The sequence below is a fragment of the Onychostruthus taczanowskii genome, unplaced genomic scaffold (assembly GCF_017590055.1).
Source record: "Onychostruthus taczanowskii isolate IOZ18803 unplaced genomic scaffold, ASM1759005v1 scaffold86, whole genome shotgun sequence".
Taxonomy (NCBI): Eukaryota; Metazoa; Chordata; class Aves; order Passeriformes; family Passeridae; genus Onychostruthus; species Onychostruthus taczanowskii.
The window spans coordinates 701803-839749 of NW_024506552.1; the positions used below are offsets into that span (position 1 = coordinate 701803).

Consider the following 137947-nt stretch of genomic DNA (forward strand, 5'->3'; position numbering starts at 1 on the left):
CCCCCGCCGGTCTCTGCTCCCGGTTCTGAGCGGGTCAGATCTTGCCCAGCCCCATGTGCTGAGATCTCACCTGGTTTCCAGCCTGGACAGGCCTCGCTGTCATGTCCTGGCTCACAGGGAGCCATGGTCCCATCCTGGGGTCTCCACTCAGGTGCTCACAGGCCCTTCAAACTACGGGAGAGGGACTGGAGCTGCTGCACCAAGGGCTGTGGCTCTCATCCCCTATGCTCACCTGCCCAAGATGACCCCCTGCCCAGAACAGGGACCCACACCACAGCCTGCCCCTTCAGCCTTGGTGTGCCCAGCACCCTGCTCCTCTTGGAGCTGCCGGGAGACTCAGTTTCCCATCTGGAATGCTGCTGAGGGGTGGGATGGCAGAGCTGGGGCTACCCTGATTCTGCGGCAGGAGCATCCCGTGCATCCAGAGGTGGGGCCGGGCAGGCACAGCCCAGGTCCTGTCTCCCTGGGAGCGAGCTGCCTGATCCTGGCAGCACTGGGCTTTCACTGGGAGCTTCTCCTGCGCGGGGTTCGTGCCTTTGGGACAGCGTTTGTGCCTGGGATACTCAGCCATAGTGACACAGTGGCCGTGCCGCGGGTGGCATTCTGGGTGTCACCTTTAGAGGGCTTGGGAACGCCTGTCAGCCTGGCGGTAGGGACAGCACCTCGCCGGGATGTTCCCTTCCTTTGCCGGGGAAAACACCTCCCGTGGGAATGTGGTACAGTGGAACGATGCTCAGGGGCAGCCGGTGGCTTTCCTAGGTCAGGCTTTGCCCGCTGCCTCCGTGTGCCCCCACGCCGCAGCCCTCGGGCTGTCACCGCGCGGGGACGGTGCGATGCAGAGCGACAGGCGGGGACGAGGCTGGGCGTGCGGGCCCGCGCTGACAGCCCGGGTGTGAGGCCGGCTTGCACTCAGCCGCGTGTGTAATCTGCTTACGGGGGCACCGACACAGCCCCGGGCTCTCGCTGCCGTAAATCCCTGCTCCTGCCGGGAGTGCAGGCTGGGACGCTGGGAAAGTGGCCGAGCGACCCTGGATCGCGCCTGAGCTGCTCTGATGCATCTCGACATGCATCAAGGTGAATCACCATCCCTGGTGACCCCGAAGTGACAGCTGGGGAACCCTGACTGCCACCCACGGCTCCTCCTGGGGCACTGTTAACCCTTCGCCTCCCAGGGATGAGCCGGAAAAGCCGAGGCAGGAATGCTGGAGATCCTGCCTGAGATCTCAGTGGTGGGCAGTATCCCTGCTTCTCCCAGGCCAGGGCTGGGTCCTTCCCAGCCAGGCCCAGCTCGAGCAAGAGCTTAAAGCCATGTGGGGAAGCTTTAAGTGTCAGGTACAAAAGTGTGGGAAAACTGGGTTTCTGACCTCAAAGAGGCTGTGCAGCCCTGCTGGGGAATGCTCCAGGTAGCATGGGCAGTGGGAGTGGACGTGGTGTGCACTGGGATGGAGAGGAATTTTATCCTGGGATGGAGGGAATTTTGTCCCGGGATGGAGTGTATTTTTGTCCTGGGACAGAGGTGTTTCCAAAGACTGAGTGTCCTCCTGGGCTGTAGCCAATCTGTGCATTCAGCTCAGGGGTGCTGATGCTGGTGGTGGTGATGGTGGTGGTCGTGCAGCCCCCACCCAGGACCTCCCTTGGCCAACGATGGCTGCTCCTTTAAACCTCCCCAGCCGGGCAGGAGCTGGGTTTAGCTCTACCCGGGCGTCCCTCACTCCTGCCGTGCCCCTCGCAGGGGCCGAGTCTGGCTCCTGGGGGCCGCGGGCGCCCGGCGCGGAGCCTGCCCAGGGTGGAGTTATGCTAATGCTGCTCCCCAGCCCTCGGCGCAGCCGGTGCCACTCGGCATCTTCTGCTGGCCACGGGCGACGCTGGCTGTGCCATGGCCACCTGCCCCGAGCTGCAGCCTGGGCAAGAGGTACGGGGGCAGCGCCCGTCCCCGGCGGGGCGAGAGAGGGGGCAGAGGGGGTGGGGGACATGGACCGGCCCGGTTCTGCGGGAAGGTGCCACAGCTGATCCTCCGTTCCCGAGACAGCCCTGCCCGGGCTGCACTTGCTGCAGGACCCCCAAGGATGCGGTGCGAACCTCGGTGCCGCGGCACTGCCGAAGTCATCGGCTTCGCCGGGGGTGGGATACGAGGGCGAGCCCCAAAGGGCTGGAGCCCCGAGGGATGGAGCGGCAGCAGGGCTGGAAGCGCTCGCCGCTGGTGGTGGCATCACCTCCCATCCCCGAGAGTCCCCGGCCGGGCTGCGCGGGGGGCTGGCACTAAGGACCCCCAGGTCACGGGCAGGAAGAGGATGCTGCGGTCACACAGACCCACCGAGCACTCGGGACGCGCTGGGGCAGAGGGGAGCATGGGGGTCCCGCAGCCCCCGCCATGGGGCCAGCTGCTGTCCCCCAGCGTGGCCCCGTGGTCCCGGCGCTGTGGCCGCGGGGGCAGCGGGAGCGGGGCCAGGCGTGCGAGCGCTCAGCCCGGGCAGCGAGCGCCCTGACCTTGTTTCCAGCCCGCTAATTCCGCGCATCTCGCCTTGCCGCCGGCACCGCTGCCCGCCCCGCCAGCGAGCGGGGACAAGGCGTAGGGGAGGACACGTGTCCCCATGGAGGGATCTCGCCTCGAGGCCCCGGTCTGGGGGAGCACTCCCCCAAGTGGGAGCCCGCAGGGTCACGGGCTCCCCCGGCCCCCGCGTGCCTCTCGTTTGGGGCTGGGGTCGCCTGGCAGTTGCCTTGGGACCTTGGGGACGTTGGTGCCTGCTGGCAGCGGGGCTTGGTCCCACGGGAGCCGCTGCCGGACGTGCCCTTGGGAACGCGTCTCCTCCCGCCAGCGCTTGTAAACAGGATGTGGAGCCATCCCAATCCCGGCGTTCCCGTCCCTCGTCCCAGCCCCGCCACCCCACGGGCAGGAGCTCGGGGGCAGCTGTGTCTGTCCCACCCCCCAGCCCCAGCCCCCGCTCGCTGCCCGCGCTTCGCTCCCCGGGAAGGGACAGGGGAAGGAGATGTCGGGGTCCTGGTCATGTCTCTGGGCCGGGTCCCCTGCCCTGGCTTTCTCCCGGGAATGCGGGGACGGGGGCCCCTGTGCTGACACCCCGTGAAAGGGCAGCGGGCGGGGGGCATGGGCGCCAGGGGACCCCTGCCCGCTCTCTGCCTTTGCCCGGCTGCAGCCCCGCTCAGGCCACCCCCCAATCGCTCTTCACCTCTTCTTGGTGTCTCTGCCTCCTCCCGGCCCTCTCCCTGTCCTCCTGGCAGGCCATGGGGTGCGGGGGCGTCGCGGCTGCCCCAGAAGACCCCGAGGAGCGGCGGGGTGCCCAGGGGGAAGGTGCCTACCCCTGTCCCCCCGAGCGCCAGGAGCTGGTTACCGTCCCTACGCCGCAAGTCGTAAGCGCCCGAGGTGCACGGGACCACGGCTGTCCCCACTGCCATCCCCATGGCTGTACCCGTGGCTGTCCCCAGGGTGGTGGCTCGTCCCCTGTGGTGGCCGTGTCTCGTCTCTCCTCCCATCCCTGCCACCTTTTAGGCTGCATGTGTCTGGCTGCTGCGGTTTGGGAGCTTGTGAGGTTGAGCTGGGTGGTGCCACATCAGGCTGGCACTGCCACCACCAGTGTCACCTCCTCCTTTGGTCCCCAGATAAAACGTTTCCTGAAGGAGGACTCGGACGAGGCTGAGCTGACCCAGTTCCTGCGGGATTGCCCAGCAGCTGACAGCTCCCGGAAGGTGGAGGCCCCAGAGAGCCGGCGGGAGCCCGGCCACCCCCTGGGCAGCGTGGCCAGGGTCCCCCCAGACGAAGCCAGTGACGAGAGGGACACCAGGATTTTCTCCCGCTCCCGGCCCTCGGATTTCCAGCAGCATATCGCCGCCCCCCCGCCCCCCAGCCCCAATCGGCCGCGGAGCCCCTGGGGACAGCTGGACCCCTACGACTCCTCCGAGGTGCAGGATGTGTCCCTGGGAAGGGAGGGACACACGTCGGGCGAGGGGCTGTAGGATGGAAGATGTTCCCATCTTGTGAACACAAAGGCTTTGGGCAAGCATGGCCTCATCCCCTGGAACTCCAACCCTGGGAATTCCTTTGTGGGCCGGGGGAAGGGGGTCTTCCCAGGGTAGGAGGTGGGCTGGTAGCGTCCCTGTCCCACATCCCCTCTGCCCTCTGCAGGATGACAAGGAGTATGTGGGCTTTGCCACGCTGCCCAACCAGGTGCATCGCAAGTCGGTGAAGAAGGGCTTTGACTTCACCCTCATGGTGGCAGGTATGGGGGTCCAGCTGGCCTGGAGGTGCTGACCCCACTCTGCATCTCAAACACCCTGCGCTGGGGAGGGGGGGATCCTGGCTGCCCCCCTCATCTTTGTCCTGCTTTCTCAGGGGAATCTGGGCTGGGCAAGTCCACCCTGGTCAACAGCCTCTTCTTGACGGACATGTACAGGGACCGCAAGCTGCTCAACGCCGAAGGTCAGGGGGACAGTCATGGCCCAGAGGGGTGTCCTGGGTGACCTGGGCAGTGCAGAGCCCAGAGATGCTCCTGTGGCCTGCAGCCCCTCTCCCTGCCCCTGAAACGACATGTGCTGTCACTGGCACTGGGGACTGCTCTGAGGCAGTGGGGACCCCCTCTGGACAAGATGGGGACCCCCCATGGGGACTTTATTTCCACGGGGAAAACAAGTCCTGGCTTGTTGGGGATTGGCTGGAGCCACAGCTTTTCTGGGAGGCTGGGGACAGTCAGGGCATGGGGCACAGTGCCAGTTCATCTGCAGCCAGTTTTTGAATTAAAATGGCCCAAACTTGCCCAGATCCCCAGGAGTTCAAGAGGTTTGTTTGATTTGTTTCCGTTGCTTGGAGTGAAAGCCAAAACACACAATGCAGCAGGAGCATCCTTGGGGATGCAGGGACATGGAGGGTCCTGGGGTGAAGGTGCATGTGCAGTCTGGAGCTGTGGGGTCCTGCAGCAAGGCCCAGCCCCAGCAGACCCCTATGATGGGGTGGCACAGCCACCAAGGGATGGGTGACCTTGATAGTGGTCCTGGGGTGGCAGTGGCACAGCCACCAAGGGATGGGTGACCATCCATGGGGATGTGGGGACCACAGCATGGAGCATCCTCTCCTGGTCTGGAGCATGGCGTGTCGGGGCTGATCCAGCTGGGTCACCCAGCTCCCAGGGTGGGGATGACACTTGGGAGTTGCAGCATGTCCCCGTGTAACTGCCACCCTCCCTCGTGTCCCCCCTGGTGATGTGTGTCCCTCCTCACAGAGCGCATCACGCAGACGGTGGAGATCACCAAGCACGTGGTGGACATCGAGGAGAAGGGGGTCAAGCTGCGCCTGACCATCGTGGACACGCCAGGCTTCGGGGACGCCGTCAACAACACCGAGTGGTGAGTGCCATGGGGTGGGGACTGTCCCCAGCGTGGGTGGGATGCTGAGTGCCATGGGGTGGGGGTCTCCCCAGGGCAGACACCCCATGATGGGTGGGATGCCCATGGTTCAATGGGCTTAGGTGCTGAGACATGGAGGTACTGAGCTGGGGGTCCACAGAGAGCAGGGGGTCTCACAGAGGACTCGGTGTCACCTCGTTGTCCCTGCAGCTGGAAGCCAGTGGCCGACTACATCGACCAGCAGTTCGAGCAGTATTTCCGTGACGAAAGTGGCCTCAACCGGAAAAACATCCAGGACAACCGAGTGCACTGCTGTATCTACTTCATCTCGCCCTTCGGCCACGGGTACGGGCAGCCCTGCCCGCGCTGCCGGGAGGCGGGGCAGGGGCTCGGTGGGACGGGGCTCACCAGACTCCCCCCGCAGGCTCCGGCCCCTGGACGTGGAGTTCATGAGAGCTCTGCACCAGCGCGTGAACATCGTGCCCGTGCTGGCCAAGGCTGACACCCTGACCCCCGCTGAGGTGGAGCGCATGAAGAACAAGGTGAGGGGACGTGGGCCAGCTGGGAGCTGTCCCAGCAGGTCCCCGGGCATGGGGCTGCCCTGGGGTCTCCATCCATCTCCTGCCTGGAATTTGCCCTGGAGCATTTTCTAGGCTTGAAGCACTGTAGAGGACCATGCTGCCCCCATGGCCATCAAGGATGCATCTGCCCAGGGCTCACCTGGGGGTTGGAAGGACTGGGGGGTGTCCATGACATCTGGTCTGGTGGGACCAGGCTTTTGGGGGCCATTGGCCCTGTGTGGTGCCTCCCACACCCTTCCCGAGGCCAGAGCCCTGCCCTCAGGGAGCTGTTTGTCTCCAGATCCGGGAGGAGATCGACCACTATGGCATCCGCATCTACCAATTCCCTGAGTGTGACTCGGACGAGGATGAGGAGTTCAAGCTGCAGGACCAGGCACTGAAGGTGGGTCTGGCTCTTCCAGCTCCATCACTGGAGAGGAAGAGCCCTGTGGCCAGGAGGACATGTCACCCTGGGGTACCTGCAGGACTCTTTGGGGCCACACAAGCTCTCCAGCATGGAGGGGCTGGCACATATCTCAGTACCCAGACATGTCACCAAGATCTCATGCGTGACACCTGCAGCTCGGTGGGATGGGACTTGGGTGGGAAAACCCATGCCACGACCTCTGCTGTCCCACTGGGCTCTCCACAGCCGGGCCTTTGGAATATCTTGGCAAATGGGTGCTGGACACAGCTGAGGAGGGCGTGTGGAGGGATGCGGGTCCTGGTGGGTGGGGGTCATGGCAGGGCCCTGCTGATCCCCCTGCCCTTGCAGGAGAGCATCCCCTTCGCTGTTATCGGCAGCAACACGGTGGTGGAGGCCAAGGGCCGGCGCGTCCGTGGGCGCCTCTACCCCTGGGGCATCGTGGAAGGTAACGCTGGGCCACCCCCGGCGGCCCCCGGCCTTTGGGGACAGGGACACGGCGCGCCCGTCACAGCCCCGGGCTGGGACAGGCTGTGGCCCCTGACCCCGCGTCCCCCGCAGTGGAGAACCCGTCCCACTGCGACTTCGTGAAGCTGCGGACGATGCTGGTGAGGACGCACATGCAGGACCTGAAGGACGTGACACGGGAGACGCACTACGAGAACTACCGCACGCAGTGCATCCAGAGCATGACCCGCATGGTGGTCAAGGAGCGCAACCGCAAGTACGGGCTGGGCCGGGTCGGGGGGCTCCTCTCTTTGGGGTGACCCCAGCCACTGCAAGTGGTGGTGTTGACAGGTCAGGGCTGTGCGTGGGGCCGTGCTGGGCAGCCCCTGGTGGTGAAGGGCCCCTCCTGTGCCCTTGGACTGGGAGTGCCTGGGGATGCTCCGGCAGTGAGGGGGCCCTGCAAACCCCGAGGCTGGGTCTGTCTTAGCTGGGATACTCCACCCCTGTGCCCCTGGGGTGGCTGGGGGGATGCCCTGGTAGCCAGGGGGACCCTGCATCTCCCCAGAGGTGGGGCTGGTTTAAGGGGCATGTTCTAGCAGTGAGGGGGACCCCATGTGCCCCCAGGGCTGGGGCTGGGGCCAGGGGTGTGCTCTGGCAGCAAGGGGGACCGTGTGTCCCCTCTGGGCTGGGTCTGTCTCGGGGGATGCTTCAGCACCAAGGGGGATCCTGCATCCCCCTGGGGCTGGCTGTGGGGGGATGCTCCAACAGGGAGGGGGCCCCTGCATCCTTGCAGGCTCCGGCACCAGAGCAGGAGCCCAACAAAAGCCAGTGCTGGGGCTCTGCTCGTGGATCAGCCGAATTCACGGCACCCACATCCACTTTAGCCACCCCGAGGTGCTGAGAGAGCCCCCACAAGCAGGACCTCCGCTGGGACCTTCCAGCTGGGGGTCAGAGCAGTGTGGGAGCGAGTGGAGGCTCTGTGGGTCCCGGGGCAGTGGAGCTGTGCTGTGGGGGGCTGGCAGTGGCTATAGGCACCTCTCTAGGCACCTCTAAGTGTCTCTCCCTGTGTGCCCCGGGGCAGGAGCCATCCCTCCGTGCTGAGGCTGTGCTGCGGGGACAGCTCTGCCGACTGAGCCGGGACCGGCGGGGCCCGCGCTGGGCCTCGCCCTGCTCGCCCTGCCACCCCCTGGCCCCTCTATAAAAGTGCTTGTTGGTACCCAACGCTGTCTTGGTCCTTCTGTGCCCTAGCAAGCCCAGCCAGCTGCCCTCGGGGTGAGCCGGATCTGTGGCCATCCACTCTGGCTCTGTGGCCACCCACTCTTGTCCCACACAAGCTGCCCTTGGGGTGCCAAAGGACGCTGTGTGCTGGTGGTGTCACCCCGGCTCACCCAGCTTTGGGGGATGTGTCCCTGTTTGGTGGCACTGAGCCCCCATCGTGCTGCCCTCCCAGAGATGTGATTTTGGGGTGCTGAGAGCTTTTGCTGCTCAACACATTGCTGCTGTTCGGCTCCAGCTCCGTGTAACTGCCGGGGCTGGCAGGAGCTCCACGTGCTCCCCACGTCCCCCACGGCCAAAGCTGAGACAACGGCAGCGCCTTCCAAAGCGGCTCCCGAGGCAGCCAAACCCCGGCCCTGGCGCTGGCCCAGCCCCCGGCACAGCGGGACCCCGCGGGCAGGGATGGTCCGTCCTGCTCCGACAGGGATGGCCCGTCCTGCCCAGGACAGGGATGGCCCGTCCTGCCCCAGACAGGGATGGCCCGTCCTGCCCAGGACAGGGATGGCCCGTCCTGCCCCGGACAGGGATGGCCCGTCCTGCCCAGGACAGGGATGGCCCGTCCTGCCCGGAACAGGGATGGCCCGTCCTGCCCGGAACAGGGATGGCCCGTCCTGCCCAGGACAGGGATGGCCCGTCCTGCCCCAGACAGGGATGGCCCGTCCTGCTCGGGACAGAGATGGCCCGTTCTGCTCAGGACAGGGATGGCCCGTCCTGCTCGGGCAGGCCTGGCCCGTCCCGCCCGTGCCCCAGCCGTGTCCATCACCCCTTTGCCCGGAGGGGCCGCGCTGGCCGTGGCATGTGGTGATGGCACGTGGCAGCACGCGTGACCCTGCCAGCCGCCGTTGGTGTCCCAGCCTTGTCACCCGCTGGGGTGGCACGTGGCATCCACAGGGACGGGTGGAGGGCTGGTCCCTCCCGGTGCCGGGCCCATGGGGAAGCCATCGGCTGGGCTGGCCCGGGTCCTGCCCGGTGGCGCGGCCTCAGGGGGATGCTCGCTGCTCTCTCCGGCAGGAATGGGCTTGAATGGGAGCAGAGCTCGGGAAAAGGGTGTGGGGCATCCCTGGGGCTGGCAGGGCAGTCGAGTGCCTAGAGAGCCCATCCTGAGGCCAGGGGACAGAGGGGAGATGCCGAGGTTTTGATGTTTTAAAGCAGCAGGGAAAATACTGCCCATGGAGAGCCCAACCCCAGTGGGATTCTCCCCAAAATGGGAGGGTGTGGAGGAAGTCCCTGGGTCCCCCCTTGGCTGGTACACGGCAGGTTGGGGGTGCTGAGATTTGGGGGCCACTCACATCTCCCTTGCTTGGAAAAAACCACTCTGATGGTGGCCATGGGGCCCGGGGGCTGTGCAGGGGCTGCTGGGGACGTGCAGGGTTTGGGTAATCCACGGGGGAATGTCCCTGGGGGGCTGGGGCAGCACCTTCACCTCCTCTCTCTGCCCACAGCAAGCTGACCCGGGAGAGCGGGACAGACTTCCCCATCCCCGTGATCCCCCCGGTGCCGGACGTGGAGACGGAGAAGCTCATCCGGGAGAAGGATGAGGAGGTGAGTGTGCGGCGGGCTGAGCCCCAGACCTCCGTCCCCACTCCCTCCTGCCCCGGCGACGGCACAGCCGTTGGGAGCCACCCTTCCTGCAGCATCCCGGCGGCTGCTACTCCAACCAGCAGGGTCTGGAAGTGTATCCACGGGTCCCCCCCTCCCCCTCCCTAGCTGCTGCCGATCCCAGTTTGTCTGGGATGCTCAGCCCGAGGTCCATTTGCGGGAGAGCTGCGTGGCTGGGGCTTGGCACCATCCACAATCCTGGCTCTGCTCCCTTCCAGCTGCGGCGGATGCAGGAGATGCTCCAGAAGATCCAGAAGCAGATGAAGGACTCGCACTAGCCCGTCCCCCCTCCTCCTCCTCCTGGCCCCGATCAGAAATGTTTACATCACGCTCCACCCGCCCGGCCCCGCTGCCAGACTCGGTACCAACGCCCACCCACCACCTTAAGCTGCGGCATCGCCTTATCCAACCAGCCAGCGCCCGCGGGGACACCGGGCACAGCGAGGGGACACGGGGGGACAGCGAGGGACAGGGCACCCAACCTGGGGCCTCCTGCCCCACTCCTCTCCACTCACTGGGGACAGCTTGGTCCCCCAAGCTTTGGTTTCCCATTTCTCCACAGCTCTGGGGAGGGCCCTGGCCAGCCTGGTTCCCACAGTGTGTCCCTTGTCCCCGTGTCACCCTGGGCTCCCTGCTTACATTCTTTATGCTCAGCTTGGCCCTGGCTTAAGAGAAGAGGAAAGGGGGGCACTGGTGCCAGCCCCCCAAAGGCCCCAGCTGCTGTGGGGGACAGGGCTGTTCCCCTGCCCTTGGCTGGCATGGAGGGACAGCAGCTCCTGGGAACCACAGGGGACAGAGGGGATGGACAGCCAAGGGACAGTGACTATCCTGCTCTATGCCAGCACCAGTGCAGGGGGACAGAAGCTTGTCAGTGTCCAGCCCTGTGTCCTCACCCTGTCCCCATTGAGTGACAGCAGGGCTGTGGCACAAGGAGCACTGGGGAATCAATGTCGCCAGGGAAAATCCCTTGAACCCCAAATCAGAGGTTGGGCACCCCCAGCCTGCCGTGATGTTGGCCCTGTAAAGCAATAATGAGTGTCCTCTGCCCGTGGCACCTCTCACCCCATGGCAACAGCACCGGCCCTGGCTGGAATTTCAGCCCCTGCTGCCACTTGCTTTTCTGTGGTGTCCTGTATGCCCAGGATGTCCCTGTCCCTGCTGCTTTTTGGCACAGCAGCCCCGTGTATTCTCCAAGGATGTACCCATCTGTGCTGCTTCCCAGCGAAGCGCTGCTGCGTGTCCCCATGTCCCCCACGTCCCCATGCTCCCCACCGTGCCCTGGTTGGTGTTGCTGCCCTACAGAGCACTGCAGCTTCTCCCCCCTCCTCAGACTGTCCCCATCTGTGTTGCTTTCCCACAGAGCTATGTTGCATCTGTGTGTGCCCCTGGGATGTCCCCAGCCATGTCACCACCCTGCAGGGCTCTGTGTAGTGTCCCTGTGTCCCCAAGGATGTTCCCAGCTGTGTTGCTTCCTGCAGAGCCCCACTGTGTGTCCCCAGGGTGAGCCCTGGCCGCCTCTTGCAGCATCCCTGGGGAGAAGGATTCAAACCCCTCCTGGGTCCAGGAAAGCCCGCAGGGGATGGTGAGGGTGCAGGCAGGACTGGGAGCAGTGGGAGCTGGCTGCTGTGGGGATGTCTTGTCGCCATCAGGGCCCCTGAGCTGGGGTCCCCCGGGTGGGACGTGGCTGGCAGGGGCTGTGCCCGGCTGGGGCTCGGGGCTTGGGGCTGCAGGGTGCCAGGGCAGCACTCGGCCTGTGCCCCCGTGTCCCCGTGCCAGCGGGGGTCCCGTGGCCCCCGTGGGCAGGGCCCCCCCGGCAGGGCCCTGCAGGGAATATTTAGCGCTTTCCTTTTTTTAATCTCGCTATTTTCTTACAGAAGCCCCTCCCCTGGCATGACGGTCCTAGAGGCGTTTATTAACGGATCAGAGAGTATAGGTTTATAAATTCTTATAGAGTAGTGGAAATATTTTTATCCCTCCACAACTGTTCTCAATAAATACGGCTGACCTGGCTTGTCTGCAACCCCTTGTGGCTTCCACCGAATGGGGGCACCCCATGGCCCTGGGCATCCCACATCCCTGGGCACCCATGTTCTGAGGCTGGTAGTGGCCTACCCTGTGGCCTATTGATCCTGTTCCCTTGGAAAAGGCTCAAAATGGGTATTGGGGGGGTTTGTGCTGCACTCACAGGGACACCCAGCTTGGGGTGTGGTAGGAGAGCCTCTTGGGATCCAGCTCTGGGATGAGGGGGCACAAGGAGGCTCATGTGGCAGCAGCTCATGTGATCTCATCTCATGTGCCTTGGGGTGCTGCGTGCTGCTGGTGTGGGGCTGGGGTGGGAGTGGGGAGACAGAGCCTGAGCATGGGATGGAATTGCCCTCCACATGCTGCCCCCAGGCACCACTGTGTCCCCCCACCAGTGGGGGAGGGAGCCCTGCCAGGAGACACCACCAGCACCTGTGCCCAGTCACCCCAGTTTGGGTCCCCTAGGACCTGCTGAGGCGGAGGAACAGGAGGAGTGGGCAGAGGGATGGATGGGCTGCATCAGTGGTTGCCTCCCAGAGGGCATCATCCACCTGCATCCCATTATCCCACCCTGCACCCCAATATCCCGCCCCTGCATCCCCTCCTTCTCCTCTGCACAGAGCCCTTGGGCTGATCCAGCCCAGCTGAGGCCAGGGTCAGGGACATCCCCAGGGCCAGCACAGACTGGGGAGGGGTAAATGGAGGGATGGATGGATGGATGGATGGATGGATGGATGGATGGATGGGTGGGTGGATGGATGGGAGCTGGGGGTTCTGGTGGGTGACAAATGGGACATGACCTGGCCATGGGCACTGGCAGCCTAGGAAGCCGAGTGTCTCCTGGGCTCCTCCCATGGTGGGCAGCAGGGGAGGGAGGGGATGCTCCTCGTCTGCTCTGCTCTCCTGAGATCTCTCTGGAGCTGCCTCCAGCTCATCCCAGCACAGACACGGAGCTGGTGGAGTAGGCCCAGAGGAGGCCACCAAAATGGTCTGAGGTGGTCCGTGGTCTCTGCTGTGGAGGAAAGCTGCCTCATGGGACCTGCCAGCCCCACCCAGTGCTCTGCTGCCAGCCACTTCTTTCCTTGCTGAGGGTCAGAGCATGGGCCCCACCTCCTTGCGGTCCTTCCCTCCTTTACCAGCACTGCCTCAGCCCCTTGCTTGGCCCAGGGTGCTGAGCCCTGCTGTGGCTGTGATGCCAATTCCTGCTCTTCACCAGGCCAAACACCCCCATCCCCTCCTATGAACCCTCTTACCAACATGGGAATGGAAAATGTTGTGCTTCCTTGGCTGGAAGCAGCTCTCACCCCAAAGGCCGGGACACACAAACCTCCCATATCCCACATCCCACCATTGCAGCTCCAAGAAGGATCCCCTGGCTGCCTCTTCCTCCCCAGAACAGCCAACAGAGCCTCTGCTTTTGGTCCCAGACTGGCTGATTTACCCGGTTCCCATTTTCCCAGAGGATGAAACCCAGCACTGATGCTCCAGTGAAATCCCCAGCTGTGCCCACCCTTCCCTGCACTCCATTCCATGTGATTTTCATCACACCTTTAAAAATAAAAAGTCCCAAACCCACTCAAACCCAGCCTTCCCAAGGCAGAGATTGATATTTCCACATGGCAAATGCTTCCATGCAATTCCCCAATGTCCTATTTTTGGTTTCTCACCAGTCCTGGCACTGGTTGCAGCATCCGTGCTGGAGCTCCAGCCGAGCTCAGAGGAAGGGAATAAAGGTTCCTTAAGGCAGAAAAGGAAATCTCTCATCTCCTTCCCTGGGCTGTACCACCCATGCCTGACACCTAATGAGGTGTCATCTGAGGTGACATCAGTCCTGTTGTTTCCCTTTTCCCCTTCCTTTCCCTTTCCCTTTTCCCCTTCCCTTCCCTACTTATTAATTTATTCCTTATATAATTAACTATATTTTCCCCTATGGGAGAGCCCCTGCAGCCCCACCTTTTCCCATCTTTTCAAATCCAGAAACCAAGGCACTGCCTCCAGCTCTTCCCCACACCCACAGTACCTCTTCTCCACTTGTCACATCCATTCCTGGTGCCATCTCTCCCAGATCCAGGGGAGCCAGGAGCAGAGCCAGGAGCAGTCATTCTGATTGCTCCCAGTTCCATTGCTGTGCCCGGGAGCTGCTGGCTGGGGGTGACAGCCCTTCCCTCTTCTGGCAGCTGTGACAAGGAGTTGGGATGCAGTGTCTGAACACATCCAGCGGATGCTCCTGATGGAGCAGGTAGTCCTTGGATCCCCTGTTCAGGCCAGGAGGAGCTCAGAGAAGTGAAACCCCATTGCTGCTGCTCTGCTCTTCCTGTAAAGGCAGCTAAACCACCCCTGAATTACGTTCCAGCCAGAAAAATGGGACACAGGCTGGAGCCTCCAGCCAGCTCCAGCTCTTCTGTACCTTTTCCCACTTCCCTGTTCCCCAGAGACAGTGTGGAAAGACCAGACCAAGAGCTTGACACATTTCTCAGGCTGGGAGAGCTGGGGGTGCTCACCTGGAGAGGAGAAGGCTCCAAGGAGAGCTCAGAGCCCCTTGCAGGGCCTAAAGAGACTCCAGAAGAGCTGGAGAGGGGCTGGGGACAAAGGATGGAGGGACAGGACACAGGGGAATGGCTTCCCATTGCCAGAGAGCTGGGATAGATGGGATATTGGGAAGAAACTCTTCCCTGTGAGGGTGGTGAGACTGTGGTGGGCACACAAGAACACGACATGAACAGATGGATATGCAATTACAGCCTGGTCTTTACTTGCAGAAGAGCCCACCTGTGGCTGTGGATTCTGGGAAGCTCCATGAGATGCCTTTACTGACACGTGATGTTATTTCTGGAGCTTCCCTGAAAAACCTCAAGTTGTGCTGTATTTTGTGAAGATAATGCCCATTCCACGAATCCCACTGGGAGCAGTGCTGAGAGGCTTGGGAGCAGCAGCTGTTCCTCCCCTCGGTGGCGATGCCATTGATGATGCCAGCACAAAGCACAGGGACCGAGCAGAACAGGCAGGGAAAGGCTGCTCTGACCCTGACATTCCCCTGTGGAAGGGGACAAGGTGTCCCTGTCCTGGCTCTCTGTCCAGGAGTACAGGCAGAGCCCCTTGGTTCCAGCTGTTCTTGGAGAAACAGCACCATCTATTTGCAGCATGAGAGGAGAGGGGACACAGTGGGTGCCCCTCAGCAGGACTAGACATCCCACCCTGGAGCAGCAGCCTCTGCTGTCCTTGGTCACACTAGGACACTGCTGACCCCCAGACTCTCCTGCAGCCCTGGTGACACCTGGGGCTTGCTCCAGGGTCAGGGCAGGAGTTGCAGGACATGCCTGCAGGAGCAGTGGGGGGAGAGGCTCCAGGCTGGGGGCTCAGCTCAGCTTTGGGTCTCTCCTTCCCAGGTACTCTGCTCTTCTGCTCCCATGCATGGACACGAGGACTCGCACCCTGGGACCCCACAGGACTCAGCCATTCCCCACATTTCCCCATCACCGGCTCAGACAGACTGCAGCCCCTGAGGCATCAGAGGTCCTGGGAAGGTGTTGGCCCCACAGCACCAAGGGGGAGAAAGCCAGACCAGCCCCAGCTTTGCTCCAGGGGCTGAACCTGTCCCTAACCCAGCCCATCCCCACCTCCAAACCTAGCTCAGAACCCCTCAGGATGGACCCCAATGTGTTGTGAGTGACAGAAGTGACCTAGGACCGCCTTACCATGAAACTGGGAGGAATGAAGAACATCTGGTTTATTAAACCTGCTGGGAAAAGCAGACTGAGAAAACTCAGCCCAAGGTGCTCCTGCTGGGGAAAGGGTACAGGGGGTGGCCTGAGGCCTTCAAAGCTCACATGGAGAAACCACTACTTCTTCTTGCGACTTCTGGTGTTCATTCGGATCAGCTGCAGCCCCTGCTTCTTGATGTCCTCCCGGCTGGGGATGTAGTCATGGTCTTCGTCCTCAAAATCCAAGGTGTCTGGAGGGGAGAGTGGAGAGGAGGGGCTGGGGAGGATCTGGAGGCTGTGCCCATGTCCCTGGGAGAGCTGGCACATTTTGTTTGGCTTGTGGGATACAGGAGAATCCTCATGGGCCTTTCCACCCCAGCAACCCAGGGTGACCTGTGGGACCTGGTGATGCCACCACCACTGTGGCCCATCTCCAACACTGCTGGGGCTTCCCATAAAGGTCTGGAGCTGCAGTGTGGTGGGCACAGCTCCTCCTTTGCTAAAGAAAGGTGGTGAGCTGCCAAAAGCTCTTTGCCTCTTCCAGGAGCATCCACAGGCAGAACCAAGCACTGATTATTCTTCACAACCAGGTGATTTTGGAGATGAAGGTGCTCCCTCTTGCGCCACAATATCTCTCCTTGTTCCTGCAGTGGCTTGGTGCTCATCCTGTCACCACCTACCTTTGTTCTCCCCCACCCCTGCCTAAAAACACCACCCACGTCTGAAGCCTTGGAAACAGCCAAGGTCAGCCTCAGAACCTGAAGGCAATTTGTGGGTTGGTGTTACTGGGCCAGTGGGAGACAGACAAGGACTCCCAAAAATCCCAGGGGGCAAGGGCTGGGACAGTCACTGTGGGACATGTCCCCACTGTGCTCTCCTACCATCTTCCATAGTGTCTTCATCCTCAAAGGAAATCCTCAGGTTCTGTGTTTCATCTGCAGTTCTTTTCTCCAGAAGGTTCCTGACCTTGGCAAAAGTCTGTGAAACACAGCCTGGGTTAAGCACTGGGGGGGCAGGTGAGTGTTGCAACCCAAGGTGCCACACCTGAGCACCATGGGTTGGCACCATGGGTGCCTGGTGCCATCTGGGGCTGAGCTGCTCCATGGCTCTTCCCTGTGGCCTTGCTGAGGAAGGATGGCTTGGGTGGCTGTCTGTGAGGGCCCTGCGTGTGTCCCCAAGGTCACTGAGGGCTGGAGCCCCCGTACCTCACTGTTTTCATCAGTGCTGTCCTCAGGCCGGGCTGCCACCTTCTCCTTCAGGGACTGCAGCTTCTGCTCACAGTGCTGCAGCTTCTGCTCCAGCCCCACCACTGCACCAGAGTCCTGGGGGAGACAGAACCACCTTGGTGGGGACAGCCAGGCCCTGGTGGCAGTGGCGGCCGTGCCAGGTGTCCCCGTGCTGCAGTGCCTGCAGGGGCCTGCTCCCCTGGAGCCCCGTGGTACCTGGCCAGGGATGCCCTGCAGGCGGAGGAACATGTTGTCAATGATGTTCTCAAACTCAATTAGGCGCTTCTGGTTCTTCAGCATCTGGGCTCGCATCTGCTCCAGCCGGGCCTCTTCCTGCTTCAGGTTCTCCCTCAGCTCCTCCTCCCGCAGCCTGGAGCCAGCCACACTCACGTCACACAGCTGCAGAGCGGTGCAGGGGCACCCCAAAGCTGCTCCAGAAGCTGTTCAGGTTGCCCCATCCCCAACTACAGGCCAGTTCCATGTGCTGGCAGCACTTCCCATACCAAGCAAGGAGAAAGGGAGCTCCTGGATCCCAGTGGGAGCTTTGGGTGCTCTGCCAGGAGCAGAGCTGGGAGCTCAGAAACCCTCCCGGTGCGGGAGGAGTGCGTGGCTGCAGTGGGGTGGAGGTCAGGGTGCCTGTTGGGACATGTCCCCCCCAAAGGTGGTGGTCTGGCTGGCACAACTGTGAGAGGCCAGCAGCACCTGGTGGTGCTGACGGGCTGGTTAAACTTCAGTTTAGCCTGCTTTGACTCCAGCTCCTCTAGTGTCTTCTTCAGCACGTTCTTTGTCTCGTTGCACTCATTGATGTGCTGCTGCAAGTTCCCCAGAGATTTCCTCTGTGCCTGGATGCTGCTGGGGATGTCCTGGCCAGGGGAGACACAAGGACTCAACCCAAGGTGCTCCTGCTGGAAGCAGGGTCTTGGGGGGTTACAGCACCATGGAGCTCTGTAGTCTCTGCTCATGGAGAGGGGCAGTGCCTGCCTGCAAAGAGGGGCTTTGTGGGGCTCCAGGGAGAGAACAGCAAATAACTGCGCAGGGAAACGGGGAGGGGGAGCAGAGAGGTTGCATCTCCCCAGTGCTCCAGCAGCCCCAGGTTTTAGCAGGGATGGGTTTTTCATTACCCAGAGGCAGGAGCACTGCAGGGCAGTCTTTGCCTTCTCCATCTTGTCGGTCACAAAGGCCTCACGCTGCATCTTGGCCATGGCGGCCTCCACGTCAGCACCTGGGGTGGCAGGGAAGGAGCAGGGCAGGATGTCCGTGTCTGTGTCCACATCCCCCCGCCCTGCCCCCTGCCAGGCACTCACCCACCAGCGCTTCCGAGGAGCTCTGGTCCTGCTCTGCAGAGAGCATGGACACAGCTTGCTGCAAGGACAGTCACTGTCACCCCTGGGGGCTCAGCACTGCAGGCTGCCCCCTGCCCCTGGCCCTTCCTGCCCCACAGCCCAGCTCACCTGCCCCACAGCCCCAGCCCTTCCTGCCCCACAGCCCAGCTCACCTGCCCCACAGCCCCAGCCCTTCCTGCCCCACAGCCCAGCTCACCTGCCCCACAGCCCCAGCCCTTCCTGCCCCACAGCCAGCTCACCTGCCTCTGCTGCTTTTCGCTCTCCTCCTGGTGCCGGAGGCTCTCAATGTGCTTCCTTTGCTCAGCCAAGGACTGGTCCCTGAGCTGCTTCTCCACACGGACCTGGGGTCCCGCCTCAGCCATGAGTTTCTGGAGCATAACAGAGAAGGGAAGAGTTGCTGCCAAAGATAGTTGGAGCTTTCTACTGATTAAGTTATTAAGTTCAAGTATTGGTTTAGATTGAGATGTGGGAAGAAATTCTTCCCTGTGAGGGTGGTGACATCCTGGTACAGCGTGCTCAGAGCAGCTGTGGCTGCCCCTGGATCCCTGGAAGGCTGCCCCCTGCCCCTGGCCCTTCCTGCCCCACAGCCCAGCTCACCTGCCCCACAGCCCCAGCCCTTCCTGCCCCACAGCCCAGCTCACCTGCCCCACAGCCCCAGCCCTTCCTGCCCCACAGCCAGCTCACCTGCCTCTGCTGCTTTTCGCTCTCCTCCTGGTGCCGGAGGCTCTCAATGTGCTTCCTTTGCTCAGCCAAGGACTGGTCCCTGAGCTGCTTCTCCACACGGACCTGGGGTCCCGCCTCAGCCATGAGTTTCTGGAGCATAACAGAGAAGGGAAGAGTTGCTGCCAAAGATAGTTGGAGCTTTCTACTGATTAAGTTATTAAGTTCAAGTATTGGTTTAGATTGAGATGTGGGAAGAAATTCTTCCCTGTGAGGGTGGTGACATCCTGGTACAGCGTGCTCAGAGCAGCTGTGGCTGCCCCTGGATCCCTGGAAGTGTCCAAGATCAGATTGGACAGGGTTGGAGCAACCTGGGATAGTGGAAGGTGTCCCTGCCCATGGCAGGGGCTGGAATGAGATGAGCTTTAAGGTTCCTGCTAACCCAAACCATTTCATGAATCTGTGATTTGAGATACTGGATGAGCTCCTGGGATGCCCAGTATCAAAAGTGACCCCAGTCCATGCAAACAGGCTGTGAAGGAAGCTTGGCAAGGCGGGCTGGGGTGTGGGACACACTGCCTTTGCCATGGCTGGTATTTCAGACAAGCTGCTGACCCCAGTCCCAGGGGACAAGAGGGAGACCTGGGAGAACCTATGGAGGCCTCTGGGTGCTGTGGGCAATCTCAGCTCCATCTCTTTTGCCCCTTGCTGAAAGAAGGCTCTCAGGCCCAGGTACGTGGTGCTGTCTGAGGGCACTGAGGGGTGGGAAAGGGCTCCACTTATCTCACCTTGATGACATCGTTGGCTTTGAGGCTAGTCCGGGGTGTGAGCTCCTCGTGGTACATCACAGTCATCCCAGACAGAAGGTCTAGGTATTGAGGCAGGTACACCAGCTCCTGGCACACAGGGAGCCACAGCACATCACCCACCGGGGTCCCCCGTGCTGTGACAGGGCACAGAAGGGACCAGCAGGGTGTCCCCTGGGACACAGCCCCTTGGGCACCCCGTGCCTTTGCAGGGAGAGCAGGTGAAACACTGGCACAGTGAGGAGGAGCTCACCCTCCTCAGGACTTCCTGCAGCCTCAGGTACAGGTTGGTCACGATCTCTCCACTGTGAATTTTCATGAGCATCTTCTCGATGTCATTGCCCAGCTGGCGAATGGTCTGGAGCAGACACAGGGGGAAGACACAAAGTGACTATGTGTGCCAAGCCCAGTGCCCAGCTGGGGGTGCAGGGGATGGATTAAAGCCCCCATGGGTGCTGGCACACCAGGAAGGGCTCCCAGATACCTGCAACTGTGGCTCTTGCCACCTGGGATCCGTCTCAGCATCCTGCAGATCCTGCAGGTGCCTCTGGCGCTCATCCCTGGCTTGGCTCCACTGCTTCAGCTGGTGCAGCAGCATGTCACACACCTTCACCTGGTCATGGACTTTGGCCTCGATCTTCTTTATGACCACCTGGATAGGCATGAGACCACTTTCCAGGCTGGATGCTGCAGGAGAAGGGGGTGCTGCCCAGAAAACTCCCCCCAAGGTAGAGATGGGGACACTGATCCAGGATGTTGTCACTGGTTTGACAGGATGGTGTCTGGGAGAGCTTTGCTCTGGGGGCTGGCTGGGGTAAGGCAGAGGTGGGCAACTGCTGGTGGCAGGGCTGGGCTGGGCTTAGGGACTCTGCATAACATGGAGCAGGGCTGGGGATCAATAAAATCGATCCGGGCCCAGATGGGGATGTTATCAGAGAGCAGCAGCAGCACTCTGTCGTTGCACGAGGCCTCTGGGCAAAGGCAGCTCTGTGAGCACAGCGCCTCAATCTCCACGGGTTTGTAACCAGGGCACAACCTTGGGACAGGCAGTGAAGGGCAGGGACAGCATCTCTGCCAGGGATGCAACTGCACCCTGTAGGAACACGGGCAGTGCCAGGACACGGGGAGTGGGACAGCCAGGAGGTCTGCTGGGACAAAGGGGCTGCATGGATGGGTCCCATGGGACCAGACATGAACACCCTGTGCCTCCACACCAGCCCTGTGGGGCTGTCCTGGTGCTGGTAGCATGTCCCTTTGCCATGCACTGTTCTTCTCAGTGTCCCCAGAGCCCCAGCCCCTGCTCGCAGCCCTGCCGTTACCTCCAGGCTCTCAGTGGCTGAAACGAGCTCCTGGCCCTCTCCGAAAGCATCCTTAATGGGGAGTTTGTTGTACTGTGGGCAGGGGAGGGACAAAGATGGTCACTGTCAGCCTGGGAATGACACATCTTTTGCTGGCCTGTGCTGCCAGCTCCTGGAGGAGCTGGGGGTGCAGGGCCAGCACCAGGCAGGGGTGCAGCAGGAGGGACCTGCTGGTACCTTCAGGACAAAGTCCAGGATACTGGAGTCCTCCTGCAAGGCCGCCTTAAGGCTGGGGAGCAGCTCCCTGTTCTGCCGGAGCTTTTCCTCGCAGGACTGAGCGAAAATCTTCCTGCCTTGCTCTGGGGGACATCAGGCAGCCGATGGTACCACGTGGGACGAGGGGGCTGTGACCCCCCTGTCCCCCAGCGGCCCGAGGCAGCACCTTGCAGGCCCACGAGGACATGCATCTGCTGGCTGCGCTGGCTCAGGTCGGCCTTGGGGCCCCGCGTGCTGCCGGGGGCCTCCATCCCTTGGCCCACCATTCCCAGGTCCCTGTAGGACAGATGCCGAGGCCCCGCTGCCCCGGGAGGTGTGGCAGCGTTGTGACCGCAGGGTTCCACTGTGGAACTGTCACCGTGGCACTGTCAACTGCCACCAGCGCCTCCTGCTCAGACGTGGCCCAGCCCCCTCCTCAACACTTCTGCAGGGGACAGTTTAATTAACAACTGATTAATGAGCTCTTCGAGGACGGCAGAGAAGCATTCCAGCTTTGTCTTCCATTGTCGTGGCAGTGGCAGCTGTCAGGGACCATTCTGGGCCCCACCAGGAACAGGGCAATTCCAGGGCAAACACATGTGCACCCAAACACACCAGCAGTGCTCTCCTGGAAGCTGCCAGCTTATTTAAATGCCCACCTCTTTGAAAATTCCAGTTAATTAGCCAGGACGTGGTTGTGCAGGAAGTTATGCTCTCGTTGGAACGGGCAAAGACAAATCAGTTACCAATCCTGAGCTTTATTCTGATGCTCACTATACGTTCTTGCTGAACTACAAACACAACAAGAAATGCCAGCATGTATCTTTATTTGTCCATAAATAAAGTCAAGCTCCCTCTACCAGAGAAAATCCTTGATGTTTGGATTTGCAGAAAAAGACTTTATAAATAAACTGCCTTCCTTGCACCAAGCTCAAGAATCAGCTTAGATTCAGGTTCTGGAACTCCAGATGTTTAACCTGCTGCCATTCTATTGTGCTCAAGGTGTTAAACACAGCAAATCAAGAAATTAAAGAATTGTGAAATCAGGTATTACTGACACAATATCCTCTGAGGCTCTTGCTCAGCACCTTATTTGCATATTTATGAATTGCATGTTAGTGCTAATTTCCAGTGACAAGCTAAATATCAACATGATCATCTTCAGTGCTCCCCAACGCGTGTCTGGAGAGAGGGGCACGCGAAGGCAGCAGCCCAGGGTGGTACCCAGGGGAGCTGCCTGTGCACACAGAGCTGTCCACATTGAGCCCTGTCTGCCTGGCATATCCTGTCACTACACCCCTGCATTTACTAGGCAGCTTTTAAACCCCTGAGAGCAAACAAAAGCATTTTAAAATGGATAAAGTGGTTCAAGAATCTCTTTTTCACCTGCCCTCAGTAAAACTGAGGCTCTAGAGAGGCAGATCCTCCCAAAATACTGCTGAAGAAATTGATCCCGGCCTTGCACAAACTGCTGCTGAAATCCACTCCCAAGGGGCAGCCTTGGACTGAGGCTCCAGCAGCCTCCTCACATGCCAAACCTCCCCTCCTCCAGCTGATTTCCACTCTCCCTGATGAAATTCCAGGAAATTCACAATGAGTTAAAGGTGCAGAGGAAAGGTCAGCAGCACAAACCCAGCTCCGTTAAGTGTCACAGAAGAGGGGAGTCTCTGGAAGGCACGAACAACCAAAGAGCACCAGGCTCACCTGGGAGAGATCTCCTCCCTGCCTGGCCCACAGCTCTTCACCTGCTGCCTGCTATCTGCATGGAAACAGGAATGTCATATTAAAGGCTCCTCAAATTCCTGCTGATTTAGCTTTTAGTCACTGAACCATATCTGCTTTGCCTGGTGGTGCTCTGTATTTTTAGTATCTCCTTCCCCCATTGCTGTCCTCTCTTCCCCTTTTCTTTGCAATACCCCAGTTCAACTTTAAATCATTTGTTTGACACAGCTGCAGGAAGATTTAACAGAATTAGCAAGAACTATATCCCATGCCTCAGGAGCTGGCTGGTAATTCCGTGCATGGATTAGAGAGCAGCAAAAGAAAAAAAAGGACAGAGGATAAAGGACAGCTGCCAGAATTGTTCTGTTGCACTAAAAAGCAAAGGGGCACACACAAACAATTCCTGTTGGGAATTACTGTCCAACAAAAGCCTGTCTGGCTCCATGGCCAGAGGCCACCACTGCCTGAGATTCATTTTATCATGTGAAAGCAGCAGCTCCCAAGCACAGGCTACTCCCTCAGCCTACAAAAGCATTGCCACAGCCAGGGATATCTCCTCTACTATTAATAAAAATAAGTATCTTATTTTTTCTGTATCTATAATATATAAATAGATGATCATTTGTTTTTATTAATGTAGCTAAATATATTCTACAAATAAGTTATTTGGAGAACATCATCCCTACGTCAGCAAGTGCTGCTATAGCCAGTGAAGGAATTCTTTATGAATGGTCCTTTGAAGTACTTTAATTACCAAGTAGCCAACTATGGAAGCTTAAGTCAGTTTTCATGCTGCCAAGACACTGATTTCTAGACATGATCCACACTGCACCTGTTTAGAAGAGAAAATGCAGCTCTCTTTTCTTGAGGTCCCTCTCCTCACATACAAAGCCACTCCTCCATGAACAGTGCAATCTTCCACTCAACACTGACAACCTGAGGGTACAAACAATTGGCACCAAATCACTCAAACACTCTTCAACAGCAACCCTGAAACTAAAGCAAAGCCAGAGTAACCTTGTACCACACCCTAACTCAGTCCTTATTAGTGCAACTCTGACACAAAATCTTCTTACAGGCAAAGACATCTGTAAACCAAGCAAGTGTAAAATGATAAAAAAACCCAACCCACACTGCATGGAAAAATCCCAAAGGATTAGTGTCAGAAAATATTTGGCAGCAAGAGATTGGAAAAAACCACGAAGGCTAACAGAAGATTGGCTACACCAGTCACTGCAGGGAGGTTGTTGAAGCAGATCTGCTGCAGGAAGATTTGTTATTCAAGCTTTTCATCTCCTTCCTCCACATCCTTCAGACTGAGCACTTCCAGGGATCCTTTCCCTTTTGTCTCACTGCGGATCAGCTCGTCGATCTCCCTGAAGCAGCCTGGGTCAATAAGGCACACCTGGAATGTTCCACATTTCATGAGTCAGCCAAGAACATTTGGATTTCATCACCCCTACCCAAGGCCTAACATTTACTTTCATTAAAACAGTCCTAGTTAGTTACTGAGGAGGACTCTGAAGAGTATACAAACTCTGTCTGGCAGCAATCTTTCCACAGAGCTCTATAGTTCCAGTTCTCCATGCTGGACATGGCTTTTGCCAGTTGGAATTGCTGAATTCTAATCTGTTTGTATGAAGATTTTAATACCAAATTTTGCTTTACCACACACTAAAAAAAAAAAAAATTAGTCATCCTTAAAATCCAGACAGAAACCACCAAATAAGTAACAGTAACATTCCACATATGAGAGAAACTTATCAGTGCTGCAGGATCATCACTGCTAAGAGGAATTGACTGTGCACTCCTCAGCTTGGAGCAGCAACCTGCTCTGGATACCAAAGGCTGCTTTTCCATGCCCACATCACTAAGACTGTGTGAAATTAAAAATTCCCAACTGCAGCTCTGATTCAGGGTCTCTGCAAAGCCTTCCATTTATCTGAACAACTTCCATCTATGAATTAACCTCCTAGTAAAATACATATGTGTAATTCAAATCAAACCTGAACCCCAGGGACTGCTTTTTGCTTACCATTTCCAGCTCTTCCTGGAAGTCTTCACTCTCGGTAACTTTAATCAGTGGCTTGAGCTTCTCTTTCAGCTTCTTGCCCTCCTTTGCTGGCAGGATAAACCTCAGCCTCATGTGAGCACGTTCAATCTGCATGGTCTCCTTCAGCTGCCTGATCACTTCCAGGGCCTGTTGGAGAAAAAGAGCATTTGCACACCTGCTTAAAACCCAGCACCCAGATCCAAATCTCAAACCTTTTTGCCAGCTTCAGAGCCACCTCTCAGTGCTGGTCACTGCTGCTCTGCTGCAGGGGGGTTGCTATCACGCTCTTTAGACAGATGAACAAGAAAAAGCTGACTTGTTTGTGATCACTTTGAACACTTAAAAGCTGTCTGAAATAAAATTAAATAGCTATACTGCAAAACACCACAAACCCACATGGCTCAGATGCAAACCTGATATACCACCTCAATTAGCATAAATCATAAACCTTTTATTTCTGCTCTAAGGGTATCACTGTTGGCTTTTTTCCTTTCTTTCTCCCGTTCCTGAATTCTTAGCAAACAAATTGCCTGAGTTTCAGGAGCTGCTTCTCTCCAGCACTCAGCTGCCAGATGGCTGAGTAATCCCTGTGCGGGCCTCAGACCCCAGGGCTCTGCTGATCCCTCTGTGGCTGAGACCCGAGGAATTACACCAGATGGCAGCACCTCGGAGCAGGATACTTGAGGAAACTCACCTGCTGCTTTGTGCTCTTGTTGGGTTTGACAGAGTAGTGGATGTCCTTCATGGCCCTTTCGATGAGGATCACTGTGTAGGGCCGCTTGGTCTCGGGGTTCACGCACTTGTCAGCCACGATGGTGGCGATGTCTCGGAACATCTGCTCCAGCTGCGTGTGCCGCTCCTTGTCCGACACCTGCAGCTCCCCTTTGGACAAAATCTGTTTTATCCACAGAAACCGGTTAGTGAGCATCCTGGATTTGAAGAGTGACAAGTTAAATTTGACAACTTCGAGTAACTTTGTTAAATTTGACAGCTGCTTGAAAGGTTGGGTGAGATTTGAAGTGCAGCAAACAATAACCAAATTAATAATGTGAATCATTACAACAGACAGCACTGGAAAGGCTTCAGACAAAAAAATTCACCCCAGAAACATTAAACAGCAGCAAGAGAAGCACAGATTTCACAGAATATCTTAAGCCGGAAGGGATCCCGCAAGGATCACTCATTCCAAGCCCTGTTCCTGCCCAGACACCCCAACAATCCACCCTGGGCATCCCTGGAGCTCCTGGAGCTCTGGCAGCCTCGGGGCCGTGCCCATTCCCTGGGGAGCCTGGGCAGTGCCCAGCACCCTCTGGGGGAAGAACCTTTTCCTAAAATCCAACCTAAACCTGCCCTGGCACAGCTCCAGCCATTCCCTGGGTCCTGTCCCTGTCACACAGAGCAGAGATCAGAGCTGTCCCTTACGAGGAGCTGCAGACCCCGATGAGGCCTCACCTCAGTCTCCTCAGGCTGAACAGAGCACGTGCCTTCAGCTGCTCCTTGCATGGCTCCTCCAGGCTCTTCACCTTCTTTGTAGCTTTCTCTGGACTCTGACAGCTTCATATGTTTCTTATATTGTGGCACCCAAAACTGCGCCAGCCCAGAGCAGAGTAGGACAATCCTCTCCCTAGCCCAGCTGTTGATACTGGGCCTGGTGACCCCAGGAGAGGGATGTCCCTCCTGGCTGCCAGGGCAATGCTGACTCAAGAGATTTACTGAAATCTTATCAACCACAGCAAGTCCATAGTTCATATCCCACCATTAAGGACTAAGAAATTAGAATTTTACTATCACCTAAGTGAGCTCTCCAAAGTAAGCAACTATCCCCTTCTTTTCTCTGGATTCTTAATAACTTATCTTATGTAAGGAGCTCTTCAGTGCTGGCTGTGTCCAGACACATCAGTGCATGCAAGTTGTGTGTTAGACAGAATTCTTTCTAGCCACATGCATATGCCAAATTTAAAATTATAAAAAGAGCTACGGCTCCTTTTTACCCATTTCTTAACAAGCAACCCTTTCACCTATAGCAGCATTCTAGAAATGCCCTTCAGTACAAACTAACCTAACTGCGTGATTAAATATTCTCACATCTTATAAAGCAAGGTGTGTGAAACCTACCATCTTACAGATTTCTGTCTGGTCATCTGTCCCAAATGCTTTAACCAGATCTTCCTTCTTTGCCACCTGGCCTTTGGAGACATTGACAAACACTGTGTGTGTCTGCAGGACCTCGTCGAGATCTTTCTCCCTAGAGATTAAGACAAATGCAGAAAACTCAGATTAATCCCAGAATGATGCCAGTGCCACCCCTGCCATGGCAGGGACACCTCCCACTGTCCCAGGCTGCTCCCAGCCCCAGTGTCCAGCCTGGCCTTGGGCACTGCCAGGGATCCAGGGGAAGCCACGGCTACTCTGGGCACCCTGTGCCAGGGCCTGCCCACCCTCCCAGGGAGGAATTCCTTCCCAATATCCCATCTATCCATCCCGGTCCTTCGTCAGTTTGAAACCATTGCCCCTTGTGGGGCACTCCATGCCTTGCCCAAAGCCCCTCTCCAAGAAAGCAGCAATGCCAGGAGCACAGCTGTGTTCAGCGAGGAGAAAGAGCTCCCGCTGCCCCGGGCTGACTCAGCACAGCTGGAACCTTCCATCGCAGAGGTGTCGCTGCCCAGGCACGGGCACGGTGCTCCCGTTATCGGCCCCGCGCCTCCTCCCGGGGTCAGATCGGGGGACCGGGGCCTCGCACGATCCCCGGCCCCACAGCCGGGTCCTGCACGGTCACTGCCGACCCCCCTCCCACACCCCGGGCCCTTCCCGGTCCTCACACAGGCTCCCCTCCCGCGCCACTAGCGAGTCCCCACACGGGGTGCCCGGTACGACCCCATCACACCCGGGTCCCCACACGGGCACTTTCCCGGGCCCCACGCCGGGCCCGAGCCGCCTCCCCGCCCGCTCCCCGGGCACTCACGCTCCGCTGCGCCAGCCCATGACCTTGTTGCGGTAACAGGCGATCTCGAAGCGCTTCCCGGCACGCCGTGCCCGCACCACGGCCACATTGGTGAGGCGGATCTGGTTGGTGGGGGTGAAGATGGACATGGCGGCGGCCGCTCGCTCCGCCCCCGGCCCGGCCCGGCAGTGAATGGCGGCCGCGCCGGCACGGGCGGAAGGGGCGGGAGCGGCGCATGGCGGCCTGAGGGGAACCGGGCGGGAGCGGGGTCAGTGCCGGGCGGGGGAGCCGGGAGGGGACGGCGTGATGGCTGTGTGTGTGTGTGAGAGAGAGAGACAGAGGGAGAGAGCCGTGATGGGGGAAACAGAATAATCGTGTCCGTGGGGTAATAACTGTAATAACTGTGTCCGTGGAGGCTGTAACCGTGAGGGGGGATGTAATAACCGTGCTTGTGGGGTAATAACTGTGTGTATGAGCTAATAGCCGAGTTTGTGGGAGAATAGTGTGTGTATGGGCTAATAACCGTGACGGGGGATATAACAACCGTGTGCGTGAGCGCTGGTAACTGAGAGGGGGCTGTGGAGGGAGGTGAGGGTAATGACCGTGGGGGTTTTGTTAACCGTAAGTGGTGTACGAGCGTAGTAACTCTGAGGTGGGGGTGTTTAATAATTGTGAGGGTGGTGGGATGATAACCGTGAGAGGCAGGGGAAGGTGGGGTAAAGCCTTGGGGCATTTTGGGGGAGAGAGGGGCATTAACTGTGAGAGGAGGAATAACCACGAAGCTGGGGTGTATGTGTGTGTTTGTGGGGTGATAACTATAAGGGGCTGTGTAGTTGTGTAGGGGATAATAGTGAGCACGTGTGTGGGTGCCTGTTTTGCAGCTAAAATTCTCTTGAATATATGTAGCATCTGTTGCATTTGAGGAAGCTGTATGGAGGTGAAGGGAATCCCTATAGCTGGTTTGAGTAAAACTGGGAACACTGGGCAAGTGCTCTTGGCTCTTCTCTAGTGTGAGTCTTGGTGTTGCTGCTGGAGGGCTGAAGGGCATCCCCTTAAGCCTTTGCTCTGATAACTTGAGTAGCAGCCAGTACGAGTTTCCAGCCTCTTGGAAATACTTGGATTCCATGGTCTCGACTGATATCTGCAAAAACAAGATCTAAACTGGAGATGACAGTAGAAGGGTGTTAGCTGTGTTCCTCTGTCAATAAATATCACAAACTAGCCTTTTTGGAGTGCCCAAATGTTCCATATGAAATAGATATTCCCAGACACCCTGCAGGTGCATTCCTGGCTGTACCCTGGCTTACTGTGCCCTGAATGTTCTGAACCAACCTGAAACATCTCAGTGGTTCCAAATCAAGCTTCACTTGCATCATAGAATTCTGTGAAAGTGTTTCTAATTGAATCCATGTTTCAGTCTGCCCTTGAAACTCTGTTGGTAATCAGCGTGGCATCAAATGTGTGTAAGCAAGGGTTGTGTTCAGCAGAACGTTCTGTGCAGGTGATTTCCCTTGGACTGGAGCTTTCTCATTCCAGAGAACTGCAGTTGTTTGGTTTGTGTAAAACTAAAGCCAGTATGATCCACTGGATGATTCACGAGGACTTTTTCCTTTCAGACACTTGGACAGCACAAATATTTTCTGCTTTTCCTTGTAACAGAGCTGCCCTAGCAAGGAAAAACCCCGAGTTTCCCTCTGACAGTATGGAATGCTAGCTTGGAGCTCATCTGACACACCTGAGGAGGTGAAGGCTTCTTGATTCAATTTTAGTGCCTTGTCTTTAGCCAGAAGCTGTTTTCTGCAAAGCCTGGGCAATAGCTGATGATGTGAGGCTGTGGGTACTGTGTGATTATTTTGTGTGTACTCATTCCATATTCACTCTGTAGGAACCTGTGACATTCCAGCTTTAGATGTCTCAATGGATATGTGGAGCTACTTCCATACTTGCCTGGTGTCCATATGGCTGCACAGATTTTACATCTATTCTGCTATTGCTTTTGGGATCAGCCTTTGGATTGTCATTCATTTCACCACCACCAGAACCAAAAGGAAGGTAATTGAGCCTGTCAGCACTTCTCTCTGAGAAGACCCCAAAAACCTGGGTGGAAGTGAGTAGTTATTGGATAAAGGCACCTGCTGTGGGCCTGCTGAGGGTGTTGCAAATCCCAGATGCAGTTTGGTTATCTGGTTATGATCCTCAGCCTGGCTTGTTTGTGTCTGTGGGTCATTAAATGCTCTTGTTGCTCTGACGTTGGGGCAGAGCTCAGCAGGACACACCTCCCACTGTTCCTGGAAGAATGTGTCCCCCTGCATTGCTCTGTCACTCCAGGTAAACCCCTCTGCTTGTGCCCAGTGTTTGCACCTTCTGTTTTCATGATGCTGATGACAGGGTTGGGCTGGTTTTGGGATGGGAGGAATTAAGCCATTCAGGAGTTGAAAACCTCCTCCTTCAGGTGGGTGAAGATCTGCTGCAGGACTTAGGTTCACCTGGATCCTGCTACCTCCCAGACAAGTGGGTATTGTAGCGTGACTTAGGTCAGGAAAACGGGTTCTGGTGTCTTTGTCTGGATATGAGAGGAACCAAAATGCTTTGATGGTTGCTGAGAGTGGCTCCAGGATTTGAATTTTACACGCTCTTGGTTTGACAGCCCTTGGAGAAGGGACTGCATGTGACACAGCTCTTGTTTCACAGGGTGAGAAATCCCATGAGAATCCCTCTTCCCCCGAGGGAACATCAGACAAAATGGGAAATGGATGTGCCCCCCGTCAGGTGCAGAGGGTCCATGTTGCTGGAGTGAAGATTTTCTATGGCTCTCAGACTGGCACAGCAAAGGTATCTGTACTTTTATCTGTACTTTTATTGCACATCTGTGAAATTGCTTTGAAATATTGTTGGGATCTGAGAACATTGCTTGCCTTAAAACACTGCCATGGGTATAGATCTGGGAGTTCATTAGCACATTCATTAGCTTCTTACAATCATTGCCCAACGTGCAAGATAAGAGAAAAATTAAATAAAAATAACAATTTTCCTCCTCCCCTTAAGCAAGGTATGCAGTAGATATTGATTATAAAGCTAGAAGTTCACTCTTGCACTATAATTTTAATTTTCTAGCAAGGCTTTATAGAGAGAAGTGCTGGGTTTGGTGTTTTCTCATGAAGAAATGTAATTTGTGTGTGTAACTGTGACATTGTAATGTTGTAACTCTCAGCCAGTGTACTCCATCTTTGTTTTAATGTGAGGAATTGCAGTGCCAGTGTCCAGGCCTCCTGTGTCATTATTCTTCTTGTGCTGGGAGGGGTCTTGTGGCTGGGCACAGCAGGGCTCGTGTGGCTTGAAGTAATTGATAACTTCCAATGTTTCTTTGTTCAGAGATTTGCCAAAGCTCTGGCTGAAGCTGTTACTTCCCTTAATTTGCCTGTGGAAGTCATTAACATGGGAGACTATGATCCAGAAGATGGGTTAGTAGAGGAGGTGGGTATGGCATAAACACCAGTAATAAGTACAAGTTTTTCCTGGGATTGTCAAGGCTATTTCCCTCTTGTATTTCTCTCCTATTGTTCTGGAAATCCCCAAAGCTTTGTATTGAATTGCTTCCCTGCCTATGCAAATGTAGCCCATCAGGCCTCAGCAGAAAATACCTGCATTTTGAGAATTTCAAAGCACCAGATGAACATTTTGCTGTGACAGTGACCTGGGCAAGGTTTAGAACCAGAACAAGAAGGTGGTGATGCTTCTGCAGCCTTTAGAGGCTTTTGAGATAGAAACTCCTTGTGAGGTATATTTATGTGTAGTAATCCTTGATGGGTGTTTCTTCCATGAATGTTGATAGTTGCTCCTTGAGAGTTTTAATTAATCCTAACAAAAAGTTTTGCTGGAAACTGCATGCTGGGAATTCCTTCAGGAATTGCCAGCATTTGATACTGCCCCTAACACACCTGTAAATGTGAGGTTGAGTTTGAAATATTTATCCATGGGGCATTTCCCTGATGAAGGAGTTGGGTCAGGAAGCTGCTGATGGGGCTGGATGTTCACTTTTCTCTGTCACTGTGTCCCTGTTGAGCTTGACCTCTCTCTGTTAATTTAAGGTGCCGTGCAGGTTGTTCAGCACCCTTGGGATTGTCACCTGTGCCATCCCACCCCAGCAGGAGACAGCCTTGTCTTTTGATTTCTCCCAGCTGCCTGGCTGTTGTAACTCTTTGCTTTAGAAGAAGGTTCTGGAAAATGCAGTGATTTCTTTTTCCCTCCTGTCCTGTTTGTGTGACCAGACAAGCAGCAGGAACATCTGTGTGTTCCTGGTGGCCACCTACACCGAGGGGCAGCCTCCGGAGAGCGCAGCCTGGTTCTGCAAGTGGCTGGAAGAGGCAGCCAGTGACTTCCGTGTTGGGAAAAGCTTCCTGCAGGGCCTGAGATATGCCGTGTTCGGGCTGGGGAACTCGGCCTATGTGGATCACTACAACACAGTGAGTGTCTCTCAAGCTCCCTGCTTGGCTTCTGCTCCTCGAGAGCCTCAGCTGCACGAAGTGCATCCAACCTGAATGAGGCTGGTGGTCTGTGTGGGAATTGCAGATGTTGTGCTGACTGGGTGAGGCCCTCAGTTTAGGGCCTGGGCAGAATCTCAGAGCCATTGAGCTTGGAAAAGATCACTGAACGCACAGTGTGCCTGATCCCCACCTTGTCCCCAGCCCAGAGCTCTAAGTACCACATCCCTGGACACTTCAAGGGATGGGCACTCCAAACCTCTCTGGGCAGCCCCTTCCAGTGCCAGAGCACCCTTTCCTTGGGGAAATTCCTCCTGATGTCCACCACGATCCTCCCCTGGCCCAGCCCGAGGCCGTTCCCTCTCCTCCTGTCCCTGTTCCCTGGGAGCACAGCCCGACCCCCCGGCTGTCCCCTCCTGTCAGGAGTTGTGCAGAGCCACAAGGGCCCCCTGAGCCTCCTTTTCTCCAGGCTGAGCCCCTTCCCAGCTCCCTCAGCTGCTCCTGGGGCTCCAGCCCCTTCCCAGCTCCATTCCCTTCCCTGGACATGCTCCAGCCCCTCAGGGTCTTTTTTGGGGTGAGGGGCCTAAAACTGCCCTCGGCACTGGAGGTGCCTCAGCAGTGCCAGCACAGGGGACAGTCACTGCCCTGGTCCTGCTGCCACACCATTGCTGGTACAAGACAGTGCTATGGGCCTTCTTGGCCACCTGGGCAGTTCAGGTCTGAAGCAATTGGCCTTCAAATGGGAAATGAGTCCCACAGGCACTGGGAAGTGTGGTAACACATTTGGTAAATCCTTACTGAATTCATTTCCCAGCTTTGAAAGCTTTCCGCAATCACCTGAGGGTGCAGTACTGTAAACTCTTGCTGCCTTCTAAACGCGGCTCCTTTTTATGATGTGGGTTTTAGCTTTATTCCCTGATGTGAGCTGTGGCACTGTCTCTGTCTGGTCATTGGTATCATCTCACACAGAAAAATGGCATCACTTGTCACAGGTTGTGTTCAGAGCTGGGGCTGTGTGTCACACACATGACCGTTCTGACCAACAAGCACCACACAGGGCAGTCTGTTCCCAGAGCCCATCCTTCACCCCAGGGATGGCAGAGGAATTCTCCAGTGGAGTCCAAGGGGCTGTGGTGCTGTTCGGGCTGCCCTGTGTCTGTGCTGAGCCAGAACCTGAGAGGGACTCCCCAGGTCCCTGCCCTGCAGTGCCCTGCAGCTCACTGGCTCTTCCCAGGGCTGATCCTTGCTTTTCTGGTTGGCTGCTTGTACTTGGTCCTGGTTTGATCTCCTTTCCAACCCTTCCTGCTGCCCTAGGTTGGAAGGAGGATGGACAGGTGGCTGTGGATGCTCAGTGCCAGCAGGATCATGGCTCGGGCTGAGGGGGACAGCAATGTGGCCCAGAGCAAGCACGGCAGCATCGAGGCTGACTTTGAGGCCTGGAAAGCCAAATTCCTCATTCGACTCCAGGCGCTCTGCAGAGGGGAAAAGAAGCCCTGCAGGGGGAAGTGCAAGAAGGGGAAGTGCAAATCTTCAGGGAAGCAGAGCAAGGAAAGCTCGGACCATGACCATGGGACGTCAGAACAGGACAATACTGAGGTACAGCCAAAATCCTTGAGACCTTATTTTATTTGGAGCACTGTTTGACTTCTCCCCTTCTTCCTGCAGTCCAGAGGGCTGCTGTGGGAGCCTGATTCTTGTTCTGGAGCAGGGGGAGAGGAGAGCTGAGATCCCATGGCAATAACAAGTAGAATGAGCCATCTGAAAGAGGGACCAAAGAATTAGTGATGGAGCCAGGCATTTGTGTGATGAGGGAGTTTTGCTCTTGGCTGGGGACAGATGCTCCAGGGAACCAGTCTGGGTTCTCAGCAGAGCCTTTACCTTGTCCCAGGGCCAAGGGGACCCTTCAGTTCCCTGTGAGTCATTAACCTGCTTCCACTTCAACCTGGTGAAGCTCAGCTGCTCTGCCTGCATCCCAGGGTTTTCCAAAGGCAGCTGGGGTGTGTTACCTGAGCAAGTCCTGTATGTCCTGTGTGTGTGTCTGCCTGTAATAATTCTCTCTTCTGGAGTGTTTATTGATTGCACATTTTGACTAAGAAATCTTCTCTATTGCTCTCCAGTGCAAGACCCAGAACTGCTATGGCACTTTAATCCTCCCTTGAGCCATATAGTGTGGGTTGGAAGTTATTGCTGGGTTGAATTTTATAGGAAAGTATGTGGTTCTTCTGGCTGGGTTTGGGAGTGCTGGCTGCTGCAGAGCAGGAGGAATAAATCTTGCTGTCAGCAAGGCACTTGGGTTTAAAGGGGTTCAGGGTTCCATATCCATCCTACAGGTTTTTGGTAGGCTATTGCTTGTTTTGAGTGGTCCTTACTGATGAGGAGAGCTCATTTCACTGGTTAGCTTAGACTTACATTTAACAGTGAGATAAATTCTTAATTTTTTTCTCTTCTCTCTTCCACAGGCAGAGGAATTGTTTGAAACCAGTAGTGAGGAGGAAACTGGAAGTACAGATTCCGTCATTGATGTTGAAGATCTTGGCAATATCATGGGCCGCATGAAGAAAGCAAAGGTACTGCTGTTAGAGGGGGTATGGAATAGTCAGGTCTTGTTCACTGAGCAGCTGGATTGATTAAAATATAACTGGCTGGGTTTGAATCTGTGGGTTTTGGTTAGAGGGAGAGTAAAATATGAGCTATTGAAGAGCCTGTCCCCAAAAAGAACATCTTTGGGGGAGCGTTGGGTGTAGTCACAGACTGACTCTGTGGCTTGCTCACCAAGCAAGTGCTGCAGTGGTAACCTGTGACTTCCAGTCTGAGGGAAGATCTACTTGCAGAGCTAACACTGGATCTGGCTGCAAATCTCTGCACTGAGATTCCCAGTGCAGTGGCTGAACACAGGTCCTGTTCCTGTACTGCCTGTGGGTTGTCACTGAAATGCAGGTGTGAGGACAGGGGCAGAGCTGCAGGTGCAGCAGGAACACCCAGCTGCCAGAGCACCTTGCCTTGCTTACTGCTGCCCTAGGGTGAGGTCTGTGCTTCAGACACTGGGCCTGTCACTCAGTCCCAGTTCCTCCTCCATCCCAGGCTCTTGCTGGGTCTGTTCCCAGTGGTTCTGCTGGTGTCCCTGTCCTGTGCTCAGTCTGAGCTGAGATGTGTCACACTGACCTCACTCACACCAAGCACTAGGGACAGGAGCAGCTGCAGGGCTCCCCAGTTTTTGCTGGTTGAGCTGTTGTTGGTCAGGTGGGGAGGGGTGCCTGTGATGTGCTCTGAGCCCATCTGCTGACCCCCTTTGCTCTCAGTGCCCTTTGCATGGTGCTGTCATTGTGCACCCTTGAGCTGCTGTCCATGCCCTTCTCACCAAACTGTAATGACTTCCTTACCGTGGGTGTGTCTGCACTGTGGGGTTTTTACAGCTCTTTCCCAAAATGAGGCCCTGGCACAGGGTGCTCAGAGCAGCTGTGGCTGCCCTGGATCCCTGGCAGTGTCCAAGGCCAGGCTGGACGGGGTTTGGAGCAGCCTGGGACAGTGGGAAGTGTCTCCAGCTGTGGAAGGGATGTGGAATAAGATGGTCTGAGGTCCGTGCCGATCCAAACTGCTCTGTGACTCTGTGAAAATACAGCAATGTCCTTGGTGCTCTGTGCTGAGGTGGCACTGCTGGCCTACCTGAAGCCAGGCTCACAGGAGGGTGTGTGCTTGGAGAGCAGGAGCTTACACAGGGAGCATGAGGATCTCTGTTCCTTCCCTCAGGGAGGGGAAGGAAGTAAATCAACGCTGCTGTTTGTAGCCAGCTCTGTGAGGAGAGGAGCCCCACAGCGATGGGGCGAGGCTGGCTGCTCTGAGAGGGCTCTGCCCCGGAGCCGGGATCAGCCTGTGCACGGCAGCTTGTGAGGGAAGGCTGGGGAACCTTCTGGCTTCCCTTTGGAGGGAGAAAGGACCGCAGTTCCTCATGGAGAGCATTAACATTGTTCCTGTCTCCTCTCTCCTGCGCTCACCACTAGAGGTCAGCGGCCAAAAGGGAGCGGGGTGCTGCGGCAGCTCCTGGGCAGTGCTTCTGCCCTGCCGGGCAGTGGTGACAGCCAGCGCTCCTGTGAAGAATTGGCATTGAGCTTCCCCTGACAGACAGACAGAATGTAGCAACATCGTGATCCAGGAGCAGTGTAACCCAGGAAAACCACGTATCATAGGCCAGTTTACAAATAAAACCTGAGCACAGCAATAAAATACTTTCTGCTGTTCCTTGAAGAAGTCAGTGCTGAGGTCAGTGTGGCGTGGGTTTGTACACAGGCAGGAGAAGTTCCCTGCTGTCTGTGCCTTGGCTGAGGCAGGATCCAAACTGCTTTCTCCTCAGCCTTCCTGGTGCTCTGCTGGAGCAGGGAGAGTGTTGGGTGTGCTTGTGTTCTGCAGTAACTGTGACTCTGCAGATCAGGTTGCTGTGGCTGTGACCCAAGTGCCACCCTGATCAGAGGGGCAGTTCTGCCTGAGCACAGACACTCGCCTGGAGCTGGAACCTGCAGGTGTTGATCCTTTGAGCCTTTTCCTTGGAGGAGCTGGCAGAGCTGTTCTGCTGTGAGAGTTGAACACTGCCCTCCTGCAGAAGATGAAATCCTGAGGGGGAGAGTGTTGGTGTGGGGCTGACAGCTTGCTCTGAGTATGCATAAGGGCACCTCTGTTGAAGTCCCGTGCCCTTTCTAGGCTCTGAGTCTGCAGTGGGGGGGTTCCTGTACCAGGTGAGTCGTTCTGCCTTTGGCCGTTTTAGCCATTTTCGCTCTCATGGCATGCTGAACTGTGTAAAATGGGTGTGACAGTGTTGTTTTACCCTGACCTAACCTACAAGTACTACAAGTCTTGTCCTACAAGACTCCTTGCCCACAAAGCCAAGTGCTCTGGGACTTTGGGATCTAAACTGCTCACACACAGCTGAGTAAGTCTGAGAGAAACTTGGGTATCTTCAGGGTTATGTCACAGACAGTTCTTCCTCCTCAGAGTTCCTTGGGTGTGGAATGGGCCTGACACTTTCCAGCAGGAGTTCTATGGGTGTCATTGTTGGGTATTCACCCCTCTGCCTATGGGATGTGGAACAGCAGGTTCTGATTTGTGCATTGTAGTTAATTTGAAATGGTTTTGGGTCCAGCTTTCATCTCTTCTGCATGGATTGGCTCTTGTGAGGCTCACTAGCAGGTAAGGCAGGCACAGATAGTCAGAATTCCTTATTGTCCTGCCTTTTCTGGAATGTCAAAGTGAGGCTGTAGAGGGATATAATAAATCCTTGCTCACATCTCTGCTGCTCATCTTCATTTAATTTTGCATCTGTCTTTTGTTGTTTGCCTTGATGGAAGTCATGGCTGAGATTTGTCTTACAGCTTCCCCCCCATATTCTGCAGGTTTGTAAAGTATTGTCAAGGGGCTTGAAGCAGGTACTGCATTCTTGCAGGCACTTGGACCAGGCTGATGGATTCAGGAGTTCCAGGGGAATGCCAGAACCTCTCTGCCAGGCTGAGTTATAGCTATTACAGACTGACCTAGAGAAGAGATGCATTTTTGAAGAGCTGCTGAGTGTGAAGTTTCACAGTTCACGGTGATGGTGCCTTCTGCACATTGAGTCTGAGCCCAAACTGACGCAGGGTTGGGTAGATATTTGTAATATGTTAACTGGTAGCTGATCCAACAGCAAATTCCACATGAGTTTACCAAATCTCATAATATGTGCTTTAATACATTAAGAACGAGGTGGACTTTGGAGTTTTGCAGTTGTGGCACACTTTGCCTTTCTTCCAGCTTTCCTCCCCTGATGTGGATTTGTCAGGGAAAGTGAATTCTGATGATGTTTATGGCCTGCAAGGTGCCATTAATCACAGAGACACCAGTTCTTAGTGTGGATTATCTCCCCCAGCTGGGAGATCAGCTGAAAGGACAGATCCATCTACACTCATTCCTCGGGAATGGAATGACTTTATTAGCCTTCACATTTCTGAACTTCAGGCATGAGTAATAGCAATAATAATGTCCTGATTCCTTGTTTGATGGGTTTGGAAGCAATCAAATGAGCATGTTTGTTGATGCAATTTTGAGATGAATGCTCATGTTTTCTACAACAAACAGTGTAATGATGCTGACAGGCTATTTGCAATGTAAAGAGAGAGAGGGGTGATAGGAACACATTGAGAGTTTACAGGAACCAAAGCCTGTCCCAGAGTGTTTGGTTTGTGTCCCTCTGTGGCCCTGGGCCCCTTTGGCGCTGGTCCCTGAAAAGTCACCCTGGGTTAGCCACTGTAAATCCTACCCTTCCAGCCTTTCCTGGTAGCCTTTGGAGGCTGGGGCTGCTGTGGAAGCCCTAACCTTGTAGGCCCTGGGTGAAGGAACTCTTAAGGAAGCTGGGTTTGGTTGGAGTGGGGCAGTAGGCAATGAGGTATTTAAGGCCTAAGGTTTACATACAAGGGTCATGTGCAACTTTGTGCTACAGCTAAGAACTTTTTAAAGGAGGAAGGAATAATCATTGATATGTTAACCAAATGGAAAAAAAATTGAATATGTGACTTTCAGTTCAAACTGATGTGAACAGCTCCAAAAAAAAAGCTTCAGCTTTTAAAGGGTGAGGGATTCCTTTATGAAAAATGTGCTCTTATCTGCAGCAGCTGCTCTGGGCCAGATTCTGACCTGTGCTACTCTGTCTCAGAATTCAGTGTGAGTCTACACTTTAAAATGAGCTTTAAGAAATTAAATTTAACTTCTTGGGGACTACGTCTGTCATTAATGGTAGGATTTGCCATAGGGACACTTCAGCCTTCTCCTTTCCTGGGTTCAAATCTTTTTTTCTCTAAACCCTGGCTAATGGAAAGGATTACAATTGCTAAACAAATTACAAGAGATCTTGAGGCATTTTCTGAGTAAGGCTTTTGAGTGATAAAAGGGTACCCCCCACAAATAACTTATATGTAACCTGTGTCTGGATGTGCAGTCTGCAGTCGTGGTGTGGCAGTGACTTCCTTGGTAAAGGCATTTGAGAGCTCTGAGTATTTATTTGCAGCCTTTTCCTGACCACATCCTTTGGTGGAGATGGTCAGGACTGACCCTGCAGCAGCCCAGCCCTCCTGTTCACCATTTCTCACCAACTTTGTGCTCCATTTCTCAGGTGGTTTTCTTTTTGCTGTGCATTTTTAAAGTTTCCTGCTTGTCTAATGACAGATTTGAGCAGATAACTCCAAATTCTACAAATCAAAGCAGCAGAGCCTCTCTGCGCTGGAGCCAGGTTGTGAGAGCTGGGAGTGCTCACCTGGAGAGCTCAGAGCTCCTTCCAGAGCCTAAAGAGGCTCCAGGAGAGCTGGAGAGAGACTGGGGACAAGGCATGGAGGGACAGGACACAGGGAATGGCTCCCCCTGCCAGAGGGCAGGGATGGATGGGATAGTGGGAAGGAATTGTTCCCTGGGAGGGGGGGCAGGCCCTGGCACAGGGTGCCCAGAGCAGCTGTGGCTGCCCCTGGATCCCTGGCAGTGCCCAAGGCCAGGCTGGACACTGGGGCTGGGAGCAGCCTGGGACAGTGGAAGGTGTCCCTGCCATGGCAGGGGTGGCACTGGATGAGCTTTTAAGATCCCTTCCAACCCAAACTATTCCAGGATTTTGTGGTTTTTTGACCAGTTGAAAAATTGCTGTTGCAATTAAATGTTCTTTTAGTCCTGAACTCATGGAAAAGAAATAATTTGAATGGAGAAGTCTTTACAGAGCCATTTAAAAAAGAATCTGCAGAAGATGGCAACAGTGTGGAAGGATGTGTGCTGCCTGCTCTATGTGAGAGAGCAGAAGATACTGAATGGAAAATCTTACTGGTTTGAATTTGGGCGTTTGGGACACTTGTTAAACTGTGTTAACTGGGCTTCAGTTGGGATTTTTGTAGCACAGAAGAAAGAAATAAAATGTGAAAATATGGCTCAGTTTTCAAGTATAAGCAGTCCCTTTTGGGTAGACACAGACACATTGTTAGTTTTGACTCCTTTGGTGCCTTTGAAAATCAATCTTCTTCCTGGCTTGTCCAAGGAAGTCTCCCAAATCAAACAAACTCTGGCACAGTCCCTCAGCAGTGTGTGAGTTGGAGCTGTGCTTCAGCAGGGCCTTGTAAAAACTGTCCTACAGCAGAGCAGTGCTGCTGGAGCTCAGTGCAGCACTCTAAACACACCCTGCAGCCCTGCAGATACATTGGAAAGTTGTGACCTGGGAGGTTTCTTGTCCTTGAGGACTCGGGCTGATGTTGAATCTACAAGAAAATTACTTTGGTGTCATCATTTTTGCCTCTGCATTTCATGGAAGATGCTCAGTGCCCTTTCAGGCTGATGCACTTGGATGGCAGCATAAGCTCCTGTCACTGCTTGTCTGCAGGAGTTTGGGATTTAAATGCTGTAAGTGTCCAGAAATCTCAGCACTGACTTTTCAGACAAAGGGAAATGGAAAATTCCCTCCTCCCCCGTGAGGATGGAGCTGCAGGTCTGTTTTCCTTTGTTTAGGTGGGAGGTGGGAGCTGCTGCCTCAGGGTAACACCAGAGACCTTCTATATCCTACAGCATAGGGAGGGAGATGAGGATTCCACCACCTTATTTAAAATTCACAGGGGTTTCTACTTCAGGAGAGAAAAGTCTTGTTTTTGAATTTGGGGTTGTGTTTTTGTTTTTTTGGTTTTTTGGTATCAGTCAGAACTTCTCAGGGACTTTCCCCTTTTTGAAGGGAATCTACAAGGAGGATGGAGTGCCAGGACACAGGGAATGGCTTCCCAGTGCCAGAGGGCAGGGAGAGATGGGATATTGGGAAGGAATTGTCCCTGGGAGGGTCGGCAGGCCCTGGCACAGGGTGCCCAGAGCAGCTGTGGCTGCCCCTGCATCCCTGGCAGTGCCCAAGGTCGGGCTGGATGGGGCTTGGAGCAGCCTGGGACAGTGGGAGGTGTCCCTGTCATGGCAGGGGTGGAACAGGGTGAGCTTTAGGGTCTCTCCCAATCCATTCCATGATTCTGTGACTTTAGGGCCACTTTTTGAGAGCACCTGCCCCAATTTTCCCTTCTGGCCCAGGCAGCTGATGTTTCAGGCATGGCCAGGAGCTGCATTGCCCCGTTCCCCTCTTACTCCTTGTGCTGCTCTCAGCTCTTTGTGCTTCACTGGGCAGTGCTGAGGTGGGTGTGCAGCCTGTGATTATGTAGACTCTGGCAGCTGTTTTTAATAAGATTTTCTGTCTTTTGGGCCGTTTGCTGGTTCACAGCTCACTCACTCTGAGTTCTCAGGTCTCCTCTCTGCTGCAGGAGCTCCAGGCTGTCTCTGCTGGTGACTGACAGCAGCGAGGGCCGGGGTGCTGTGGGATTGACAGGGTGCTCATCCCTGGGCTCAGCAAATTGCAGCTCTGTCTCTGCCTGTCGCAGCTGAATTGTGACAGCCACAGCTGTGTGCTTGCAGGAGGACAGTCCCCAGAGTGCACCCTCTGCTCCTGTGCTTGTGTTCAGGAGTGCCTCTAGAGTGGGCTCCCTATCCCCATTTCCCCATGTGTTTCAGCCTTCCAGGAAGGTTGTTCTGTCAGGAAAGGAACGGCATTCCTGTGGGCAGCCTGGTGTCCCACCAGCTCCCCAGATGCCCCGTGGTTTCTGGCAGTGGTGCCCCTGCCAGAGGTGGCTGAGCAAGGGGAGGAGCTGCCAGCATTGCTGCCTGTCCTGCTGCCCCTGGGGCATTGCTTCCAGAGCTCTGCTCCGTGAACTTCAACTGTCATTCATGTAATTCATGAACTTCAACAGTTCATTCCCCAGCTCCTGGGGAAGTGTTACTAATCCTTCTTGCTGCCAGGCAGCTTTTTCTGACAGTCTGGCCAGCGTTCTCTCAGCGCTGTTCTGTTAGTGCTGGCTCCAGCCCTGTATGTTCCTGTTTGCTTAATGCTTGTGCTTTTCTTTTGGGAAAAGATCCTGGAGCTTGTAAATGGATGAGGCTGTAAATCATGCCAAGGCCAGGGGTTCCCTTTGTCTGACCACTGGGAGGTTAAGCGGGAAAGAAGTTGAGTCATAATTGGGTGTAAATTTTTTTCTGAAAGTAAAAGCTTTTGGGGGAGCTTTTTTTGACCTGCCATGGCACATCAGTAGATAGAGCCATGAGGCTAAAATTGCTAAATTCAGTTAATTTAGAGAATCATAGAACAGTTTGAGTTTGAAGGGACCTTAAGCCCATCTTGTTCCGTGGTCTGGGGACACCTTCCACTATCCCAGACTGCTCCAGCCTGACCTTGGACACTGCCAGGGATCCAGGGGCAGCCACAGCTGCTCTGGGCACCCTGTGCCACGGCCTGCCCACCCTCACAGGAAAGAATTTCTCCATAATATCAAACCCTAATTTCCCCTCTGTTAGATTGAACCTGTTGTTCCTTGTCCTGTCTCTCCAGTTCCTGATGCAGGGTCCCTCTCTGGGTTCCCTGTGTCCCCTCCAGACCCTGGCAGGTGCTGTGAGGTCTTCACACAACCCCCTCTTCCCAAGTCTGAGCAGCCCCAGCTCTCTCAGCCTCTGTGTGGAGTTTCAGTGTCTTTTTTATTTTTCTACCCCCTGCACAATCAGTTTGAAGAGTGTTTGATGGATAAAGTGGGAAACGCAGGGAGGTGTTGGGCACCTGGGCATCCTGGAGAATCACAGAATTCACAGTATCACCAGGTTGGAAGAGACCTTCAAGATCATCAAGTCCAACCCCTGTCCTAAACACCTTAAACAAATCATGGCACCAAACGTATCCAGTCTTTTTTTGAACACATCCAAGGATGGTGATTCCATCACCTTCCCAGGCATTCCAGAACTTTATCACTCTTTCTGTGGCAAACTTCTTCCTAATATCCAACCTGTATTTCCCTTGGGGTAGCTGGATGCTGTGTGCTCTGGTTCTGTCAGTGCTGCCTGGAGAAAGAGCCCAGCCCCAGCTGAGCACAGCCACCTTTCAGGAGCTGTGGAGAGTGTAAGGTCACCCCTGAGTCTCCTTTTCTCCAGGTGAGCACCCCCAGCTCCCTCAGTGGTTCCTCACAGGGTTTGTGTTCCCAGCCCCTCTCCAGCCTCATTGCCTCCTCTGGACATGCTCAAGTGTCCCAAGGTCCTTCCCAAAGTGGGGCCAGAACTGGAGAGGGCACTTCAGAGAGGAGGACAAGTGGCAGTAGCACATCCTGGTGGTCACCTTTGGGGGTGGCTGGGGCTGAGTTTGGAAGGCAAATTTGGAGGAAGCCCTTTGAAACACTGGCACTGGGATTTGTCCTGGGGCAGGGAATGCTGAGGCCCTCGTGTTTGTCAGGGACTCTTGGTCCGTGGAAGTAGTGTTTTCCTTGCCTTGGGAATATGCTGGCTCTGCCTGTTGTGCTGCCTGTGTGAGAGGGAGAGGGAAGGGATTCCTTTCCCCTTCAGCTGCAGAGCAGCTGAGGTTCAGCTGCCTTCATTCACAACCAAACCCCTCCAGCCTGCACCGGAGCTCTGCGGAGCCTTCCAAGGAATCGGGGTGTATCCAGAGGTTTTCCTCATCTCTGGCCCTCTTCTTTGTGAGCTGCACCTCCAGTTTTTGGCAGTGAAGTATTTCAAGGGCCTGAAAAGCTGGCTCTTGTCACTGCTTGCTTGATTTGTTATGGAAAGGCAGTGATTTGCCTTGGATTTACTGCAGGGCTTTCTACTAAATCACCACAACTGGAGAAGTTTCCTCTGTGCAAAGTTAACTTTTTTTTCCCTCCTCTCCAACCCTCAATAATAGATCTGAAAGGTTTATTAAGCAAATAAGTGAAAATCCCTGTGCAGCGAATTCCATTTCCCACCAGGAGTACGTGCAACCAATCCCCTGCCAAAGTGAACAGGTCAGGTATTGCAGGGCAGGGAAAAACAAAGCATGGTTTTGTTTACAGGCTCTCACATCAGGGTGTGGGCAGGGAGAATTATGATCCCCTCTGTGAGGGGAAAATGATAATTGAAATGTATTTCTGCCTTGCCAGGAAGGAATTGAATGTTGCTCTGTTGAGGTGCTTTTCTCAAGTGCTGCAGTGACAGGGAGGTAGAAATGCAAATGTTTTCCTTGCAGAAGGACTTTGTGTTTGGAGGCTTTCTTGGATGGGGTCTCTCATTTGTAATTAATTCAATGGCTGCATTTTTAATATTAGGATGTGCTCCATAGAGGAGATTTAGTTCTTCTGGGAGGACTGACCCGGCCTGAGATGGTAAAGCACAGGCCAGGAGGTGTCCATGTTTAAATCCTGCTCAGGACTTTGAGGGGCTCCCAAATCACAGCATCAGGGAGTGATTGGGTGGAAAGGGTCTCTAAAGCTCCTCCAGTTCCACTCCTCTGCCATGGGCAGGGCTTCCTTCCTCTAGCCCAGGTCTCAGTCTGTGCTAAGGCAGGGCCTTGCCTGTGGCCTGTGTTAAGTGATGGCTTGTGGTAGGACAAGCTCGTTATTTAACACTTGGAAGATGAAGTTTTTTATCTATTATCTCCTTTCTTCCTTATGCATGAAGCTTTCCCAGCAATATTAATATTTTACTGTTGAAGAATCTTGCTGATAAATTAAGATCAAGGCTCCAGAAATGAGTTTTAAAACCCACTAAATGGCAATTAATTATTAGATGTAGGCTTCCAGGAGAGTTTTGATGTGTTACAGAAACCAATGAAGTCCTGCCTAAAGGCTCAGGAAGCTGAATGGAAGGAAGTAGAAGGTGGATGCAGCTTTCTCGTTCAGAAAGGACCATGTTGTGGTACTGGCTGTTGAAAAATACATTTCTGAACAACATCCCTGATGCTGTGGGTAGTTTTATTCAAAATGAGTAGGGAAGGTAATATTCTCTGTCTCTAAATGTTTTACTTTTCTATTTCCTTCTCAAGTGTTTATTAGGAGCTCTGTTTTGTCCTTGAACTTGTGTGTGTGGGTTTTAATATTCAAATGTATTTTTCTTTGGAGGCACCTTTTATTTTGTGAGCTCTCGCTCAGGTACAGAAGCAGTGTGTTCATGTGCAGGAGCAGGCAGACTCCTCTCCCTGTTTATGAGGAGCAGTTTGGCGAGTCAGGAGCACTGGTTTCCTTAGTGATGCTGACAGTTGGTGAGGAGACTCAAACTGAAAGCATTTCCATTAACTTTTCCATGGCTTTGGCACAAAAGAGGCTTGGATGTGAAATTGCCTCAGTGTTGTAAAGACAAAATGTCCTCTGCTGGTTTTTGTTGTTTATACATAACTCCTTCAATAAAAGCCATAAAGGACTGACAGATTACAAGTTGCATGAAATATCCAAGTAATTATTTCCACTTTGATGCTTCTTTGTGCAGACATGAAACAATAAATACCCATAAAGTCTCAGCAGTGACACTCACACAGCAGGGGAGTCACCACTTGTTACGTGCCAGGGTTTGCTTCTCCTGCCTATGACTTTATCCCAATATCTGGAGCTCCTGTCCAGGGCTTAGCTGTGTGTGGAAGCAGCTGGAAGCCAGACTTCCATGGGCTGCTGCTGGAGGGGCTGTGGCTAGGAGGAGCAGCCTTTTCCTGCAGGCCTTTGCAGTGGCTGAATTTTGGTGGATGCTCCAGGACTCCTCTGCTGTGTGAAGTGCTGAGGATGCTCCCTGAATTCTCCCAGGCAGTGGCACTCCAGGCACACAGTGGTTTGGTTATTGTGAAGTTGTTGTGCACTCATGAAACATTGGGGCTTAAAACCTGGAGTCACTCCTGGGTGAGATTTCACAGCCTGGTTGTTAAAATATCCTTGGGAATTTTATTGCTGTGTCAGTGGGACAAATCTGGTGTGCTGGGGGTGTTCCTTTTCCAGTTTACCATCTTGAGTTACTGCTGGGAAGAGGAATGAGATCCAGGATTAGGGGGAAGTAGGAATTGCTGTGTGGCACTTGGCTTGGTTTAGTCCAGCAGGTGTGTGGTTGTGCCCCAGTGTTTGAGGTGAAGCTGGCTCTAACTGGCTGTAATTCCCTGTAATTCTTCCAACAGAGACTTGGTTTAGTCCAGCAGGTGTGGTTGTGCCCCAGTGTTGAGGTGAAGCTGGCTCTAACTGGCTGTAATTCCCTGTAATTCTTCCAACAGAGAGAGCAGGAGCTGCAGGAAGGAGCTGCTGGAGCTGAGAGGAGAGAGATGATCACCCCGGCCCTGAGGGAGGCACTCACTAAACAAGGTGAGGCTCTGCCAGAGCAGCTGGGGCCCAGCTCAGAGCCTTGGAGCTGCCTTTGAGCAGAGCAGTGGGAGAGGGGCTCTGCGGGGTCAGGGGCTGCCCTGGGCCCTCGTGGCAGGCCTGACCCACGGACAGGACAGGACACACAGGACAGGAATGGCTGGGGCTGCAAGGGCCCCTGGAGATCACCCAGTCCAACAGCACCAAGGCAGGGTCCCCCAGAGCAGGTGGCACAGGAATGTATCCCAGGGGGTTTGGGCTGTGGCCATAGAGGGACACTCCAGGCCTGCCCTGGGCTCCAGAGCTCTGCCACTCTGTGGGAAGAGGTTCTTCCTCATGTGGAGATGGAATTGGTTGTGGTTTAGTTCATGGCCATTGTTCCTCATCCTGTCACTGGCACCACTGAACAGAGCCTGGCACAATCTTCTGATAGCCCTGGGAATATTTTATGGATTGATGGGATTCCTCTCAGCCTTCCCTTCTCCAGACTGACCAGGCCCAGCTCCCACAGTCTCTCCTGACCAGGAAGATGCTCCACACCCCAAATCGTTCCTGTGGCTTCCACTGGACCCTCTCCAGTAGCTCCTGGTCTTTCTTGAGCTGTGAAGCTCAGAACTGGGCACAGCACTGCAGAGGTGCCTCAACTCAGCTGAGCAGAGGGGCAGGATCACTCCCTGCCTTGCTGGGAATGCTCTTCCTGATGTCCCCAGGACACTGCTGGCTCCTGGGCAGCTCCTCATGCGGTGCCTGGAGCTCCCGGGGTTTGATGTACCTGCTGGGGCAGCTTGAGAGATGTGTCCATGGTCCCACACTCTGCAGCTCCCGCAGTGTAAGTTTGTCAGGGAGTGTTTAAAGATCAGCTTTGCATCTGTTTTGCAACTTAGTCCCTTGCTTTTATCTCAGTTTCAAACTCTGATTTGTTGCTGAAACACTGTTTCCAGAAAAGGAAGTAGTTCAAACTAATTTTAACCATCCACTAGATGTTCAGATCAGCAGCTCTCCAATGAGAGCAGTTGGAGTGGATTTCATGTCTTTTTTTAAAACAAAAGACCAGCATGAGGAGAGCCAGACTGAGCCCTGCAGTTCAGGAGCCTCAGCTGGGAGTGGCAGAGCGAGGAGGAGACTGATGGGAGCTTCCTTTTGCTGCTCACATGGAAGCTGAAGGGAGTTTAGTCCAGTTTCTTTTCTCTCTTGGGGTGGAGTGTGCTTGCCTTGGTGCTAAATCAGTGTTATAATGGCACTGTTAAGGTTGCAAAAGGTCTTTAAGATCATCAAGTTCAACCACCAACACCACATCACCACCATGTTCAGCACTAAGCCGTGACCTCAGGAGCCACATCCTCACATTTATTCAGCACTTGTAGGGATGGGGCTGGCCTGGGCTGCTCTCCTGAAGCTCCTGAGAATGCCCCAGTGTCACTGAGGGCTGAGCTCTGGGCTCTGCCGTGTCCTGGGCCAGTCCAGCTGTGCAGCCCAGCCCTGCTGCTCTCCGGCCTCAGCTGCTCTTTGGCCTGAGCTCTGCAGTGCCTGCAGTGTTCTGCCCGTGGCTGCCAGCTTTGGTCACTGGGTTGGCATCAGCCTTGGCACAGCTGGGAAGCAAAGAGCCATTCTTTTACTGTGTGGTGTGGGGAGTGACCCCAGGGCTCAGCAAGGAGTGGCAGAGACTTTGCCTTCTCCTCATGGCCCCAGGGAGCTGCTGCTGGCTGGGGCCACTACAGGCCTTGGACCAGTCCATCTTTTCAGCCTCACTCCTGAAGACTGTGGTGGCAGTTACTTTGGTTTTGTTTGTCATGTATTTGATTGCATTTTATTTATATTTTGCTTGGTTTTGTGTTTAAGGTGGCAGTCTTTTGTTTTTATTTATTCATTTATTCAGTTACTACTAAGGAGAGCAGGGGATGGGGGCAGTGCTCTGTGCTGGCCCTGTGCTCTGTGTGGTGGTTGGAGCATTTCCCCTTGGCTCAGTCTCACTCCTGCTCATTTGGGTTTGGGCGTGAATGGAACTGTGCTTTTGTATAAAGTGGACATTTGGAAAACAAAGCAGTGCTGGAGAGAAGGTCACCTTACTACCATAATTCTTTTGACCCAAAGAAGGCTCCCCAGAGAGCTCTGATTTCCTTGTGGCACTCCAGGGACAGGAATTCATTATCCAGACAAGTGGGTCCATATTTTCCCTTCTGCTGTGCTCATGGTAGTGCCAGTATTGGAGCCACTGGTAGGATCTGCTTACATAAATCTGCACTTTCAAAGACTCTGAACTGTTGTATCCTCACAGCCCAGCTGCTTCTCCCAGCTCTCCCTCCTCTGCTGCTCACCAAATTCTTCAGTGGTCACTCAGCTGTGAAAAAGAGAAGCTGCACTGGGTTTTTTTTTAAGTCATACAACATTTTTTCCTGTAAATAACACACCAGGAAGGCTTTTGTGGCTACAAAAATAAAATAATTCCCTTCTTCCCTCAGCATCATTCCCCCTAAAATAACAAGTGCAGTGTAGTCAAAAGATTATCTCATTTATTTTGCACCAACTGGTGTCTTTGGGTGTAGGCTCAGTGTCTTTTCAAGAGTATCCCTGAGGGCATAATTAGCCCAAGAGAAGCAAAATGAGTATTGGTGGTTCAGGGAGAGCTGTTCTTTGATACTGCAGTTGCATAACAGAGGTTTTCCTTGGAGCAGCATCTCCTCAGACCATGGTAGTGCTCACTGTGGATTCACCTTCAAAGCAATTTACCTTCCTCGAGGCAAAGGGAGCAGTGGTTAAGCAAAGGCTTTTATTTTAGCCTGGCGTTGAATATTGGCTAAATTTAGCCTCCCCATTGGGTTGCAGAGGTATGAGCCCTTGGAGCTGCCTACTTGTAGATACCTTGATACTCAGCAAGAGCTGCTTTTGAAAGTCCCAGCCAGAGGCAACACAGTTCCATTTTCATCAGTGCCCAGCTCCTCCTGAAACAGCAGCACAGCTCTGAGGGTTTGGTGGGTGCCAGTGCACTGAGGGAGAGGCTGGCAGTGGTTGTTTGTTGGGTTTGCAGTGCTCCTGGTAGTGTTTCAGCCATTCTGTGTGTCCAGGTAGCCAGAAAGAAATGAAATAAAATGGAAACAAGCTTTCCATGGTCACATTTCCTGTGGTGCTTGGTGAACGCAGCCCAGTCTCACATTTGCTTTTTGGGGTTGCTTGTAAATTTTTGACACAATCCCTTTTGGGCTGAAAGTTGCTTTTGCTTGGCCTGGGTGCCAGGAGGATTTGGTATGTTTGGTGAGCCTTTCCAGTGTTCCTGATTTCTCAGGAAGTACATTTAAATCCTTGGTGGGCTTTGGAGGAAGTCTCAAGCTGCTGTTTCAATAGGAAAGATGAAAGTAGAAAAACACAGTGGGGTTCTCTTTTTCTGTAAAACAAACAAAAAACCAAAACACCCTTCTGTGTGTCAGGGGAGGGTCAGCCTGGATCTCAGGGAAAGGTTCTTCCCCCAGAGGGTGCTGGGCACTGCCCAGGCTCCCCAGGGAATGGACACGGCCCCGAGGCTGCCAGAGCTCCACGAGCTCCAGGGATGGCCAGGCTGGGCTTGTTGGGGTGTCTGTGCTGGGCCAGGGCTGGACTGGATGATCCCTGTGGTCCCTTCCAGTCAGGCTCTTCATGACTCAGGGGCTGACCATGACTTTGTGCTCTGCTGGGGTTGGTGCCATCATTAGTCACAGCTGCTCCTGGATTTGCCAAATGTTTTATTGATGCTGATGGTCTGACTGAAGCCAGCCACGTCCTGCTGGATGCTGGCAGCTGGGAGAGGGATTGTTCACCGCCTGCCGGAGCTATTTGGAGCTCAGACATGATGTGTCTCAGTGCCAGCCACCTCCGTCAGCCCTGTCATGTCACAGGGGTTGTTCAGCAGCCCCAGGTCGGCTCTGACGCACTTCCCTTAGCGGGGCAGGAGTGGAATAGGAGCAGTGAGCCCAAAGCCCTGAGAGCTGAGTGTTTGCTGAGGGAGGCTCCAGAGGGGAATGGCTTCCTAGTGCCAGAGGGCAGGGTAGATGGGATATTGGGAATTAGGAATTGTTCCCTGGCAGGGTGGGCAGGCCCTGGCACAGGGTGCCCAGAGCAGCTGTGGCTGCCCCTGGATCCCTGGCAGTGCCCAAGGCCAGGGTGGATGGGGCTTGGGGCACCCTGGGACAGTGGAAGGTCTTGCCTGCCAGGACAGGGGTGGGACTGGATGGGATTTAGGTCCCTTCAGGTCAGACCATTCAATGATTCCAGGATTTCTGAAGCTGCTCACACTGTGTTTCTGCCATGCTCTTTGCTTTGCTCTCTCCTGCTGTAACAGGACCAAACAAATCCCTGCTCTCCCTGCCTGGCAGCACACTGGGAATGGGTTAATGATGCCAAAGGCTGACCCTGCTGACACTGGATGAATTATTCTGTCCCACAAGGACAGTTTTGCTACAGTCCAGTTGGTTCTGTCCTTACTGGTTAAGGAAGGCTACAATTTAGCCCCAGGGTGCCCAGGACACCTCTATTTTACTTGTCTCCAAAGACAAGTGGTGCATTAAGAGGCAGCTCTTATCTGAAATAGTCTGGGCTTCAGCAGCCACTTGAACTGTCGTGCTCTGACTTTGTGCTGCAGCTAAAGCTGTGCTTTGGCCTGTGGCTTTTAGTGGGGAAGGGCAGGCAAGAGGCTGACTTCAGAAAAATACTGAAGGCTGGGCTTGTCAAGTGCTCACCAACCTGGAGCTGAGGTTTTTAAAAGCTTTGGTGGCTTTTGCTGGCCCATCTTGGGCTGAGGTTCCCAGTTCCTGCAGCTCTTGTGCCCAGCTCAGCCTGGCTCTCTGTGCTGAGCCTTTGGAATGGTCAGTGTGTGGAAATGGGATCCCAAGCCATGGCACAGACCTGGTGCTGCTGGCTGGGTGCTTTGCAGGCTCTGTGCTCCAGAGTTTGGGAGCTGGCAGGCTTTGGGAGGAGCTGTTTAACTCCAGGTGGCACTAGCAGCCCACAGCTGGCTCCGGGATCGGTGGCACTGGTGCAGTCCCCAGAATGTGCCACAGAAATCAAATACTGGCTGTGGGCAGATTAAAAATTACTTTGCTAGCTAAGAAATTACTCGTGGTGAGCAGAATAAATACAGTGACCAAACTCAGGCACAGAGATCAATTCTTTAGGAAATGCCAGTAAATAAAGGGCAAACACACAGCTGAAAGGAAGGAGTCCAGGCAGCAGAAGATGCTTAAGCCCCACTGTGTGAGAGCTGCCAGGAGCTGGTGGAGAGCTGACTGCAATTCTGATGTGCTGGCACAGCTGTAGCACCTGAGGAGGAGCAGAGGAGATGGATAAATCACATTTAGGGGGCTGATTCCTCTCTCATGTGTTACCAGAGCTGGTAGAATAATCCCATGTATAACAAAGAGGAAAATAAAAATAAACGCGGTTTTTCAAGTGCATCCTTTTTTACGTTTGTTTTAGGTTTTGGCAGGGCTTTGGAGAGTACTGGGCTTTGAAATTAAGTCTAAGCTGGAACAAAGTACAGGATATGTTCAGGCAAGGATAAATTTTGCTGTCCTTTCTTTGTAACGTGACACTCGCCCCACACAAGGGGACTGTTCAGACAAATGGAAGTGTGGAGAAAGGAATGTGCCCTGAATGACTGAAAAGTGTCTCAGGAAAACAGAAAAGAGATACAGCTCATAGCAGTCAGAAGTTCTGTCTGTTACCTTCTGGGTGTGTGCTGGGTGCTTCAGGAGGAGACTTGTGCAGGTGGAACCCCCCATTCCAGACTTCAGCCAAAGCTGACTCTGAGGCACAGCTCTTAAAAATGCCAAGTGCTTACAGATTTCCTGTGTTTTTCTGTGAATAAAGAATTACAGAATCCCAGGCTGGTTTTGGTTGGAAAGGACCTTAAAGCTCATCTCACCCTGCCCCTGCCATGGCATGGACACCTTCCACTGTCGCAGGCTGCTCCAAGCCCCATCCAGCCTGGCCTTGGGCACTGCCAGGGATCCAGGGGCAGCCCCAGCTGCTCTGGGCACCCTGTGCCAGGGCCTGCCCACCCTTCTAGGGAACAATTCCTAATTCCCAATATCCCATCCAGCTCTGCCTCTGGCAGTGGGAGCCATTCCAGTGGGAATGGCTGAATGGCCAGTTGGATTGGTTGATCTTTGAGGTCCCTTTTTGGGATGCCTTGGTGGTGCTTTTGGACAAAGGGGCCAGATACAGAAGGCTGTGCTGCGTTTTCTCTGGTGTTGGTGCAGGTGGGGGTATCAGTGGCTGACACAGAAACCAAGGCTGTTTCTGGCAAAGGCATCGTTGGACAAGAAATGGTTCCTTTGGCCGTGGGAGGTTTTATATTCCTGTGCTTCAGAGGGAAAGGTGCTCTTGGATTAAAAGAGACATCTGAATTCAAAGGAAAACACCAGGTTTTGAGAATCCTGGAGGTCTCTTACGATCAGCTGTGGAGGTTGGAACTTGTGATAGCTCCTGGCATTCTCAGCCCTGAGTTTTGCCAGTCTGATTTCCCTGGCTCTAGGTTGGCTCTGGGTTGTCTGTGCAGCAGCTGAATCCCTTTCACTGCCTCCAGGAGGCTTTACTGTGTCTTAAAAGTGTTCAAGATGTTTATGTTGTGTACAGTGCCAGGGATCTGGGGCAGCTGGGAGACCAAACCTCCCATCCCTTTGGGAGGGACAGGGTTTGTGCTAACAAGGGACAGTCCTGCTGTCCCTGCTTCTGTCTCACTCCTGCTTTCAGCTCGTGGGGGCAATCCTTCCCAAATCACAACCCTTTTGTATTTTTAAGAGCCTTTTTTCAAAAAAAGAAACAATCTAAAATAGGTCTTGGTGGACCTGGTAAGAATTTCTTCAAGGTTGAGCAGTTCTAGGAATGAACCTGGAGGTGTCTCTTGTCATGCTTGGGCAATCTGAAAAATTCCACTTCCCAGCGTCCCCTTCTTCCTAGATTTGTATAAAATACTGATGTGATCTGAACAGGTGCCTCACCAGGGGCATTTCTTGTTGTTGTTGTTATTATTATTATTATTACTGTTATTGTTAATTGTCAAGTATTCTTTGTCTGGGTGGTGACTCAAGCACAGCGGTTGTGTTTCAGTGTGGAAAGTGGTCCTTACAGGTGGTGGGGATGGGTTCTGCTGTCACTGATTTTCACCTCTGGCGCTGTTAAACTGCAGTCCTTTAGAGCCGCAGGAAATTGGGAATTTCTTCCCTGTAAAACTTCTGCTAGTGAGAGACTGCCCTGAGCTGCAGCTCTAGCAGATAATCCCTGCCTCAAAGCAGTGGTTTTATTGCAGGAGAGTGCTGGCTAGCCCCACGCAGCGGTGGCAGCTGGACTTGGCTGCTCCAGGGCAGCCCTGTGACAACCAGCAGAGTTTGGGGGCACAGGGAGGCCTTGGACTGGCTTTCCCAGCTCCCAGAGCCTGCACTCCTGGAGAAGGATGGCTCAGTCTTTTCCTTGTGGTTTTTGGAGCTTTTGTAACCATGGATCTCCTTCTTTCTTTCAGTATTGAATCTTTTGCTTTGGGATTTTGGATCAAAGCAAACTTCTGGTGATGCAGAGATCTGAACTGGGAGGTGTCAAGCAGGCAGTGTCTGTTCCCTGTGCTGGCACTGCTGTGGCACCTCCAGTGCTTGGGGCAGCCCTGGGCCCCTCAGGACAATGCAGACCCTGAGGAGATGGCGCGTGTCCAGGGCAGGGAATGGAGCTGGGAAGGGTCTGGAGCCCCAGGAGCAGCTGAGGGAGCTGGGAAGGGGCTCAGCCTGGAGAAAAGGAGGCTCAGGGGGGCCCTTGTGGCTCTGCACAGCTCCTGACAGGAGGGGACACCCCGAGGGCACAGGGACAGGAGGAGAGGGAACAGCCTCAGGTTGGGCCAGGGGAGGCTCAGGATGGACATCAGGAGGAATTTCCCCATGGAAAGGGTGCTCAGGCACTGGAAAGGGCTGCCCAGGGAGGTTTGGAGTGCCCATCCCTGGAGGTGCCCAAGGAAGGCATGGCACTTAGCACTCTGGGCTGGGGACAAGGTGGGGATGGGACACAGCTTGGACTGGATGACCTTGGAGGTTTTTTCTAACCTCAGGGATTGAGTGTCTGTGGGTTTTTTTTTGACATTTTGCCACCTAGGGATGGTCTGCAGTCCGTGAAGGCCACTCAGCACAGCTCTTCAGAGAGTGCAGGGGGCGTGACACAGCTCCTGATAGCAACACTTGTGCTAGTAGAAATTCAGCTGACCTGCTCTGCTCTCAAAAATAACAGAATTGCTCAGTTAAAGACATAATCCATCCATGTCCATGGAGTTTGGAAAGACTGGATGTGTGTCTGCCACTGTAAACTGGCAACCACATCCAAAGCACCTGGATACTGGAATGTGCCCTAGGAATACAGGCAGCAGTGTCCTGGCTCAGTGCTGAGCGCTCAGCTGGCTTCCTCCATGAGTTCTTTTAGTTTCAGAGAAAGGACTTTTAAACTCTTATTTCCAGGATGGAGTGGAAATGCTGCAGTGTGGTTCCAAAGAGCTGAACACAGTCCAGCCCCAGCCTCTGGAGCAGTCAGGAGCTGTGACTTTGGCCATCTCTCCAGTTCCACATCCCTCTGTGCTCTATTAAACTCCAGTTGGCCTGTCAGGGTGAGCAATCACCACATGTTCCTCAGCCTGGTGTTACTGCCTGATAACGCTCATTTCACCCCAAAGGTTATTTAAAAGCTTAATTCACGTCTATAAAAGTGACACTTAATTTCAGTGAAGTTTGGCAAGCTTCTAGATCATCTAAAATTTATCATCTAGACCAGGATCAACTCATACCCAGCCTTCAGATGAGATGTTCTTGTCCTTTAGTTGGGGGCTGAGCTGATTACTGTGAGCCTGCTCATAATTGAAGGGATCCTTTGCATATTAGACTGTGGAAATAATAAATAGATTGGTTTGTTCAGCTGTAGTGTCTGAACGTACACAGGGGTGGGGAACAGCAGGTCCATCAAACACTGGATTGTTTGAAAGGTGTTGTATCCAAATATGCACTTAGAGTTATTGGTCACGAGTCACAGCCCTTCAGAGCAAGGGGGAAATGTGTTCACAGGGACTCCTGGCACCCACAGCTCCAGACTCAGGGCCATCAGGAGGATTGGATTCAACACCATTGGCCTTGGCAGAGCCACAGGGACGTTGTGGCAAAGCTGAGGGAAGAGTGGAGCTGGCCTGAGCTTCCAGAAGGCTCAGCAGGAGCTGCAGTGTGGGAACAGGGCTGGATACCCTCAGGCTGGCTTTGATCACTATTTTTCACATGTTTAATTTGAAGCTTTGCAGTAAGGATGTCGTGTCCCCATGTGCTGGCACTGCTCAGGTCACACCCCAATCCTGGGGTCAGATTTGGGCCCTCACTGCAGAGAGGACATTGAGGGGCTGGAGTGTGTCCAGGGAAGGGATCAGAGCAGGGAAGGGGCTGGAGCCCCAGGAGAGGCTGAGGGAGCTGGGAAGGGGCTCAGCCTGGAGAAAAGGAGGCTCAGGGGGCCCTTGGGGCTCTGCACAACTCCTGACAGGAGGGGACAGCCGGGGGGTCGGGCTGTGCTCCCAGGGAACAGGGACAGGAGGAGAGGGAACGGCCTCAGGCTGGGCCAGGGGAGGATCAGGGTGGATTTTGGGGAAATTCCTTCCAGGAATTTGTTGTCCAGCCCTGGCACAGCTGCCCAGGGCAAGGATGGAGTCCCCACCCCTGGGGGGGTTTAACAGCCCTGTGCATGAGGCACTTGGGGACATAGGGCAGTTCTGGGGAATGGTTTGGCTCAATGATCTCAGGGGGGTTTCCCAGCCAGAACAGTTCTGTGATTCTGAGAAACTCCCAGTTTCTTGCTTAGCCTTTTGTCCTTTCTTTTGGCCCACACTGCTCTGCTGCCTCCTTCCCAGCAGTGCAGCCAGTGCTGAAAAAAGGCTTTGCAGTCTTGTAGAGTCTCTGCTCCCTGGCAGCAGGGGGGGAGCAAGTGTCCAGCCTTGGTGTCTGGTATTTTCTCTCATGCCCAAGTGTCAGAAGCTTGGCATGGCTAGCACCTAGTGCTGGATGACCACACCTTCTTCCAGTTCCCCACAGGGTGCAGGACCCAGTTCTGTGGCTTTAGGGTTCTGCACATCTCTGCTGCTCCCTCCTGTCACCACAGCGGGGACTTCTGGCAGTGACAGAGATGAGTAACCCCTCTCTCATCCCCAAAGCTGGCTGGCGTTTGTAAGACTGTTTTGATGTTGAACATGTTCAATTTTCTTGGCCTTTAAAGGAAGCTGTGGGTACTCCACGTGGTGGAAGTTGATTTAAGGAACCTAAGAGAAAGTGCTGGAGCTCTGGAGCTTGGCACCTTGCTCAGTTCAGCTGCTTCCTCTCTTCCCTCAAACAGCTCAGTAGCAGATCTGGGTGGGCATGTCCTATTTCCAATGTAATTTTTCTGCAAAACCCATTTGAAAGCAGCCATGTTGCTGTTACTGACAAGTGATCTGTGAGAGAATAATCTTATATGACTGGTGGTGCTGGATTTGGAGAAATGGGAAAAATAAGGCTTGGACTGTGCTGGGTGACAGCAGCAGAGTGTGTCTTGGACAGCTGTGTTTGAAAGGGGAGGAATGCAGCACCTTTTCAGCTCTCATCCACAAATCCTGTAAGGACACACATTTTAGCAGGGAGGTCTCAGCTGAGATTAGACCTTGCTGGACAAGCTGTTTGCAGGGAAAAGCTACAGAAAGAGGCAGGACAGAGCCAGGGCAGGGAGGTGTTGGGTTCCAGCCACATGCAGCTGTGTGTGTGTGTGGCTGTGCCTCTGGAACCTGCACCAGCATCATCTGAGTGTGAGCCAGTCTGAGGTAAAGGTGTCCCAGGACTGCACATGGCTTCGTGGACTGGCTTAGAAGGGCTGTCACAGAGTCCCAGAATGGTTTGGGCTGGAAGGGACCTTAAGGGGACAGGGCAGGGACATCTTCCACTGTCCCAGGGTGTTCCAATCCCCAGTGTCCAACCTGGTCTTGCACACTGCCAGGGATCCAGGGGCAGCCCCAGCTGCTCTGGGCACCCTGTGCCAGGGCCTGCCCACCCTGCCAGGGAACAATTCCTTCCCAGTATCCCATCCAGCCCTGCCCTCTGGCAGTGGCAGCCATTCCCTGTGTCCTGTCCCTCCATCTCTGGTCCCCAGTCCCTCTCCAGCCTTCTGCAGCAGAGTTCACTCTGCCTGTATGTTCCAGTGTGAGGAGATGGATCAAGCACCACCAGGTGAAGTGGGCAGAGGAGCCTGGGCAGGTCCCTGCTGGGTTTGAGTGGCAGGAGCAGAGCATGGTTTGGTTCCCTGTTAGCCCTGTCTGTGTGCACAGTTTGATTTCTGCCTGCTGCAGCTGGTGTGGCATCTGCTGCTCCTGCAGTTCCTGGCTGGCTCGGTGTCCTTGCAGGTGTGAGGGACTTCAGGATGCAGTTGCTCTCACCTTGCTTTGGGACCTTGCTGTGCCAGAGCAGCTCAGGGACAGATGAGCAGGGCAGGGCACTTGTGCTGCTGCTGTGGAGGAGCTGAAGGCCAGTTTGCTGAGCTGAAGGCTTTTTCCCTGTTAAGTTTGTGCTGGTTGGCAGGAAGAAGACTTGATAGCTAAAATGTGATATTTTTCCTTGCCTTGAAAGTGTTAATAAGAGCAGCAGGAAGGTGCAGCAGGAAGGTGCAGCAGGCAGCTGGGAGGTGCTGAGTTTGGGGACAGCCAGGCCAGTGAGGTGTGAACACCACTGTGAGGAGTCTCAAATCTCTCTTATTTTTATGCTGATTTTGAAGGGACTTTTAATCCTTCAGACATATTGGCCTCTAAGCACTTTTCTCAAAGAGGGATATAACCCCACTCAGGCATTTTGGGTAATAATAGCACTTAGTGCTTAATGAACGTTGTGCAATTAATCCTCCTGGACCCATTGGAATAGAATTGTGTTGACTTTGGCTGGGGAATGAGGAGCTGATCTGAGCTCAGCTTTCCTTTGGGTGTGGAGGAGCAGCTCCCTCTCCGTGGAATTGGTGAGGCTCAGGTAGGGTTCAGGCTGAGCCCTGGTTGTGTTTCCCTCCTGTGCCCTCCCAGCTGCACTGGGAATCAGCTCCTGTCCTGCAGGCTGGGACAGGGATCCCGGGTGCTGGGTAGGAGGCTGTTCTGGGATCATGGCCTGGGGCCAGGGAGATGCTCCTGGTTCCCTGTCCTGCTCCTTGGGTTAGCCAGGCTCTGCCATCCTGTCCATGCAGGAGTCCCCTGGGCACCCTGATTCAAACCAGACTCAGCAATATCAATCCCTGCCCCACTAAAAGAAACCATTTGCAGTTGGCTGAGGTCCCTGGGGTGGCACTGCCATGGCTGGTGTGTCACCTTGGGGCCAGAGAGGAAGAGCAGCATTGAGTCCACGGTGTCAGTCACTCTGGGTACCCCCTGGTATATTTTGTGTGTCAATTTTTGCAGGCTAAATTCAGCTTTTTGATGATTTCTGCTTTGTTTTCAGGATATAAACTCATTGGGAGCCATTCTGGGGTGAAGCTCTGCCGATGGACAAAGGTATGTTCTGTTTCCTTTTCTCATTTCCTAAATAAAAACAAAGCTAGAGACTTGCTCAGGTATTCCAATTTCCTGATGAAATATCATTTTAAAATGTGCTATTATTTGCACAAACCCAAATTCCATCATTCAAGCTGTAACCTTGCATTTCCAACTATTAAAATTCCTCTGTAAAAAGTGAGAATAGAGTTGTGGCACAGAGCTGGGAACATCCTTTTCTGGTTTTTCCTGTTGTTCTGCTGTCTGCTAAAACATCTTCTGCCTACTGAAATCCATGTGAGGGAGGAGTGGGAAGGTTGTATCCCTGTTGTGATGTTGTGGAACAGGGATAGCACAGCCACTGCCACACCTGAGCAGGCACATGAGGCTGTTTGAACCCCCTGTGCTGGGGCTGGGTTGTGACAGTCAGGGCTCCCCTGGTTCTCAGCATTTATCAGATCAGATTTCCACAGGGAGGCGTTAATGATTTCACTATTGCTAATTATTTCCCTGCTCTGTGGGGTGAGTGTGGATGTGGCTGTGTACAGTACCTGTGGGTACGAGTGCACCTGTGTGACACAACCTCCTCCCAGCCCTGCACGTGGCTCCTGGAGGAGCTGGAACTCAGTAGCTTTTCAGGCAGTTTTCAGAGTTAAAAACATTCCCAGCAGGGCCCTGGAGAATAAACTGCAGCCCCTTCAGGGTGGGTGTGGTTTCAGCTGTCCTTGGCAGGTCCCTCTGGATCTCACAAGTCTCTAGTGTTGTACATTTGGGGAGCAATATTGATCAGAGAATTCTTAAGGATGGAAAAACCCTCTGGGATCATCAAGTCCAACCATTCCCCCAGCACTGCCAAGGCCACCACTGCCCCATGTCCCCAAGTGCCTCATTGAAGGGCTGTTAAACCCCTCCAGGGGCGGGGACTCCATCCTTGCTCTGGGCAGCTGTGCCAGGGCTGGACAACAAATTCCTGGAAGGAATTTTCCCCAAAATCCACCCCGATCCTCCCCTGGCCCAGCCCGAGGCCGTTCCCTCTCCTCCTGTCCCTGTTCCCTGGAGCACAGCCCGACCCCCCGGCTGTCCCCTCCTGTCAGGAGTTGTGCAGAGCCACAAGGGCCCCCTGAGCCTCCTTTTCTCCAGGCTGAGCCCCTTCCCAGCTCCCTCAGCTGCTCCTGGGGCTCCAGAACCTTCACCCCCCATGTTGCAACATCCTGCACCCTTGAGAATCCCTGGATGGGAACCTCTGGAATCAACACCTCGTTAAGATGCCAGCACATCTGTAATTCCTGTGTTGTGGCAGTGATCAGTCCTGGCTGTCTGAGCTCTCCTTTGCTGCATGATTAACTTTGTTTATTTTTGAAACAGCCCTTAGGATGCCATCCCAGGGTGGCTGCAGAGAGTTTTCATTGCAGTGCCTGGTGTCAATGAACTGTTTTATCAAGAGCCTTGTTCTCCTGAGCAGCACAGAGAGCCCACCCTGGGCTGTCAGGAGTCTGTGGGATGCACTGATCCCACTACTGCTCTGCTGGTCATCTTACACCCATTTTCCTTTTCTGTCGTTGTAAGTGGCAGACATGATCATGAAATGTTTAAAGAAAAACTTGCCAAACTTCCATGTTGTGACTGAGAAAGCCAGAGAACCTGTTTTTATGAAAGACCCAAGCTTTAATGCAGCACTGTAAAGCCATTTCATAAAATAAATAGCAGCTCTGTGTGCTTAGATGGGCCCACAGTATTTTTAGCTTAAGCAGGAATTGAATGTAAAGTCTTCTAATAAAATGAGCTGAGATTAGTTCCAGGCAGTGGCTTTGCTTCAGGTTCACACCAGTGTGTGAGAGCCTTCAGGAGCCTTTGTGGAGATTTGTATCAGAGGAAAGCAGGAGCAGGGCTGGCAGGATCAGTATTGAGTAGAGTTTCATAGAGGTATCTCAGATGGAAAAGATTGGGTTCTGTCAAATTCCAGAAAAAACAGAAACCCTGTATGTTTTCAGAAGAGTCTGTTTGCCTTAGGAAAGGCCAAATATAACTTGCTCTCCTGAATTTGTGAATCTCCTGAAGTCTCTCGCATTTGAAGAATGGGTAGAATCAACAGCGTTTTCCATGTCATTAAATCGTGCACCTGTACAGCCAGTTAGGGAGTAGCTGTAGATTTTTCCCTGCTGCTCCTTTCTGTTGGATCACCAGGACTCTCCAGGAAGAGGAAGGCAGATTGAAAGCTGCTGTGTTATATTTCAGATTTTCTCTTGAGAGTAGTAAAGTTTCTTTCTCATTTATTATTATTTAACTGAGCTAATGAAAGATAGCCTTTCCTGCAAGCAGCCTGCATGATAAATAGGAGTTGAATCCTGTTGGGAAAGCTGCTGTGGCTGTGCTGGGAAGGGAAGTGCAGCATCCTGCTGGAGCCACTACTGGCTGTGAATGAGAGCTTATAAGGTCAGGGCATTTATTTAATTTAGTGCTGCAAGAAATACTCTGCCAGATAAATGAAAAGAATGGAGTGTTCAGTAGGACAGCGTTGAAATGGATCCTTGTTGCTCCTGAGTGAGCTTTTCCAGGAACACTTTCTGCAGCTCAAGAGGCTTCACCTGCTCTTCATGGGCCGAGGCTGAAAAGCTGCTGGAGAGCACATTGTTCTACTGGGGTGTGCCAGAGAAGGGACTGAGGAGCTTAAAGCTCTTTCTCCTCTAACACTGGGATGAGTTTGACCTCCCAAATGCAGTCTGGCTGAAAGGTTACATGTAAAGAGTCACATTTTGTAGGAGGCTGGGAGTTTCTCGGTGCGGGTGGCACTGGTGTCACCTCAGCCCTGCTCAGGGCATTGCTGGACTTGGAACTAAAGTCACAGGTGGCTGAAAGGGAGCATATCCATGACTGCCCTCAGTTTGGTTCCAGATGGGGAATTTTAACTTTCCTGTTGTGTGTTTGTGTGTGGGGGGTGTGTGAGTGTGTGCCGTCAGTTTGGCCCCAGCTGGGTTTTTAACTCTCCTGTGTGTTTCCCTGCCCTCAGTTTGGCCCCAGCTGGGGTTTTAACTCTCCTATGTGTTTCCCTGCCCTCAGTTTGGCCCCAGCTGGGGTTTTAACTCTCCTATGTGTTTCCCTGCCCTCAGTTTGGCCCCAGCTGGGTTTTTAACACTCCCTGTGTTTCCCTGCCTTCAGTCGATGCTGCGGGGCCGTGGGGGCTGCTACAAGCACACCTTCTATGGCATTGAGAGCCATCGCTGCATGGAGGCCACCCCCAGCCTGGCCTGTGCCAACAAGTGTGTCTTCTGCTGGAGGTAAGGCACCCGTGGGCTTTGGCCAGGGTGGGGGCTCTGTGGGACACAGCCAGCTGTGCTCGGGAGGGCGTGGGCTGGGTGTGCTGTGTGATCCCCCCGAGGTGCTCAGCAATGGCAGTGTCTTTGGAAATTGGACCATTTTCCATATTTAAAGTACCTTCACCCCCACCAATTCCACTGCTCTAAACAAGTGAAAAGTGATCAATCAGTACCTGTTGCCTTCCTAAAACAGCAGCTGATAAATCCCAGAAACATGGGTAGGAAGAGCCATCCAGGATCACCCAGTCCAAACTGTGCCTGATCCCCACCTTGTCCCCAGCCCAGAGTGCTGAGTGCCACGTCCAGGCACTCCCTGGGCACCTCCAGGGCACTCCAAACCCCTCTGGGCAGCCCCTTCAGTGCTGACCACCCTTTCCATGGGGAAATTCCTGCTGATGTCCACCCTGAGCCTCCCCTGGCCCAGCCTGAGGCCGTTCCCTCTCCTCCTGTCCCTGTTCCCTGGGAGCACAGCCCGACCCCCCGGCTGTCCCCTCCTGTCAGGAGTTGTGCAGAGCCACAAGGGCCCCCTGAGCCTCCTTTTCTCCAGGCAGGACAACCTGTCTATAACTCAATGACTTCCCATTGGTCAGGAAAGTCTCCCCTTTCCTCAGAGTACTGACTTTGTGGTGAATTCCTGAAGTAAAGGAGCTGTGCTGGATCCGAGCTTCTCTAGCACTACTCACTCACTCACTCACTCCTGCCTGGGCTTGCAAGGGAGGTGTGTGCCAGGCTGGGGGAGTGCAGGATGGGATTGGGAAGAGAGGCTGAGGTTCAGCAGAAATGCCAACAGTGACGTGAGAGCGCCTGGAGTGGGAGGACAGGGAGGTTGTGCTTTGAGCGCTTTTGTTTTCCACCCTGCTAAATCATCCCATGGGAGCTGTACTTCCTCTGGGACTAAAACCTTACCCCAGGCTGCCAATAACATCCATTCCATTCCCCAGCCTGAGGGATGGTGGTCCAGCATCCCAGTGAGTATTCCCTGAGCAGACTGAGCCAGTGGAAAGTGTCCCTGCCATGGCAGGGGTGGAATGACACAGGCCTGAAGATCCCTTCCACCCAAACCATTCTGGGATTCTGTGATAATACTTCTGTGCAAAACCAGCCAAATTCCTCTGAGTGCCCCTTTCTGTCTTTCATAGTCCTCGGGCTTTAATGATGCAGATATTTCATGGGGGCATTTAAAGGACTTGGGGACATCTTGAAGGCTGTCTCCCATGTTAAGTGTGAGCACTGGACACTGGGCATCCTGTGCAGTTTGCATTTGGAAGTCTGTTCCAAAGGGTTTCTGGGTGCTTTGGATGGGCTTTCCTGGCTGGGTAGGAGGCAGCAAATGGCACCTTTAATGTGCAGCTTCTGCTTTGCTTCAGAGCAGAGCAGTGCCTGGAAGGAAACCCTTCTGCTTGTGTCTGTTTTCCACGTGGTGTGCACGGAGTCCTGCAGTGGGTCTGTGCTGGGAGGGACATTGCCCTGCTTGTGCTTGTCCTTCTGTCCCCACACACAAGATACATCCTAAACAGCAAGCAGGATGAGGGGCTTTGTTCCCAGCATTGCTCCACAGAGCATTTCCCAGTTTCTCTTCCAAATGCCCTCATTCAGGATTTTTTGGCAGCAGCCTGGATGTGGAATAGGCTGAATCAGGGAAATCCAGCAGGTGTGAACTGGAGAGTGCAGAAACTGAGAAATGAGATAGCACCAGGTTAATCAATAATTGATAAATCAGTCCATTAGTGTAGAGATGCAGAGAAGGTGGCACTGTTCCCTGTGTCTCTAACTCATCATCCTGTCACTGTCACCTGTCACTTCAGAGGGATCTGGCGGCAGCAGCCTGATGACAATGAGTGCTACAGTGTTGATTTTCCTGCTGGCTACAACCTGAGTGCAAGGAAACCGTTTCCCAGGGCACTGAGCTCAGAGGTTTCAGCATTGATTATTTATTTCCCTGCTCTGGGTGAGGTGGTGGCAGGTGTTGGACTCTCCCGTATGGAATGCAGCTGGCTGTCTTCAGCGTCCCCTGGAAACTGGAAGGTTTAAGTTGGAAGATGTAAGGCTCAGTTTGAGGCTCATCCCCAGACATTAAGCTTGACTTAAATCAGAGCTGCTGGTGAAAGTAGGTTTCTTTTTGGTGACTTTTCCAGCTCCTGTGCCTAGACTGCTGCAGCCTTCATGTAGCTGTGAGAGGGGTCTTCCCTCCCTCCTTGTCACACCCAATCCCTGCTGATCCTGTGCCACCCCTGCTCCCAAACCCTGCAGTCAGGCCTATCTGTGCACTTGTTTTATCCCCCACACCTTGCAGGTTGCTCAGTGTGTGAGACTGAAGTGGAACTGCAGGCCCTGATGGCTGGGCAGGATAAACAAGGCAGCTCCTGAGCAGTAGGTGCCATCTGTGCTGGTGCAGACATGTGAAATCCCAGTTTTGATCTGCTTCTGGCAGAATGTTCCTCATGCAGGTTTTGTGCTGGGCTCCTCGTGCAGCTCTGCTTGCTGCCTTGCAGATAAGGCTGCTGAATTCTTTCTTCTTGATCTTTTCTTTGAGGATTTTGACATTTGTAGATTCTGCCAATGTTTCCAATTGCACAAGCACTGAGCTGTCCCTGGATGGCTGAAGGAAAGGCCAAGGAGCCTGTTTATTTTCTCTTCCTCACTTTGGCAAGAATGCTGCAGTGCAGCTGCTTTCCCTGGGAGCTGGGTATCACTGGAACTGGCTGGTTCTGACTGACAGATTTTGGCCCCAAACCAGTAATCATGGAATCACAGACTGGGTTGGGTTGGGGCCTTAAAGGGCTTCAGTTCCAGCTGCTGTGGGCAGGACACCTCCACTGGAGCTCATGGCTGGAGCCAGTATCCAAACATCCTCAGAAAATGAGGGGATTTTGTCAGAGATGTGGCTTCACTCTGCACTGGAGGCTCTTCTTGTCCCCCTTGTCCCTGGGAGCTGTCACAGCTGCCAGGGCTCCCTGACTGGCTCATGCTTCCCTGCCTGCCCCCTTCAGAGGCTGGCAGTGCAGGGTTACGGGGCAGCTTTTTGTGGGGACAGGAAAAGCAGACTGGAAGCTGGGCCAGGGCAGGCTCAGCCTGGATCTCAGGGAAAGGTGAGAGCATCTCAGGGAAAGGATTGAGCATCACCTGCCTTTCCAGAGGTTTTGCTCTTTAGAAAGGGAGCATCTCAGAGTTAGGATGGAGCTTTTCAGCATGGGGCATCTTCCATCTTTAAGGTTTCAAAGCACTGCCCAGGCTCCCCAGGGAATGGGCATGGCCCCGAGGCTGCCAGAGCTCCAGGAGCTCCAGGGATGGCCAGGGTGGATTGTTGGGGTGTCTGTGCAGGGCCAGGGCCTGGACTGGATGATCCCTATGGGTCCTTCCAGCTCAGGATATTCCATGATTCTCCAGGGTGGATTGTTTGGTGTCCCCCAAGGCTGTTCTGTCAAAAGCACTGAGTGGGACACCCCACACCTGAATTACTGCAACATTGCCAGTCATAATCCTGTCCTCCAAGGGAGTCTGTCCCTCTCCATCCCTGCTCCCAGCTGCTCTCACTGAGGCTGTGTCTCTTTAGCTTAATTGCCTAAATGGAAATGTGCAAGTGACCAAATCTTTTAATCAATTAGAGCAAGTGTGGGTTCGGAGCTCTGTGACACCTCCCTGCAGCACAGGCACCAGGCAGACCTGATTTGATGAGGATTTTTGGCTCAGTGTCCAAAGCTCAATCAATTATTGTGGAGAGATGGAACAGCTAAATAAGATTTAAATTAATAGGGTTTATTACTTTTGCATCTGAGGAGGAGGCAAACCAGACAGAGTGAAATACCCTGTGAAGAAATTGGCTCGTATTTCTTCTGCTGTAACTTTAATGCTTATACCTGTGCATGGAGGTTTGAGGTTTTGCCTCTAGACAGCAACTGAAGTTGTGTTCAGACACTAAATCAGTGGGTGGCCAAAAGCCAGGTAACACAGTAAGCCCTGCAAAATACAGAGATTAAAAATTAATAATCTCTCATAGGAGAAGTACTTGAGGTCTTTAAAAAATTAAGAAGAAAACAAAAACAGATGAAAACAAAAGCTTCTCCTCAGTAACTAACTTGATTCCAGAGGGTAAATTCCTCAGGGAAATGGGGAGTATTGATATCAAAGGAGTGGACACTGCAGGTTTGGAACACCTGGAAGCTGAGCCTGAAAGCTCAGAGAGCTTCTGTGCATGTCCAGCCCCCAGTCCTGGTTCTGCCCAGCAGCTGCTCTTTTCTCCCAGGGTTTCAGTTTGGTTGTGGTTTTGTTTCCAGAAAGAATCTGTTGTGACCAAGGTTCATCTCTCACATTGGATTCTTCACTGGTTTGTTGAGTTTTGGACTTGTCTGTCTGCCAGGAGCTCCTGAATTGACCAAATAAATGGGGTGAGGGAAAGCAAATCAATGTGCCCAGTTCATGCCCCTGGTAAAAAAAAAAAAAATCTTGGTGCCTTCATGTGCTGCTCTGCCAGCTCTGTCATCTGAGGCATTTCTAGGAGAAAATGTTCATGTGTGAGTTGAAATCTCTCGATTTTAATTTTATGAAAAATAGTACTTTGTGTTCTCCTGGACTTGGAGTTCTTGAAGGTCCTGGGACTTGTTACAATCGGCTCCCAAATGTATGGCCTCAGTAAGGAATATAAACAGATTATGGGCTGTGAAATGTCCACATTGGGCCTTGGGTGTCCCTGCAGGGGATGGTGCCACGTCCAGCAATCACTGATGAGGGGCAGTGACTGGGGGCTTTGAAAGTGAATTTGCACATTTTGACATTTTGCCATCCAGGTGAGTTTTGGAATGGTCTGGGAAGCTGTGCTGAGCAGGGTTCAGGGATGGGGTGGGATGGGTAGACACAAGTACAGGCCTGAGCATCACCTGCCTTTCCAGAGGTTTTGCTCTTTAAAAAGGGAGCATCTCAGAGTTAGGATGGAGCTTTTCAGCATGGGGCATCTTCCATCTTTAAGGTTTCAGTTGGAAGAGAATCACAGAATTCTTTTGGGTGGAAAAGCCCTCTAAGATCCTTGAGTCCAGTTGTTCCCCCAGCACTGCCAAGGCTACCAGACCCTGTCCTCAAATGCTGCATCCGTGGGGCTTTTAATCCTCTCCACCACTGCCCTGTTACAACCCTTTCCATGAAGAAATTTCCCTTAATATCCAGTCTAAGCCACCCCTGGCACCCTCTGGTCCTGTCAGCCAATTTATCCAGCCTGCTCCAGGGTGATTTCACCCATCCTAGGGAAAACATTAAATTCAGGTTCCGTGTCTCAGTTGTGGTCTCTGCCCAGCGCAGGCTGGGCTCCTCCTGTTGCTCTCAGGAGGTGCAGAAGAAAAGGAGCAGCCAGGTTTCATTTTGTACAGCAGGAACATTAAACATGGTTGGCTTGTGCATTGCCCAAGCTTTTTTTGTGGTTTCCCTCTTTCTCCTTCCATTATTCCAGAGAAAGTCCTTGGGATGTCTTTTTTGTGTCCCTTCCTAGTCATGGCTGATGGTTTGCCTTCCCCTTTCTGCTGGTGCCCCTGTGTTTTTGTGCTCCTTCTTTTGTTTGCAGCTGGAGGCTCACGAGGCTGCAGAAGAGCAGATTGATTTTGTTGTTTTGTCTTTGCCTTTTATTGCTGCAGTTTGCACTTCTGCCTTAATAGGTCTTCCAAAACTACCAGTTCTCCTGAAGTTCTTTTCCCTTAAGCTCCTCTCCTCTGGGATCTCCCTGCTGGCTCTCAGGGTTCACTGAGACTGCTTCTTGAACTCTTATTTTTATTCTGCTCCTGCCCTCCCTGGGAATGGTGTGCCCTGTCCTCTCATGTCACTGCCACCAGCACTTCCTTACCTTCCTGTTCCCCACCAGGTATCACCCTGGCTCAGTCAATGCCTGCAGTAAACGATATTTTATACCTGAGCTGCATCTGCCCTCAGAACCTCTTAACAGCCATTTGCAGAATGTATAAAGCAAAAGCTGATTTATTAAAATAGCCCCCAAGTGACTGGGGAGGCAGATCACAGCCCTGGGGAAGCTGCACCTTCACAGGGGTCCCAGAACCTGCCAGGGACACTGGGAATGCTGTCCTAGGCTCCTGGTGGCTCAGAGGTGAGCTGAGACTGCAGGGAAGCTGGATGGGAGCAGCCTGGGTGGCTGGGGGGATTCCAGGGCATTGTGTTCCCTGCCACAGTGGGGCTGTGGCACTGAGGTGTCTCTGAAGGAGCACACCAAACCTGTTTCACACCTGGAATCTCTGCTAAAATCAAGGCTTTGCTGTGTGTGGGTTTGGGGAGATTTCATTTTACTTGTGTTACTTTGGGAAGGAAGGAAGGGAATCCCTGACACAAATTCCTGCTCAGTGCCGGTGTAGCCAGAGGTGGGTGGTGGGAGGTCACAGAGCCTGGGGGCAATGGGCAGGTGGCTCTGGTGTTCTGTCTGTGCTGGGACTGGGAAACAACCTCCTGAGCCCAAGGCATTGCTGCTTTATCCTCCTCTTGTCAGGGAACCTCCTTTTGCCAAATAAGCAGCTCTGGAGACCTGACCTGGTGTGTTTATTAAACAGTAGGATGTGTTAAGAATGCAGGGCCTGTTGGACACTAATAGCTGTCCAGGGTGCACCCAGAGCCTATTGATTTCCTGCCAGCTGGCCCTATTAAATATACAAGGTACAAGTTTTGCAGTTAAACATGGAAGAGTTTTATAAATGCCTTTTATAGCTGACATTCAGAAAACTTTCCATGTTGCCAGATGGGGAAATAAAAGTGAAATTCAAAAAGCTGTTTTGGCTTAAAGGATCCTTGAGGTGGTGAAGTTTGAGAACAGTGTTGGAATCTTTGCTCTTGAAGTCTGGATGAAGAAATGTTTGGGCCAAAAGCCTGATTTTATTGAGCCTGGGTTTGTGTTTTAGCACTATCAGACAATGCAGCTGCAGGTGTTTCTCACTTGGAGAATCCCAGAATCCCATACTAGTTTGGGTTGGAAGGGAACTTAAATCCCATCCCATTCCACCCCTGCCATGGCAGGGACACGTCCCACTGTCCCAGGCTGCTCCACTCCCCAATGTCCAGCCTGGCCTTGGGCACTGCCAGGGATCCAGGGGCAGCCACAGCTGCTCTGGGCACCCTGTGCCAGGGCCTGCCCACCCTGCCAGAGAGGAATTTTTTTTCCTGATGTCCAACCCAAACCTACTCTCTTTTGGTTTGAACCCCTTCCCCCCTGTCCAGAGGTCATTGGGAGCCTTTTGCTTGTCTCCAGTGAGGACTGGACCAGCCCCCTCATCCTGAGAAGGTGCTCCCCTGTCCCTTCTCCCTCAGTTAAAGGCTGGGAATCCTGTCCTGATGCCCTGGAGCTGGAAGGCTGAATGCAGCTGTAACCTCCCAGGTGTCCCCAGGGCTGGACAGTTTATATGCATTAATTGTGATAGTGACAATGTTAGTAATAGTGCCTTATGTACTTTACTGTACATGACAAATTATGAACAAAGCCATCAAAAAAGTTTTTTCCATTCGAGAGAGAGGGGGAAATGTGGGAAATGGATTTGTAGAGAATTCTCAAAGCTTGATAGAAGGTTCACACAGTGTGCATCTGTATGTAAACTTTGGAATAAGAAATGCTGACTTGGAAATGCCATGGAGTAGGACAGATATTGTTGAGAGACAAATGGAACTAGAAACAAGTTTCAAAAGATGGCCTTGCAAATAAGGTTGGATACTTTGGAGGAATAGAACTATGAAAGATGATTGTAGTGGGACCCACAAGATGTAATTTTAGGTGATTGGCTTTAAGGCATTTACAGCATGGTGTGGCTAAAGCTGATAGGCCAAGGAACACTTACACTGTATTGTGATTAGGAAATAGTTGGCTTCTGATTGTGATGGTATGGATTATAACATCTGTATTGTCCCACCCTTCTCATGAGACTAAGAATGGAATAAAAGTTTTTAAAACACCTCTCAGTAGCCCCATCTCTGGGTCAGAACAAGGCATAATCCAACATCCAGGGATGGTGGAGAGGTTGCAGGAAGCAGAGGTCACCTGGCTGGAAACAGAGTGTCAGGAGTGTTTTGGTTGGCCTTGTTTTCCTGTCCAGAGGTGAGTTAATCCAGGAGCTTTTGTGAAAGACCCTGCACAATGTGCTGCTCTTAACGAGCTCTGTGGGCTGCCAGGGGAGTGGTAGAGAAAAACTGAGGGGACTTTTGGAGCATATTTTGGGATGAAGGAGGAAAAGATGGAGAGAGAACACAGATGTGAAAACACAGAATTTCATTGGCTTCCTTAGATGATATTTAGGGGCTGGATGATCCTCTCCTGCTAATAAAGTAAGAAATGAGGACGAACTCTATGGGTCTTGCAGATGCTCGGGTTGATTTACCTGGGTTGGCTTTTGCTGTGTTCCAAGAAAACAAAATATGGGGACAGCGATCCTTTCCAGGCAAGGTTTGATTCCCACCCTAGTGTTTCTCAGATGGAAGATCTGGAATTTTTCCCCTGCAATCTGCTTGGGTCAGGGGGATAAAAATCTGGGAGATGACCCAGATCCCCCAGGAATGCATCCTGGGTATAGGGCAGGCTTCCTGCCCTCTTCAGGGGGTTTGGAGGAGCCTGCCCTCATCTGTCCTGGTACCAGAGCACCACACAAAGATTGGGGTAGCAACCTGTCCTCAGGTAGAAATCCTGTCCTCAGGGTGGTGCTTGGTACCTGGAAATGGAACTAAAAATGGCCTGGGACCTCCCTTCTCCAGAGCTTGGTGCAGCTGTGGGCAGAACAGGAGGCAGAGCCAGTTTCCCTTTCTTTACAGACGTTTTTGCAGACGTTATATTGGCTTAGAAACCTTTCACCTGTGCTTCAAAATATTTGTATAAAGTGTAATATTATCCACAAGGCCCATTCCTCCCTCTGGGAGACCAGAGCCTGGAAGGAGAGGGGTGTAAGAGAGATGTTCAGAGGTGGCATCCAAAGGTTGGGGCAGCAGCAGGAGTTGCTGAGGATCTTTTGTTGCTTTGAACGCTGTTGATGCCAAAGTCCCAGGTGGCAGGTGAGTTCTCCAGGTGGGTTCCAGCTGGCAGTGGGTGACTGTCCTCTCTTCCCTCAGACACCACACGAACCCTGTGGGCACCGAGTGGCGGTGGAAGATGGACCAGCCTGAAGTGATCCTGCAGGAGGCCCTCGAGAAGCACCAGAACATGATCAGGCAGTTCAAAGGTAACTTCTCCTTTGTCCCCACCCCTGGTGCTGTTAGAGGATAACCAGCAGTGACATCTTCAGAGCAGGTGAGAATGTTCTGCACCTCTGGGAAGGAGGCCTGAGGTTCAGGGAATCAGGAGGATGGGGGAGAAGATACTGCTGTGGCACATTTAATGTCTTCTGAAATGAGGTTCAGCCACTGAGTATGTGCTGTTGCCTGGAGGGAGTAGAGTTGCCTCTGGTGCAACCTGGTAGTTGCCAAATCCTTTCCCTTGTGTGCACAGAGCCTTCCACACTGGTTAAAGCCAGCCTGGATGATGGGGGGGTCCTGGCTCTTCTGGAGGGGTGAGGGCAGGTAGGAAGCAAAAGCAATCAGCCTCTTACCTGACAGGAAATACACTGCCAGCCTTAATACCCAGCATTGTGTTACCCTGGAGCTTCTGGGTTGTGTTTGTCTCATGAATAAGGAAACAGCAGCAAGCAGAGGATTTTGATTTTCAGCAATTATTTAGTACCGGTGGTTGTGACTGAAGCTGCAGTTCCACAGCACCTTTGGAAAGCACTGCAGTTTGCTTCCCACAGAAATTCCCTGGAAGTTTGATATTCTGTGTCTATAACTGTAGAGAGGGCTGGGGGTTTTATTTCCCAAATGTGATGATCTGGTTGCTGTGCCAAGGTCAGCTGTGTGTGCTGGCAGGGCTGGCCAGCTTAACAGGACAGCTCCAGGTTCTGCTCTCCCCAGCTGCCTCGAGCAGCACAAATGGAGTGGAACAGCCATAAAACGTGCAGGATGAGCCCTGGCCTTGGCTGTCATTTTGGGAACCCGATTGTTTAGGTTGGCTGTGCTCAAAGAGAATCCAATGGATCCAGGATGTGACAGGCACAAAGCCCTTCTGTCAGCAGAGCTAAGCTGCTCTGCCTCAATATCTGCAGTTGGATAATGGGTGGAAAAATAGCTCTGGTTAGGGCCCCATGGGCTTCATTCTCCTCATGTGGCTGGTTTGGAGCAGCAGCTCAATGAAGCCTCACTCCTGAGCCTGGGGTTTCATTGGCACTGTGTCAAACATCCCCTGCCCCAGGGCATGGTGGTACTGAAACCCCTCAGGAGCTCTGCAGGGAAATTTGGGGAGGGTGAGAGGCACACTCAGGGCAGGGCTTTACCCCAGGGGCACCAGGAGAAACACCATGGTTGAGCCAATGGATGCATGGAAGGGTCTGGAGCCCCAGGAGCAGCTGAGGGAGCTGGGAAGGGGCTCAGCCTGGAGAAAAGGAGGCTCAGGGGGCCCTTGTGGCTCTGCACAACTCCTGACAGGAGGGGACAGCCGGGGGGTCGGGCTGTGCTCCAGGGAACAGGGACAGGAGGAGAGGGAACGGCCTCAGGCTGGGCCAGGGGAGGCTCAGGGTGGATTTTAGGGAAATTTCTTCAGTGAAAAGAGAGGCCAGGCCCTGTCACAGGCCCTGCAGGGCAGGTGTGGAGTCCCCATCCCTGGAATTGTTCAAAATTCATGTGGATGTGGCACATGGGGACACTGTTCAGTGGTGGCCTTGGCAGTGCTGGGGGAGTGTTTGGACTCGATGGTCCTGGAGGTTTTTCCAGTCCAGTTATTGTGTGGCTCTGAGCACTGGGAGGTTCTGAAGGAGATCAGATCTGCCCATGCTGGAGCCCCACCTGTTGTTCTGTCCCCAGAACAAGGGACAACAGATTTGGTTTCTGTTTGGGAGGGTGAAGTTACACATCAAAATGAGCTTGTTCAGCCAGAGTTGGGCCTGGAGAGGTGGGGACCCTCCAGCCCTGAAGGCTTTCAGGTCTCTGGAGAAGAGCCATTATCACCCTGCACTGAGGAATAACCTTCTCATTCACTGACCCTGCTGTCTTCCCAAAATGGGTTGAGGAGAGGGAATGATTATGAATAGACTTTCAGCATCTGAAATACTGCTGAAGTGTCAGAGGGCCTGTCAGGACATCCCAGTTCTCTCTTTTTGGAGTCTATTTTGTGTTAAACAAATTCATAAATATTATTCGAAATGTGCCTGTGCATATGAGCACAGTTACCCTTGACCTGGAACTGTGAAAGGAGAAAACAGAAAAGCTCTGGACTAGAACTGTGCTGTAAAGTGGGAAAAGAAAAGCTGGTTTATTTTTCTAGTGCTAGATGGCAACATTCCTGTCCTAGCTGCTGTGAGTCAAAGGTTTATTAAGGAGAAGAAAAATCGGTAAGAAAAACCCAGGAGCTCCTGTTCCATGTAGTGAATTTTACAGTGTTCTTCCCTCATGTGTGTGGGGAGGTGCTGTTAGAGAGGAAGCAGCAAGAGCCAGACTGAGTAGGAGCAGAGTGAGTGAACTGAGCTGGGGACGGGCAAAGGTTCAGCTCTGGCAGGATCAGAGTCCCCGTGTGCAGTGCCAGGGCTGGAGGAACGGGCCTGGCTCCTCCAGCCAGCCCAGCAGCTCTGCACAGACACCAGGGGCCTTTTTTGGGATTGATGTTTGAGAAAAACCCCAGCAAAAGCACAGGAAGCACCTGCTGGAGCAGTGAGGTGGCCCAGGTTGCTGTGGGAAGGGGAGGAGGGGTTGTGGCTGGGCTCTGTCCTCTGTGCTGGCACTGCTGGGGCACCTCCAGTCCTGGGCTCCTCCAAGAAAGACAGCAAGGGGCTGGAGCGTGTCCAGGGAGGGGAAGGGAGCTGGGATGGGGCTGGAGCCCCAGGAGCAGCTGAGGGAGCTGGGAAGGGGCTCAGCCTGGAGAAAAGGAGGCTCAGGGGGGCCCTTGTGGCTCTGCACAACTCCTGACAGGAGGGGACAGCCAGGGGGTCGGGCTGTGCTCCCAGGGAACAGGGACAGGAGGAGAGGGAACGGCCTCGGGCTGGGCCAGGGGAGGATCGGGGTGGATATTGGGAAAATTCCTTCCTGGAATTTGTTGTCCAGCCCTGGCACAGCTGCCAGGGAGGTGGAGTCCCCAGCCCTGGAGAGGTTTATAAACTGTGTGGAATGTGGCACTTGGAGACATGGGTTAATGGTGACCTTGCAGTGCTGGGGGAATGGTTGGATTCCATCTCCATTTCTCAGCATTAATGTGTCTGGTCCTGCAGCACTGGCTGGGCACACATAGGGACTCCAGAGGTGTCCCAGCAGGGCTGAGGTGTTGGACCCTGGCCCCTGATATAGACTGTTTGGGCTTCTGGGGAATCAACACATGGGAAGTGTCTTAGCTAGGGAGTCCTCAGGACTGCAGTGTCTGGGGGTGCTGCTCAGGTTCCTCCCTGAGCCATTTGAATAAGTTGGTGCTGCTCTTTCCAGTCCCAGTCCCACAGCTTTGCAGGCAGATCCATCCACACACCCATTCCATGGGCCAGAGAAACTGGTGAGCTCATCTGATCCTTTATTCATTCAACCCATTGCAGTAAAAATGAGATTTCCTTTGAAGGAACAGAATTCTTGTGTCACTTTATCCTTTAGGATACCCTACAGGAGAGCCCTCATACTCTGGGTGTCTATGGGTGATGATAAATCATCTTTTGCTTTAGTGTTGCCACAGTTTGTGCTGGGTTTGGAGAGCACAGCCATTAAAGCTCCATAATTCTCTCTTGGATTAAATGACGGAGAGACACCTCACTGATAGGGAGCGAGGCTGCAAAGTTTATTTGATGGATACATTTTTCTGGGGAGTGACTTGTAAATCTCTGTGCCCTTGCAAAGGGCACACACAGGATGGAAACATAACTCAGGAATGGGAGAGTGGGAGTCTGATAATAAAGGGAAAAAAGCCAAAGATAAATGCATGACTTGTCCCAGGAAATCCTCAGACTACCCATGGTACAGAGTACCCAGTACATGGATCAGCATGGATACAGCAGGTCCCTCATCCCCCTGGCCCCCAGGCTGCTGTGGTGCTGCTCAGGTCCTTACAGGGGTACCAGAGTCAGCCCCCAGCCTCCCCAGGGTGCTGTGCCAGGGGCTGTTGTCTTTTTCCAGGTTAGTGGAGCAGCTGGAATCAGCTTTTCCAGGGAGATGTGCTCTGCTGGGAGCTGATGGCAGGAACAGAGCCATGGGGATTCAGGAGAGTCCCTGCCCTCCTGGAATACACCAGTCCTGGGCAGTTTATCCTGCCTGGCTGGTGATTTGTGTGCTCAGGTGGTTGTGTACAAACCCACTCCCTGCTCTGGATGGATGTACCAGGTTTAGTGTAAACTCTTTTGGGAAAGTTCCACTCAAACTTTAGGGGATGTTGGGATTTTGTTCTTCTGCTTATAAAGCTGGAAGGGTAATTATGAGAGTCCAAATGCAAAATGTTGAGAGAGAGAAATTAATTAATTCCAAAACTGACTTACAGTAGTTTTATGAATATGAAACTTTGTCCTTTAATCTCAGCGTGTGCTGGAGATGCTGCTTTCTTCTCCAATAAAGCTCTCATTTAGTGCTGTCAGGTTTCTATGGAATAACCATTAGTCCTGTCACTTCCTCAGGACTGAGCCTGGCTGCTTGAAAATGCACTGAGCCCTGCTCTGATTCCAAACCAGCTTTGCTACGTGAGGCTGGAGCAATATCCACAAACACCTCTTTTATCTGGGCTTTGCAGCAGAGCTGTAATTTTCTGTACTGCAGCATCAAGGCAAGGAGAAGGGAGCTGAGGACCTGGATTCACACTCCAGACTTTGTTTTTTATCTTTAAAACAGACCAACCCCCAATCTAAAGCCTCAGATAGGATTTGAGTACATCAAGGCACGTCAGGGAAATGTGAAGTGACAGATTTGGAACAAAAGCTTGTTTGGAGGCAGCTGATTTCATCCGGGGTCCTGAGCACCTGGTCAGGTGTGGGTGGGCTGGAGGAGCATCCAGCTCCCCCTCCCTCCCGTGGGCATCAGGAGTGAGACTCAGATGGTGTTTTCACATGGATGCTACATTTGAGCTCCTTGTGTTTTCCTTCTGAAAGGTCTCTGGCTGTTCAGGACTGTGCTGTGTGCTGGGTTTTCTTTTGATCACATCCTCTGTGGAGCTGCACGTTCTGTGTTTCCAGTCAGGGTTCAGTCCCTTGCAGTGTTTGGGGAGCTGTGCTCAGCTGCCCTTCCTGGAGGCCCACGGGGACCAGCAGCAGCACAGCCATGACCTGGGCTGCTTTCTTAACACACCTGCTTGGAGTGGCATTGAGCTGCCCTGTGTGTTTGTGTCTCAGCACTCAGCAGCATCCCAAGGTCTCAGCAGTGGAGAGCTTGGCTTGAGTGTTTAATCTTGGCTCAGTTGTTACCAGCACATTGCTCTCAGCAGTGCCCAGGGCACACCCAGCCCCAGGCTCTGGGTGCTGCTCTCTGGGTGCTTCAGAGCTGCTCCCTGGGCCCTGGCTCTAGTCTGATGTCCCCTCTGCTTTGGGAGGGCTCCAGCTGCTCTTCTCAGCCCTCCTGTGCCAGGGTGTGTTTTGGATAGAGATGTTTAGGAGGGGGAATTGTTACAGAACCACAGAAGGGTTTGGGTTGGAAGGGACCTTAAAAATCATCTTGTTCAAACCCCTGCCATGGGCAGGGCCGCCTTCCCCCAGAGCAGATTGCCCAAGGGCTCATGCACTGTTCATGTAAGAGTGTTCTCCCCTTTCCAGGCGTGTCAGGAGTGAAGGCAGCTCGGCTGGAGGAAGCTCTGGCAGTGAAGCACTGTGCCCTGTCCCTGGTGGGGGAGCCCATCATGTACCCACACATCAACCACTTTGTGAGGCTCCTGCACCAGCACGGCATCTCCACCTTCCTGGTCACCAACGCCCAGTTCCCTGAGGAGATCAGGTAAGAGCTACAGGAAATTCCTCCTGAACTTCCTCCTGAAACACTGGAGTGCTGACCTGTGTCCTGGTCCCATTTAGTGCCCCTCAGGGTCAGCTCTGCACAAGCACTGGCAATGCAAATGCCCCTCAGCTTCTGATTTTAACCTGTCTCCTCATGCTCCTTCTCAGCCCTTTCTCTCCCTCAGTCTGATTTTTTCTGTACCTCCTAAACAAGCTGTGATTGCTGCTGGAAGTGGAGAGACTGGAATGTGACACCTGTGAAGGAGTGGCAGGAGGGGAGCAGTGAGTGAGCTGTGGTTTGTGCCTGGGGCAGGAATAATTTCTGTCCTTCTGTCAGCCAGAGTAGGGACTGAGCTCAGAGATTGCTTTTGAGGCTGATCTTTGTCTGACCCCAGAGCAGCAGCTGTAAAGACTCAACCCACAGCTCTGTCCAGCCCAGCATCCCCAGCAGGATCAGGAGGGGTGACAAGCACATGTTCATCAGCAAAGTGGGATCTGCTTTACCTCCCTCAGAGGGACTTGAATGAAACCTTCCAAACACTTCAATGAACTCTTTTGGAGCCTTTACAAAGGAAAATAATCCCTTTTTCTGATGTTTTGGAGCATCCAGGCTGCTGTTACCGAAGTGTAGAAAGGAAGTGCAGCACATGGGGAAATGCAGCTCCAGGGAGGCTGGGCCTGCTCAACATCCCAGCAGTTGAGAACAGCAGCAAATCCAGCCCTGGAGCTGTGAGAGCTGTGGGCAGGGTGGCCTTGGTTTCACCCAGCTCATTCCAGCTCCTCCTCTGTGCTCCTGGGACAGCTTCCTTTGCACATCTCGTGGTCTGAATCTGGCTCTGAGGGGGGAGTGCAGGCAGTTTGGAAGTGAGTAATTATACACTACAAAGGCATTCCAAATGATTGAATAATTGTGTAATCAAGTTACTTTAAGTCATGTATTATGAGCCTGGTAGATAGAAATTGCTCCTTCCTAAATATAGCAGTTTAAAAAGAGAGCACATACTCTATTTTGAAGCTGCACTTTTCGGATCTGCTGAATCTTTTAAAAAGAAACAAAAAAAGAAGGGGATAAAATGCTGGTCTTGCTGTCTTAAAAATTGCAACTGATCTTTGGCTCATCAAAGCAGATGATTTGCTTAATATGGGAACTGAAGTAGGCACCCAGCTCAGTTCTGTGCTGTCAGCAGAGGAGCTGTAGTCAAAAAGTTCATCCTGCAATAGGCAGGGTGACCTCTGGTGCAAGAGAGCTGAGAGGGACTTGGGACAAGGGCTAGAGGGACAGGACACAGGGAATGGCTTCCCACTGCCAGAGGACAGGGATAGTTGGGATACTGGGGACGAATTGTTCCCTGGGAGGGTAGGCAGATCCTGGCACAGGGTGCCCAGAGCAGCTGTGGCTGCCCGTGGATCCCTGGCAGTGCCCAAGGCCAGGCTGGATGGGGCTTGGAGCAGCCTGGGACAGTGGAAGGTGTCCCTGGCATGGCAGGATGGGCTTTAAGGTCCCTTCCAACCCCTTCTGGGAGAGGGCAGTGTGGCCTGGGGTGTTGCTGGATTCACGACAGGGGCTCCAGTGGGTGCCCCCTGGGCCTTCTCCTCCTCCTCCTCTCCTCAGGCTGCAGCTCCACCTGCCACAGACTCACAATAAACTGAGGGAGGTTTTATACCAGGTGAGCTCCTGCTGAACCTGTACCTGGCTCCTGTTTCTGACCCCTGGCTGTGAACACCCCTTGTGTGTGGGTTTGCCTTTATGATCAATAATAATGCCAATAATGGGCAAATTATTATTAATGCTCACTAGCAAATGCTAATTTTTGGTGTTGCTGTTCCTGGTCCTTGTGGGCTCTGTCCTGCCTGCCTGGTGGAGCCACCTCAGGGCTGGAGGCCTGAAGTGGATTTATTTGATGGCACAGCTCAGCTGAATACTTCAGCTCAGGATTCCTGCCCATGTCCATGTGTAAACGCCATGGATTTGGTCTCCTGGATTTCACTTCATGTATCTGAGCTAGCAAATCCATCCTGGTCCCACACAGCTAGAATTGCTATTATTCTGCACTGGAGCTGTCCCAGGAACACCAGTCTCTGTTCTTGTTCTCACTGCACCCCTGGCTGCCCTCTCTCTTTGTTCCCCCTTGGCAGAATGTGCCCAGCTCACCTGGGCTTGGATCCCAGCCATGCAGAGCCCTGTGGGCCATTCCTGTTTGGGGCTGAAATCCCTCCCTTGGATCCCTTCTAATTCCTTCATTTCCCCCATGCTGACTGTGCGTCTGTCTCCTGCCTGTCCCTGGGTTTGAGAAGAGATGATTTTTCTCAGCCCCTCTTTTGAAAAGCACCTGCTCCATCTTCACTAGGGCCCCTTTTAATTAAGCCAAGACAGCAGTGAGTAAAGAAAGAGTTTGCCTCAGTATTCTTGGAAACTGAGCACTTTACTTAGGCCCAGAACATTTGGTCATTTTGGACTCTGTGGCTTTGGGTTGCCAGTCCAGACAAACTTGTTTACAAAACAGATTTTAACCTGAAATGTTCAGTTTGTCCTGGGTTATTTCGTTTTGCTGTCTAAATACACACTCAGAGAATGTGTTCCAATGGTTGACTGAGTATCCATGGTAAGTGGATTTTTCTGGACACAAAGCGCTCTGGTCAGTCTCACTCTGGCCAGTTCTTGTCCCTGTCACCTTTGGGTGACATTGTATTTTTAGGTGGCACTGTTTGGCAGCTGAACAATAGCTTCTAATTTCTTTTTATCCTCTCTAGAGAACTAAATGAAGCTGGGATTGGTGCCTGCTCATTACAGACTTCACACAAAACACTCCCAAAATGCTGTCCCCAGATGCTGGGAGCTCTGTGGTACACTGGGACGTGGTTGTTGATGCTGCAGCCTCCGGGGTGGGAGCTGCCACGAGGGGTGGGTGTGTTACACTCACTGCCTTTGTCACTCTGTCAGGGGAAAGGCTCTGTCTCCATCCTGAGGAGTGTCCCCACCCCTGGAGGTGGCACTCACTGCCTTGGGCTGGTGGCAAGGTGGGGATCAGACACAAGCTGGGCTTGGTGACATTGAAGGGCTTTTCCAACCTCCTGGGATTCTGAGGAAGCTTCTTTCTAGGCTGTTCTTAATCCCTTTGATCTTTTTGCTGATGGACTCTGGTGTTGCTGCTTCTCCCTTATTCCCCTGGCATTTATGGAAGGGATCAGCCTCCAGCCAGGCTCTTCCCACAGCAAAGGAGGTTTAGTCCCTCCAGGAGATCCCAGTGCTGGGACCAGCACGTGTGACCAGAAAGGCTCTGCTCCAGGATTTCTGTGGAAGGAGAACATGCTTGTAGTTTGTGTGTGGGTTTATTTTCTAAACACCTTTGCTATCCCTTCAAAAATGTCCTTGATGATCCTGCTGCAGGTCAGGGGACCTCAGCATGTCCAGCAGTAGGAACTGGCTGAATTTAGAGTCACAGAATCCCTGAGGTTGGAAAATCCCTCCAGGATCATCGACAAAGATGAACATTCCCTGGAAATCCTGTCCAATTCCTGTTCCTGCTTTTGTAGGAGAGCACAAACTCAAGCTGCAGATTTGTGAAAGCAGCAATTCCCTTTTCCCTTCACAGGAGGCTGGAGCCTGTGACCCAGCTCTACGTCAGTGTGGATGCCAGCACCAAGGAGAGCCTGAGGAGGATTGACAGACCCCTCTTCAAGGACTTCTGGCAGAGGTTTCTAGACAGCTTAAAGGCCTTAGCTGAAAAGGTACCCACTTAAGAATGGACTTCTAAATGCCTTTTTCCTTCCTTCTACACTTTGCTGACTCACCACCCTTTTTTCTTCCTTCTCACCTTAACCTGCTTCTACTTTCTGCAGAAGTAGAAGACTTGAGAGGCTCTAAGATGGACCATGGAGTGGGTTCTGGGTGTGTTGGGAGTATATTTCCATGGTTGGGGCATTCAGGTGTGTGAAGTGCAGCAGGTTTGAGTGGTTTTCCAGACCAGAATGTGTGTGTCAAATGGGGCAGTAAATGCTGTGAATAAAAGGTGCTGTGAGGGATGAAGAGATTATCGAATAATAGATTTCCTAACAGAGGGGTTACACTAAAAACAGGTTGCTGAAGGAAAGCTGGAAATTAAGGGAAGAGTTGTAAATCCCCTGTGTTCCTTTGCCCTGGTTCTCAGAGGCTCCCTGGAAATGGCAGCACATGAAGGACATTAAAATGTGTGTGCTGGGGTTTGGTAGCTCTGTCACCCTCCTGCCCCAGAGAAATCTGCTTTTTTCTGGAAGCTTGGCCCAGCCCAGGGGATCTGAGCACAGCAGCAAGGGGGCTTTGCCCTGTGTGTGTTGGACTCAGCTGAGCAGTGCCTGGGGCCCTGGGGTGGTGTCAGCTCAGGCTCTGACAGGTGAGCTTTGGAGTCAGTAATGAAGCACTCCTGGGCCCAGCAGCACACGAGTGGGTAAGAACAGTGCCTCACAAGCATGTCTGCCTCTCTTGTTCCTGCTCCTGGCTCTGGTGGGAGCCAGGGCTGTGTTTACTGATCTGGCAGCCATTGACATGTTACCTGTTGGGGTGAACAGCCAAGAGAGACTGTTGCTTTGGAATAATGAGTTTTTGTAGGAATAATGAGCTTTCCAGCCTTTTCAGATGATGGTGTTGGACCATTCTCTGCCAAAGGAACTTAGATTAGTGGATCTGTGAGACTCAGAGGAATTGAGTGGCACTTTCTGCTGCAAAGGAACGTGGGCAGCATGGTCAGGTGCTTTGTGTATGGAGGTGCAGCTCTCCTGTACAAAACCTCAGGCCAAACTCTGAGGGTATTGAAATCAAGTGCAAACTAAATTCTCTGTGAACAGGGAAATCTGTGGGAAGAAGTGGAGCTAAAATACTGAAGGCACAAAATACTGAAAAAGCCTTTTGGGAAGTTACTTTTGCCCATCATTTCTTTCCTGCTGCCTCTCTTGACCCTGAGTGTTCATTACTGGGAGAAGTTTCCTTGCAAACAATTGAAGGTGAAAGTATTGGCAAGTCTGTCCATACAGCTAAAAATACCCTGGTCAAGGTGAAGAGGAGAGGAGAAAGCAGCTCCACTAGCCAGGTGCATTTTCTCCTCCAAGCAACTGCACTTTGAAGGGTCCTTGAAACACTGATAACACAAGAGCCAATTATTGGTTGTTCCAGTTGAAACCCTGCTCTGCCAGCCCTGCTCAGCTGCACGAGGCTGCATCACATGTGGGGACAGCAGGAACTCTTGGGGAAGCTGCTGTTTGTTGGTTTTCTCTTAATCCCAGCCCATCCAGTCCAAGCTGTGCCCAGAACACTGAGTGCCATGCCCAGCCCTTCCTTGGACACCTCCAGGGGTGGGGACTGACTCCAACCCTCCCTGGGCAGCCCCTGCCAATGCCTGACCAGCATTTCCATGGGGAAATTTTCCCTCATATCCAGCCTAAGTCTCCCCTGGCACAGCTTGAGGTCATTTCTCTTTGTCCCCTGTTCCCTGGAGCACAGCCCGACCCCCCGGCTGTCCCCTCCTGTCAGGAGTTGTGCAGAGCCACAAGGGCCCCCCTGAGCCTCCTTTTCTCCAGGCTGAGCCCCTTCCCAGCTCCCTCAGCTGCTCCTGGGGCTCCAGTCCCTTCCCTGGACATGCTCCAGCCCCTCAGGGTCTGCATTGTCCTGAGAGGCCCAGGACTGACTCTGGGTTGGAGGTGCCCCAGCAGTGCCAGCACAGGGGACAATCCCTGCACTGATCAAACACAGGATTCTGGTACCCAAAACCTCCAGGTGCTCCTGGTCAGCAGCAGCTCTCTGTTCCCCTCCCAGCTGCCCTGCAGGAGCTGTTCTGTGGGACTGTGACTCTGGGAGGTGGTGACAGCCAAAGCACCTGGGACATACAGGCCCTTCTCCAGGCTGGCTGTGGAATGCTGCTGCACTGTGTTGGGAAGGTGTTGTTAATTCATCTGGAAACAAATACAAGTCCCAGTTTTTCCCAGTGCCTGACAACCCTTCCAGGCTGATTCAGTCCTTCCCAGGTGGAGGAGAGCTGGCACTGCAGCTCATCTGAGTCACTGCTGAGCAGTCATGGGCAGCTTTGAGCTGGGCACACTGAAAAATAAAAGTGAGCAAAGGAGGTTTATAGGAACATGAGTTGTACCTGCTGTGATCACCCTTGTGGGGTTTGGGAGGTGCTGGTCCTGCTCTCTCCCTGCTCCCTGCCTGGGGCTGCAGTGGCAAAATAATCCTCTGCTTTGGTAATCCAGACTGAAAAATGGGAGAAAGGAAGAGGGAAGGACATGGTTTTAAGTGAGAAAGGGGAGAGGGTGTTTGTCTTGGCTGTTCTCCTTCTCTCCAGCCAAAGCCCAGGTCTTGTTAAATGTGGGAGGGCCTAGGCAAAGATGGGCTTCAAACCTCTTTCCCCAGTGAGGTGCTTATAGAACTCAGAATCCTAGAATGGTGTGGGTTGGAAGGGACCTTAAATTCACCCCTTCCATCAGCCCACGCTGCTCCAGACCCCATCCAGCCTGGCCTTGGCCCAGTTATGCTGATAATGGATTTCATGCTTTTAACTGAACTTCTGCACTAAGTTCTTGAGCCTCAGTAAAAGGGTGAATTTCATAACAAATTGTTCCCAGGATGATCTGACAAGCCTCATCCAACATGTCGGGGATTAGTTGCTACATCCATTTTCAAAGGAAGCCCAGGAAGAAAAGATAAAAAGCTTTTGTGCTATGTCTCTCTGCAGCAAACAACATGAACCCCCTCCCCTTTGTCCACTGCTACTTGGAGCAAGTTTGATCCTTTCTAGAGCTGCTATCATTGAAATGATCTTCATGTTACATTTTCTGTGCTGAGAAGCACTTTTTGAGAGAGGAGTTTATGTTAAACAGCAGGTGGACTCCCAAAGGCTTTTTGTTTCTTGTCCTGATTCCTCTACTCCTGAAATTAAATGGAGAGGGAAAGGAAAGACATGAGCATGTGCAATTTAGACTGTGCCCTTCCCAAGCACCACATTTGAGTTTTGGAGCCTCACCTTCTGACAGCCTTGAGTTTGTGAGAGTGATTGAGGGGTGACTTGGCTTGATAGACAAGCTCTTGGGGCAGGCACTGACGATGTGAATCCTTGTCTTGTCATCAGGATGAGAAACCTCTGCTAAAAGGTGTTTCTTCCAGCCATTGCTGCTTTCTAATCCATATCCAGTGAGGAACGGGTTGCCAACCAATGATGAGGGTCCAGCTCAGGAGGGGAGATTTTCCATCCCTGGAGGTTTTAATGTCGAGTTGATGCTTTTTTTCCGAGATACCTTTAACCAGATGTACTGAGCAAGAAAACAACCCATGGTCTGTGAGCTCTCATCACTCCCCCAGTCAGATTTGGGATCCTATGGTGTTAGATTTGGGCTCTGTTTCCCTCAGGGTGACTGGACCAAGACACCCTGAGGTGACTGAGGAACTCTGGGAATTTGTCCTGGTTGTTGTCCATAAATCACCAAGTGTTTTCCCAAGCGATAGGGGCATTGGCTGGGACAAGGGGAATCCCCTGTTGAGAACTGGAATGGGGATGCAGTGACCTAGTGTGACAAAGTGCTTGTGGATTTCTACCCAAACACTGGGAAAACAGCTGGGTAGAAGATGGTGATGGACAGAGCAGCATGTCCTGTTCATGGTTCACATCCTTTGGCAGCAACTCTGACGGGAATTTTTGCCTTCACAGAATCTCAGTCTGGGCCAGGCTGGAAGGGAGCCCAGAGGTCCCTGGTGCCACCTCTCTGCTCAGGCAGGGCCATCCCAGAGCACAGGGCACAGCGTTGTGCCCAGAGGGCTCTGCAGTATCCCCGCTGAGGGAGACTCCAGCCCCTCCCTGGGCAGCCTGTTCAGGGCTGGGCAGTGCCCAGGGCAGAAGTTCTGCCTCCTGTGCAGGGGCAGTTCCTGGGCTCCGTCCCTGCCCGTGGCTCTGGTGCCACTGCTGGGCCTGGAGCAGAGCCCGGGCCCTGCTCTGCCCCTCCCTGCACACAGGGACAGCCAGGGCTGAGGGCCCCTCTCAGCTGGGGCTCCTCTCCAGGCTGAGCAGCCCCAGCTCCCTCAGCCTTTCCTGGGCACCGAGATGCTCCAGGCCCTCCTCATCCTCATCCTCCCAGCCTGAGCTGGCCCAGCTCCAGGAGCTCCTGTCCCTGCTGTGCTGAGGATCCAGAGCTGGACACAGCACTGCAGAGGTGCCCCAGGGCTGGGATCCCTCCCTGACCTGCTGGGAATGCTCCTCCTGACCGAGGGTGAGCAAAACAGCTCTTGAATAAGTGGCTGCTGGTCCATGGGTGTCCATGGGCTTGCTGAGCTCTGGGCTGAAGGTCCCTGCTGTCACTCATGCTCTGAGGAACATCTTCCAGCCCTGGTGTGGTGTCACCTCCTCTGTTTGTACCTCTTGAGCTCCTCATGATGAATCCTGTCCTGTGCATGGGCTGGCCTGGCAGGACTTGCTGTGCTGCCAGAGCCAGGCAGGCAGAGCCAAGCTGCTGGGACCTGCAGGGGCCAGGTGCCAATGTCCTCTCAAACAGCCTGGAGCCATGCACAGAGCAGGAATGAGCCCTCGAGGTTAATGGGATGGTGTGGCAGTGCGGGAACTGATGATGGAGCAGAACCCTGTCCTTCCAGGAGGGTCACAAAGCAGAGGAAGCAGCTCATTGGCACTGCCAGGAGCTCAGGCTGTGCCTTTAGACATCACCCACAGCGCTGCTGCAGGTCTGGGATCTAACCTTGCCCTCACGTTCTTTCTGCTTCAAGGGGATTAGGATTTCCTGGAGAAGCAGGGTCAGGGCTTACTGGGAGAGGTGGAGCAGACACCTGGGTTTTTTCTTTATTAAAAAAAGATCAAGAAGGGAAATGGTTCCCTCTGCCTGTGCTAGGATATCACACACTGCCAGTGCCTGGGTTTGGTGCTGGATGTTCCTTGCTGGCAGGTGCTAGGAATGGTTTATCGAGGGGAAGGCACGAGATACAAAACCAGTGCTGTCTCCAGGTCTGCATTTTCGCACTGTTCACAGGTAGCTCTTGTTACATTCCTGGGTGATGAAGAGACCAGTTTGATATTTAAACATTCCCAGCCTTGCATCTGCTGCTATTTACTTGACTCTTTGTTTTTCCCAACATTATCCTGTCTTCCAAGTTACCCTTGTCTTTGTGTGATTACAAACAGCATAAATACATCGAGTTATATCCTCAGCAGGTTTTAGTGCTGATTATTTTGTAACAAATGACAGGGACAATTGTTTTTATGAAAAGACAGATTTGATTTGCAGGGAGATGATTTACATGGCTCCTGGGAGAGGGGAGCCATGTCTGATGTTTCTGAGAGGGGGGACTTTTTAAGGAGAATTTAAATGTAAAATCTGCAACAGATGTTAGAATCAGTAATCAATTTTGCCACTATAAATTTAAAAGAATTTGACTCTTCTGCACAGTAAATGCTCCCACCAGCTGTGTTCTTGTTTTAATGGGATTGCTAATGAGACTTGTGGTGAAAGCCTTGGGCAGTGCAGCCTGAGGAGTGTGACACAGGTATGATGTTAATATGGAGTTACTGCTTCTGAAACCCATCCTGTCCTTTCAGTGTTCTCACAGCAATCCAAACCAGGCTTCAGCAAGGTGCTTGGCTGCTGAGGGACCAAAATCTCATTGCTCTGGCTGTGCTAGTCCCTCCTGGTTTGCTTGCAGGCAAGGAAGGGGGGAAATGTTCATACCACAGCAAAGGGATGTTCATACCATCCAGGCAAAGGGATGGGTTACTCCAGCAGCTGCTGTCCTGTGCACCTTGGGGGGGCAGGGAGTGAGGCTGGGGAAGGGAGGGTTCTGTGGCCCCCCAGAGAGCCCCAGGCACAGGCAGGGGGTGGAATCTGTGTTCTCCCCCAGCCATCATCCCAGGTGAAGCCCCTCCTCTCATTCCTGCCTGGCAGAGGGTGCCAGTGCCACCTCGGGGTTGGGACAGAGCACCTCTGCCCCCTCCCATGGCCTTGGGAAGTGGTAGTAACAGGGCCCTCCTCCTCCTCATCCCCTTCCAGCTGCATTCATCCCTTCCCTCCTCAGGCAGCAGATGTTCTCCAGCTTGCCCAGCATTTCTGCTGCAGAAATGTCAGGAGCATTTGCAGTTCTCACCCTCTGTTAAAGAGCATCTCTCCTTTGCCTGGAGCTCTTCTAGAAGCTGCCTGAGAGATGCCAGCCTTGGCTTTTAAGAAGCTTGGTTCAAACCAGTCTCTGTTGCCCTTCCAGGTTATTTATTATCCAACCACCAGCCAAGGGCTGTTTCCTGCCCTGGACTTGGCTCTGGGATCTCCTACCTCCCCCAGCAGCCTCTGTGGCCTTGGGGACATTTGGTCACATTTTTGTTCTCTGGTTGTGAACTAGAGCAGTTTGCATGGACAGGCTCCCTGAGGAGGCTGAGCCTGTGTGTGTTTTTATGGGAACTCTCCAGAAAGAAAGAACAACCCTAAAATTCTGCTTGTGGCAGCAGGGGAAACTTGGGGCTGCACTTCGCTTCCAGCCAAGGTTTTATTTGAGCCCTTTATTATGAAGCTGAGCTGATGGGGCTGAATCGCTCAGGTTGGGCCTGTGCAGGGCAGTGCATCACACTGCAGTTGCTAAATGCATTAAATCTGGATTTCTCTCCTCACTGAGCAAACCCCAGCAGCTCTCACAGGTGAGAGGCCTTTAATGGGTTCATTGAATCCATTCCTCTGGATCCTTGCATTTGGCATTTCAAGAAAGACAAGTTGACAAAACATCTGCAGGAGTGATGTGTTTGCTCATCTGGAATGGGGCGTGCCTTACTGAGACAGAAGCACTGCAAGCAAGGAAAGGGATTTTCTGGGAATGTGGTGGTTGTGGGAACACCCTCCCGGGTTTGGGAAAGGCAGAATCAGGAGCATGCTGCTTTGGAGGGGGAGAAATCCGTTCCTGAAGGGTGGCTGTGATAGGCTGTGTGCAGGGGTGCTTGGCTGCCAGGCTTGCACTGACACAGGGACATGCAGACACAGGGACACACCGGCATACTTGGATACATGCACACAGGGACACACGGACAAGGGACACAGGGACATGTGGACACACAGAGACACGGACACAGGGACATGCAGACATGGGGACACACGGACACACCAACACACAGACACATGGAAACATGGACACACAGACATAGGGACACACGGACACTTGGACACATGGACACACGGACGGGGTGGCCAGGGCTGTTCAGTGCCACGTGTCCTTTGGGTGGTCTTGGGGAGGTTCTCCTGCCCCAGGGTGACACCCACGTGCTTGGCTCCAAGGGGACCTGACCTGGTTTGTTCATTGGGACCTTCAGGGCAGGATCCTGCAGCAGGAGTATGGCAGCAGTGCTCAGGGAAGGGCTGTGCCTTCAGTGCTTGCTCGCTGATCTTCTCCCAGTTCAGCTCCTTGGGGTCACAGAGACCCCAAACTTCCTTGGTCAGGTGGCTTTGGGCAATAAACAGGCTCATGCCAAGGAGTGCTGCTTCCCTTGTCCCATGGGGATGTGGGTGCCTTGGCCCTGTTCCTGTCGACCACACCAGGCTGTGAGGAGCTGGGGGTGGGAGCTGGGTGCTGGTGGCTCTGAGTGCTGGCTGTGTTCTTGCAGACCACGTGGCCCATCTGTGGTTTCCATGGCTGCTCCCTCCCTCCAGTGACCCCTCTGGAAGCTGTTGTCTTGCAGGTTGTGCACTTGGGAGCCAAGTCCTGTGTGTTCTCTTGGATGAAGCTGCTGTTGGATTTGGCAATGGGAGAAATGCAGGAACTGCAGCACAAGGATTGAGTCCCCTCTGAAGCTGCAAAGCTTCTGGGGCATCTTGCATTGAATTCCTAGAAATTCGTATAATTGTGGTTATAATGTGGTAATTCATAGAATTACCAGGGAAGATGTGAACTGTGGGTCCAGGAGAGGCTATGGAGATGCTCCAGGAGCCAGGCTGGGAGAGCTGGGGATGTTCACCTGGAGAAGGTAAGGCTCCAGGGAGATTTTAGAGCCCCTTCCAGAGCCTAAACAGGCCTTTTAAAAGGAGGGAGAGGGACTTTTACACAGGCAGAGAGTGACAGGACAAGGGGGACAAAATCTCTTGGTGCAAGAACCAAATGAGCTGCAGTGCAAACCATCTGTAAGTGCTTAGTGCTAAACCCAGCAGGTCTGGGGGTGATGAGCCCTGGAACTGGAAGTTGATGATCCATAATAAATACGTGTAATAGAAAACAACTGTTTACAGAGCTGTACAAATGTGAGTGTGTTTGCATCATTGCTTTTATGTCCTTCTAGCTCAGGGTTGGAATTTGCTTAACAATCCTGGGGACTCTGATCTGCCTCTGGGCTCTTTGAGTCCAGCTGGCTGTGGAAGCAGCAGGATCTGAAGGCATTTCATGGACACTGGGTCTTTAAAGGAGTACTGTAATGTGAGGTGTTGGAATTTCAGGTGTCCCCTGAGCAGGCTACTCAGGTGGAGCACACCTTGCACTGTGGATCCCCAGACACCAGGACTTGAGTCAGTCCTTTGCTGGGATTTTTATCTCTGCTCCAGCACCTGCAGGAGTTCCCTCAGCCCCAGCTCAAGCTCACCTATTTACCAGAATGGGCACTTAAGATGTTTAAAGCCCATAATTGTTCTTTTAGAGCCCAACTCTTGAATTAAGGCTTTACAAAAGCACTGGGTTTGCAAGGATTGCTTAATCAATAAGATAAATTTATGTCAGGCTTCTTGTTTACACTGCTCCTTGTGAAGTCAACTGGGCAGGATTTTTAGCAATCCTGGTGGGGCTTTCAGATCTATTTTTAGATGATTTGGACAAAACCCAGAAGAAAAATATAAATCATTTGCTTCACAGCCTGCGAGAGTGTTTTTTAACGAGGTAATTATGTTTTTATGGCAGTTTAATCTCTGCTTTCATCACTGGAAGTTGCATTGCTGGTTTGTTATTTCCCAGGATAACGAGTGTCACTATTCCCATAAATACAGTCACCCTTTCCCAGGCTGTGGCTGAGCTCCTGTCTGTGCCACTCTCTCAGGAACAATCCCTTCCCGATATCCCATCTCACCCTGCCCTCTGGCAGTGGGAAGCCATTTCCCCTGTCCTGGCACTCCAAGCCCTTGTCCCAAGTCCCTCACATCCTTCCTGTGGAATCCTTCAGGTGATGGGAGGCCACAAATGGATCACCCCAAAACTTTCCCTCTTCCAGACTGATCCTTCTGTTACTCCCTCAACCCTTCAGTATTACAGGGTTATTGAAAATACAGTTTATTCTCCTTTCCTGTATGCCCTACTGCTGAGCAAAACACAGCGATTTTGAAGACTATTCCTTCAGGCCCCTGGGAAATCTCAGTGGGAAGTTGTTTTCCTGGCTGAGATTTCCAACTACAGAGATGATGTGTGAGGAAGCATCCAAGTCTTTGGCTGGGTGTATAAATAACTGGGATGGCTGAAAACTCCTGAGCAGCTGGCAGTGCTGTGGGGCAGCCTGGGCTCCGGCCCTGGGCCCGGGGTGGCTCTGGGAATGTTCAGTTCCTGCCTCAGCCCCAGCCTTGGCCTCAGTGGGGCTGGATTTGAGCTGCTCCTTTTGAGCTGCTCCTTTTGAGCTGCTCTTCACCCCCAACTCCTTTTTGCACATGCTACTGTGGGGCTCTTTCTTCACGTTCCCCAGTCTGTGTTAAGATGCTGATGTGTTGTTGTTAGAGGCAAACTTCCTCCTGCCACACAATCACTGAGGCTGAAAAAGCCTCCAGGGTGCTGAGTGCAGCCATTCCTCCAGCACTGCCCAGGCCACCACTGACCCTATGCCCACATCCACTCATGCTTTGAACCCCTTCAGGGATGGGGGCTCTACCACCTCCCTGGCACCTGTGCCAGGGCCTGACCTCCCTTTCAGTGAAGGAATTTCCCCCAAATCCACCCCGATCCTCCCCTGGCCCAGCCTGAGGCCGTTCCCTCTCCTCCTGTCCCTGTTCCCTGGGAGCACAGCCCGACCCCCCGGCTGTCCCCTCCTGTCAGGAGTTGTGCAGAGCCACAAGGGCCCCCCTGAGCCTCCTTTTCTCCAGGCTGAGCCCCTTCCCAGCTCCCTCAGCTGCTCCTGGGGCTCCAGACCCTTCCCAGTTCTGTTCCCTTCCCTGGATACACTCCAGCCCCTTCTTTGGAACTCCCCTGTAGTTTATTCTTTAGTATTGTGTTTCTCCCACCTTCCCTGCACTGCTGGGGTCTGACTGTGCCCTGAGGTGACAGGTTTGTCACTATGAGGTGACAGCTTTGCCATGGTGCCTCTCCAAGGCCTCCCTCATCCTGGCCAAGGAGCCAAGCCTGAGACACCAGGTCATGGAGCCTCAGAATGTGGCTCTGGAGCTGTGTCTGGGGCATTTTGGGAAATGTGAAAGGAGAGGAGGCTAGGCCAAGTCCTGGATTTTGCCTTCAGCTCATCCCCCTGTGAAGCCTCTTCTTTCCCACACCTGGCCAGACACAAGCATGTATTGAGCAGCCCTGAGGATGTGGCACTTGGGGACATGGTCAGTGGTGGCCTTGGCAGTGCTGGGGACTGAACTCGACCTTGGAGGGCTTTTCCCCCCTGAGCCCAGTCTGTGTCCCCCATCGTGTGCCCTTGCAGCAGTGCCTGTCCCGGGCAGTAGAGGAGAAGCCATCCCTGTGCTCAGGGGAAGGAGCTGAGGGTTCTCCAGGGCCAGCAGCTCTGAGGGAAGGGAGGGATGGGCTGGAGCCAAGGTCAGGCCTGGCTGAGCTTCTGCCATGAGGCAAAGTAGCAGCCGGGCAGGACAAGGCCCTGTCCCCTGGGATGTGCCTGGCAGGTCCCTGCTGCTGCAGCAGCTGCTGCTCCAGCCCAGGGATGGACAAGGTCCTGATCCTGCCTGTCCTGGGAGCTTTCACTGCAGCATTCCCTGCCAGTCTGCTGCCTGGGGTCTCGTGAAAGTCACAGGGACTGCGGTGGGAGCTCGCTGGAGCACTTCTGCTGCTGGAAGGGGTTTTTGTTCCACTCCCTGCCCCAGCTGGAGCCTGGCAGTGCTGTGCCTGTGGCACCTCAGTCTCCTGCTGATGCTTTTCTTGCCTCTGTGGAGTTAAACATCCACCCTTTCCTGGGAGAAGAACCATCTCAGCCTGTTAAACAGCAAGCTTGAAGTGGGTTTTGCTGCTGATTTGATAGGATCTGTTTTTGTGCTGTTCTATTTTAAGTCCCTTTGCATTGGGCTTCTTTTTCCCTGGGTATAAATTTTACATGATTCCTTGAAACTGCACTGGAAATATGGAAAGGAAAGAAAGAATCACTGGAATGTTGTTGGTGCTGATTTCCAAGGGCAAGTGTGTTAAAAACAATTCCATGGAAAATGGGTGAAGAACAGTCATGGTTTCGATTTACTTAAGAACAACATTTTCAGCTCTCAAAACAAAGCTGTTGCTGTACTTTGTTTTATTTATAGAGGTTTTTCAATAATCTGATTAATTTCTGCTGAAGTGTGAAGTAATAGATTACAAGCAAGTGCAGGAAGAGTGAGTGTGGAGGGAGTGAAATTTGGTGGTTTTTCTCCTCAGTTTCCAGTCCTGATCCCTCATTCCTGTGCTTCACACATCAGCAGGGCTGTGCAGAGGCTGAGGGGCTTTTCTGGTGTAAAATTCCAGCTTGGGAATTAATGCTGATGAGTTCATCTCACTGCAGGACTTTCTTATTCTTTCTAGGCAGGATTTCAGAGCTGGGGGTATATCAGGGCAGTTGTGTTCCTTGATAAAAAACCTGATGCAGACCAAAAGTCCAACTTTGCTGTTTTCCTAATTATTATTCAGGACAGTTTTCATCTTATCTTCAAGGCCTTGGAAGAACAAGGAATTTCATATAGAGATCGGGCTTGGCTCCTCGCAATAATTATACTTCAGAGAGACAATTTTGGTTCTTACACATTGATATTAAAGCTGAAAGAATTAAAAAGTGCTTTAAAGGGACTGCCTCGGGCTCCAGGTTCAAGAGAAGATGCAGAACCAATCCTCATCATGTGGACATCACCTCGTAATTGTATTTTTCCTGATTCTCTAATTAGTTTTTTGCCTGATTCCCTCACAAGGAGCAGGAATGGCTTTTGCATGGAAAAGTAGTGGTAGATGTGTTTTGGTTTGGGGTTGATGTTTGTTTTTTGTGAGTTTGGGGTTATTTTGTAAAAACATCCCAGTTTCTTTGGCATTAGCACTCAGATGACGGAATCGTGGAATGGGTTGGGTTAGAAGGACTTTAAAGAACATCCTTTTCCACCTCCCAGCAGAGGTGCTACACATTCCCTCTGCTTTGAGGAAAGGTTTTAAATATCAGATGAGAAAAGTTGAGCACCTAGAGATATTTTTGTGCTTAGACATACCAGGAAACACAAATCTTGGGTCATTTCAGAGCCCTACTTTAAATACCCAAATTTGACATTTTTGTTATACCCATGTAACAACAAATTATTTTCTGCTGGTTTTACACAGTACTTAACTTGGTTTATCCAAATCCAAAGAAAACCTCCCTTTTGGAAGTGCAGTGTGACTGAAAACTCCAGGCTGAATTAGAAATGTCTCAATTCTAGTTAAGCTCAGAGTTCACAGTAACTTTTGGGTCACTGCAGGCAGGAAAACACAGGGCCCAATGATCCATCTCCAGCTTTTGAACCTTCAGAAACTCCAGAATCGTGGAAAATCCACATCCCCAAGTACTTGAGTATCAGTAATTTGGTTTTGCTTTTCCTCACACCCAGACAGGAGGCAAAGAAGGTCCTTGGTATGAAGTGAGATGTTGTGCAAGGTCCAGCAAGAGGGTGAGGGTGGCTTTGTCCCCATCCTGGGGATGATGTGGGGACAACAGGAAGGTCCTGGATGAAGCCCAGGGCTCTGGAGCTGAGCCTGGGGTGGAGCCTGGGTTCAGCACTGACTTCTTGAGCACTGGAGCTCCTGCTCTGAGCTTTGCTGGTGTTTCACAGCAGAGTTAATGTGTTAATTAGCCTATGCTAATGAGCACCTTTTTAGCACCGGAGACAAAGGCTGCACTTGCACTCACCTGGGTATTACTGGCAGCTGCTGGAACAATGCTTCGTGGGTTTGTGAGTTCCTACGCAGCAAAGCCTCCTCGGGGTTTGCTTTAATGCTCCTTTGCCTTAAGAAAGAAAGCTGGAAACTTCTGTGCTCTGTGCTGAGTTCAGCTGTGAGGGGAAAAATCCCTCCTGAGCTGTGCGATGTGCTCAGCTGAGCCCTCCCTGGCCCTGCAGTGACTGTCACAGGGGGGTGACACTCACTCCCCATCAGTCACATCCATCTGGTGATGGATGTGCCCAGGGCAGAGAGAAGCCCCTGTGCAGAGGGAGGTTCCTGGTTGCCACAAGAATGGATTCATCTGTATCTTTCCAAGGACACTGAGCCTTCCCTGGTGGTGCTCTGGAGTGTGATGGGTCTTGCAAAGAGTCCAGAGGAGGCCATGGAGCTGCTCCCAGGTCTGGGACACCTCTGGAGCCAGGCTGGCAGAGCTGGGGGTGCTTACCTGGAGAGGAGAAGGCTCCAGGGAGAGCTCAGAGCCCCTTGCAGGGCCTGAAGGGGCTCCAGGAGAGCTAGAGAGGGACTGGGGACAAGGCATGGAGGGACAGGACACAGGGAATGGCTCCCACTGCCAGAGGGCAGGGCTGGATGGGATATTGAGAATTAGGAATTGTTCCCTGGGAGGGTGGGCAGGCCCTGGCACAGGGTGCCCAGAGCAGCTGTGGCTGCCCCTGGATCCCTGGCAGTGCCCAAGGCCAGGCTGGACACTGGGGCTGGGAGCAGCCTGGGACAGTGGGAAGTGTCCCTGCCCATGAGATGCACTTTAACATGCCCCCAACCCAAATCATTCCAGAATTCTGTGACCTGCAGAGCTCCTGGGTGCTCAGCAGAGCTGGATTTGTGAGAGGCAGGAGTGACCTCCAGTCCTTTCAGAGGGGCTGTTTCTGGTGAACTGGAAGGCTTTGGAAAGCTGTGCAGTCTGGGGGGCGATGGGATCTGAGATCTCCTCGGGCTGTGTTTTGGATCTTTTCTCCCTGGTGAGATTTCTGCATAAAGCAGTTCCTTATCGGCTGTGGAGAAGAGATTTTGGCTGCAGGGGCTTTTTTTCGCCTATCCACAACGCTGTGACAAGTAATTTCCAAGTGTGAAAGTGGCTTTGATATCTGCATTCAGCGCTGGGAGCAGTTGCATAACCCGGGCAGGCTCGGGCTGCAGCCACCGCCCGTGCCACGGGCACAGCGGCTCCTGCCAGCTCAGAAGCTCGGAGAATGTGTCATGAAGGGGTTTTTTTGCAAGTGGAGCCTTTCCTTGAAGAGAGGAAGAAAATCCTGATGGAAGGAGCTGCCTTTGAAGTGGTTCCTGCTCCTCATCCGGTGCTGAAAGGGCTGTGAAGTTGTGTGAAACAAAGGGCAGGTTCTGTTTAGAGCTTGCACCATCATTTCCTCCCCCGAGAGTGCTTTTTTCATCCAGCTGTGCTGTGTTTCTGTTGAGAATGCTGAGATTCATTAGCTGCAAAAATCGGGATTTCTGTGGAGGAGTCTGTGGATGAAATGACAATAAAATAATTTTATCAGTACCTAAGAAATCCATGTGAGTGTTTAGGATACCTGAGCCTAAGCCAGCAGCTGAAACAAAAATCTGGGTGTAGTTCTATTTATTTCCAAACAGGAGGACATTGATATTCTGCCTGAACAAAAGAGTTCAAGTTACAGGATCCAAGGTAAGGGCCTTGGAGAAGGGAGCTGCTCCCCTGCCCCAGCCAAGCCCGTGTGCCTCCAGCATCCTGCTCTTTGCAGGTGATGTGTTTCCTCTTCCTCTTGGGATTACACCTGGGCTGTTTCATGAAGAATAATTACATTTGATCTAGGAAAAGATGAATGTTGAGGAGGAGGGAATTAAAAAGAAATTATAAAAAAGAAGCAGCCTCAGTCCCTTGTGGTTATTGGAGTGGGAAGGGAACACTTTGTCAGAGTGACACTGAGTCCTCTGGTGAGGTGTCCTTGGCTGGGGCTGGGCCAGAGCACTGGTACATGAGACAGGCTAGAGGATGTGAGGATGGCTTCCAGGGATAGTGTCCCTGCCTTGGGAACAGGCTCCAGAGTCAGTGCTGCCCCTGTGCTCCCGGCTGGCCAGTGGCAGCTGGCCCCTTGCTCTCCAGGCTGGACCAGGGAGCCTGGTGTGTTCCAGGAGGAGCTGCTGGAGGGGGGCAGGGGTGCAGCAGCCTGGGGACTCATCTGGGGTTCAGCTGAGCCTTCAGCTCAGGGGAAGGAGCTGTGTCCGTGTTGGGGTGATCCCAGTCCTGACTCTGAGCTCTGACCATGGGCACTGCTGGTGTGGGACTGGGGCATGAGACACCCTGAGACAGAAAGTTTGGTCTTTTTCATGGAATCACAGAATGTCCTGAGCTGGAAGGACCCACAGGGATCATCCAGTCCAGCCCCTGGCCCTGCACAGACACCCCAACAATCCCAGCCTGGCCATCCCTGGACCTCTGGCAGCCTCGGGGCCCTGCCCATTCCCTGGGGAGCCTGGGCAGTGCCCAGCACCCTCTGGGGGAAGAACCTTTCCCTGAGATCCAGGCTGAGCCTGCCCTGGCCCAGCTTCCAGTCTGCTTTTCCTGTCCCCACAAAAAGCTGCCCCGTAACCCTGCACTGCCAGCCTCTGAAGGGGGCAGGCAGGGAAGCATGAGCCAGTCAGGGAGCCCTGGCAGCTGTGACAGCTCCCAGGGACAAGGGGGACAAGAAGAGCCTCCAGTGCAGAGTGAAGCCACATCTCTGACAAAATCCCCTCATTTTCTGAGGATGTTTGGATACTGGCTCCAGCCATGAGCTCCAGTGGAGGTGTCCTGCCCACAGCAGCTGGAACTGAAGCCCTTTAAGGCCCCAACCCAACCCAGTCTGTGATTCCATGATTACTGGTTTGGGCCAGTCAGTGTGTGCTGAGACCAGGATCTCAGATCCACCCAGTGGAAGGATTCTTTATCCTGAGGATCGTCCCCTCAGCCTGGTCAGGCTGTGTTTCCCTGGTGCCCTGTCCTGACACTGAAGGGCTGCAGTGCTTCCTGGGGTAGCCTGGAAGGATTTTAGCAGGAATTGCCCAAAGGGAAAAGGCTGGGCTTCTCCTGGCCAGTTCTGCCCTCCTTTGCCCTCAGGAGTTTCAGGAACAGGAGGCTGTTCCTGGCTTGCACTTTTGGGACCCTGTGAGCTGCCCCTCTGTGTCAGACTGGTCTGTGCACAGAGACACACCAGACCCACACCTTCACTGGCACCCATCTGCAGGGTTGTTCTCACACTGACTCCTCTTCCTCTGTGTTCTCCTCTTGACTGGAGTGGAGCAACAGCTGCTTTTCCTGGAAGCTTGGAGTGTGGAGCATCCCGGGCTGCTTTTATATCCTGATGCTTTAGATCGTTAAATTCTCACGGCTTAAGCTCTTTATTTCTTGTTTTGCTGTGCTTATGAGAGGATCTCCTGGGGCCCTATTGTACAACAAATACAAATAATCCATGAATAAAACAGCCTGGCTCTTTGTACTGCTGGCAGTCTGCAAGGATTGCTCCCAGATAACATTTTGGGATATTACTCATTTTGATTTGTGCCTTCTACCAGCGTTTCTCTGCTCAACAACACTGCAGGGATGTTGCCCTCTGGAAAGAGGCTTCTCCAGATTAATTTCTGATTTTTCTACCTGTTTGCTGTCTGCCTTTGGCAGAGTTTCAGTTTCTTTCAGTGCTTTCCCTGCCCAGCCATGGTGAGTTCCTGCAGGTTCTGGGGTAGTTCAGGTGTTGCAGAGGGGCACACACAGAGGCTGCAGTTATTCCCTGTCAGTGCTGCACCGGGGGAAGAAGCCCTTTAATTTACTCATAGCATGTTTAGTTTTATGAAGTCCTTGACCTTAAACTTCTAAATGAGCTGGGATGTGATTTGGAGAATAGTAAAAGGAGATTTAAATGGGAGAAGGCCCCACTTGCCTGCCTGGGAGGATGTGCTGCTCTCACTGGGGCTGCTGTGAAACAGGACCAGTTATGTTAAATACAAACTGGTATTTACTGGTGCCTTGAAGCTGCTGCACTTGTTCCCCACTGGGAGCTGCCCTTTGGGGACCCATTAATTCATTAATTGGTCTCCAGTAATTCCACAGGACTGATGAGGTGTGGGCACTGCAGATTTTCCTCCTTAGATCTTTTCCCTCTACTTTCTTCTTCCTCTGTTATGTGCAAAAACCATGTTTATTTTTCTGTATTAGCTCCTCTACTGTTCTTCTCTCTTCAGTAATTAACAGTTGATTTCCTGCTTGTCTCTTGACCTTTCTTTTGCCAATCCATTGAAATCAGAAGAATTTCTTGTTCTTTAAATATCTGCTTAAATGCCACGGGTAGAGGTCAGCTGGTCTAGTTCTTGACATATTTGGAAGATGTTCCTGGTGTTCATTTGTTTCTCTTCTAGTTATTTCTTAGTAAATAACCTGGAAGGTTTGCATAGCAAATTGGTGTAGATATTACTTTTCCCTCCATGGTACACACAGAAATGGGTGCTAGGTGAGTGATACATTGATTTTTATAGGTAGGGCAGAATTCACTGATGTGGCAGTCGGGATCTGAAAGAATAAAATGTTCCTTCTCTGGGCACCGTGTGCCAGGGCCTCCCCACTCTTACAGGGAAGAATTTCTTCCTCCTGGTCCTGTCCCTCCATCCCTTGTCCAAAGTCTCCCTCCAGCTCTCCTGGAGCTCCTTCAGGCCCTGCAAGGTCACAATTCAGTCACCCCAAAGCTTCTCCTGTCCAGGTGAGCATTCCCAGCTGTCCCAGCCTTTCCTCCCAGCAGAGCTGCTCCCATCCTGGAGCCTCCTCCAGCAGCTCCAGCTCCTGCCTGTGCTGGACCCAGGGCTGGGGCAGCTCTGCAGGTGGGGTCTCACCTGAGCACAGGGGCAGAATCCAAATCCCTGCCCTGCTGCCCACACTGGGATCAGCATTTATATTTTCCAGTCCACAGTGTGCAGACACAGCAAAGGAGTTCATCGAAACTGCAGATTTCCCTGAAAAATTGCTCTATAAATAAAAATAAATTCCAAAAATAAGTGAAATAAAACATCAGTAGAAGATGAAGGGGAGGGGAAGGATGGAAGCAAGCGGATGTGAGGAGTGGATTTGTTCCATTGTCAAGTGCTTGTGTTGAGAGGCCTTTTGTCACCAGTGTCTCCTTTGGACAGCAGCCCTTGGAGGGCAAATGAGAATAACTCCAAGCAGAGAAACTCTCTGTCCCCTTCCTAGGAGGGAGTTGGATCTGGGAATCTTCTCCACATCTCCCCTTGGAGGGGGCAGCCAGGGGTGTTGGGCTGTGTTCCCAGGGAACAGGGACAGGAGGAGAGGGAACGGCCTCAGGCTGGGCCAGGGGAGCCTCAGGGTGGATTTTGGGAAAATTTCTCATGGAAAGGTTGTCAGACACAGAACCAGGCTGTGTAGGAGGTGATGGAGGGGTTTAACAGCCCTGTACATGTGGCACCTGGGGCCATGGCTCAGTGGTGGCCTTGGCAGTGCTGGGTCAAGGTTGGACTTGATGTTTTGAGGGCTTTTCCAACATAAATCCTTCCATGTTTCTGTGAGGGTCCCCTGTGCTGATGATCCAGCTAGAGGCACTGAAACACCTGTAACTCATGGGGAGGTTTTGTGCCTGGGGAAGCAAATCCAGGAGAGAGAGATATTTCCTGCTTATTGTGCCAGTGAGTTAAACTCCTGTACAAAGAAAGTGCCTGTGCTCTGAGGTCTGCAGAGGGAGGATTTGTGTGGCACCAGCTGGCTCAGCCCAGGTGAACAGGGCAGATTTCCTAAAGGAACAGGTTTGCTTCAATCTCTGAGTTCTTGGAATATAATAATGATTTCATTTCTTTCTCCTGTTTGAATCTGTGTGCAAGACTGGAATATCTTTCCTGGGTCAAAATGAGATGTCAGTGGGATTTTTACTTTGTTCCTGGGTGAGAATGGGATGTCAGTGTGATTTTTCCTTCATTCCTGGGTCAGCATGGGATGTTAATAGGATTTTTCCTTTTTTCCAGCAACAACGCACTGTTTATAGGCTGACCCTGGTGAAAGCTTGGAACGTGGATGAACTCAAAGCTTATGCTGACCTGATATCCCTCGGGAAACCAGACTTCATTGAGGTCAAGGTGAGCTGCATGGAGCTGTTTTAGTTTTTCCAGCACTATTTTCCATTGTTTTGTCCCCATTTCCCCCCTGCCTTTAGTCTAAACTTTCTAAGTAAAATTCTTCTGAAGTGATGCATAAGAAACTCCTCTCTTGCTTTTAATATTAGGGAACAATAATTCACATTCAGGTGATGTTTTCTAGTATCCTTGTACGTACCTTTGGAGCAGGTTTCCCTGTGCCACAAACCAAACTTTGTACCAGCCAGCCTTGATTTCTGCCCAACAGAATCATCACTCTCTGGCCTTTTTTTGTATTTCTGTGAAAACAAAGATAAATAGATATTCCTTATTTATGTCAGCTATCAGTTGAAACAAAATATTCCAGGTTCAGCTGGTAGTTTGGGGTAGGATTCTTCCCATCCTGGTCTCGAGTTTTGCCAGGGGAAAGGTGAAAGGTTCATTGATATGTTTGTGTTTGGCTGGGTTTGAGGGCTGCCAGCAGATGTGAGATACAGCAGGGAGGAGGGCTTTATCGTGGGCTTAATTCAGTAAATATAGACTGTAAAAAAAGTTACAAACTTGTAAAAAAGGGAGGAGGGACTTTATCGTGGCTTAATAAATTCAGTAAATATAGATGGTAAAAAAAGCTACAAACTTGTAAAAAAGGCATCTTCCCACGTGCTCTGAGCATTCTCACCCAGCAGCTCCTGCAGAGCAGCACAGCTGTTTGTGCAACTCTGTGTTTGTGCATTCTGTTGCTCCTGGACTCTCATTTTTCTTTTCTCGTTTCCTTCTCTTGTGTAATTTTTTCAAACTTTCTTTCATTTTTTAACCTTTTTTTAAAAATTTTTTCAACCTTTTTTTACTGCTGCTATGAAGAAAAAGCCTGGATTTTGCTGTGAAGGTTTGACCTTCTGTCAGCATGGAGATTTTTTCTCTCTGGGTGTGCTGCTGAAGTTGGGAGCTTCATCCCAGCTTGGGTTTGGAGTTTGGTTTGGGGAAAACCCGTCGGTTTTCCATCTTCCCTGGCTGTGCAGGATCCTGCCAGGGAGGGGAGGGCAGGGATGCAGCAGAGGCTGTGGGCCTGGTGCTGCTGAGGCTGCTCTGCCCGGGGCATTAATGTTAATTAGTGAGATGAGGAGGTGCCAGTTGATGTTCCAGCAGGGATTCCCCCAGGAACTGTCCAGGGCAAACATCTGTCCCTGCAAGGCACGGGCTGCTCTTCCTTCTGCCTCACAGTGTCACAATCCTGCTTTCCCAGAGTTCTGCCCTGGAAAAATCCTGCCTTGCTCTGCCAAGGAAACACATGAGTGGTCACAGGTGTACTCCTGGTGCTCTTCCAGCTGGGACAGGGATTTATCTGATCTCTGAACCCTGTTTGTGGGAGCTGGGACAGGGATATTCATCACAGGGATATTCCTGGATCTCTGAACCTTGTTTGTGGGAGCTGGGGCAGGGGTGTTCATGGATCTCTGAACCCTGTTTGTGGGAGCTGGGACAGGGATGTTCATGGATCTCTGAACCCTGTTTGTGGGAGCTGGGACAGGGATATTCATCACAGGGATATTCCTGGATCTCTGAACCCTGTTCTGTGAGCTCTGAACACAGCTCCCCTGTGAGCTGGGACAGGGAGGGGCTGGGTGACATGCCCAGAATCCAGCAGTGGGATGGTGGCACTGGGGGTCCAGTCTCACACTGTGCTGATCACACAGCATTTGGGACTTGGCAATTTTCCCCAAAAGACCTGGTATTTTTGATTGAAAATCATTTTTTGTGTTCCTTTGGGAACGAAGCATATTTGGGGTGTGGATAGGCCTCAGCATTCCTTTCTCCAGCCCCTCAGTGTGCCAGGGTAAAATCCAAGAACCAGGTGGTGCTCAAACCAACCCTCAAAGAGTGCTGGGGACATTCTGCAAAGCTCTGCCTGACAGTGGGGCTGGGCCTGGGGATTTTCTGGCTGAAGACTTGGGATAAATGACGTCCATTTCAGATGAAGGCAGCTAATCCAGTGTTGCTCCAGAGAGCCTCACGGGGTGGATGGAGAGAGATTTAGATTCTTGCAGGGCTTAATCCTTGTTCTCATTTCCATGAGTGCCTCACAGTGCTGTAACTCTGTGGGACCCCATTCTCCCACTTAAGCCAATAGTAAAGGGAGACTCAGTCATTAAAAATGCATCAAATTGATTTATTGCCTTAATCTGTTCTAATGCCAGTGTGTCACTGTCACACTTGTACAGAGCTGATGGTTGTACTTAAGTCTGGAATGTGCCAGAACTCCTTTTCTTCCCATGGTGCCCTCTTGGGGTTCCATGAAAGCCAGAGGTTTGTTTGATGTGCAGCATTTTTGTGTCCAGGGAAGGGAATGGAGGTGTGAAGGGGCTGGAGCCCCAGGAGAGGATAAGGGAGCTGGGAAGGGGCTCAGCCTGGAGAAAAGGAGGCTCAGGGGGCCCTTGTGGCTCTGCACCACTCCTGACAGGAGGGGACAGCCGGGGGGTCGGGCTGTGCTCCCAGGGAACAGGGACAGGAGGAGAGGGAACGGCCTCAGGCTGGGCCAGGGGAGGTTTGAGTGGATTTTGGGGAAATTCCTTCACTGAAAGGGAGGCCAGGCCCTGGCACAGCTGCCCAGGGCAGTGGTGGAGTCCCCATCCCTGAAGGGATGTGAAAGATGACTGGACATGGCACTTGGGGACATGGGTTAGAGTAGCCTCAGCAGTGCTGGGTCAGTGACTGGATTTGGTCTTAGGAGTCTGTCCTTGCTGAATTCTAGAATTGTGGAATAGTTTGGGTTGAAAGGGACATTAAAGCTCATGCAGTGCCACCCCTGCCATGGCAGGGACACCTCCCACTGTCCCAGGCTGCTCCAAGCCCCAGTGTCCAACCTGGCCTTGGGCACTGCCAGGGATCCAGGGGCAGCCCCAGCTGCTCTGGGCAGGGTGAAGCTTTGGCACTCAACTCACAGCAGTGGTGTGAGCTCCAGCCTGAGCAGAGCCTTCCTGCTTCCCCCTGTCCCTCAGAATTTAAGGAAGAAACCCAATGCTGCCAGGCTGGCTCTTTGTCCCAGGGCTGTCCATGGCATGGTGTCTGAAGGCAGGACTGGGGCACAGCAGGGATCCAAGTCATGGCACAGAATCTTCCCAAGCCTTTGTGAAGGTTTTCAGCCACTAGGAAGCTCTTTCCCTGCTGATTTTCCTGCTGATTTTTTTCATGTAGTTGGATAATCTCAGTGTCCAGCCCAGCTCAGGCTGCTGCTCTGGGACTGCAGCTCCTGCTCTGGTACCTGAGGCTTGGCTGCAGAGTTGAAATGACCAAGTAAATGTGTGCAAGGAAGGGCCAGGGGGAGGTATCTGTCCCAGTCTGCTCACTCTTGTCAAGTTAAACAGTAAAGACTGTTTAATTGCTTAAAATAATGATGAAAATGAGCTGTGCCTTAATGAGTTTTTAATTGCATGCAGCAAGAGGCGATTGCCCCCACCTGTCCAACACCCATTCAGGATCCTGCTACCATCCCAGCTGGAATTTAGATGAAGAGGTGAAGCTGAATCACCCATTCTGGTGCCTGCTGTGAATAAACCCAAACAATGTATGATTTCCACACCTGAAAAAGACTAGCATTGGACACTTGCTGTTAGAGAATCACAGAATCATTTGGGTTGGGATGGACCTGCAGGACTGAATCCAACCACTCCCAGCACTGCCAGTGTTCCCAGGTGTTAAATCCTGCCAGGGATGGGGACTCCAAACCTCCCTGGCAGCCCCTTCCAAAGCCTGACCATCCCTTCCATGAAGAATTTTTCCCTGATGCCCACCCTGCCCCTCTCCTGGTCCAGCCCGAGGCCGTTCCCTCTCCTCCTGTCCCTGTTCCCTGGGAGCACAGCCCGACCCCCTGGCTGTCCCCTCCTGTCAGGAGTTGTGCAGAGCCACAAGGGCCCCCTGAGCCTCCTTTTCTGCAGCTGATCAGTCCCAGGTTGGACCCGGTGGTCCTGGAGGACTTTTCCACCCAGGATAATTCCATGGTTGTGACCCTGGAGCTGAGGGGGTGGCTCAGCAGTGGCTGTTCCTCTCTCCATCCTCACAGGGCTCCTGTGGAGAGCTGGGGTGAGAGGCTGGTCCTGTGTTTGAGTTCAGCTTTCCCAGGAGGAGTTGCTTTCACTTCCAGGGAATCCCTGCCCATTTCCAGGCAGTGCAGCACCCTCTGCAGGTGTGGGGGGTCTGCAGAGCTGCTGGGGGATACTGGGGCTGTGCTGTACAACCAACCATCCTCAGTCCTTCCTGCAGACTGAGGTGGCACAAAGGGCTGATGGCCTTTGTTAAATCAACTTGAAGCAACTTGGTGATTAAAAGCAGCCAAGGAGTTGAATCCTGGCTGAACCCACTGCAGCAGGAGCAGACGTGTGTGAGGCCTTGTGGCTGTAATTTGGGGAGTGCTGCTGCTCAGCTCAGGAGTGTTTTCATTGCAGAGATGGCAATCAACGTGGCATTGAGGCTTTTTATATTTGTCTGGGGTCACGGCTGGCCCAGATTTTAAACAGCGTCTCTGTCACTCAGCAGCTTGGCCTACACTTTGTTCTCTGCTAATTTGTACGAGCCTCAATTAAATTTATAATTTGTGGGCCCGGAGTGAAGAGAACTGTTTTGTTCAGTAATTAAATTGGGAAGTCTGGAGTGTGAGTGGAGAAACAAAGCACTGTCAGCTGTAGTTGTTTCCTTCAGAGCCCTGGGGATGGAAGGGATTGCTGGCTGTGTGCATCCCGGGGCAGCAGCCAGGTCCTTGGGGCAGGAACGTGCTTCTCTTGCTTCCCACAGCAGCAGCAGCCACCCTGGCATAGGCTCGGAGCTCACTCAGCTCCATTACAGCTGAAAATCAGCCCTGGGCCAGCACAGAAGGGTGTGGAATGGGATGGGATTTAAGGTCCTTTCCAACCCAAGCCATTCCATGATTCTGTGAACTCCATAGCATGCCCAGCACAGTTGCTCTGGATTCATCCTGGCAGAATCAGGAAGAGCTGGGATGCTTTTCAAAGGCTTCTGCATTTCAAGGTACTTGGCCAGAGCTCTGTGGATTAGGCTGCTCAAAGCACCCTTATTAAGCAGGTAATTAAGAGGCAGAATCGTTGCTGTTCCTGCCGCAGGGAGGCTGGGGAGAGAGCTCTGGGTGAACAATGGGATCCTTTCCTTTTTAATTCTTGATGTCTTAATAACTGTCTTCATGTATTACTGCAAAGCAGAACGTGACCGCCCTCATCAGCTCCGCATGGGTTTTAAGTGCTATCAGCTGTTAATTAACTCCAGTTTGAAGAAGTTGGGGAAGTTGAAAGCTGCTTTCCTTCGGTGTGCTGGAAGCTGATTCCCATTGATTTGTGCTAGGAATTAATCAGCCAGCCAAGCACTCACTTATTCCATTTGCCTCTGTGCTTTCTTTGCTTGTAAACGATACCTTTGTAGTTTACTGAGAGCATGAATCACGTTGGAGCTTCTGAAGAATTTTCCCCCTCTATACTCATACATTTTTCATGCTGCTCAAATCATAATCTGGATAATGAGTGTGGGGAGAATATTGCTGTGTGTCTCCAGCTGAACTTTGGGGATCCAAACCCCTGATTTGCGTGGCTGGCTGCTCTGATATAACACTGACTAATAGAGAAAACAAACATGTTTCAACTCTGGGTTCAGACTTACAGAGCTGGCCTAAAAAAGCCTGAATGTACATCCCTGGTGAGCACTCCCTGGCTTGTGGCCTGTCAATCTTCCTGCAGGCTGGCTCTGAGTTATGGTGCTTGGGCAGATTAATGGGGGGAGTCCCTCATAAATTTATGGGTGAGAAAGTAATTGCTTCCAAAACTTGTACAGTTCTCAATTAGCAGCAGGCTGTTGCTCCTGTAGCCCTGTATGTGCACTGTGCTTTGGTTGAAAGTGTTGGCAAAGATGTGTCTGCATATTCTGTGTCCAGGGAAATGCAGGTAAATCAGCATTTCGGAGCATGGTGGCAGCTGGAGCAGGTGCCATGGCCGTGCCACACATGAACCTGGATGCAAATTCCATTTAAAGAGGTCAAAGTCTTCTTCCCAGGGGGAAAACCAGGAGCAGGCCAGACACAACATCCATAAAACTGTGTTGTAAAGGCTGGTGCTTGATGAGATTTTGTGACTGGAATAAAAGAGCTCAGCCCAAGAGCAGAGGGGCTGGAACCAGGCAGAGAGAGGGGCAGAGGGGCTGGGTGGTGTCTGGAGAAAAAGCCCTTTGTTCTGTTTGCCCTTTGGGCACCAGGGTTGTGACCAGCCCTGGGATATGGTGTGTGATCTCCTCTCAGGGATGGCAGATGAATTGCTGGGAAATTGGCAGTGAATTATTTGATTGGGAGCAATTGATGGGGGTCGTGATCCTGGCTGTGAAATATTTTCAAGCAGACATTGAAAGACACCCTAGAGCTGAGCAGGGTCTGCACCCCAAGTGGGTGACACTGAGTGCTCACCACCCACTGAGCTGCTTGTGCTGTGGGGCAAATTACAGGGCAAGGAGCATTCAGTGTTCTGTGCTGTCCAAGGGTTTTGTGTCATACACTGGCTAAACAGGAAGGGAAGGGAAGGGAAGGGAAGGGAAGGGAAGGGAAGGGAAGGGAAGGGAAGGGAAGGGAAGGGAAGGGAAGGGAAGAAGGAAATGCAAGTTTGAGGTCATGGCTGAGACTAAATCAGTAATTTAGGAGGTTCAGGTGATCACATCTCCAAATTAGGAGTAACTGGTCCCTGAATGGTGTGGCTGGATAAGGAAGGCTTGGGTGTGGCACTCAGTGCTCTGAGCTGGGTGACACAGTGGGGACTAGTCACAGGCTGGACTTGGTGATCCTGGAGGGCTTTTCCAGCCTCAGGAATTCTGGATTCAGAGGCAGAGAGTGGTGGATGTGGTGGGGGAGAGCTGGAGGTTTTCCACTCCCTGAGCAGTCCTCCAGAGCGGCAGTGCTCGTGTCCTGGCTCTGTGTGGGGACAGAGGGACACGAGTCCTGCTCCAGGCTCTCCATCCATGCCTGGTTGGGGAGGGAGCTGGAGCAGGAGCCCCTTTTCTCTGACACCCCAGGATCTGCAGGGGAGGTGTCCTTGAATGATGTCACCTCTGAGGGGCAGTTCTGGGGGTGCTTCCAGAACATTATCCAGAAGCTGCTTCCCAAAGCTCCAGTGCTCCCACCATGGAGGGATTGAGCTTTGTGTCGGTCTCTGCTGTGCCAGGGATGCTCCCAGTGCCCATCAGCTCCGAGTGCATGGGATGGGTACAGCTCACCCAGGGACCTGCTGGGTTTGGGTACAGGCAGGGCACGGCAGAAATATCACAGCCTGGGCTTGGAAGGAAAAGGCCCAGAGCTCTGTGGCACATGGACAGGATCTTTGGGACTGTCCCACTGACATGGCATTGGTTGCCCATGAGACTCTTCCAGACTTGTCTCATTTCCAGCCCCAGTGACCTTCTCCAAGGTCCCTTGGTCACTCGGGAGCATCCTGCCTTTTCCTGTTAAAGCAGTGTTCCAGGATCAAGCCCAGCCTCTGAGTCACTGCTGGGGACACCTGGCACGGTGCTTTGGGAATGTGTCACTGCGGGAGGGACCCATTTTGATGCCATCTAGAGATCTGTGACCTTGCCATGGGATCGGGTGTGAGGGGGCAGAGCTGGCAGCTGCAGGGTTTGCTGTGGCTGGCACTGCCAGGGCTGGGGTTGCTGAGCTGACTGTCCTGTTTCCCTGTGTCCCCAGGGTGTGACCTACTGCGGAGAGAGCTCTGCCAGCAGCCTGACCATGGCCAACGTGCCGTGGCACGGGGAGGTGGTGAGCTTCGTGCAGGAGCTGGCGCGGCTGCTCCCAGAGTACGGCATCGCCTGCGAGCACGAGCACTCCAACTGCCTGCTGCTGGCCCACAGCAAGGTGAGCCTGCCTGGGGAGGGCACAGCTGCCTTCTCTGCTTCTAACAGCCTTATTCTCCAGAGTTATCCCCAATGGTTTCAGCTGGAAAAGCCCTCTGGCTCTTTGTGTCCAGCCGCAGTGCCAAGGCCACTGCTGACCCATGTCCCAAGTGCCACATGCACACCTGTGTTAAACCCCTCCAGGGATGGGGACTCCACCCCCGCCCTGGGCAGCCCATTCCAATGCTTCCCAAGCCCCTCCAGTCACTGGCCAGGAGAATCCAAGGTGTGCCCCAGGATTCCAGCCCTTCACACCCCTGGATGCCACTCAGACCCAAGGGATGCTCTGTTATTTTCCTGTTGCTCTGAGCCACCTCTCCAGAGGCAGAATCACCATATTTGAATCAGAAAACCACACAATCATTTGGGTTGGAAAAGCCCAACCACTGCCCCAGCCAAGGCTGCATTGTCCCATGTCCCCAAGTGCCACATGCACAGGGCTGTTAAACTCCTCCAGGGCTGGGGACTCCACCCCTGCCCTGGGCAGCTGGGCCAGGTCTGGAGAACAAATTCCAGGAAGGAATTTTCCCAAAACCCACCCTGACCCTCCCCTGGCCCAGCCCGAGGCCGTTCCCTCTCCTCCTGTCCCTGTTCCCTGGGAGCACAGCCCGACCCCCCGGCTGTCCCCTCCTGTCAGGAGTTGTGCAGAGCCACAAGGGCCCCCTGAGCCTCCTTTTCTCCAGGCTGAGCCCCTTCCCAGCTCCCTCAGCTGCTCCTGGGGCTCCAGCCTCTTCCCAGCACCACTCCCTTCCCTGGATATGCTCCAGCCCCTCAGGGTCTGCATTGTCATGACAGCTTCTCTGGGCAACCTCTGCCAGGGCCTCACCCCCCTCATGGTGAAAAATATTCTCTTATATCCAATGGAAATCGACCCTGCTGCTGTTTAAATCCATCAGCCCTTGCAATAGGTCCTGCTGGGAAGGTTTGACTCCCCTTCAAGTACTGGAAAGGAAATGAAATTAAATGCAAGTGAAATGCCAAAAAAAAAAAAAAAAAATTAAAGGATGGAGGGAAATAAAAATAAAGAATAAAAATTGGAAAGGAAACGAAATTAAATACAAATGAAATGCCAAAAAAAAAAATTAAAGGATGCAGGAAATGAAAAATAATGAGTACATATTTGCTTTCTGAGCTTCAGAAAAGATTAATAGAAGGACAGCAGAAAAAGATAATAATGTGCCAGCTGGGCATGTGATGAAATTGTCGATTGCTGGAATGCTTTGTGTTGGAAGGACCTTAAAGCCCATCCCATTCCATGGCAGGGACACCTTCCATGATCCCAGGTGCTCCCAGCCCCAATGTCCAGCCTGGCCTTGGGCACTGCCAGGGATCCAGGGGCAGCCACAGCTGCTCTGGGCACCCTGTGCCAGGGCCTGCCCACCCTCACAGGGAGGAATTTCTCCCAAATATGCAATCTAAACCTACTTTGGAATCTGCAAATGGAGCAGCTGGGAAGGAGCAGAGAAAACCAGCACACCTGGCACTGGTTGTGTTTGATCTCATCTTAAATTGGCTTTATTTACAGTCTCACTCCTGGCTGTTGCCACTGGCAACTGTTCCTGAGAAAGCAAAATCTCCTTTTGCATTGTAAGGTCCAGGAAAGCAAACAAACAGATTGCAGAAGCCTTCTTGAGGCAGAATTTAAGTAACACCATTAGCAAAGAGAATAAATTGGTACCTGTCCAGGAGGAATTCAACAGCTGCTTCTACTTCCACAGCCATTAGCAGAGGGTGTCTGTGGGAAGCAATCTGTCCTCGGTGCTAAAATAGCTAATAAAAATAAATTTATTTCCATTAGGGTTTAATTTTTGAGTTTCAGGCTCTAGTGGAGAATATAATCTGTCAGTGCCTATTATTTGCAGGAAAACCTGTGCTCTGGGACTGATCAAACTGGAGTAATTGCAAAATCAAAGGGGTCCTTAAAAATAAGGAGTTGCAGGAAGAGTGTGATAAAAATCATTAAGAAATGTGATTTATTTCACTGTGTTTTCCTAGGTCTGAGTTTGGAGGTGTTCAAACAATGCTCCTGATAAGTTTAATGCTGTCATTGAATGCCAGCCTGTAGGAAGGGGTCTGGGAATGTCAGGAATAATCCCTCCCGCAGCTGCTGCCTGGGCTGGATGGGACTCGTTGATTAGCACCTGCTTGTGATGAGTGACAGTGCAAGAGGGCATTCTCTTCTTAAGGGCAGGGATTTAGGGAGAAAAGGGATTTTAAGGAAAGCAAACTGCAGGCTCACTGGGGAATGCAGTGTTATTTTCTCTCTCCAGAGGTCACGGGGTGGCCCCCAGATGGGAACTGGGGCACCTGGGGGCCTTCAGGATCCTAAAAGTCTCCTGTTCAGCCTCCAGGTCCCTTCCCACACACACATCCCTTTCCCTGCTGGCCAGCAGTGGGTTCTGCTCTCTGGGAGGTGCTCCTGGGAGGCCTCAGGGGAGGATGGGTCCCACTTGAACCTCAGAGAGCTTTGCATCCCAGGGGAGCTCAAAAAGTCCTAAAAACTGAATCCTCAAGCAAGATACTGGATTTCACTTACCCTTCCCACAGCCCTAAAGATCACCCCAGAGAGCAGCCCCTGTGCCCTGCTCCCCATGCCCTGAGGATCCATCTCTTCCTGGCATTTCCATGGCTTTGGGGCACTGGGTGTCAGCTCCTCAGATCCCAGTCTGGTTTGAGTGGGGAGGGACCTTAAAGCCCATCAGTGCCACCCCTGCCATGGCAGGGACCCCTCCCACTGTCCCAGGCTGCTCCAATCCCTGCCCATCCTGGCCTTGGGCACTGCCAGGGATGGGTGGGTTCTGCTGGAGCCTGAGGGATGAGTGGGGATAGTCAGAGCTGGGTGCAGCCTTCCCTTGGCTGGGATCTCCTCTTCCCTGCCCTTCCTGCATCCTCCTCCTGGCCTTCCCCTGGTTTCCATCCCTCTTTGGGAGCTGCCTGGTGTTTGGGCTCCATCCTCTTTGATTCTCTAGCAACAGTGCTGAATTCTTGAGTAATTTTCTTTGCTTTTGAGTAAATCCCATAAACCATGGTCACAAAAATGGGATTTATGGCATCACTTGGAATTAATGGGCTGAGATATTGACACAGCAGCAACTTTCTAATGGAACAGTTAATTCCAGGGACCTTTACCAGAAACAGGCCTGGGGCTGCTGCTGTTCCTGGCTGGGACACTCAGTGCACCCTCAGGAGGACCAAAAGAGCTCCTGAGAAGGGGGAAGGAGCTGCAGCTGCCTTGCAGGGAGGATTTCTCTGAAGGAATTCAATATCTTGGTAATTTCTGGACTAAATCCCTGTGCCCTAAGGTGCTGGATTTACTTTCCATGTGTGTTCCACCCTGTCCTTGTCCTGAAGATTCCACCCCATTTTGTTCATTAACCCTTTCCCCCCTGGAGCAGGTGGTTGTTTTCCAGCTCCCTGGGGCTTTACAGCACCAGTTTCTGGCCAGTTCAGTCAGTGCTGCTGCTGCCCTCAGGCAGGCTGAGGCACTGGGGTCCCAGAGCTCTGGGGCAGGACAGGAGGGTTCCATGTCTGAGCACCCCTGGGACCCCAGGGCTGATTTCAGCTCACTGGGGAATGCACAGCTCAGGGAATGCTCCTGAAATTCCAGTGCCTGCTCTGTCTGGAGGTCTCAGCTCACAGGGTGACATGAGCAGGGTGGGCTCAGCACCCTGCTGCCATCAGCCCTTTCTGCCTTCATTAATCAGACAGGCCTGGGATTTGGTTGAGAAAGCTCTCCAAGACCATTAAGTCCAACTGGCCACCCAGCACCACCACCATGTCCCCACGTGCCACATCCACACACCTTTGGGACACTTCCAGGCATGGGGACTCCACCTCATGCTCTGGGCAGCTGTGCCAGGCCCTGACCACCCTTTCAGTGAGGAAATTTCCCTGATATCCAACCTGAACCTCCCCTGGCACAATTTGTGACTATTTCCGCTTGTGCTGTCACTTGTTGCTGAGAGAAGGGACCAACACCCACCTCCCTCCAGCCCACAGCCAAGACTGCACAAGCAGAGTGTCCCCTCTCTGGCTCCAGACACTCCCTTGTGCTGCAGGTGCAGCTCTGTGCTCCAGCCTTCCTTGCCTCACCAGCTGGATTCTCTCCCTCCTGGATGTGGTCTGGGATAGCCTTGTGTTCCCCAGCATGGCAGGGGCACCGTGGCATCCACAAGGGACAGGCTGCTGGGGACATCCCTTCAAGAAGTTCAATTCCCATACCCAAACGCCCTTGTGAGGGTGGGCAGGCCCTGGCACAGGGTGCCCAGAGGAGCTGGGGCTGCCCCTGGATCCCTGGCAGTGCCCAAGGCCAGGCTGGGGCTTGGAGCAGCCTGGGATCGTGGAAGGTGTCCCTGCCCTACAGGGGTGGGATGGGATGGGCCCAAACCAGCCCAGGATTCTGTGTGGCTGTAGTGCTGGGGTGTCACAGCACCCCAGGGCAGGTGTTGGGGACAGGGAGCAGCCTGGCCAGAGGTGCCCATCCCTGTCCTTCATCCACAAAATCGTCCCAGCCAGGAGGGACTTGGCCTTTTCCTCGTGGTGCGGGCACAGCTCGGGGACAGGCACTGCAGTGTTCCATGCTGAGCATCCCACGCTGAGCATCCCAGCTGTATTTAGGGAGGAAGAGGAAGCACTTCACTGCCAGCTGCACATCCCCTGACAAGGGTGCATCAGGCACAAAGAGTCCATCACGTTCAGTTCCTTCCTGCCTCTGTCCTTCAGAGAGTGGGAGCTGTCCTTGTGATCCAGGGAGAGTACCACAGGGAAACCAAACCTGGAGGAGAGGGTCACAAAGAGGTGGAACATCCTGGGATCTGTAGCAGAGCAGGGATGGTGTGGAGCCCAGCTGTGGACAAGGTGGCCCCAGGTGTGGACAGGGTGTCTCAGCAGCCAAGCAGCCTCCTTAGAGCAGCTGTGAGCAGGAAATGATGGAATTCCTGAAGGTTTTCTCCCTTGTCTCCTGGCAGCAGGAAGGTGGCTCTGCTGGCCTGGCTGTGTCAGTGATGATAAGCAGCTCTCCATTGTGCTGAAGTTGTCTGACTTCTGTCTCTGGGAGTGGGAGCTACCAGGTGGAGTCCTGGGTCCATTGGCAACTGGGCAGGGATTAAAAACCCCAAATCTGCCATAAAGAACCTTCCCTTGGAACAGCGCCCCGGGGTCAGGGGGATCAGCACAGGATTCCATGGGCTGTGGCTCTGCTGGGCTCAGCTCAGGGCAGTTCAGATTGTCCCACTCTTTGGGGATCCAGAACAGTGAATTCCATCTCCAGAACAGTGAATTCCATCTCCAGGCATTCCATGTGCTGCCTCTGGAGGAGTTCCCTCTGCCCTGACACCTCTGATGGCTCCTGGGCACAGGCTGAATCACTGAGGGTGGAACTGCAGAGCTGCTCACTGCTCCCAGCTGAAACTGATAGGAACTGTGGTGCTGGTGGCTGCTCCCAGATCCTGTCTGCAGAGCTGCTGAGGGATTTAAGGCTTGGTTGTTCCCAGGGCTGTGTCCCTGTGCTGGTTTTCCTTCAGCCCCATGGACTGGGATGTGGAGAGACTCAGCTCTGTGTGCCTGGCATCTCACTGCTTGTGGGATCAGTCAGGGAATGGTTTGGGTGGGAAGGGACCTAAACCCCATCCAGTGCCACCCCTGCCCTGGACAGGGACACCTCCCATTGTCCCAGGCTGCTCCAAGCCCCAGTGTCCAGCCTGGCCTTGGGCACTGCCAGGGATCCAGGGGCAGCCACAGCTGCTCTGGGCACCCTGTGCCAGGGCCTGCCCACCCTCACAGGGAACAATTCCTAATTCCCAATATCCCACCTAACCCTGCCCTCCTTCATCTTAAAGCCATTATTACCATGTCTTACCTCACCTGCAATTTAAAAACTGGTTCAATTCCCTCCTAAAGCTTGAGGTTGGGATTATAATTCAAAAGGAGTTTGCAGGCTTTTGCCAAGTGCTGTGACCCTGTTCAGTGTAATTTCACACAATATTTCTCCTTCTTTTGCTGAGTGACTCCAGTTCAGTCACTTCCCCTGTCAAACAAGGGGAGCCTTAAATAATTGTGAGCCTTAATGAGGTGAGAAAGGGGTCATAATTCTGGGAATTATTTGTTTGTCTTGGGGAGCTGGTGCTGGCAGGTGGTGCAGTGTGCTGTGTTTATTGGCAGCCTGTGGGAAGGTGCAAAGCTGCTGCTTTATCCCAGGGATGGACTGTCCCCAGAGGGAAATGGAGGAGTTCAGGACGGAGCCATCCAGATAATTTTCCCTTTTGATGCTGTGCCCAGCGAAGTGGCCACTGATGGACACAGGGCTCAGGGGGATCTCACTCCTGGGTCCCACCTGGGTGTCACCTCTGCTCTGACAGCTTCTTCTCCAGCCCCCCAGCTCCTGCTCCAGCCCCCCCAGCTCCTGCTCCAGCCCCCCAGCTCCTGCTCCAGCCCCCCCAGCTCCTTCTCCAGCCCCCCAGCTCCTTCCAGCCCCCCCAGCTCCTTCTCCAGCCCCCCAGCTCCTGCACCAGCCCCCCAGCTCCTTCCAGCCCCCAGCTCCTTCAGCCCAGGGTGCTCCATGTCCCAGGGCAGAGGCTGGGGAAGGAGGGAAGTTCCTGTGCTGGGGGTTGGGAAGGTGAGCCAGGCACAGAGCAGGATGGATCTGCCCCTGCCAGCTGCTGCTGTGGGACTGCAGTTCCAGCAGCTGGAGAGCCCTGTGCACAGCTCACGAGTGTCTGTCTGTCCCTCTGACAACACAGACATGTGTCCCCAGAGGTGGGTGTGGGTCAGACTCTCTGTGCACCAAGTGTTTCATTGGTGGCTTTGGGGTTTTGTTTGGTTGGTTGTTTTTTGTGTGCCATTTGGGTTTGGTTTAGGATTTCTTGTCGGGTTTTTTTTTGCATTTGTTTGTTTTGGGGTTTGGTTTACTTTGGGAGGAGTCTCAGTCTGCTTTGGGTTTTGTTTGGGTTTTTTTTTTTTTTTTTATGGTTTTGGTGAGCTTGGGTTGGTTTGGGGTTTGGTTGGCTTTGAGGTTTTTTGTTTGATATGGGGTTTTTTGCTTGGTTTTGGTTTTTTCAGGTTTATTTTTTGGGGGAGGGATTTGGAGTTTCTTTCTGGTATTTCATTTGGGTTTGGGTTTTTTCCCCTGTTTTAGAGTGTTTGGATTTTTTGGTGGAATTGTGTTGTTTTCTTTTATTTTTGTTTATTGTGATTTTGAGGGTTTGTCTTTGTGGGGAGCTTTTGGGTTTTTTTCTGTGGTTATTTTTGTTTGGTTTGGAAGGGGCAGGTTTTGTTTGTTCTGGGTTGGGTTTTTTGTTTGTTTGTGGGTTTTTTTGTGGGGCTGGTTCCGCTGCTGGCCGCTGATTGTTATTTTTGGTGTATGGTCCTTAAAACTCTGTGAAAATTGTTGAATTTAACCATTGAATCCTGTGCATCCCCCAGAGAAAATCCATTTGTTGGATTTGAGGACTTTGTATCCTTGAATCTTCTACAGGACAAGAGGGAATGGCTCAGGCTGGGCCAGGGGAGGCTCAGGGAGGAAAATTTCTCACTGGAAGGGTTGTCCAGCCCTGGCACAGCTGCCCAGGGCAGTGTCAGTGTCTCTGTGCCTGGAGGGGTTTAACAGCCCTGTGGATGTGGCACTTGGGGACATGGGCAGTGGTGGCCTTGGCAGTGCTGGGAATGGTTGGACTTTGTGATCCTGGAGTAGTTTTCCAGCCCCACTGTTTGTAGGATTCTCACCAAAGTGGAGCTGAGGCAGCCCCAAAGCTCGGGGGTCTCCCCCACTCCCCCTGTGCTCCCCTGGGATCCTGGAGGGCAGCACAGCTCCAAGGAGAGGAGTTCTCCATCCAGGATGGACCCTGGGCTTCCAGCCCTGCAGGGATGGGGTGTGCAGGATCCCTCACAGCCTTTTCTTTCTTTTCCTCCTGCTCTGCTCCACTCTCTCCTGTGCTGTTCAGTCCTTCCCTGAAAATCCTCTGGATGTGTGTGGTGCAGGACTGGAGTGAGTGGCTCAGGAGGAGCCTCCTTGTGCCAGCCTGGTTGGCTCTGAGGGAAATACAACATTACCCTTGGTAGGACAAACTAATTGGTTTTAGCTGCATCCATTCCTCAGCATTCCCTGTGTCACATCCCAGCCTCTGTCCCATATTTTATCCTGTCAGATACACCTGGGATTATTTCTCAGCAGTGTTCATGTCTGGGGGAATGTAGTGCATGGTCCTCCTGGACTGTCCTTAATCTGTGCACAAGATCCCACCCCCCCAAACTGCCTCTGCAAATATGTTGATAAGAAAAGCAATCTGGAGCGTGGCTCTTCTCCTTCAGGAATGTTGATGGATTTCAGGAGCTGCTCCTGCTGTGGTGAGAGCAGCTGTGAATCTACTGCCAAAGAGGAGTGATGGAATTGTCCTGGTCAGGGCCACTCCTGGCAGTTCAGGAGCAAAGGGAGGGCTCCGTCGGCTCTGCAGATGCTTCCAGGGAACCCGGCTCTCCATTTGATCCGTTTCTGATGGATATATCCCACCTTGTGTGGATGGATGTATCCCAGTCCGGATATATGGAACTATCCCACTTTGGACGTAGGAATATATGGATCTGTCCCAGTTTGGATATATGGATATATCCCAGTCTGGATATATGGATCTGTCCCAGTTTGGATATATGGATATATCCCAGTCTGGATATATGGATCTGTCCTAGTTTGGATACATGGATATATCCCAGTCTGGATATATGGATCTGTCCTAGTTTGGATACATGGATATATCTCAGTTCGGATACATCCCAGTTTGGATACATGGATCTATTGATCTATCCCAGTTTGGTTGTATGGATCTCTCCCAGTTTGCATATGTGGATCTATGGGTCTATCCCAGTCTGGGTGTATGGATCCATGGATCTCTCCCAGTTTGGCTCGGGGCTCTGTGAGGGACAGGCCCTGTCCCAGGCCAGCCCTGTCCCGGGGCTGTCCCGTTCCTGCTGCGGTGCCAGGAAGGGGCCTGGGGGACCCTGAGCTGTCCCTGGGCCAGCAGAGAGCCCTGGGGTTAATGAATTGGTAATTAATGAATTCATTGTCCTGACCCAGCAGGTCGGGGAGGGATCCCAGCCCTGGGGCACCTCTGGATCCTCAGCACAGCAGGGACAGAGCTCCTGGAGCGGGGCCAGCTCAGGCTGGGAGGATGAGGATGAGGAGGGCCTGGAGCATCTTGGTGCCCAGGTGTCACGATCAGCTCATACAAGCAGGAGGTCGTGATGGTTTGTTAGCTGATCTCAGAGTGCAAAAAACAACACAGAGGGGATTTCAGTATTGATCAAAACAAATACACCTTTTATTGAATGACCACAGCAAATGCAATTGAGGATTAGAAAAGAGATAAGAGAGAGAGAGAGGGCATATAGCTACCAAACGTAGAGATGAGATCCTCGTGCTCCTGTCGGTGGGAAATTCGCCTTGTGACGTTGGGGAGAATCTCAAAGTCCTGGTTAACTCAGGGATCTATTATAGTCCTTTGCTGAGGGGGGAACAGATCTTGAAATCACTGAGGGGGAACAGATACAATAAAGAATAAGTCCTTGAAATTGCTGAGGGGGAACAGGTATTGAAGACGGGTACAGACAGTCCATGTTCTCAGCAGTGAGCGGGACCCTTTGTTTCAGGACTGGTTTTTATGGGAAACCAGTCTAGGTCCAGTGAACACACCGGCAGGCAACACTTGGCAGTGTTCTGCTTCAGTCAGGCCAGCACCCCTATACCAGAATTCCAGGGGTCTCAGTCTCAGTCCTTGGGAGGGGGCTTCAACCTCCGTCCGTCACGGTGGTAGTGGAGCAGATGAAGGATTTTCCATGGGGGGCTACCAAAGTTACCCCTGAAAGTTCATTTGGCCAAGAGGTGGGGAAATTCCTGGGCCATTGTCATGAAGCAGGTGTAAGCATACAGGGTGAGTTGCCCCTTGGCAGGCCCTGCTGGAAGCGCTGTGGACACAGCTGTGAGCAATCCCTTGGTGAGCATCCACCTCAGCCAGGCCAGAACTCCGATAAAGGTCTTCAGTGGTCCTGTTCTCTGTTCTTGTGATGGTCGTGAGGCAAATGAGGGAAACTTTGGACTGTCTCTTACACCTGTTTAGCTGATTTCATTTCCCCTCATTCCTGTGCCTCTTGTATCCCATCATTAATGCCTTCCTGGAGCAGTGCTCCTTGCCCTGGAGGATCTGCAGGATTCCATCAGGGTTTTCCTGGCTGTGCATCTGTGCCACATCTGTGGAGAGCAGTGGGTGTTGAGACCTTGGGGACTGGAGCTCAGGGGCTCCAGGAGCTCCAAAGGAAGACTCCTGAGTCACCCCAGTGCTGGGCAGGGCCCTCGGGGAGGGAGAGTTTCCCTTTCCAGCTCAGCCCAGGGCCAGCTGAAGGAGCTGTGGCACTCTGTGATTCCAGCTTAGGGAAGAACCAGGGGAGGGCTCTCAGCCATTTACCTTGTGTCAATGTATTTATCACCCTGAAGGGCTCCACAGGCAGTGAACAGTTCCCTAAAACACCTGCCCACGTTAGGGTGGGATCCCAGGGATGTTTAGGGTTGGCTCCCCTGTTAAATGGAGGCTGTGAAACTGCTTTGAGCCGAAAATCTTTTGTTCCCTGTGGAACAATCACAACATTGTTAAATCCAAGCTGAAAATTCCAGTACGGCAGTTGAGGCTGTTCTTCCCCACTCTGGGTTTGTGATTTACTCCTCAGCAGGAGCCATTTCTCCCCATGACACCCTTGCCCCTCTGGTGTTGTGGTTCATTCACTGCACTAAAAATGGTGATTATTGATTGATCTGCTTTGGAATGGATCCTAGCTTGGTTGTTCTGGTAGGAATGGGGAACAGAATCATGGAGGGGTTTGGGTGGGAAGGGACCTCAAACCCATCCAGTGCCACCCCTGCCATGGACAGGGATACCTTCCACTGCCAGGGATCCAGGGGCAGCCACAACTCCTCTGGGAATTCCATCCCAGCCCTTCCCCACCGTCAGTAGGGAGAATTCCCTCCCCGTGTCCATCCAACCCTCTGGCAGTGGGAGGCCAATCCCCCTTGGGCCTTAAAGGCCTTGCTGGATCCTCTGGTTTGGGGTTTGCCCTTTAATTTGCTGAGTGTTCGTGGGTCAAACCCGGAGGGAGCAGAGTTTGGTGTCAGGTGTGACATTGTCACCTCCCCAGCTCTGGGGGGAGCTCAGCTCTGCAGAGCCCTGATCCTCCTTGGGCTCAGGATTTTTCCTTTCAGGTGGCACGATGTCTCCTCTGCCATTGCTCTCCTGGTGGCCTCACACACGTCCCCACCTTGGCACAAGAGAAGTGAGCCTTGGGCCCCTTGATTGATGCCAGGACTGGTTCCCAGTGCTGTGATTCTGCAGTGTCCCCTCCTGGCTGCAGCCCCGGCAGGGACACACTGTAATTCCATGGGCAGGGATGGAGGAGCATCAGCCACGGCTGAGTGCAGAATTTCAGGGGTGTCAGCAGTTTTCCCAACCAAAAAAGCTTTTAGTTCTTGGGCACAAAGTCAAGTGCCATTTGAAATGCACAGCCATCAAGTTTGGGGGGGAAAAAGCCCACAATAACCAAGGAGCCGGTCTGTTTTCCCTCTTTTTTTGGATTAAATGCGTAATAAGCTCTTAGCTGAGATAAATCCTAATTGAGGCTTCAGCAAAGGCTGGGGCTAAATGGGCAGAGCAGGTCTGGGAGACAAATGCAGCTCCAGCTTGTCAAAGTGAGCCATTCTTCACATGGAAAGAGGATTTGTGTCATTAAACCTCTTCATCTCCCCCGTTCCCAACCACAGCCCTCCTGCCCTGTCCAGAGTCACCCAAATCCATCCCAAATCCATCCCAATCCCTTGGCACGTGCCTCAGGTGCTGCTCCTGGGCCATTGTCCCAGGCTGGGCTGCCCTGGAGCCACAGTCCCATGCTGGGATTGAGGTAACCTTGGCAAGGTCCCTTCTCAGGGGTACCTGGGCATGGCCCCAAATCCACACCTGTCCTGCAGAGCTCTCCCAGCTCCCCACACCAAGGGCTTTCCCATGGGAGTGTCAAGGGCAAGGGCAGACACCTGGGAAGGCGTGGGGAGGCATTTTAGGAGCCTCCCTCCTGGAAACTGGGGGAGGATCTGGAGACTTTGAAGGCTCCAGCAAAGCATCCAACAGTGCAGCCCTCATGGAGATACCACAGGATCCTGGGATGGGTTGCAGGGACCTTAAATTCCACCCAGTGGCACCCCTGCCATGGCAGGGACACCTTCCACTGTCCCAGGCTGCTCCAAACCCCAATGTCCAGCCTGGCCTTGGGCACTGCCAGGGATCCAGGGGCAGACACAGCTGCTCTGGGCACCCTGTGCCAGGGCCTGCCCACCCTCCCAGGGAACAATTCCATCCCAATATCCCATCCAGCCCTGCCCTCTGGCACTGGGAAGTCATTCCCTCTGTCCTGTCCCTCCATGCCTTGTTCCCAGTCCCTCTCCAGCTCTCCTGGAGCCCCTTGAGGTCCTGGAAGGAGCTCTGAGCTCTCCCTGGAGCCTTCTCCTCTCCAGGTGAGCACTCCCAGCTCTGCCAGCCTGGCTCTAGAGGAAAGGGCTCTGCTGGGAGCACTCCTGGGCCTCCTCTGGGCCTGCTCCAGCAACATGAGGTTGTTTCAGTGCTGAGATTTCCAGAGCTGGAAGCAGCTCTGCAGGGAGGTCTCACAAGGGCAGCACAGAGGTGGAGAATCAGTTCCCTGCTGGCTCCTGAGTCCCTCCTGTTTTCCTACTGAAGCTGTATCCTACAGGAGCCTCTGGACGGCTTTACCTGCAGCTCCATGTGATGCAGAATTACCCAGCTGGGGATCCCAGCTCATCCCCACCCAGCTGCTCAGCACACCCTGGGGTTGGTGCTCCCTCACTGTCTCCTCTCCTGCAGTTCCAGGTGGATGGCGAGTGGAGGACCTGGATCGACTACGGCCGTTTCCAGGAGCTGGTCAGGGAGCACGAGCGCAGCGGTGGCTCCAGGACCTTCACAGCAGCTGAGTACACAGCCAGAACTCCTCCCTGGGCCCTCTTTGGGGCCAGAGAACGGGGATTCGACCCCTTGGATGTGAGATTCCAGCGGAAGAACAAGGCACGGGACACCTCGGGTTGCTGAGGGCTGGGCTCCCGCACCCTGGGCTTCCCAGGACTCCCATTTCAGGCTGCCACCCGTTCTGGATCCACCCACCTGGATTATCTTGATGTTTGGGAAGGGGGTCCAGCCTGGATTTTACCCTTCCCTCCTGTTTCTTGGGCTTCCTGGATGAAAATACTGATAATGTTCTTCTCTTGCGATGAATCAGAACTGGTTCAGCAGCAGGGGTGGGGGTGGGCAGTGCTGGGATCTCAGTGGGGAATGTTTGGAGTGGGACATGGGGCCAGAGGGTTCCTTGGACTCCTGTGTAAGGAGAGACTGGCAGCAAAACATTCCACATCCCCAAGGAAAAATGCCAGGGGATTTCAGCCCCACAAGGTTGGATCAGGGCCACAGCCAGACCTGGATCCAAAAGCTGATCTCTGCTGGGAGCATCATTTTAGGGACTTTGTTCAGGTTCAGGTATTTTACACACTGGTGCCATTTCCTGTAAAAACCCCATTCCCAAGAAGCCAAACCTTGGGAATGATGTAACAGCACCCCTATGGATAACCACCTGCAGCTTCTGATACCTCTCCAAGTGTCTTCAAACCTCAAGGCTTTGGGAATGAGGTTTAGGAGCAGTGTTATCCCACTCCCAGCAGCCCTATGCACCAGCTCCCATCCGTCAGAGCCCTGCTGGGCTCCAGCTGGGTGTGCCTGGTGCTGTAGATGGAGCAGCCCTGACATGGGGGTTCCATTGCTTTTTAAAAACAGCCTCTTTTCTTAAGCTGTACAGAGTTTCTAAAGCAGAAGGAAAATAAAGGAGTTTTTCCTAGAGCACCTCTGGTGTGGCTGCTGAGCAGGGTTTGTCAGGGAGGGTGGGAGGTTAATTGGAAGGAGATGAGAAGCACAAATGTTGTATAAGAGCCCTTTCCTAACAGATGTGGGGTGGAAGGGAGAACATTGGGTGGGCGATGGATAGTGGGTGCCTTTCCTGAGTATGTTTTTAAAAAAATCACAGAATCCTGGCATGGTTTGGGTTGGAGGGACCTTAAAGCCCATCCTGTTCCACCCCTGCCATGGGCAGGGACACCTTCCACTGTCCCAGACTGCTCCAAGCTGCATCCAGCCTGGCCTTGGGCACTGCCAGGGATGGGCACTCCACCCCAGGGAGGTGGAGGGAGGGCTCTGGGCAGCCCCTTCCACTGCCTGACCACCTTTCCCATGGGGAAATTCCTGCTGCTGTCCACCCCGACCCTCCCCTGGCCCAGCCTGAGGCCGTTCCCTCTCCTCCTGTCCCTGTTCCCTGGAGCACAGCCCGACCCCCCGGCTGTCCCCTCCTGTCAGGAGTTGTGCAGAGCCACAAGGGCCCCCTGAGCCTCCTTTTCTCCAGGCTGAGCCCCTTCCCAGCTCCCTCAGCTGCTCCTGGTGCTCCAGACACTTCCCAGCTCTGTTCCCTGCCCTGGACACAAGCCTCCAGTTAACCCTGGACCATCAGCTGGAATTTTGGGGCTTGGTGTGTTCGGTGTCCACCTGGACCCAGCACATTCCCCTCGATGGATCCCAGCCCTTCAGCACCTCTCCCTCTTTCCTAAATTCCCTCCATCCCACACCTACCTCCCTGGCAGGACCCTCCCAGGCCATCCCAGTTCTCTGCTGGCCCCTGGGAGCGCTGGCAGCTGCAGGAGCTGCTCTGGGAGAGGAGCCCCAGTGCTGGAGGATCCTGGGGCTGCCACGGGAATCAGCTTGTGGTGTGAGGTGCTCCACAGCACCCTGACAGTGCCTTCCCTTGGAATCCAGGGGGCTCCAAAGAAAATTGTATCTGCCCTGTCCTTGGTATTGGTGCCATTTCTTCTGCAGCCCCCCAGGACACCCAGTCCCTGCTGTCCCTGTCACACAGGGTCCCACCCCCACAAGGCCAACTGAGAGGACTCACTGGAGCTGAGAGGCCTCTCCTGATCCTCCCTGGGCTCCCTCCATTCCTCTCCCTGGTGCTCCCTGTGGTTCCCTCCATCCTTCTTGATCCTCCCTGTGCTCCTTCCATCCATCTCCTGATCTCCCCTGTGTTCTCACACTCCCTCCATCTTTCTGTATCCTCTGTGTGTCTCTGCATTCCCTCCATCCTCTCCCTGCTCCTCCCCACGGCTGCTGGGCAGGGAGGGCACTGCAGGGGACAGTGTGGGTGACATGGGCTCAGTGCCACGGCGTTCCCATGGGAATTGGCACCTGCCATGTCCTAAAATGGGGCTTTCTCCTGCCCTGTGGGACAGCACAGCCCCGAGTGCCAGGCAGCTGGGACCAGGATACCCACCTGGGCCACATCTGGAGCTGCTCCCAGAGCAGCCGGGGCAGGGTTTGCTCCTGCAGTTCCACTGGAGTGCCTCGTGCTCAGGGTGGATCTTCCAGTGCCCAAACCCCTCCAGGCTGTGCTCACACCCAGCACTTCTAGAGGCACAAGAGAACACAAGGCCCCAGAACAGAACCCTCTGGCTGTTTGGGGACACCTGGAATTGGGGACGTGGCTGGCACAGCTGGAGCTGTGGGACCCTGCTCTGGGATCCTGCTCCGGTTGTGCCGGGCCCAGAGGCTCTGACCCTGCTGGGAGCAGGGATTTGCTGCCCTCTGACAGCAGCACCCCCTGCCCCACCTGGAACTGCCCCTGTTCCAGGAACTGGGCTGGTACCCGGGCTGGGGGGGCTGGGATTCCTCAGGGAGCCTTTCAGGGAATAGGATGCACCCCAGGAAAAAGTGACCTGAGTTCAGGGAGGGTTTCTGTTCTGCCAAGGGCAGTGGAAGGTCCCAGCTGGGAGAACCTCTCCAGTGGCACGGTTCAGGACCAGCCCATGCTCTCGTGCTGCCCTAGGTGTATTTGACTCAATACCTGTAATTCCATCCCCTTTTCCGTAGGCTTTGATCTGGATCACAGCCCATAGTGCTGTGATCCAGCCCATAGGGTTCCCCATCCTCCCTCCTGCCCCCAGCACTGCCCCCAAAGAGCCGCCCACAGCCTGGTTTGGGGGATTTTGCCCAAAGCCAAGGCACAGAGCGTGTCCTGGCTGCCACTTCCTGAAGAGGGGGACCTGGTGCTTCCAAAGCCAACCTGGAGACTCAGGAAGTTCCATCCTGAGGGGCAGAATGGGCAAAAATAATTTTAACCTCTTAAAGCCAGGGAGAATTTGAGGAGCCCTGAGGACTCCTGTCCAGTTCCCCCTTCCCTGGCACAGCCTGGAGCCCTCCTGGCTGCTCCATGGGCTCTTCCAGCTGTGCTCCCACTGGATCCTGACTCAGGGCTGAGTCACCTGCAATGGGGGCTGTGTTTCAATTTTGCATGAGGATAAATATATTTGTTTCCAAAAAACCTCCAGCAGGAAAACATTCCCCCAAGCAGAGCACTGTCATCCATCAGCTTTGGCTTCATCTGGCTCCGCTCCTAAATCATTTATGATGTTGGAGCTGCTGCTGTGCCCTGAGGGGGAAGGAAGAAGAGATGGGAATTAATTGAAGGAAGGGCATCGTCCTCATTTTGTCACCTGCAAACTGAGGCAGGAGCTGCCAGAGGGAGGGACCCATCCAGCCAGGACATTTCTGCTCCTTCACTGTGGGGAAGGGGAGGCAATAAATCCCAGGGAAATGTTCCTAAGGAAGCCCTGGCCCTGCTGGAGCTGAGCTGTCCCGGGGTGGGTGCTCAGCAGGTGCCCCCTCTCCTGGGCCTCCTCCCTGGCCCAGCCCAGCAGTCACAGCAGGGCCTGGAGGTGGCCGAGCTGCTGGCCCCAGCTCCAGCAGGGACACTGGGAGGAGGGGACCCAGCCAGGCACCAGCCCAGCTCCTGCTGCCAGGCCAGATCTCCACCCCTGAAACCATGGAGGCCAAGGAGAGTGGGGGTGATTCCAGCCCATGGAGTGCAGGGGATTTATGGCTGTCACCACCCAGTGCCCCATCCCTGGTGCCCAAGTCCAGAGGGGGCCCAGAGCTGCTCCCAGGGCTGGAGCCAGGCTGGCAGAGCTGGAGGTGCTCACCTGAAGAGGAGAAGCTCCAAGGGAGAGCTCAGAGCCCGTTGCAGGGCCTGAAGGGGCTCCAGGAGAGCTGGAGAGGGACTGGGGACAAGGCATGGAGGGACAGGACACGGGGAATGACTTCCCAGTGCCAGAGGGCAGGGCTGGATGGGATATTGGGAATTAGGAATTGTTCCCTGTGAGGGTGGGCAGGCCCTGGCACAGGGTGCCCAGAGCAGCTGTGGCTGCCCCTGGATCCCTGGCAGTGCCCAAGGCCAGGCTGGACATTGGGGCTTGGAGCAGCCTGGGACAGTGGAAGGTGTCCCGGCCATGGCAGGGGTGGCACTGGATGGGCTCTGAGGTCCTTCCCACCCAACCCATTCTGGGATTCCTTGCAGCTGAGTTCTGCCTCAAGGATGTATTTCCACCTTCTCCCCGTTCCACTTCAGGACAGGCTCAAAGTCCTCTAGAGCTGCTGGGGTGGTGGATGCCTCACCTGGGCATGGGGACTCAGACCCCCAGGGAGCAGTGACTGGAGGCATCTTCCAAATACAAATCTCTAAACCAAAAAATCCCCATGGCTTCAGGACAGACTGAAGTCAATGAGAAGGTTTGCAAGGAATTACTCCAGAAAAAAACCCAACCATACAAAAAAAAAAAAAAAAAAAAACCAAAACCCAAAGAAACTCTTGAAAAAAATTCAGAAACCAGCAATTACTTATAAAAAAAAAGTGGTGAAATCCCGACAGGAGAAATGCTCTATCCTTTCCATGTCTCTGCTGTTCCCATCACCTGGATTTTTAGGGATGCTGATAACAACATAATCCTCACCTCTGGGGCACCCTCTGGGAGATCAAGCACTGCTAAACTCCCTCTCTGTGCCAGGGGCTGGGCTCGGCTCAGCTGTTAAATCATCTCAGTGCTGAACACGTGTTGGCTGGGAAGCAGGGAGAGCATCAAAGACAGCAATAATCAGCTGTTAAACGAGCAGCCCGGGGTGCCTTTCCCGGGAAAGCTGGAGCCTCCTGTCAAACCATCCTCATCTCCTGAGCCTCACTGGCACCTGGCGATGCCTGCCCGGGCTGGCACTGACCCCCTCTGGAAGGCTGCTCCCACATCTCTAACAGGAGCTGTGGACATGGGACCTGGCTGCAAAGTCCTGCAGTGGAACGGGTTTGGTGCAGTCCTTGCTGTTGGTGCATCCTGGCCACGGGGATCTCAGCTCCGGGATGTCCCTGAGGACTGGAGCGTGTCCAGGGAAGGGAACGGAGCTGGGAAGGGGCTGGAGCCCCAGGAGAGGATAAGGGAGCTGGGAAGGGGCTCAGCCTGGAGAAAAGGAGGCTCAGGGGGTCCTTGTGGCTCTGCACAACTCCTGACAGGAGGGGACAGCCGGGGGGGAGGAGTTGGGCTCAAACAGCTTCAGATCCTCTTCCCCTGCAGGGCACACCCAGGTGGGACTCAGGGATTTGGGGGCTCCCACCCTCCTCAGCCGCTCTGGACTGGGAGCAGCTCCTCACACACCTCCATCCCAGCTCCAACCACCATGTGGCTGAGAGCCAGAGCAGTGGAGATGTGTTTGTTTGAGCCTGGAGGTTTCACTTGGACTTTCTTTTTTTTTTTTTTGCTTCTTTCCCAGGCTCAGGCTGGGCAGGTAAAACCTCAGTCCCTCTTCTGTCTTTCTGACTGACCCTCACACCCTCCTGTGAGGCAGCAAGGGCTGCTTCTCCCCTGCTCAGCCACCAGCACAGGCTGCTGGCAGCATTGGGTGAAGGAACTTTGGGCAGACTTATCTTCCCCAGGGAAAGGTCTTGCAGTAAGGTAGAAAAATTATAAAGAAAGACCTCATGAAACCAGGCCTGCTCTCCTAAAATCAGTGGCTGGCCTTGTCAGTCTAGTCCTTTGCAAGTTCCCATGTGAAAGCAATCCTGGTGGGAGCAGTTCATTAACATAACAATCTATTCCTGGGTAAAAAACAACCTGCATCTGTATAAACTGGTTTTACACCTTAGAAAAATGAAAACTATCTCTCACAAACAACTTTTCCTGCAGGTACACCCCGGGTTTGAGTGACCAATCAATAGAGGGTAACAACTTGTTACTGACCATTAAAGGGATTGGCAAGAAAGCTCCTGACCAACTGCAGTCCCACACGAGGTCTGTAAAACTGTATAGAAAGGAGTGATGTGAATGAAGAGGGGGCTTTTTCCACCATGAAGAAATGTGATTTATTGCCATGGAAAGGTCCCAGCCCGAGGCTGCTGCATCTCCAGGAGCATTTGGCCAGCGCTGCCGGGGGTGCTGGGGGCTGGATCCCGGTGGATCTTCCACCCCCGGAGATTCTGTGACTCTGGTTCCTCAGAGGAAACACCTGCAGCTCCTTTCTCAGGTGTGGGATGGCCCAAGGAGCTCATTAAACACCCCACAGCTCCTGCAATTGGAGCTGTTTCCATTTCCCTTGACACAAGCAGCTCCCAGCATTTTTTTTCTCTCTTGCAGACTGAGACCCCAAACTTGAACCCAGGGAGGAGCAGTTCTGGAGGAATGTTGGCAGGAGTCACCTGCTCCACATCTCTAACAGGCTTCCAGCTCACATTAGCTGCTTCCTTTTGGTATTAGTGCTGAAATCACTTTGAGTAGTGCTGAATAAACTCCGAAATATTCATAGCAGAATCAGTGTGAGACAGAAAATGAGTGTTCACATAGTTTAGAGATTCGATATTATTTTTTATCAATAGGATTCCGGATTTTCTAGGCTGTTTGCGGACTTCACTCCTCCTTTGATAACACAATGTGAGTTTTTGATGTTTCTTATCTCCCATCTAAAGCCTTCAAAGCCAGACAGCGAGGGCCGGGCTGTGCTGGCTTTGTGCTCCTTTTGTTCTGTTTTCACTATGCCTGGAGATCCCAAACCTCCTGCACAGGGCGGTGGCAGCTCCTCCCTGGCCGGCATCATTCCCTGGAAGGTGGGAGGTGCAGGGGCAGGTCTGGCTGCGGGGCTGCCTCGGGCCCTGCAGGGTTTTGTGCCCTGGACGAGCCCCAGAGTGACCCCGCTGCTGACCCTGAGAGAGGAGCTTGGGCTGGAGGCCTCCAGAGGTCCCTTCCATCCCATAATATCTGGGGGCTGTTCCATGTAAGAGCTGAGTTTTCCCCGGGGCCATCCCAAATGGTTCCCAGCCATGCACTGGGGATTTTGCTCCCGGTCCCATAACAGAATCCTGAGTCCCTCCTGCAGCCAAGGCAAACCCGCTCTGCTCTTTGCCCCTCAAGGCCACCAGAGCAGGACCCTTCCCCCTTCCCATTGTCTCTTCCCGTGGTTTTAGGGTGGTTTTGGGAGTATCTGTTTTTTTTTCCTTCAAAATCTTCAAATTGTTATCCAAAACCCAGAATCCCTCAAGGTCTTCCGTGTCTAATCAGCAAATATCACCTGATTTTGTGGGGATGAAGTCATTATTGTCTCCCTCAGCAAAAAACCTGCTTCTCCTTTTTCCCCAGGGGGAGGAGAGGCCTTGCCTCAGGATTATGGGATTAAGCAGAGCTTTAAAAGAGAGATCTTGCTTTGTTGCTTAAAGAGCTTAATCTGAAATCCCCTCCACAGTGAGTGGGGCTTTGCAAATGCTGAGTAAGGGATTGGAGCTGATCCCTGCCCTCCAGGCCTGGAGCTCCAGGTGGGATCAGCCCACCTTAGAGCACTCCCGGTGTCCTGCTTTTCTCCTGGGATGTGCTTTGGGCACAGCTGGATGGGCCCCCTCCTCCGGGATGCCGGCCTTGGGATAAGCCCAAACATCCCTGATCCCTGGGATTTGTCACTGGATGTGGCTGAGCTGCCTTAAAGGCACCTCCCGTGCCTCACCCCACCTGGAGCAGTTCCAGCTCTCCCAGGAGGTCTCCAGGGGTGTTTGGGATGGAGCTGCCCATGGCCAGATCCCACCCCACCGATGGATTTCCCTGCTCCAGCCTTTCCACAGCCCCTGGGGGAGATCAGCCAAACCTCCAACAACCCAAAAGGAAGGTGGAAAACCACCTGGCTGCTGTGTGTACCTGCTAGATTTATATCTATTTATAGTTATACTTACAGTTATAGTTGTTATAGTTATATTTAGAGTTATTTTTATTTATCCGCTCTCCCAAGGCACGAGAGCTACAGAGGTGCTTGGAAGAGTTCTCTGAGTCCCCAGCCAGCAGAGGAGCTGCTGCTGGGATGAATCCATTCTGTCTCCTCAGCAGTGATGTGCCATGTTCTGCCTCTGAAATCTCTGTGCGTTTCTGGCCCAGTGGAGGAGCTCTGGCCGTATGCTCATCCCACACTCCAGGGAATTACACCCAGAGCATCTCCTGATGGAAGGAGGAGGGGATGGCTCTGCCTCCTCCTTCCTCCCAGCCAGAGCCCAAATCCCAGCTGGAGCTCTCCTGGCAGCCCAAAGCATGAGTGGGAATTCCTCAGCAGCTGTTAGACCCTTGAAGAGGGTCAGGAACAGAGCTGGGACATTTACAGACCTCTGTTACCAACAGAAATTTGGGAGGCTCCACCAAGGGGCTGGAAAGCCCTTCCCAAGCTTTTCCTCCTGTTTGTGTTTGTTGTTCAGTTTGTGCTCCCCGGGACTGTCATTTGTATCACAAAAATGCAGTTTGGGGGACTTGGGGGAGTTTTCTGCTTTGTTGAACTGTCACTGGTGACTGTAGAGCCACAGAGCATTTGGGGTTGGAAGGGACCTTAAAGCTCCTCTCTTCCAGCCCCTGCCAAGGGCAGGGACCCTTTCCACCATCCCAGCTTGGTCAGAGCCCCACCCAGCCTGGCCTGGGTTTCCAGGGATCCAGGGGCAGCCACAAACAGCAGAGAAATGCAATGGAAATATCCAGGCTGCAAATATTGTCCCTTTCAGTGCTGGACACTGCTGTGGTGGCAGCTGCAGGGACACCTCAGTGGCCTGGGGGTGTTGGATCCCAGTTAAAATTCCAACTGGCAGGTGCAAGGATGGGATCTGTAGCGGCTGTTCCCAGAGGTGCTGCTGGGAGCAGGATCAGCACAGCATCCCTGAGCATTCCCAAAGCCTGGGGAACATTCCCGGCAGCTCCTGGACAATTCCACCTGGAGTTTTACCATGCTGGACACCACAGTGTCACCCTGGCCCCTCCTACTGGCCATGTGTCAGTGCCAGAGCTGCCAGCCCAAGGCCAGGCTCTGCACATCAAAATCTCATGGAAGTCTCCCCAGGTTTGCTGCAAGGTGTGTGGAGGCTGCTCTCCTCCTTCCTGCTCTGCCTTGGATGCAACATTCCCAGGAAAACTCCGGGGAAAGTGTGTGTGAGTGCAAACCAGGGCAAGGCAGGAGGAGAGCAGGAACTCAAGGAGATCTGCAGCTCCCAGAAGGCTGCCCTAAAAGAAAGCACTAAGCTGGGATGAATGATGCATGAGATAAAATCCTGGGCACAGCAGGGAGGGGGAAGGAAGGGTGGTGGACATGGGGAAATGGATGAGAGAGACGAGTAGAAGAGCCAGAAGAGCAGGGACAGCATTTATCAGGAGCAGTTTTGTGTTTCCAAGGGGGGAAAGAAAATAAACACATGAAACCAAACCAAAAACCTTGTGCAAAAATTCCAGCCTCAAGGAGCATCGTGGAGGGTGGGAGGGACTGGTGACACGAACGGTGTCACTTGGAGCTGTTTTCTGTGTTCCAGAGAGAGAAACAGCTCCAGGAGCCCTGCAGGGCCAGGTCCCTCCAGCCAGGCCAGCAGGGGTGGGTCTGCCCTAAATAGGCTCCTTTGGGCTGTAGGAGTGGGAAGGGAGAGGGAAAACAAAGGGAGCTGAGAGTCCTCGGGCACTTGGAAATTGTGAAATTGAAAATGTTTAATCTCATCATGGTTAATGATGTGGATTTCTGGGAGCATGGGAATACATTCATGTGCAGGAGCAGGGGCCAGGGAAGGGCTCCCAGAGCTCTCTCTCCTCAGGGACCTGAGCCCAGGAGGATGGGGATGGCCACATCAGAGGGATTTGGGAGGCAGAGCAGGTATTTGGTGCCTCAGGGACTGGGAATGAGGGAAAGCAGGGGACCAGAGGCTGGGGTGACCCTGGGCAGGTCCCTGCAGAGCCTCTGGTGCTGCTGGGCTGGCTCTGCAGGGATGGGCTGGGGGAGCTGGGCTGACAAAAGCTGAGCCTGGGCAAGGTGAGGGAAGAGCCAGGGCTGGGGCTTTGTTAAAGGGTCTCAGAGGCAGGGAAGGAGCTGCTGGGCCAGCAGGAGGAGGAGGAGGAGAGGCAGTGCCTGTCCTTCCCAAGGACAGGGAGCTGTCCTTGCAGGGCTGTGCTGTAAATCTGCTGTGCAGAGCAAGGAGAGGCAGCTCCAGGACATTCAGCAGCTCCTTTTCCACGGGCAGGAGCCCAGAAACATCCCCAGAAACCCAGGTATTGCTGTGGCTCCAGGTTATCTGGGGTCTCACACACTTCCCATGTGGATACAGCCCTGCTCCAGAGGGTTCCAGGAGCTCCTGGATGATGGTCCCAGGTCCTGAGCCCCAGCTCTGCCTGCTGGGGCTGCCCTGGTGTGCCCTGGTCCTGTCCCAGTGTTCTTCAGCCAAGGAATTGACCCAAACAAAGCAATGCTGTGAGACTTTATCCCCTTGGCCTGGATTCACTCCTGTGCCCTCAGTGCTCCCTGGAATTCTGCTGGCCATGGATTCGTTCTGCTGCTGTTAAACCTTGAACACGATGGCCAGGCTTTGGGAGAAAGGCCTGGGATGCCATGGTGTGAGTGAGAAAGCAGCTGCAAGACCTGGGTCTGCTCTTCCCTCTCCTGACCACCCTGCTGGGCTTTTCCAAATCCCTCCTGGAGCCACCTCTGCCAGGGATGGTGCAGAGCAGCCCCTGTATGGGCACAGCCTCTGGGAGCCTGGATCCTGCAGGAGCAGGGGCTGCCTGGGGGCTGTTTACCATCTCTATTCCACTTTTGTGTCCAGGTTGGTGACACCAGGGCAGGATCCCCAGCCCTGCCCTGCCTTTCCTCGGCTGTAAATATTAACGATAGGGGTCAAGTGGAGTTAAGTGGCTGCATTAATTATTCATCAGTTCCTCAGGAAGGGAGGGCGGTGGCACAGCACGGCTTTACCTTTGTCTGGGGAGTGTTTGGGCAGCCCAGGAGCTCGGCTGGGCAGGGTTTGCTCGGGACTCTGAGTTCGGTGCTCTGCTGGGTGGGATTGGAGCCGCAGCCCCCCGTGCAGAGCAGCGGGCACAGCACATTCTGCACGAATAAACGAGGCAAAACTGAGCTCCCCTCCAAAGCCAGCTCCAAAGGCAGGAGGGCTGCTCGGCCAGAGCTTCCCTTCAGCGAGAGCTCTGCTCCTCGATTAAAAATGCAAAGCCTTTAGTGCTCACACTCATCACCCTGACAGGGGTTTGTGGTAACTGCGGGACAAAACTCCAGTTAAAGGCACAGGGAAACCACAGCTGCAGCACTGCTCAGAGCTCAGCAGTGAGTTCTGGAAGAAGGGGTTGGGTTCAGTCCTTGCCCTTCACCCTTCCCACTGCAGTTTGGCAATGCCAGCACCTTTGGCAGTTCTCTTTCTTCTGGGTCTTTGCCTGAACTGTTTCCTGACTTTGTCCTCTGCCTCAGTTCTGTGTGAGAGCCCCGTTAAGGCCAGGCAGGTCAGGTTTCCCGGTTCCTGGTGCACGTTCTGCACGTGGACACCTGTCTGCTGCTCCTTCCAGAGGCTGCTGCCTGTGGGCTCAGATGCTGAGGCTGCTTTTGGTGCCTGGCCAAAGGATGAGACCTCCCTGGCCCAGCTGTACCTGCTCTCATTCTCACTGAACTGGGGCAATCGCCCCCAGCCCTTCCCAGCACAGCCTCCTCTGGGAAATCCAGCTGTTCCAGAGGTGACCTGATTCCCTGGGAAACCAATGGAGTTGAGCCCTTAATCCACCCCAGTGTGATGAGCTTGCAGCAGCAGCAACTGAGCTGAAAGTAAAGCCCTGCCCAACATCCCGGGGCCGGGAACCAGCTCTGGAGTTCTCTGCCTCCTGTTGGATCAGCCAGAAGGGAAGGGATGCAATGATAACCCCACCCTGACCTGGCCCTGAGCACCACATCAATGAGCTGAGGAAAGCTTTACTGATAGCCTGCGCTGGCAGGTCCTGAAATCCAACAAAACTCAGGAAAAAGGCAAAAACACTGACGGAGACTTGACTGAAAAATAGAAATAGTCTTGCTGGCACATGTAGAGAAGGGAGGAACCACCAGCCAGTGAAGGAGCTGCTGTAAACACCTTGCCCTGGGCAGCTGGGGCTCCATGGCAGATGCATTTCAGAATTTGGATTTAGGGAATTCTTGATGTCAGCTTTGTGCCATCCCAACCACATCCTCCTGTGCAGAGCACAAGGAACATCTCTGCAAAACCAAATGTCTTCCCTTCTTTGAAAGAGGTGCTTCACGTCTGCCTGAGCTCGGCTGGGAGGAGGAGGAGGGGCTTTGCTGTGAGCTCAGCAGGTTCAGGCCCGCACTGGAAACCCAGGGAGAAAAGTGGGATAACCAGGAGAGGATAACAAGGAGCCAAGAGAGGCTTGGGGTTGTTCAGGATAACCAAGAGAGTCCTGCTTGGCCAGTCCTTCCTTTCCTGTCCTGTTTCAGTCCCTTGCTCTACAGGCTCAGGTCTGGAACCACCCCAGGCTTCTGCTGCAGGAATGATGTCCCAACCCTTTGGTTTTCCATCTCTTCTCCTTTCCTGATCCCTGGCATTGAGCAGTCAGGGCCCTGCTGAGGCCATGGGCTCCTGGAGAGGTGAAAAGCCACACAAGGTGACCTGTGGTGGCCTTTGCTCTGTGTGGGTATCACCCCTGCCTGGGCTGGCACTGATACCTCGGGGTTTAAGTTTTTCTGTTCCGTTTTGGTGTGCAGCTTTTAGCTTTATATTAAGTGTTCCTGGGATCTTTCCACAGAGTAGTGAAGACAAAACAATCCCATTCTAGCTGGAGACTCAAAGACAATCTCTTCAAACTTCAGGCCCAAAGCATAAACAAAGTGAGAAGAGGAGGGTGGGCAAGGAGGATGAAATTTCATCATTTGAAGCTATTAATTGGACAGCTGGCTCCTATATGCAAATGGCTAAAACTAATAAAAATGTAGGATCTTGTGACCAAGCCCTCTTTTGCTCCCATCTTGGAGCCATCCAGGCAGAGGCACAACTGTGGCTCGGGTACTGCCAGGGGCTGGCCTTTGAAGGCCCTTCAATAAATATCCACCTTATTCCTCTGAACTCCATCTAGCCTCTGCTCCAGCTCCTTAAGGCATCAGCACCACCAGCCCTGCTCAGGCCACAGGGAGGTGTGGGATGAGTTTGATGAATTTGATGGGTTTGATGAGTTTAGTGAGCTGGGCTGAGCTGCTGCTCCAGGGCACTCGATGGGAGAGGATCCCAGATGGATACCCAAGCAAATCTGGGAGGATCCCCATGGCCCCTGGAGCGAGCAGGAGCCCAGCAAGGCTGGGGAGCACCGAGTGCAGGGGATGCAGGTAAGGCAGGGAGGTGTTCCCACCTCTGCTTCTGACCCAAGGACCCCCATCCTGTTCCCTTCCAGGGACCCCCTGGAGCCCTGGGTCAGGAGGAGGCTGCAGAGGCAGCTTTGGGTCACAGCTGGCTTCATCTATCCAGGCTCCATGTCCAACAGAACCCCAGGGTGACCAAAGGTGAACTCTCCTCCCTGTGATCCCCCAGTCTTGGCATTCCCTCCAAAATCCAGAACTGTTCTGTGCTGCCTGCTTTAAACTCTTCAGTTCCAACAGCTGCTCCTTGGCTTTCCCAAGGAAGGCTCCCATTTCCAGAGCACTGTTAATCCTGGATCACACTATTTCCTGGTGCATGGGGTGTTTGCATACCTCACTTCTATTCTATTCTATTCCTTCTCTGCTCTTTGCTTCCATGTTTTATTCCAATAGTCCTGCTGTGCCTCAGGATCTTCTGAGCTCTAATAATAATTGTAGGGGTAATAAAATAAATCATCCTGCTGCTACCTGCATATGCCTGGTTACTTTCCTTGCATTTCTAATAGGAGCTGGACTGGATCAGTTGGGAGTTTGGACATTTTCCTTTGAGTTCTCTGTCTCTGTCACTCCCAAAACTGTCACAGCCCAAACAGCTCAGCACAGCCTCATGGCCACCAGGTGCCATCAACCCATGACAAGTGGCTGAGGGTTCTCACTGAGGCTTTTGTATAGATGAAGTCCCAAGAGATTATGGGCTGGCTGTTCAGAGACCCCAGCCTGTGACAGTCACTGAGTGAAGGTGCTGAGTCAACAATAATGAGTTTTGGATTATCCAGGTGGAAACACCCAGGAGCTGGAGAACTCCTGACGGAGCTGGAAGGGGGCTCAGCCTGGAGAAAAGGAGGCTCAGGGGGCCCTTGTGGCTCTGCACAACTCCTGACAGGAGGGGACAGCCGGGGGGGTCGGGCTGTGCTCCCAGGGAACAGGGACAGGAGGAGAGGGAACGGCCTCGGGCTGGGCCAGGGGTGGATACTGGGAAAATTCCTCCATGGAAAGGGTTACTCAACCCTGGCACAGCTGTTCAGGGCAGGGGTGGAGTTCCCACCCCTGGAGGGGTTTAACAGCCCTGTGCATGTGGCACTTGGGGACATGGGGCAGTGGTGGCCTTGGCAGTGCTGGGGTGGTTGGACTCGATGGTCTCAGAGGAGTTTTTTAGCTGCAGTGACTCTGCAGTGATTTGTGCAAGAAAAGCCTTCAGCCTCTGTGACTTTTTCAACCATCTCTGGCCATGGCAGTTTCCAATTTTAGAAGAGAAGAGCAGCAAAAATTTGGGAGCAAAATGGACCCTTCAGAGCTGCCCTTGCAGGTGGTAAAGGGACAAGGGAGGATTTAATTCTTGTCCAGTTCCACACCAGGAGAGGTGGCTGAGTCATGAACACCATTCCCAGAGCAACAGTTTGGGACTGCAGCCACATCCTCCCTGCTTTGCTGGAAATGATGGATTAGAGACATTCTATCCTCACCTGGAGGCACAAAAATATGAAGTTTTGGGAGGCTGATGTTGCTGGCTCATGAGCTCAGGATGGAGCTTTATCCATCACAGCCCTGGGACTCCAGGCTCTGTCTCCAAGGGGCAGAGGAAGGTGTGTCCTGTGTCATGGAGAGCCTGGCACAGCCAGCCCTCCCTCAGATCCCCAGGTACAGCAGGAATTCCCTGACCAAGCCCCACCTACACAAGTGTGAAGACAAAACCTTCCAGAGTTGAGGGGATTTGCTCCGTGTCCAGTTGATGAAATTGCAGGAGAAGGAATATTCTTATTTTTTCCTTTCCCTTCGGTGTCCCAAAGACAGGAGGAAGGAGGTTTCAAGGCCTTACGGCTCCTGGGAAAGTGTTTTTTAGGCTTAATAAGAATGGAAAAACCCATCCATCAATCCTTTCCTGCAGCTCCAAGCCCTCAGCCACACCAGGATTTATGAAGCAGCACATTTGTGATGTGTTCAAGTGCCTGAATCCTCCAGAGCTTCTCTGTTCATTCTGTACTTTGGGGATGACAAAATAAAGCTTGGGCAGGAACTGGGACAAGGGGGAGAACTGCACTGAGCCAGCTCCAAGCCAGAGCCAGCCAAAATCCTGGAGACCCTGAAGTGAGTCACATTTGATTCTTTGCCTTTTTTTCGCCCTCTGTGCCCCTCCAGGTGCTGCACAGCTGCTGCTCCTGGGGGATGGAGGCTCCTGAGGAAATCCAGGATCACAGATGGGCTCCATGTCCTGGTGCCCAAGGGCCTTGTGCCCAGGGGCACTCCCAGCCCCCCACCCACCCAGGGAGGGTCTTCAAGGGACTTTTGGAGGGGTTTGACAACTCACTGGGGTGTCACATTGGAGAGGAGATGCCTGGAACCACCACTGAGGGAGCCAGGAGCTTCCCAAGAGGAATTTGGAGTGGAGTTCCCTCCCAGGGTGCTGGCACTGGGCTGAGCTGGCTGTGGAAGAGAAGAGGGGAGGGGGATTGTCCCTGCTGGACAGCACTGGACAGCAATCCTGGGGACCTTGCACTTTGGCCAGGGATGGGCCGGGGGTGAGGAGAAAACGCCTGGATGAATGGACATGGAAAGTGGAGTGGAACGCACTGTCCATCCCGGGCTGGGTGATAAGGGGAGATCAAATGGAGCTGGAAATGTTTCCTTGGCTGCAGGCATGGAATGGAAAAGAAAAGCCCTTTCACTGGCAGGGTTTAGCTGTTCTCCTTGCAGAATTACAGGGAGCCTCTCCTGGGAGCTGCTTCACCGAGGGGTAAAATCCAGCTGGGCCCTGGGGCAGAGTGCTGTGCCCGGCTCCATCCCTGGCCATCCTGAGGTCAGGGCTCCGGAGTGCCCTTCTCAGCCCTGCCCCTCCTGTGCCCCCAAACCCCTCTGTGCTGGGCACCCCCACTGATTCTGCACTGTCCCTTCGTGCTGCTGCGTCCCTGGCACCGGGCAGGGCTGGTGGGACTGGGCTGGGCTGGACCGGGCCGGGTTGGATTGGGCTGGGCCGGGCCGGGCCGGGCCGGGCCAGGTTGGGCCGGGCCTGGCTGGGCTGGGGGCTCCCTGCTGCTGCTTTCTTCTACTTTTCCATGTTTTATGAGCCTCTCCCACAGCCTGTGATTCTGTTTGGATCCCCGCTGGCTGCTCCTGCCCTTCTCTCCAGCCCCCAGCCTGTGCTGGGCCTTGCTCAGGGCCTGGCTCCTGGTCCAGACGGCTCCTTAGCCAAACTGAGCTGTGTTCACTTCCAGAAATGGGATTTTGGGCAAAGCTTGCAGTCTGCCTCCAATCCCAT

General features: G+C 53.3%; 4 protein-coding genes across 6 annotated transcripts in view; 2 read left to right on the forward strand and 2 right to left on the reverse strand.

Moving 5' to 3' along the window:
* The window catches only part of SEPTIN4 (septin 4), a 15148-nt gene extending 3471 nt beyond the window's left edge, over positions 1–11677 (forward strand). Inside the window, exons 3-14 of the mRNA XM_041425017.1 lie at positions 3238–3366; positions 3616–3915; positions 4139–4232; positions 4346–4432; positions 5229–5352; positions 5563–5697; positions 5777–5894; positions 6214–6315; positions 6688–6784; positions 6898–7060; positions 9501–9600; positions 9876–11677. Of these exons, the coding sequence (XP_041280951.1) occupies positions 3238–3366; positions 3616–3915; positions 4139–4232; positions 4346–4432; positions 5229–5352; positions 5563–5697; positions 5777–5894; positions 6214–6315; positions 6688–6784; positions 6898–7060; positions 9501–9600; positions 9876–9935 (1509 nt within the window). The 3' untranslated portion in view covers positions 9936–11677. The remainder of the gene's footprint in view (positions 1–3237; positions 3367–3615; positions 3916–4138; positions 4233–4345; positions 4433–5228; positions 5353–5562; positions 5698–5776; positions 5895–6213; positions 6316–6687; positions 6785–6897; positions 7061–9500; positions 9601–9875) is intronic.
* Positions 11678–15518: 3841 nt separating this feature from the next.
* Positions 15519–21240, reverse strand: CCDC183 (coiled-coil domain containing 183). The gene is made up of 15 exons (XM_041425018.1): positions 21156–21240; positions 20951–21072; positions 20735–20806; positions 19900–20067; positions 19669–19773; positions 19398–19505; positions 18634–18762; positions 18189–18317; positions 17911–17968; positions 17728–17828; positions 17309–17469; positions 16823–16976; positions 16586–16702; positions 16262–16358; positions 15519–15631 (listed from the first exon to the last, which is right to left on the reverse strand). The coding sequence occupies exons 1-15, from the start codon at positions 21238–21240 to the stop codon at positions 15519–15521; spliced, it is 1719 nt and encodes a 572-aa protein (XP_041280952.1).
* Positions 21241–21778: 538 nt separating this feature from the next.
* Positions 21779–27863, reverse strand: SBDS (SBDS ribosome maturation factor). Its single transcript, XM_041425034.1, has 5 exons — positions 27706–27863; positions 26859–26988; positions 25438–25638; positions 24726–24890; positions 21779–24095 (listed from the first exon to the last, which is right to left on the reverse strand). Exons 1-5 carry the CDS (start codon positions 27831–27833, stop codon positions 23967–23969), a joined length of 753 nt encoding a protein of 250 aa, XP_041280968.1. The 5' UTR covers positions 27834–27863; the 3' UTR covers positions 21779–23966.
* A 49-nt stretch (positions 27864–27912) lies between these two features.
* Positions 27913–121398, forward strand: LOC121346893 (S-adenosyl-L-methionine-dependent tRNA 4-demethylwyosine synthase TYW1-like). 3 transcript variants are annotated; one of them, XM_041425050.1, is made up of 17 exons: positions 27913–27952; positions 29344–29427; positions 29570–29736; positions 30376–30516; positions 31057–31158; positions 31953–32147; positions 33480–33761; positions 34625–34732; positions 46210–46297; positions 58762–58814; positions 61950–62068; positions 71174–71283; positions 76849–77026; positions 80619–80754; positions 100064–100174; positions 107889–108056; positions 120994–121398. In XM_041425050.1, the coding sequence occupies exons 3-17, from the start codon at positions 29602–29604 to the stop codon at positions 121213–121215; spliced, it is 2148 nt and encodes a 715-aa protein (XP_041280984.1). In that variant the 5' UTR covers positions 27913–27952; positions 29344–29427; positions 29570–29601; the 3' UTR covers positions 121216–121398. The 3 variants fall into 3 exon arrangements, with proteins under 3 accessions (XP_041280984.1, XP_041280983.1, XP_041280982.1); XM_041425049.1 differs by lacking the exon at positions 29344–29427 and having other exon boundaries at positions 27915–27952; XM_041425048.1 differs by lacking the exon at positions 27913–27952 and having other exon boundaries at positions 29304–29427.
* Positions 121399–137947: the final 16549 nt, after the last annotated feature.

What these genes read in the sequence shown, in the direction of transcription:
- SBDS (XM_041425034.1), bottom strand. Translation starts at nt 27,833, where the DNA reads ATGTCCATCTTCACCCCCACCAACCAGATCCGCCTCACCAATGTGGCC. An exon ending in ATGGGCTGGCGCAGCGGAGC is followed by an intron (nt 26,989 to 27,705) that starts GTGAGTGCCCGG and finishes CTTAATCTCTAG; the next exon opens with GGAGAAAGATCTCGACGAGG. An exon ending in TCCAGGAAGAGCTGGAAATG is followed by an intron (nt 24,096 to 24,725) that starts GTAAGCAAAAAG and finishes GGAACATTCCAG; the next exon opens with GTGTGCCTTATTGACCCAGG.
- LOC121346893 (XM_041425050.1), top strand. Translation starts at nt 29,602, where the DNA reads ATGGATATGTGGAGCTACTTCCATACTTGCCTGGTGTCCATATGGCTG. An exon ending in AGCTCTGCCGATGGACAAAG is followed by an intron (nt 58,815 to 61,949) that starts GTATGTTCTGTT and finishes CCCTGCCTTCAG; the next exon opens with TCGATGCTGCGGGGCCGTGG. An exon ending in AAGTGTGTCTTCTGCTGGAG is followed by an intron (nt 62,069 to 71,173) that starts GTAAGGCACCCG and finishes CTCTTCCCTCAG; the next exon opens with ACACCACACGAACCCTGTGG.
- CCDC183 (XM_041425018.1), bottom strand. Translation starts at nt 21,240, where the DNA reads ATGGAGGCCCCCGGCAGCACGCGGGGCCCCAAGGCCGACCTGAGCCAG. An exon ending in AAGCCAACGATGTCATCAAG is followed by an intron (nt 18,763 to 19,397) that starts GTGAGATAAGTG and finishes GTTATGCTCCAG; the next exon opens with AAACTCATGGCTGAGGCGGG. An exon ending in TGCAGGGCATCCCTGGCCAG is followed by an intron (nt 16,703 to 16,822) that starts GTACCACGGGGC and finishes TGTCTCCCCCAG; the next exon opens with GACTCTGGTGCAGTGGTGGG.